Source organism: Antechinus flavipes, chromosome 2, assembly GCF_016432865.1.
Source record: "Antechinus flavipes isolate AdamAnt ecotype Samford, QLD, Australia chromosome 2, AdamAnt_v2, whole genome shotgun sequence".
Lineage (NCBI taxonomy): Eukaryota > Metazoa > Chordata > Mammalia > Dasyuromorphia > Dasyuridae > Antechinus > Antechinus flavipes.
The window spans coordinates 184,180,315-184,324,493 of NC_067399.1; positions in this window are offsets into that span (position 1 = coordinate 184,180,315).

The following is a 144,179-nucleotide window of genomic DNA, read 5'->3' on the forward strand; positions in this document are numbered from 1 at the left end:
TTGGTCAATCAACAAGTACTTATTAAATATTATGTTACTAAGCACTCTGTTCCATAATAGGGCATAAATAAAGGCAAAAAAAAACACTATTCCTGTCTTCAAGAAAATTTAATTCTAATGGGAAATTCTAAAGTACATTGTAGATGTATACACACATATAATAATATATGTATACATTTATATAATGGTCTTTTTGCATTTCTTAATTTATTATATCTATGAAGATGGTTGCAGTGCAGGGAGTCAAGGAAAGGTCTGGGAATGGTTTCTTGAAGAAAGTAAATTTGAGTTGATTCTAGAAAGAAACTAGGGAAGACTGGACATAGAAGTAAGAAAGAACATTTTGGACATGGGGGACAGCCAGCAAAATGTCATGACATTGTGGAATTATTTATGAGAGGGAAAAAGCAATCTATTATAGCTAAAGCCCAGAACATATGGAGCAAAAAATTGGAAAGACCTAAATTGTAAAGATAATTAAAGGCCAAAGAGATGGTTTTATTGTTTATCCTTTTAGTAATGGTGAGACACTAGAATTTATTGATAGGTAATTTACCCTGAAGAGAAGTAAAGAATAGACTGATACCAGGAGAAATCAACTTGGGAAGGATAGAGAAAATCAAGTAAATGACTACTGAAATAATCCAAATATATGGTGATAAAAACCTGAATCATGGTTGTAATTCTTTTAAATTGAGAGAAAGAAACCTATGAAAGATTATATGAAATTGGAAATGACAAGAATGGAAACCAATTGGATGTGTGCAGAGAGAACAAATGGTAGATTAAGTATGACACAAGGTTGAGAGCCTGGATGATTGGGAGAATCCTGATCCTCTCAGCAATATGAAGTTATCTAGTAAGAGAAGAATTTGAGGGGTAAATCTAATAAATTTTGTTTTGGATTTGTTGGATTTGAAAAGCATGGGATATGACTGGAAATATTTAAATTCACTTTGCTATCATTCCTGTTATACAAATCACAACCTAAAAAGATCTTGGCAATGGGCAGCCCTACATTAATTGTGATTGCTACAGTATTAGACATCTAGTCTTAAAGTTAATCAGTTTTCAAAGTCTCAAGAAAGACCTATTAATGATGGAGTGTGGGTGTGGGTGGCTTGTGAATCATCAAAAGAATCTCATAAATTGAGATTGAAGAAAATAAGGGAGTGGTGATTATATAGAAGGCAGAAAGAATCAGTGGAATACAGATTATAAAGAGTTTATGTTATTTGATAAAATTGGGAGCAAAGGAAGATATGAATCAGCATAGGTTTTTCAAAAGTAAATTTCTCTAATTAGTAAATCATAATTGTTATTGATTTTGTTATGATATAGGAAATTCTTCATCAGAGGGATGAAAGAATGGAACAGACAGGATCAGGAAAATACTGGTCAGAATTCCAAAACAGAAGTTAATGAGAAATTTTTTTTTATTTCTCTCTATGTCTTTGTTATGACAGAGTAACATGGAATACTAAAATGTTAATTATAGGAGGAGTAATGGAAATTGTATACCTCTATAAGAAAAATGCTTGGGCAACATCATAAAACCATACTATAGAGACAAGAAGGGGTGAAATAAAAACTACACAATGAACTTTGGTGAGAGAAGGAATGATGTTGGGTATATTAACAGTTCTCATGCGTGTGTGTGTGTGTGTGTGTGTGTGTGTATGAGAGAGAGAGAGAGAGAGAGAGAGAGAGAGAGAGAGGAAGAGAGAGAGGAAGGGGTGGGGGTGGGGAGAAAGAAATACAGAGACAGAAAAACAAAGAGAGGGATAGAGACAAACAAAGAGAAAGGACTATTTTTTGAATGGTGACTGTGATTTCATTGATTTAGGGATCTTGTTGTGGGAATTCTCTTTACCAATACATATCAATAGGTACCAGAATAGTTATAGAATCAGAAGTTAATCTAAGAACACTGAGAGATTAAATGGCTTCCTTAGGTCATACAGTCGGTGTCAGAAGAGACTCAAACATAAAAATGATATATACTACATACATAAACCACAATACAATATACACATGCATAATATACATATATACGCATACATGCAACTCATGAATATAAACATATATGAATTCATACATGTAGCAATGGACTAAATCCAGGCAGATTCTTTTGTGATTTCTATTATATATATATATATATATATATATATATATATATATATATATAATATATATATATATAGAGAGAGAGAGAGAGAGAGAGAGAGAGAGAGAGAAAGAGAGAGAGAGAGAGAAACTCTGCTATACAAACAAAAACAAAAATTATCCAGTATCCTCTAGAAGACACATATAAAACTGCTTCCTAAACTGAGATAAATTAGACAGATAAAGATAGTTATAAATTGATATTGAATAAAAATAATAAAAAAGTATAAATATATTACACAATGAGAAATATAAACATATTTTTATAATATGAAATTAATAAGAAAAATAAATATCTACAGTAAAAAAAGTTAAAAAATTGTATTAAAAAGATGCTGAACCAGTCACAGATAAAATAAAATATTAATTTATGTAAAAACAAAAAAAAATTAAAAATCCTAAGAATGGATTAAAATGTTTTCTTTTCCTTGTTATATTAAAAGACACTTATCTTAAACCAAGAACTAGCATTTTTGTAATGAAAGAACATTAGGAACTATTCAACTATGAACATTGAAAGGTCTTCATTATGATCTTCAATGGATCTGTGATTTCATTAATACACAAGTAACATTACCACTATAATATACTACCTACATATACATGCTCATTCTTAAGACTCTTATTCATATGTTCCTATAAATCTTCCACTGAGGATTCATACAACACACTGGAGGCCTTTCCTTCAAGCCACTTGACATTATTTGTATATCGGTGCAGCACAAGACTGTTATCTCTCATACATGATGAATAATAAACTCAAATCCTTTTTCAGTATCATAACTTTTTGATATCATTTATCAATTTTTAATATGATTTGTTACTGGTAATAAGCCAGAGTTTGCCATGTAAAGAGAGTACAAGAGTCATTATTTGATTTTCCTTTATTTTTGGAGGTTGATTTTTTCTTCTTTCAAGTCCAAATTTTGCCAATGCAATTATTGTGCTTGAATTAATTTGATAATAGTATCCAAAGAATTTTTTTAAAAATATGTGAGTATACATATATATTGGAACAATTCATATATATATATATATATATGTTTAGATATATGAACACCATATTACATACACACACACATACACCACACAAAAATATCATACGAAAGATAACAGAGAAAATAGTTATTATAAGTGATTACATATATCCAATGAGAAGCTTCAGAGAAGAACAGAAAAGAAAATACACCATCAAGTAAGATTAGGAAAAGATAATAGTCTGGTTATACATCAAAGATGAAAGATGAGTAGTGGATTGGCAGATTGTACCCTCAATATGTCAGGAGAAAGCAAGGAAAGTCTCTTATAAATTGTTTAACTAGGAATGTAGAATCACATAGAATTTGCAGACCTGCAAGAGTTATGTTCTATATCATTTGATGAAACTCTTAAACTGATGAGCACAGATCTATTGGGATACTGACATATTTTTACTAAGATATTCCCACAATTTTTCCCCTTACCATATTACCTCCTAATATAGCTCATTCTGTTTCTGGGTTGGTTGGTCATTGACCTTCATTATTGATATCATTATGTTGGAGTCAAGGTACAATATGTCCAATTGTGGCTGATCAGAACAATACAAACTCAAAATTCTGTACCACAGGTCAGGCCCAAATTTGAACACTTGGGGTGGAAATGTCTCTAAATTTGCACATCTCCCACTTATTCAGAGCTACTGCAATTCTTTTTTGCCCAAAGAGCAGAGCACCTTCTTTGATCTTGAAGAAAGATTAGAACAGTGATGGCAAATCCTGTAAGATGCAATTTGAAGTAATAAAAATAAAATTGCATACACATTTCAAATATAAACTTCATAAATGTAATATAGGGAAAACATGATTGTGCAGCAGTTCATTTGAAACAGATTGAAAGTTTTAGCAGACTTCCCATTCACTATGAATCAGAAGTGAGAAATGGCAACTAGTCACAATCTTGGGGTACATTGACAAAAACATAATGATTCATTGCTTTTGGTGCTACTTTCTGGGAATAAACCAATTTTTTTCCACATTGGAGCCCTCCAGTAACTTGAAGTCAGCTATTTTGTTTTCCCCTGACTATTTCTTCCCCTCAGCTATTTATCTTTAGTTTCTTAAACTTAGTCCTCATGGGTGATAGTCTAAAGATGCTACATTATTAGGCTTATCCTCTTCTAAACTTCTTCAGTTTATTAATGGCCTTACAAAAATCAATTATAATTTACAGAAAGAAAAAAAAATAATTTATTTATCAAGGAATTTTTTTTTTTAGGTTTATACCCATAGAAGGTTAGTCTGTTAGTTACAGTAAGAATAGGTATGAGAGGAAACAGAATATAGTAGAACTATTTTTAGTAGCAAAACCTGGAAAGAAATTATGTGCCCTCTAATTAGGGATTGGCTAAAGAAGATGTGGCACATGGATATTGTGAAACATTAATAAGTCATAAAGAATAATATTTATAAAAATACAATAAAACATTGAAAGCCACATCAAATGATGCTGAGTGGGAAGGGGGAAAATGGAATAATAAGCAAATTGGAGATCTTAGGGAATAGGAAAGGAAATACTGGCTTTGGAAAGGAAAAATTCTCAACTGATTTTCAAAATAATAGAATCAAATAGAGTCTGCAAGGTCTAAGACTTTGATTCCATGTAGGATTTTATAGCATATTTTAAAGGGATCACTAGTAAATATTTAGAAAATAACAAAGCAGATTATGACACAGACATGGTACTAATACCTAAACCGGTTAGGTTGAAAACACAGAAAAAAAATTATAGACCAATCTCTCTAATGAATATTGATGCTAAAATCTTAAATAAAATATTAGCAAAAAGACTACAGAAAATCATCCCCAGGATAATACACTATTATCAAGTAGGATTTATACCAGGAATGCAGGGCTGGTTCAATATTAGGAAAACTATCCATATAATTGGCCACATTAATAACCAAATTAACAAAAACTGTATGATCTTCTCAATAGATGCAGAAAAGGCATTTGATAAAATCCAACATCCATTCCTATTAAAAACACTTGAGAGTATAGAAATAAATAGATTTTTCCTTAAAATAATCAGCAGCATCTATTTAAAACCATCAGTAAGCATCATATGTAATGGGGAAAAACTGCAACCATTTCCAATAAGATCAGGAGTGAACAAGGTTGCCCATTATCACCGTTACTATTCAATATTGTATTAGAAATGCTAGCTTTGGCAATAAGAGTTGAGAAAGAGATTAAAGAAATTAGAGTAGACAATGAGGAAACCAAATTATCACTCTTTGCTGATGATATGATGGTATACTTAGCCCCAGAAATGCTACTAAAAAGTTATTGGAAATAATCCACAACTTTAGCAAAGTTGCAGGATACAAAATAAACCCACATAAGTCATCAGCATTCTTATATATCACTAACAAAATCCAGCAGAGTTACAAAGAGAAATTCCATTTAAAGTAACTACTGATAGTATAAAATACTTAGGAATCTATCTGCCAAGGGAAAATCAGAAACTTTATGAGCAAAACTACAAAACACTTTTCACACAAATTAAATCTGATCTAACCAAATTGGAAAAATATTAAATGTTCTTGGATAGGGCGAGCAAATATAATAAAGATGACAATACTACCTAAAGAGCTTTTCTATTTAAGCTAGACTGACTGCCCTGCTACTATTGTAGCATTAGTTGGCAGTTGTTGGTGGTAGTAGCCCGGATAGTGGTCTCTTCTTCAAAAACTTCCTTTGGGAAAACTGTGGGAGAAGGGATGGACTTGCGTGTGTGTGTGTGTGTGTGTGTGTGTGTGTGTGTGTAAAATGCCATGTAATATATGAAAGACTTAAACCCAGGTCTAAGATTATCCTTTTTTGAGTTTTATCCTTGCTGACCTAATTAAAAAATAGAGCTACAACAACAAACACATCTAGGTGTAACTGTTGTCAAGGAACTATTTTATTTTAATTAGGTTAATTTAGTTTAGTTCTATGTAAGTTACAGAATCAAACTAAACATGATAGAATAAAAAACATAAAATGTAGGCCTTTGAGGAGTTTACATTTTCCTAGGAGCTTGGTGATCATGCTACTGAACTATTAGGAATGATAAGAAGGGAAAAAAAAAGTCATGAAACCCATTTTTTCATTGCTAATCTGAGGCATAAAGAAAAAAGGGAAATGACTCATTTTATCATGTGAGTCTTTATATTTGGAATATTTCAGTAAATAGTTCATTTTATCAAAATAAATACTGCACGTGAAGAGAAAGTTTTTCAGAATGCAGTAAATGGGTAGAAATGAAATAGCCAAACTTTTTCAAAATGTTTGCAATTTTCACTTCATCTTGTAAGCTACAGAAAGCAGCTCTCCACCTTTTAGATTTATAAAACTAAGCAGTCAACAGCTTGCTGAAATTCACTCCTGTATTAAATAGATACATATTATTATTTGCCTTTAAAGCAATTGAAAATTCATATCACACTATGCCAATTTTTATATCTCAATACCCACTTCAAATTGCCAGGTGTTTTTGATGTGATAACAGGAAGACTGAAGAATAGCTTATATTTTCCTTTCTTTGCTTTGCTTTTTAATATAGAATGGTTTGAATTCATTAAATTGAGAAATATAAATACCATCAGTCTGCAGTCTAATCATTTTTCTAAATGATGACCATGAAATCTCAAATAACACATATGAAGCAATTATTTTTTCATGACATTTTAATCTAAAAGTATCAAAATATTTTGTATTTTATCAGTCAAGTAACAAATATTTCCTGAGTACCTTCTTTGTACCAGGATTTATGGTAGTTTGAGCATTGTAAATGATATGAATAAGGGAGAGAGAGAGAGAGAGAGAGAGAGAGAGAGAGAGAGAGAGAGAGAGAGAGAGGAGAAGAGAAAGAGGGGAGGAGAGAAGAAAAAGAGGAGGAAAAGGGAAGAAAAAGAGGAGGAAAGAGAAAGAACTCTTACCAGCATTTGTCACCTGTCTGACAAGGTCATGCCATCTTTTTAATGCTGATTCCATTGTTTACAGTATATTTCACCTATCTGCCACTTAATTTTGTGCCATGGGACTCCTGTCATTATGGACTGATTGTTTTCTTTGTGGCTCAGTGTAACACATCTGTATAATAAATCCTCACTACTTTCTTGTTCCAAAAAAAATAAATAGGGAATATATTAAAAACATGTAGGCTTGGGGAAAAGACATTAATGTACCTGAGGAAATCAGGAGTTTTTCTGGATGGGAGACAGGGATTCCAGGAACCTGAGTTAAGTGGGGAATATTGTTCCAGGTACAATTGTACCTTGTAGTGTGTGCAAAATTATGAAGAGAACAAAGTATCTGTTAAAACTTATTTTACCAAAACATTGTTCTCATAATATAGCATTTATAACCTATAATATATAACATATGTATCTATTATATTCTTTTTAAGCTGTAGAGATACGATTATTTTTTCCACATCACAAATTCTGTTTTTCAACAAATTGGTATCTTTTTCACATCTATTTTGTAAGAAGTTTATATTCTTTTTTCCATTTCATCAAATCTATTTTGTAGGAAGGCATGTTTTCCCATTTCGTCAAATCTGTTTTTAAGGAGTTTTCTTCAGATAGTTTGTTTTTTCCTTTTCTATATACCCTCTTGCAAAGCTCTCATTTCCTTTTCCCATTTTTTCCTCTAACTCTCTTTTAAGATCATTTATGTAATCTTCTGTGAAAGCCTTGTGAAATGGGGACCAGCTCATATCTCTCTTTGGGGCTTCATCTGGAGTTGATTTGCCTTTGGGAACCTCAGGGTTTGAGGTCTGTTCTCTCTTTCCATAAAAGTTGTCTATGGTCAGAGTTCTTTTTTACTTTTTTGGTCATTATTTTAAGGGTTAAGATCTGCTCTTAAGGCAAAGGAGAGACAGTTGCTTTAATTTGCCCTGGGGCTGGTGTTTCTGACTGACTTCTGGTGGTGGGTATTCTTGGCCAGGTGCCAATTTCTTCTGGGGATCAGAAGTTTATAATTTGCCTTTTGTACAGGCTTTTGGGTGTTTTGCAGCAAATCTAATAAGCCACCCACCTGCAACTAAAGCAGTCATTTAAGAGGCTCACTGATGATTCCTGTGAGCTCCTTGCCCTGGTCTCTCTGTGCTGTGGTCTGGGCTCAGCAGACTGTCCCCCTGCTCAATTGAAACAGACCTTTTCTGAAGTTCTTCCAAGGTATCTTCTTCTAGAAATCTGTTATACTCCAGATATTTATGGGTTCTGTGACTTCAAAGCCAGTTTAGAGGCTTAATCTGCTGTTGGTTTGAGAGAAAGGTCCGAGGAGGTCACAGAAAGTCATGTCTGTTCTCTGCCATCTTGGCTCCACTTCTGATATAATAATGTTTTAAAGAACATTGTATCTATGATTATTATTATTATATAAATATATAACTTTTGGGTTTGAGACTTTCTTATGATCCAAAGGACCTAAATACACTTGGAAGTATTTTCTAACTCTCTCGACTCATAGCCTTCACCCAGGAAACCTTAGAAAATAACATTCTTGAAAAATATCTTTAGTACATTATAATTGTCTCCCTGTTTTCAGCATGTCATCCATAATAATATAGAAGGAAATTTGAGTAAAAAAGCACAAAACAAATAAAAAAAACAACAATAAATAGACTACCACCCACTTCCAATTACAGAAAAATTCCTAGTTTTTTGTTTTATTTTGATTTTATAATTCTCAATTTTACTGTTTCCAAAGCAGAACCACTTCCTTATTAAGTTCTTTCTTAGCGTACTGTTTCCAAGGTCTTCTCTGTGACTTGGTTTGTAAAAAAGTACTCAGGTAGTACTGTGCATTTCTCTTTTATTCTTTCTTTATCTCATCACTGATCTGGTACTCTATCTGTATCTTTATTTTTTATGTCTTTTTCTTTGTCTTTTTGTCTATATCTGTCTCTCCTCTCTCTTGCTATCTCTGTTTCCCTCTTCATCCATCTATACATCTATGTTGTCTTGCTATTTGGGAAAATAATACACATTCTATCTCATTCTGACATGCCCTGAATAGAACTAATGAAAGGCAATGTCATAAGTAAACAGTTTTTTGCTTTAAAGTCTAAAATTCTTAAAAATTTATCATATTTTTTTCCTTATCCCTAGATCTCAAGCCAATGGCATATACTATGAAATGAAATCACAAATGAAGTACTGGTACCTACAGGCATAAAGATAAAAATAACAAATATTGCACTCTATTGAATGCTATTGAAGCTATAGGTTATTTGTCTTCTTCAGAAAACCTATGCCATCTTTGTGTATTTCTGTGGGAGAGGAAAGGAGAGTGATCAATTTTTTTTGTTAAAAGTAATGAAATGATACATTGCTCCTTAAATCATATGGCACAAATATTTGTTTACACTTGAGAAAAAAAAAACCTTCTATTTATAATGTAGATTAAAAAAAATAATGAGGGAACTAACATTGTCAATCACTCTGAGATTTAGGTGTTTGCTCTTTAGCAGACAACTTGGAAGCAGGAGTTGACAGGACAGCATTTGCCTCTGCTGGATCCTGTCTCACCAAGTGTGATCATATGGTACTAATAAGAGAGATGATTTATTAAGCCTTCTTTCCTCCTCTAACATCCACTGGGGGAAATAATTACAGTTAAAAAGCTGTCTCCTTTTGTATGCAAGGTAACTTATTGAATATAGATCCTAATCATGTATGGAAAGGTGAATTTAATATTAGAGCTGAAATGATGAAAATCTGTCAGGAATCAGATTTGCCAGGATAACCAACACACACACACACACACACACACACACACACACACACACACACACAATTTCAGAAGTGCCTTGGAGGTTTTCTGTTTAATAAATCTCTGAATATCACATAATTCTGACTCTCAATTATTAAGTGTAGAGGGCTACAGATAGTAGGGGAACTCTGGGTAAAGTATAAGACTTGTCAGGTCAGAGGGAACCTGCTGACAATGTCTAGTTTGATTCCCCACCTCCCTTTGGTGCTCTCACCCTTCCTGAGAAATCAGGGAGGGCGTGACCACCTGTGTTCTACTTGAAGCAAGGGATACTTACAGTAAAGAGAGGTATTTACATATTAGTAGCAAGGTACTTATAGTTAGCACTTGTAGTGTGCTGTAATGATGTAATGCTGCTATAATTAGCAGTTGCTCAGTGTTATGTGGTTCTCTAGTTGGCACATATTTAGTGTGCTGAAATGATGCAAAGTATTTAAGGGCAAAGAGGACTTGAAATATGGACTCCATCTTTGACCATCCTCATGAGTCTCCTTCCTCCTTCACTCCTCCACTAAGCTCAAGGCTGGCCCTGAGATCCTTCAGAGAGCTAGTCTGGATGGTATATTTTGGCACCCCAATTTGGGGGCGCTAAAACACACTACAATTAAGATTGACATAATTTAGTCAATGCTTAGTTTCTGCCATCTATTTTCCAATTTTCCCAGCAATTTTTGTCAAATAGTGAGTTTTTATCACAGAAGCTGTAGTCTTTGGATTTATCAGACACTAGATTACTATCATCATTGATTATTGTGTCTTGTGAACTCCTATTCCACTGATCCACTAATCTATTTCTTAGCCAGTATCAAATGGTTTTGATGACCACTGCTTTATAATATAGGTTTAGATCTGGTATAACTAGGCTATTTTCATCTAATTTTTTTTTCATTAATTCCCTTGAAATTCTTGACCTTTTATTATTCCATATGAACTTTGCTATTACTTTTTCTAGCTCTCTAAAATAATTTCTTGGCAGTTTCCTTGGTATGGCACTGAATAAAGAGATTAATTTAGGTAGAATTTAAGTAGAATTGTCACTTTTATTATCTTAGTGTGACCTACCCATGACCCTTGATATCCTTCCAGTTGTTTACCTCTAACTTTATTTATGTGGAAAGTCTTTTGTAATTGTATTCATATTGTTCCTGGTTTTGGATATACATAATCTCATACCTTTTGACTCAAATAAGAATATGGCATTTACAGAGTCCAGTTTCTAATTTTATGTCATAAAACAATATAATCCATCAGAACATTGTTTCTGTTAAATATTTGAGCTGTTTGCTGAAAACAATTCCACATATTAAATTGGACACAATAAGATCATAAAACTAAATGTAGTTGTTAGAGTATACTTGATATGATAAAGTCATTCAAGTTGTTTTCTAGCTCTCACCAAAAAAAAAAAGAAATGGAGCATATGGACTATAGAGGCAGAAGAGATGATTTTTATATATTTGTGTTATTAAAAAATCTAACTTGTATCTCAATTATGCATAACATGGAGTATACATTTATAAGCATATATATGTATGTGTACATGCATTATATAATACTGTTCATGCATTTTTTTAGTCATATCCAAATCTCTGTGATTCCATTTGGGATTTTCTTGGCAAAGATAGTTCAAGGGTTTGCCATTTCATTATCCAGTTCATTTTGCAGATGAAGAAACTGAGGCAGTCAGGATTAAATAACTTTTTAATTAACACAGTTAATAAATTTTTAAAATCAGATTGAACTCAGGCAGATGGGTGTATCTGTCTGATTCTATCCAATGTATCATCTATCTGTACATAAAGATTTCACTGTGAGTCAAAAAGAATGCAACCCTACCTTTGAAATATACTTAAGGAAACAGACCTGGGCATTGGGGTATTGAAAGACATAATTAAACTTTACAATTATTATATCTTTGGTTGTTATTCAAATAATTATAGAGAAACTGATGATCTTCTCACAATGTTGGTAGTCAAATATAACTCCAAAGTTAGAATCTCTGTTTCCTAAATACAAGGAAGATATACTTATTTTTGGATTTTGGTTAGTGGGGCTCCAACTAACTGACACCTTGTTGTACATTTTTCCAGACTTATACTCTAATATTACAGTTGAATTTACAAATATAATCACTTCCACTTATGACTTTTTTCTTCAAGATTTGATATTGAAATGAATATTCATGTTAGATTAGATATACTTCAATCTGTCTAAATCATAAATTTGGATTTGGGAAGTGAAATGTTTTTTGTCTAGTGGAAACATTTCCTTTTTCAATAAATATTCAAAACAACCTTAAATATAATTTGGGCTTCTTTCTTTTAAATAATTCCATGGGATATCAAACTAAGCTTATCTTTGAGTTCTACCTTCAGCAAGCCCTGAATATTTTTTGTTTCTTTGCCAGCACTATAGACTATGTTACTGATATTAAAAAGTACAGATAGTCCAAGATTAAAGCATCACACATATGGAGATCTATATGGTTATCATACTAATATGTGGACTATTTGTAGTGAATCAAATTCCATGTAATTGTCATATTTCAGATTAATTTTTAATTTTATCATTATTAATAATTTTTTTAAATCAACAAGTATAATAATGCCTCTTGCACAAGAATTTGATGCCCAACTTTTGTCTCAAGAATAAAAAAAAACCTATAATTAAACATGTTGATTAATATGATGAGAGTCACTCAGGCTTTTTAGCATTCAATAAGGAATTTTGCTTGCTCTTTAAAAAACTATATAATACTTTATTTTTCCTTATACACAAAACTCATCTTCCTTTTGCCTAATGTGAAATTCATTTTAAAGTAAAAATGTTTATTATCTAGGACTATGTACAATAAATTATTAGTTAAATTTATTTTGACTAAAATTATTATTCTGATTAAAATTAAATATATTATTAAATGCCTTAATCTATATCCTCTCTGTATATAAGACTATGAGTTTTAATAACCCAAATTATACATACATGAGCAAATACATATGTACCTTCCTTTATACTCTTCTTTTACTTCCTTTTTCTTGTTCCACTTGTTCATCATCAGGAAATTATATATATATATATATATTAGCTTGATTAAACAGTTTCCATCCAGTTCTCAAGATCAATCTATAATTCCTACAAAAATAAAAGCCTCTCAATTAGAAGGACCATATTTTATTTTCCATGGAATTCCTAAAAATAAGCATATTGCATTCTCCTAAGGTAGATTTTCTTTTGTGTGTTATTAATGATGATGATAATGATAAAGATCCTGGTAGTGCAGCCTACTATATATTCAGTATTTAGTCCATCTTCTTATTTGATCTTTATAATGACTGTGTGAGGTAAATATGGATAGAGTAAAATTTTTTTTCCTACATGTTAAGATCAGTATATTTCAAGCTTAGAGAATTTAAGGTTCCCCAAGGTTATACACTTGGTAGTAGAATTTGTAATTTTTACTTCATGACTGACTATTTTTTTTTTTTTTTCTGAGAAAGTTAATGCAGGGAATAATTGATTTGAGATAGACCATCTCCTTAAGTTTTTCTTTAAGACAATCAGTTATTACTCCACAAAAGATAGTCAGTCAGTAAACATTTATTAAGTACCAACTATATTCCAAGCACTGTGTTAAGTAACAGAGAGACCAAATTAAATAATAAACAAAAGAGAGTCTTTGCCTTTAGGGATCTTACAATCCAGGGGGTAAAGAGAACATACAAAAAGGTTAAAAAATGCATGTGGGGAGGCTTTTACAATTATTGAAATATGGGGAAAGGGAGTGGAGCCAAGATGGTGGAGTGGACATACCTCTTTTTGTGAACTCTTCCCATGACCCTCAGACTAATTAGTAAATCCAGCCTCTGAATTAGGTCTGGACTGATAGAACCCACAACTATTGGGAGTGTAACAAATTACCAGCAGAAGATAATTTCAAACATCTCCAAAAAAGGTCTGGTTCAATCAGGTATGGAGGGAGGCAGATCAAGAGCAAGTGGGCCAAGCACAGACACCGAGTGCAGGCAACACAGATCCGGGGTGGTGTGGACTCCACATGGTAGAAAATCTACAGGGAGGCATCTACAGCAGTGTTGGCTACTCTGCCCTGGTTGCAAGTCAGTAGATCAACAGTTATAAAACATCCAACACAAATACAAAAGGTAAAGAGTGAACCCCAAAATGCCAGAGTCTCATAGCACCTAGCTACACTCACCTAGAACGGGGGGTGAGTCAGCATGGACTCAGTGTAGCCTCTGCCACTTGTAGAGGAAGCTTGGACAATCTCACTTGCCATAAAAGCAGATATCAACTTTCTTTTAAAAAAAATGAGCTAAAAAGCAATGAGAACTCTGACCATAGATAGTGTTTTATGGTAAAAGAGAAGGACACATTTCAAACTTTGAGGTCACTAAAAGCAGATCGTCTCCAGATGAAGCCACGAAGGATGATATAAATTGGTGCCCATCTCATAAGGCTCTCACAAAAGGAATTAAAAAGGATTTTAAAAGAGAGCTAGAAGAAAAATGGGGAAAAGAAATGAGAACTTTACAAGCAGGTTTGGAAAAGGAAACAGAAATTATCTGAGGAAAACTCCTTACAAAATAGATATAGTGAAAAGGAAAAAGGATATAACACCTTACAAAATATATTTGATTATTGGAAAAGGGAAATGGAAAAAGAAAACAACTCCTTAAAAAATAGAATTTGTGTAATGGGAAAAAAAAAAGTCACAGAACAAAACAACTTATCTAAAATTCAATTGGCTTAATACAAAAAGAACTAAAAAAAGTAAATAAAGAAAATAATTCACTAAAAAATAAGAAAATGGAAATAAATGGCTCAATGAGACATCAGGAATCAGTCAAGCAAAACCAAAAAAAAAAAAAAAAAAAAAAAAAAGGAAGAAAATATGACATAACTCCTAGGAAATACAACTGACCTGAAAAATAGATCTAGGAGACACAATCTAAGGATAATTGGACTTCCTGAAAAGTATCATTAAAAAAAAAAGGTCCTTGACATTATCTTATAGGAAATCATCAAAGAGAAGTGTCCTAATATTTTAGAATTAGAAAGTAAAATAGACATTGACAGATTTCACTGATTACCTTCTGAAAGAGACCCCAAAATGGAAACTCCAAGAAATATTATTTCAGCATTATAGGGCCAAGGAAAAATATTACAAGGAGCCAGAAAGAAACAATTCAAATACTGAGGACCCACAATAAGGATTACCCAGGACTTAGCAGCTTCCATCAGAATTAAAGAGCCTGGAATCTGATATCCCAAAAGGCAAAGGAGGTTGGAATGCAACCAAGAATTAACTGAGCATTTTCTTTCAGGAAAGAAGATGGAAATTCAATGAAACAGGCAAATTTAATTTATTTCTAATAAAAAGAACAAAGCTGAGTAAAAAAAAAGAAATGACCTTCAAATTTAGAACACAAAAGAAGCTTGAAAAGGTAAAAAGAAAAGAACTCTTAGAAACTATTTCTCTGGTATAAGTATACATAGAGAATGCATGTATAATTTGATTTTACTGTTATAACACACACAAAAAAATACTAGAGCTAAAAAGGGGATTATACTGGAAAAAGGAGAAAGTGGAAGTAAAATGAGGAAAATTGTTGGAATCCTTACTAACTGCTAACTAATTAGAGTTGATCTAATCTTACAAGAAGATGTTTTGGGCAGAACCTGAAACAAGGTACTAAGTAGAACTAATTAATACAAGGCTTGTGTTCACACCTTTACTCATTGGAGTTCAATGAGTTCACACCTCCCTTAAAGCTCTTTGGGCCAGAGAGCACTATGGGAGAAAACCCACAATCCCTCTCTTGAAGGAGCATAAATAGAGCTTCAATGGGCCAGTCAAAGAAGTTCTTCAGAGTGAAGAAGCTACAAGTCGAGATTTCACTGGAATGACATGAAGAGTGGAGCTGGCTGGAGGCTGAAGAAAGCAGAGGCAGAGGCTGAAGGACCAGAATCCTTGGATTTGGTGACATTCGGAGAGAGCTCTTGGAACCAAACAGAGAGATAGGCCTCTAAGCTAACCGGGCTATATTGGAGATAATAAAAGATCTGAACTTTGATCACCTGGCTGCGTTTTGAGAAGAAGAAGATCACCACAGAAAATAATATCTCATGAAGAGACAAAGAAAACCCATTATAATTGAGGGAAAGAGAGGAGGGGGATGAACATTCGGTGAATCTTACTCTCATCAGATTTGACTCAAAGAGCAAATACTAGACATATTTTGTTTGATAAAGAAACTTCTTTCACCTTATAGGAAAGTTGCAGGGGAAAAGGAAAAGGAGAGGGGTAGACTAGTAGAAGGGAAATGAGAAATAGTAGGGGAAAGATATAAGAAAGGAAAAGGGGCTATGAAGGAGGAGAGCTTTTTGAGGCAAGCGGAGCTCATAAGCAAAATACTGGGGAAAGAGGGGACAGAAAGAGCAAAGCATAATTTGGGGTAAAAAAGATGGTGGGAAATACAGAATTAGTCATTTTAACTGTGAATGTGAATGGGGTGAACTCTCCCATAAAATGGAAACAGCAGACTGGATTAAAAGCCAGAATCCTACAGTATGTTGTTTACAAGAAACACATTTAATGCAGATTGATAAATGCATAGTAAAGGTAAAAGGCTGTAGCAGAATCTATTATGCTTCAGATGAAGTAAAAGAAGGAGGGCTAGCCATCATGATCTCAGATCAAGCAAAGCAAAAGAGAGATCTAATTAAAAGAGATAAGGAAATTATATCTTGCTAAAAACCACCATAAATAATGAAGAAATATCAATACTAAACATATATTCACCAAGTGCTATATCATTTAAATTTCTAAAGGAGAAGTTAAAAGATCTGCAAGACCAAATAAATAGCAATAGTATGGGATCTCAACCTTACTCTCTCAGAAATAGATAAATTGAACCACAAAATAAATAAGAAAGAAGTTCAGGATGTAAATAGAATACTAGAAAAGTTAGCTATGATAGATCTTTGGAGAAAATTTAATGGAGATAGAAAGGACTGTACTTTTTCTTGGCAGTTCATGAAACCTGAACAAAAATTGATCATATATTAGAGTATAGAGACCTCAAAATCAAATGCAGAAAGGAAGAAATAGTATGCATTTTTTTCAGATAATGATGCAACAAAAAATACATTCAATAAAAATCCAAGGGGAAAAAGATCAAAAAGTAATTGGAAACTAAACAATCTCATTGTAAAGAATGAATGAGTGAAACAGCAAATCATAGACACAATTAATAATTTCATCCAAGGGAGTGACAATAACAAGATATCATACCAGAATTTGTGGGATGTAGCCAAAGCGGTTATTAGGAGAAATTTTATATATCTATATGTGTACTTGCACAAAATAGAGAAAGAGAAGATCAATGAATTGGATTGCAACTAAAAAAAGAGTTGGAAAAAAAATTAAACACCCCCAATCAAATGCCAAACTTGAAATTCTAAAAATAAAAGGGGAGATTAATACAATTGAAAATTAAAAAAGTATTGAATTAATAAATAAAATTAAGAGTGTATTTTATGAAAAACAACAACAAAATAAACTTTTAGTTAATTTGATTAGAAAAAGGAAAGAGGATAATCAAATTGGTAGTTTCAAAAGTGAAAAAGGAAAACTTTCCAACAATAAAGAGGAAATTAGAGCAATAATTAGAAATTATTTTGCCCAACTTTATGCCAATAAATTTGATAACCTAAGTGAAATGGAGAAATACCTACAAAAATATAGATTGCCCAGATTAACAGTAGAGAAAACAAATTATTTAAATAGTCCCATTTTAGAAAAAGAAAAGAAAAAGCTATTAATCAACAACCTAAGGAAAAAATCTCCAGCACCAGATCAATTTAAATGTGAATTTTCCAAACATTTAAGGAACAACTAACTCCAATACTTATAAAAATTATTTGAAAAAAAATAGAGAAAGAAGGACTCCCGCCAAATTCCATTTTTGATACAGATATAATACTGATAGCTAAACCAGGTAGAGTGAAAACAGAGAAAGAAAATTAGAGACAAATTTCCCTAATGAATATACATGTAAAAACCATAAATAAAATATTAACAAAAACAATACAGAAATCAGCCCCAGGATAATACACCATGACCAAGTAGCATTTATACCAGGAATGCAGGCCTGGTTCAATATTAGGAAAACTATTATCTTAATTGAATATATCAATAACCAAATTTTTTAAAATAACTTTTTATTGATAGAACCCATGCCAGAGTAATTTTTTACAGCATTATCCTTTGTACTCACTTCTGTTCCAATTTTTCCCCTCCCTCCCTTCACCCCCTCCCCCAGATGGCAAGCAGTTCTTTACATGTTGAATAGCTTCCAGTATATCCTAGATACAATATATGTGTGCAGAACTGAACAGTTTTCTTGTTGCACAGGGAGAATTGGATTCAGAAGGTATAAATAACCCAGGAAGAAAAACAAAAATGCAAGCAGTTTATATTTATTTCCCAGTGTTCTTTCTTTGGGTGTAGCTGCTTCTGTCCATCCTTGATCAATTGAAACTGAATTAGGTCTCTTTATCAAAGAGATCCACTTCCATCAGAATACATCCTCAAACAGTATCGTTGTTGAGGTATATCATGATCTCCTAGTTCTGCTCATTTCACTTAGCAATCAATAACCAAATTAACAACAAAAAAAGATAATCCCAATAGATGCAGAAAAAGCATTTGATAAAATACAACACCTATTCCTATTAAAACACTAGAGAGTATATGAGTAAATTGACTTTTCCTTAAAGTAGTAGCATCTATTTAAAACCATCAGCAGGGATAAACTAGAACCATTCCCAATAAGATCAGGAGAGAAACAAGGTTGCCCACTATCTCCCTTACTATTCAATATTGTATTAGAAATGCTAGCATTGACAATAAAATAAGAAAAGGAGAACAAATGAATTAAAATAGGTAATGAGGACACCAAATTATGACTTTTTGCAGATGATATGATGGTATACTTAGGGAAACCAGAGAATCAACTAAAAAACTATTAGAAACAATCCATAACTTTAGCAAATTTGCAAGATACAAAATGAATCATCACCATTTTTATATATCAACAACAAAGTCCAACAGCAAGAGATATAAAGAGAGATTTCATTTAAAATAACTGTCTACAGTATAAAATATTTGGCAATGTATCTTCCAAGGGAAAGTCAGGAACCGAATGAACATAACTACAAAACACTTTCCATAGAAATAAAGTTAGATCTAAACAACTGGAAAAATATCAAATGCTCTTGAATAGGTTGAGTGAATAGGTTGAGGTTGAATAGGTTGAATAGGGAGATGACAATACTCCCTAAACTAATCTATTTATTTAGTGCTATACCAATCAAACTCCCAAGAAACTATTTTACTGACCTAGAAAAAATAACAACAAAATTCACCTGGAAGAACAAAAGGTCAAGAATTTCAAGGGAACTAATGAAAAAAAAAAATCAAATGAAGGTAGCCTAACTGTTCTAGATCTAAAACTATATTATAAAGCAGTGATCATCAAAACTATTTGGTACTGGCTAAGAAAGAGAATAATCAATCAGAGGAATAGGTTAGGTTAGAGGACAAAATAGTCAATGACTATAATAATCTAGTATTTGAGAAACTCAAAAATCCCACTTTGTGGATAAGAATTCATTATATGACAAAAACTGCTGGGAAAATTGGAAACTAGTATGGTAGAAACTAGGTATTGCCCTACCATATTCCAAGATAAGGTTGAAATAGGTTCCTGATCTAAACATAATGATATCATAAACAAATTGGAAAAACATAGGATAGTTTACTTCTCAGATCTGTGGAGTAGGAAGAAATTTGTGACCAAAGAAAAACTGGAGATCATTTTTAATCACTAAATCGATAATTTTGATTATATTAAGTTTAAAAAAAAATGTGCAAACAAAACTAATGTAGCCAAGATTAGAAAGGAAGCAATAAACTGGGAAAACTCATTTTTACATTCAAGGTTTCTAATAAATGTCTCATTTCTAAAATATATTGAAAATTGACTCAATTTTATAAGAATTCAAGCCATTCCCTAATTGGTAAATGGCAAAAGGGTATGAACAGGTCATTTTTCAGCTGAAAAAATTGAAACCATCTCAAATCATTTGAAAAGATGCTCTAAATTATCACTGATCAGAAAAATGCAAATTAAGACAATTCTGAGATGTCACTATATACTTCTCAGATTGGCTAAGATGACAGGAAAAAATGATGACAAATGTTGGAGGGGATGTGGGAAAACTGGAACACTGATACATTGTTGGTGAAACTGTGAATGGATCCAACCATTCTGGAGAGCAATTTGGAACTATGCTCAAAAAGTTATCAAACTGTGCATATTCTTTGACCCAGCAGTGTTTCTATTGGGCTTATATCCCAAAGGGATCTTAAAGGAGGGAAAGGGATCTGTTTGTGCCAAAATATTTGTGGCAGCCCTTTTTGTAGTGTCAAGAAACTGGAAACTGAGTAGATGCCCATCAGTTGGAGAATGAATGAATAACATGTTATATGAATGTTACGGAATATTATTTTTCTATAAGAAATGATAAGCAGGATAATTTCAGAGAGGCCTGGAGAGACTGCTGCTGAGTGAAAAGAACAGAACTAGGAAATAATTGTATATGGCAGTAGCAGTATTATACAATAATCGATTCTGATATAAGTGGTTTTCTTCAAAAATGAGATAATTCAGGCCAGTTCCCATAGTCTTGTGATCAAAAACGCCATCTACACTCAGAGAGAGGACTGTGAACTGAGTATGGTTCACAACATAGCCTTCTCTCTTTTTCTTATTTGCTTGCATTTTATCTTCTTCATTGCTTTCTTTTTGGTTTGAATTGATTTTTCTTGTACAACAAGATAATTTTACAAATATGTATGCATATATTGGATTTAATATATATTTCTACCATGTTTAACATATATTGGACTACCTGTCATCTAGGGGAGGAGGGTGGGACAAGAGGGAGGGAAACTGGAACACAAGGTTTTGCAAGGGCTAATGTTGCAGAATTATGTATGCATATGTTTTGAAAAAAAAGCTTCAATAAAACAAAACAATTATTGAAATATGACATATATGTATTCATAACAAAATCCTTATTCTAGAACTAGGTAGAGATGTTGACTTAGGGAACTCAGAGGAATAAAATTATAATTAATCTAAAAGGACTAAAAACTAATTTAAAACTTTTCTTAGCAATATTGGTTTATTAAAGATATATAAAAGTGGAATCAAAACTACTTGAACTCATTTTAACCTTATATTTTAATGAAGTGAGAACATGTCTGAATTAATTTACCATGAATTGGCCTTAGATCAAGTGTTAAAATTATTTTAGTGTTATAAAATCTTATGTGGATGAACCAAGAAAACATGTCTATGTTCTGGTATAGTCTAAAAGTTATCAAAGGAGTTGTGAAAGGCTAGTATTCCAAAAATTAAAATATATGGTTTTTCAGCATCTGCTTAGAAGAAATAGCCAGGGTAGAGTGATTGAAAGGCAGTACAAAGAGGCCTAACCTTCATCCATTACAAGGTCTCTGCCAACCATTTCCTTGACACACTTTGATCAATGAAGGAGCATGTCAGCTTTGAAGGAACAGGAGAAGGCTTGACCTCCTGTTAAGGTTCTAGCATCATACAGCCAAGACTGTATTCATCTTCCCATTGGTATCTTAAATGGCTTCTCACCATTAGCTGGTGATATTGAAATTAAGAGCAGAATAGATTCATTGCTGTATAAAGAATCCAGCAAATAAACTATAGAACATACAAAAAGGGCAATGAATGGGGGATGGATTTATAACTAGGAACTGCTAAATATGTCTTCATTATACATGTTCTCTAAAGGTGAATCTACTTTGAAGTAGTATTTACTTAGGAGAAAATGTTAGATTGGGGGATGGAAATGTTTTATACAGACTACTTTTATCATACCACATTAGTAATTACCTATATATAAAAGCTATGTAAAACTTCTGAATAACTGATTCTTCACAGATAAATTAGTGAGAAAGTATACCAATATGTGCTTGAGACACTTTACCTCTAAGAATATTCCTAGAAGTCTATGGAATACCTGTATTGAGAGATATAGCTAAACTCTGAGGACCTAATTTAACAATGGAACTTGGGATCTGGCCCAGATCCCAGATCCCACATAAAATGTAGATCAAATGTAGAAAAAAATCTTTCTCTCTCTCTCTCTCTCTTTCTTTCTCTCTCTCTCTCCCCTTATAGATGTATGTGTATATATAGATCCATATCCATATAGATGTGTATATATATATATATATATATATATATATACACACACACACACACATACATATACATATATATATAGCAAATAGATATGCTTTTTTAAAAATAAAAATACTATATTGATTAATCCCTTCCAATAATTTGTTTCAGAGTACTTTATTAATCTTCAATATCCTTTTCTACTTAACCATAAATGCCTCATTGTCACTATATTATAGCTTTAAATCCATATATTGAATATAAGAGCAAATCTTTGAGATGGAAATGAATACTCCTCCAGACATTAACAGAAAAACCTTCTGTACTTGGAAAAGTTGTTCTCTTGGAATAATTCTATAAAGTAAATAAGAATTCATGATCAAGGATTCTTGTTAAGTATCCATAGAAATATAGGTCCAAATATATTTCCTTTTAACATTAGAATCTCTTCTATGGTACTTGACAAAGACAAGATTTTCACATGAAGATTTCTTAGATAAATTTCATACATCATGGCCAAAATTATATGACAGCTCTCTTGTCAATAAGAATTACATTACTTCATAAAATATGTGTTCTTTTCTGAGCAGATAACTCACATGGGCAGTTTGTTAAGGGCTCACATTTCTTAGGCTGTATGTATGCTGGCTACTACCCACTCCATATTTATTTAAAGATATAAACCAATCCAAGATTGTACTAAGTTAATAAGATTGATTAGTTTGGATAAGAGTCAGAGAGTTTTCCTAACTTCCAAACTTCTAGTGGATAAACTATAATTTAATGTAGATACTAAATATGTAAAAGCCTCAGTACAAGTAAGTATATATTTGTAAAGACTTGAACATGACTATAGATCGCATGTGAGCACTTGATTAAGAGTGTGTACACTTATCTTCAGAAAAGAATCCCCTAAAATTCTAATAATCAGTACAAATCATGAAATCATAGGGGCAGCTTCAGAGCTTCTTTACTTAGACAATTACAATAAGAATGACTTTGTCAATCTTTGCTTAATAATTAATTTTTGCTTTGCTAATCTTTGCTATACATGATCATGGTATTTCAGTGTCATCTGTACAGATACAACACTATAGAAGTGATCAGAAAAGAACAAACTCCTTTCTTTGGTTATTTATTGGTTAATAGAGTTATAAAGGGGAAATAATGTATTTTACATGTAGAAAAAGACATATTTATGTTATATTTTATAAAGAAAATATCAAAGGAAATAAACTAAATGAAAATGAGCAATACTTCACCATATATGTGTATATATAATGTTAACCAAAAAAAGTTGTTTGAAAAAGTTTTGTCTGAAAACAATAACAATTATTACAAGGAACTTCTGATTAAGATTCTTCTTGAAATTAATGTTGGTCAACAACTTTTTTGCAACTGAAAGTTTTGGAAAGTAATTTAGGTCATTGAAAATTTACTTGATTTGTCCAGGTTCATGTAGATAGTTTAGGTCAAAGACAGGAGCTGAAAGTAGGTTTTGCTGATTGCAGAATATGTTCTAAGATATATTGCCTCTCTATAAATGTAATAGACTTTTAATGATAGATAAATAATCTAAGAAATTTGACAGTTCTTTTATATAAAAAATTGTATATAGCTAAAATAAAAGTTCTAAAAATCATATTGACAAAAGCTACTGTTAAAATATGCTGATCCATATTTAGGAAATAAAATGGAGATAGGAAATAACTAGACAATAACTCATGATTTGCAATTACTAAATGCAACTATCTGTCAATAGGAAAGGGGCCCTGAGCAATCTATAGACAAAGCTAAATATATTTCAATTTCATGTAAAGTGACAATTTCATGGTTGCACCTGATTTCTTAGCTATGCAAAATGCAAATAAATTGCTTTTCTGGTTCAATCATTTACATATGGTCTGGGTGATTTAAAGTACCTAATCAATGCTATGCAGACCACCTTTGCATAAGAAAAGATTCTCTCTATAAAAAAAGGAAAGCTGAAATTCTGTTATTTGTTAAATTGTTTTCCTGAAAAAGAACTTTGGGAAGAAATAGAAATTTCACTCCAGTTAGTATGACAACTGATGATAGCTTTAAGTGAAGAAAGATGATTCAAGACTTAAAAGACTTGAAAATTCATCAAATCATCAAAATTTTGGTTCTGGGTCATATAATCAATAACATATAAGACAAAATATTTTTTCTAATGCTTAGGACCTCTCAAAATTATGGGCAAAAGAAAAAGCAATTTCATTTGTCTCTAAGATTTAGGACACCTAGAATCATAATGAAGTAAAAACCAAGATAAATTAACAAGTAAGGCTATTCTCTAAATCTAATGACTTCATTCATCAACATTTCCCAAAAGAAGTTAGCAAAATTTCACATGCTGACTCAGTGACTTGAAACAGCATTCAATTCTATACTTTTTTTCCTTCTGAGTTCTGGGAAAACCAAAAAGTTTGCTCAGGGTGAGACTGTAATACTCAGTGATATAGTAATATAATATTACACATAAGTAAAGAATTAAGGAACCCAAGGAAATGAGTTGAAATGCCAAAGAATGAATGGATCCACTAGACCTTCCTGAAGCAAGGGCCCCCACATAGAGACAGAACCAATTGTGTGTCTCCAGAAATCACTTGTAGAACAATCTCAGGCTGGTGAAACTTCTGTCACTAAACCTATAAAGAGGTCGAAATAGCTTTCAGATCGATTCTGAAAAAACAACAACAACAACAAAAACACAAATAAAGGTGAGTGAGTCAACAAGTGAGAAATATGAAAACAAAGGGAAAAAAAACTAAAATTATCAAAGATCTCAAGCAGAAGAAAACTCAGCTAAAGAATTTGAGCTAAGGACTTTGACATGTAAACCAACATGGAAGATATTCATAACAGAAGGAATATAACCTACTAATCAGCTAAATGAGTCTCAATAGGTTATGTGTATTTTACCTTATTTTAATAGCTTTTAATTTTCAAAATATATGAAAAGATAATTTTCAACATTCACCCTTAAAAAGCCTTGTGTTCCAAATATTTTTCTCTCTTCTTTTCTCTATCCCTTCCCCTAGATAGTAAGGTAATATATGCATAATTGTTCTATACATATTTTCACAATTATCAAACTGCATAAAAAAATTCAGATCAAAAAGGAAAAAAAATGAAAAAAAAAAAAAAGCAAGCAAGATACCAATAAAGATGGTGAAAATACTATGTGATCCACCTTCAGTCCCCACAATCTTCTTTCTGGATGCAGATGGCTCTCTATAACACAAGACCATTGAAATTGGCCTGAATCACCTTACTGTTGAAAAGAGGCACATCTATCAGAATTGATCATTTCAGAACCTTGTTACTGCTGTATACAATGTTCTCTTGCTTCTACTAACATCACTTATTACTAGTTTGTGCAACTCTGTTCAGGCCTTTCTGAAATCAGCCTGCTGATTACTTCTTTTAGAACAACAACATTTTACAACAGTCATATAACATAATTTATTCAGCCATTCTCCAACTAATGGACAGCCATTCAGTTTCCAGTTTATTGCCACAAGAAAAGGAACTGCTACAAACATTTTTGTATATGTGAGTCCTTTTTCTTTTTTTTATGATCTTTTTGGGATATAGACCCAGTACAGACACTGCTGGATCAAAAGATATTCACAATTTGATAGCCCTTTGGGTATAGTTCCAAATTGCTCTCTAGAAAGATTGTATAAATGTTCACAATTCCACCAATATGTATTAGTGTCCTAGTTTTCCCACATCCTCTCTAACATTTCTCATTATTTTTTTCTTTTCATTGTTGCTAATCAGAAAGGTGTGTAATCATACTTCAGAGTTTTCTTAATTGTATTTTTCTGATCACTAGCAATATAGAGTATTTTTTCACATGATTAGTAATTTCTTCATTTGAAAACTGTTAATATTCTGTGACCATTTATCAAATGGAGAATGGCTTGTATTCTTATACATTTTAGTCAATTCTTTATATATTTTAGAAATGAAATCTTTATCAAAACCTTTGGAAGTAAAAATTTCCCCCCAGTTTACTGCTTCTATTCTAATTTCATCTGCATTGGTTTTGTTTGTAGAACAAAAAATTAACTTAATATAATGAAAATTATCAATTTTGAATTTTATATTTTACTTTAGTTCTTCTTTGGCCACAAATTCCTTCCTTCTCCACAAATCTGAGTTAGACTACCCTTTGTTCTCCTAATTTGCTTATAGTATTACTCTTTGTCTAAATTATGAATCCATTTCAACCTTATTTTGATATAAGGTGTTAGGTATTGGTCAATGCCTAGTTTCTTTGATATTATTTCCCAATTTTGCCAGCAATTTTCTTTCAAATAGTCACTTCTTAATCTAGAAGCTGGGACCTTTGGGTTTATTCAAACACTAGCTTACTATAATCATTAAGTATTGTGTTTTGTGATACCTAACCAATTCCATTAATTGACTATTCTATTTCTTAGTCAGTATCAAATGGTTTTGATTTGAGTTTTTTTATATTATAGTTTAGATTTCTTATAGCTGGGTCACCTTCATTTGTATTTTTTTAATTAATTCCCTTGAAATTCTTGACCTTTTATTCTTCCAGATGAACTTTTTTATTATTTTCTTTTCTAGCTGTGTAAAATAATTTCTTGGCAGTTTGATTGATATTGCACTGAATAAGCATATCAATTTGTTAGGATTGTCATTTTTATTATATTAACTTGGCCTACCCATGAGCACTTGATATTTATTCAATTGATTAAATCTGAATTTATTTGTGTGGAAATAATTTTGTAATTGTATTCATATAGTTCCTGACTTTTCCTTGGCAGGTGGACTCCCAAATATTTTATATTATTTATAATTGTTTTCATTTAAATTTCTCTTTGTATCTCTTGCTGCTGCACTTTGTTGATAACATAAAATGCTGATGGTTTATGTGAATTTATTTTGTATCCTGAAAATTTGCTAAAGTTATGAATTGTTTATAGTAATTTTTAGTTGATTTTCTAGACTTCTCTAAGTATATCATCATATCATCTGCAAAGAGTGATAATTTGGTTTCCTCACATTCTACTCTAATTTCTTTAATCTCTTTTTCTTCTCTTATTGGTAATGCTAACATTTTAAATACAATATTGAATAGTAATGGTGATAGGAGGCAACCATGTTTCACTCCTGATGTTATTGAGAATGGTTCTAATTTATCCCCATTGCATTGGTGTTTACTGATGGTTTAAATAGATGCTACTGATTGTTTTAAGAAAAACTCCATTTATTCTTATTTCTATAGCATTATTAACAGGAATGGGTGTTGGATATTGTAAAAAACCTTTTCTGCATCTATTGAGATAATCATGTTATTTCTGTTAGTTTGCTTACTGATATAATCAATTAAGCTAATAATTTTTCTAATACTGAAAAAGTCTTGCATTCCTGGAATAAATTCTATTTGGTCATGGTGAATTATTCTGGGGATGACTTTATATAATATCTTTGCTAATATTTTATTTGAGATTTTAAAATCAATATTCATTAGAGAAATAGGTCTATAATTTTCTTTCTCTGTTTAGGTTAAGGTAGTTTAGGTAGGTATCAATACCATATCTGTGTCATAAAAGGAATTTGGTTGAATCAGTTCAATGATGTCTTAGTTTCCCAGTTTTTCCCCATTCCCTCCAACATTCATCATTATATTTTTCTTTTATCTTAGCCAATCTGAGAGGTGTGAGGTGGTATCTCAGAGTTGTTTTAATTTAATTTGCATTTCTCTAATCAATAGTGATGTAGAACATTTTTTCATATGACTATAGATGGCTTCATTTCATCATCTAAAAATTATCTGTTCAAATCTTTTGACCATTTATCAATTGGGGAAGTACTTGCTTTCTTACAAATCTGACACAGTTCTTTATATATTTAGAAAAGAGACCTTTATCAGAAACATTGGATGCAATGATTTCCCCCCATGCTTTGTACTTTCCTTTTAATTTTGTTTCTGTTGGTTTTGTTTGTGCAAAACCTTTTTAGTTTAATGTAATCAAAGTAGTCTACTTTGTCTTCCATAATGTTCTTCCATTGTTCTTTGATCATACATTCTTCTCTTCTCCAAATACCAGATAGGCAAATTATTCCTTGTTCTCCTAATTTGTTTATTATATAATTCTTTATGCCTTAATCATGTACCCATTTTGACCTTGTTTTGGTATGGAGTGTGACATGTATAGGCTAAGTTTCTGACATTATTTTCCAATTTTCACAGCTATTTTTGTTAAACAATGGCTTCTTATTCCAGAAGCTGGAATTTGGGAGTGTATCAATTACTAGATTACTGTAGGCTTTGATTATTGTGTCATGTGTATCTAAGCTATTCCACTGATCCACCACCCTATTTCTTGGCCAATACCAAATGACTGCTGCTTTAAAACATAATTTTAGGTTTGGTACTGCTAAGCCACCATTCTTTGTATTTTTTTCTTATTAATTCTCTTGATATTCTTGACCTTTTTTTCTTCTAGATGAATTTTTTATTATTTTTTCTAGTTCTATAAAATATTTTTTGCTAGTTTGGTATGGCACTGAACAAGTAGACCAATTTAGGCAGAATTAACATTTTTATTATATTCACACAGCCTACCCATGAGCAAATGATATTTTTCCAATTATTTAGATATGACTTTATTTGTGTGAGAATTGTGTAATTATTTTCATATAGTTCTTAAATTTATCTTTCCAGGTAGAACCTCTACAGTAATTTTAAATGCAATTTCTCATTCTATTTCTTGCAGATGGGCTTTGTCACTATTATAGAGAAATGATCTGCATGGGTTAATATTGCAATTATTTCCAGTAGGTTTTTGGATGATTTTCTATTATTCTTTTAAGTATTTCACCATATTATCTACAAAGAGTGATAGTTTTATTTCCTCACAGCCTATTCTAATTCCTTCAAAATCTTTTTTTTTTTTATTGCTAAAGCCAACATTTCTATTATAATGTTGAATAATAATGATGATAATTGGCATCCTTGTTTCACTCCTGATCTTATTGGGAATGTGTCCAGCTTCTTTTTAGTTTTTCTTTCCCTGGACCTTTATTGTATATAATTTTTTATTGTATTGTGGTCTTAAATATCAGCATTTTCTATTTTTGTCTTTCGGCATTTGATTGTAAGATTTGTATGCCCTAATAAATTGTCATTTTTTTGTGAACGTGTCATGTACTGATGAGAAAAAGGTGAATTTCTTTCTGTCCCTATTCAGTTTTCTCAAGAGATCTACTACATCTGTGTTTTCTAAGATTATATTAGCCTCCCTAGTTTCTTTCTTGTTTATTTTTGGTTAGATTTGTCTGATTCTGAGAGGGGAAGGTTGAAGTCTTCACTAATATAGTTTTGCCATGAATTTCTTCCTGTAACAACAATATCATCTCTAGGCATTTGTAAGCTCTACCACTTCATGCGTATAATAATAATTAATATCATTATTTTTTTTTACTGCACCCTTTATCAAGATGTATTTTCCTTCCTTATCTCTTTTACTATGATATACTTTTACTTTTGCTTTATCTGAGATCAGAATTTCTAGCCCTGCTTTTTTTTTTTTTTTTTTTTTTTTTTTACTTCAGCTGAAGCATAATAAATTCTGTACTAGCCTTTTATGTTTGATCTTTATGTGTCTCTCTGGGTCAAATGTGTTTTTTGTAAACAACATATTGTAGGATTCTGTTTTTTAATCCACTATATTTGTTTCTGTTTTATGGCAGAGTTTGTCTGTCACATTTTCAGATATGATTACCAGCTCTGTTATTTCCCTCAATTATATTTTCTCCCTATATATACATTTGTTCTCTCTTTCAACTCTGTCCTTAATTGTGTGTGTGTTTTTTTTATCCATACTACCCAGTACCTTATCTCCTATAACCTCTCACTCTTTTTTTTAGTAGTATATTTTTGACCATTTTACCCACTACCATGTCTTCTATAAGCACCTTTCCCCTTCTCTTACCATTTTTCCCTAGTATTTCTTCCCTTCTTTCTATCCTGTTTTTCCTTTTTTTTCCTTTTTCTCCTCTTACTTCTTTATAGAATTAATTAAATTTTTATATCAACTGAATGATTCAGATAGTCTTAGAGACAAAACTGATGAGATCAAACTTCAGACTGTTCATTCACCTAACTTCTTCTCCTCAATTTTAATAGATTTTTTGAATGATTATAAGAATGTAAAAATTCCTTTGTTTTAAAAGACTACATGAATAAAGCTATTATTATTTTTATTCCTCTATTTCTTAAAAAAATTAACTTCTTTCAAAATCAAGATTCCTTGATTTTTTTACTTAGTTCTGTGAAGAAGAAATTATCATTCTTAGGTGGAATACAAAACCAGAAGATTTGATCTTTGTCAACAAGGGATGTGCAGATGGAGATAATAGGCAAATAGAGAACAAATATTAAAAATCATAGAAAACAAGGTAGTAGAAGAATTCTGGTGGAGGACAATATCATTAGAGGCAATCCAGGGCCCAGCTTCTTGAACTAAGTTTTATAACCTCTAATTGTAAATGAATGTGAGGGTCATGATATTATGCCATTATCAGCACATGTTTGATTTGTATATCTATTCTATATACCTATATGCTCAGGTTCATGTAAAAAATTCTTAGGAAAAAAAGGGTTATAAGTAGGAAAAGTTTAAGAATCCCTTGTTTAGGGAATAGCCTTGAGGAAATAATAGGATTTGAATTGTCAAACAACAAGAGGAGCCATGGACTGTATCAACAATTTCAAAGCCTTGTTGGATGTTTGAGGGGGGAGTGTAGGGGCTGGAAGCAGTTAGAATAATAAAGCTATTTTTGCAGAACTAAAAGTCAGAATTCTGGAACCTGAAGACAAATTCAGTAGGACAGGCTAATTGAATTCACTATCCTATGTCAGGCAAACTCTCTTCAAGTTTCTGTAATTCTGAATCACTATCTGAATAAACTGACAGTCTCTTTCCTAGCAGTGACATCCAATCAGCCACTTCTATCCACTTCAGCTTTCTCCATTCTCAGTCCTATCTAGTTCTGCCTTACCTTTCCATTAAGCCATTTGGAACACAATTTCTATCATAAAAATTATGTCTGCTAATCTTATTTTTCTTCCACTTAGGTTGCTTTCATTTTCATACACTCAGAGAAACCAGGCTTCTCTCTCCCCTTCTCCTCTTACATCTGAGAAGACATTGCATCACTATCCATGTTGTATAGTATTGAGAGAAGTGTTTTTGCTCTCAAAAAAAGATCTCCCAATTAAATACATTTTCACTTGCTGTTCCCCATACCTGTTAGTCTCTTTCTATTCATTTCTAACTCATAGATTCATTGATTTCTTTCTAGTTCTAGGTAAAATTCTTCAACAAGAAGCTCTTTTCCAATCTCTTTTAATTCTAATACCATTTTTCTATAGGTTATCTTCAATTTAATCTCTGTATATTCTGCTTGTAGTTTAAGTTTGCATGCTGTCTCCCTCATTAGATTGTGACTTCCTTCAGAGTAGTGATTGTGTTTTGCCTTTCTTTGTATCCCCAGTGCATAGCATTGCATTTGGCAAATAATAAGGAGTTGTGATAGAACTTTTGACTTGGTTTGACTTGAATCAAGTTCTTTGGTATAATGGGCTAAGAAAATCATTAATAGAGTTTCAGAGATGGAGCCAAGATGGCAGAGCAAAGCCAGGAAGCTGCTCGAGCTCTCCAGTTTTCCCTCAAAGACAACATGAAACCAAATCTCTGAACAGAATCAAATGGAAGGAATCCATTCTCCAGTTCAAGATAAGATTGGAAAAATGTCAAGAAAGCTCAGTCTCACTGGGGTGAAAAGGATATTCAGCCCAACTCAGATACAATGTGGTAAAGCTGCTGAGAGGGTCTTAATCACAGCAAATCAGAAACTGAGACCCTTGGTTCTGGCTAAGTATAGAAGATCAGTGGGGCAGCCTCCAGTCCCAACTCAGAAGGCAAACTCTACTTAACTAACCTGTTTCCTTAAAAGAGCAGGGAAAACTACCCCGTGCAAACAAGGGGTCCCTGTGCTCAAAGCCAAGGTTCAGAGCTGCATGGGAAGCTGGGGACAGCGCCACCTTTATTCCAGGAGCAGAGCTCAACCTTAAAAGTAAAAAATAAAAACAAACAAATAAATAAATAAATAAGAGGCAATATCAAAAGAAAAGGGGAAAAAATGAGCAAGAAGCAGAAATGGGACTTCCGGTTAAGATGGCGGAGAGGAGGCTCACAGCTGCATAAGCTCCGCGCTTTCTCTCACTATCCACTTCATTACAAGCCTCTGAATTAATGCTTGACTGAAAAAAACCCCACATATAGTTACCAAGAGAAGCCATCCTTGAGATTTGCCAAGAAAGGTCTGTCTTTACTGGAGGGCTGGGATGGTTTTAGATCGGGCGCAGGCTGAGGGCAGCGGCAGTGAGAGCACGGGAGCAGATGGGAGAGGAGGTGGGGAGTGATCGCAGCCGTCTCTGTGGGGAGAGCTTCGCTACAGGTTTGGATACTTTGCTCCGGCAGCAAGTCAGCAGCCCAGCAGAGAAGCTAAAAACACCGGGGCTGAAGAATACAACCCCAAACAGCTGGAGTCTCTCGGGACCTGGCTGCCCCCCCCCCCCACAGTGACTCAGCACGCTCTGGGATCTCAGAGCGCAGGCGCAGCACAGTCCTGCTAGTGCCTCACTGCTGCCCCCGCAGTCTGGAGAGGAAGCTCGATAACACACCCAGCCCTTCCCCCAAAGAAAGACTCCAGTTTTTTCTGTTTTTCTTTGCTAGTTTGTCTCTGATTATTAGACAGAATGAGCAAGAAACTGAAGAGGACTTTAACCCTTGACAGCTTCTATACAGATAGAGAGCAGACTCTAAACCCTGAGGAGACTAAAAACAGACAGTCTCCAGGTGAATCCCCAAAGGAGGAGATCATCTGTTCCTCAGCACAGATGAACCTCATAGAAGTAATTAAAAAAGCTCTCACAAGGGAGCTAGAAGAAAAATGGGAAAAGCAGAGTGAAGCTTGGCAAAAGGAGAAGGAAGCTTGGGAAAAGGAGAGGGAGGCTTGGCAAAAGAGCCTGGAGAAGTCATTTAAAGAGAGAGTGGATAAAGAAGTAAAATCCTTGAAAAATAGGATTGGTGAACTGGAAACAGAAAATAGCTCTCTAAAAAACAAAATTGGCGAAATGGAAAAAAATTCCACAGAACAAAAGAACTCAATTGGACAATTAGAAAAAGATCTTAAAAAAGTGAGTGAAGAAAATACTTCACTGAAAATCAGGGTCGAACAAATGGAATTGAATGACTCGAGGAGACAAGAAGAATCAGTCAAGCAAATCCAAAAAAAATCAAACAATGGAAAAGAATGTGAAATACCTTCTGGGGAAGACAACAGACCTGGAAAACAGATCCAGGAGAGACAATCTGAAAATCATTGGACTCCCAGAAAAGAATGATGAAAAAAAGAGCCTGGACACTATTTTCCAGGAAATTATCAAAGAGAACTGCCCAGAAGTCATAGGAACAGAGGCAAAAATAAACATTGAAAGGATTCATTGATCACCCACTGAAAGGGATCCTAAAATCAAAACACCAAGGAATATAGTGGCCAAATGCCAGAACCCTCAGATGAAGGAAAAAATATTGCAAGTGGCTAGAAAAACCCAATTCAAGTATCAAAGAGCCACAATAAGGATCACCCAGGATCTGGCAGCATCCACATTAAAAGATCGAAGGGCCTGGAATATGATATTCCGAAAGGCTAAGGAACTTGGTATGCAACCAAAAATGACTTACCCAGTGAGAATGAGCATCTTTTTCCAGGGGGACATTCAACGAAGTAAGCGAATTTCATCTATTTCTGATGAAAAAGCCAGAACTTAACAAAAAGTTTGATCTACAAATATAGAACTCAAGAGAAATCTAAAAAGGTAAAGATTAATCTTGGGAATTATATTTTGACTATATAGATGTATAAAGAATACATGTATACCTTGTTCTAGAAATTGATGTGGAAAGGACATTGTACCAGAAAAAGGGTAAAGTGGGAGTAGTACATCTCCTGAAGAGGCATAGGAAACCTATTATATCTGAGAGAAAGAAGGGAGGGGGATGAATATAGTGGGTATCTTACTGCCTTCAGAATTGGCTTTAAGTGAAAAATCTTAAGACATATTCAATCTATGGTGAAACTTCTCCCACCTCATTGAAAAGTGAGAAGGGAAAAGTGAAAAGGGAAGGAATAAGCTAAGTGGAAGGGAATACAGAAACTGGGAGGGAAAGGGGTAAGATAGGGGGAGGAACTCTAAGGCGGGGGGAGGGATACTAAAAAGGGAAGGCTGTGAGAAGCAAGTGGTGCTCACAAGCTTAATACTGGGAAGGGGGGGAAAGGAAAAAGAAGGGAGAAAAGCATAAACCTGGGTTAACAAGATGGCAAGTAATACAGAATTGGTCATTCTAACCATAAATGTGAATGGGGTAAACTCCCCCATAAAGAGGAAGCGGTTAGCAGAATGGATTAAAAGCCAGAATCCTACAATATGTTGTTTACAGGAAACACACCTGAAGCAGGGAGATACATGCAGGTTAAAGGTAAAAGGTTGGAGAAAAATCTACTATGCTTCAGGTGAAGTCAAAAAAGCAGGGGTAGCCATCCTGATCTCAGATCAAGCTACAGGAAAAATTGATCTAATTAAAAGAGATAAGGAAGGGCACTATATCTTGCTAAAGGGTAGCATGGATAATGAAGCACTATCTATATTAAACATATATGCACCAAGTGGGGTAGCATCTAAATTCTTAAAAGAGAAACTAAGAGAGCTGCAAGAAGAAATAGACAGTAAAACTAAAATAGTGGGAGATCTTAACCTTGCACTCTAAGAATTAGATAAATCAAACCACAAAATAAATAAGAAAGAAGTCAAAGAGGTAAATAGAATACTAGAAAAGTTAGATATGATAGATCTCTGGAGAAAATGTAATGGAGACAGAAAGGAATACACTTTCTTTTCAGCAGTTCATGGAACCTATACAAAAATTGACCATATATTAGGACATAAAAACCTCAAACTCAAATGCAGTAAGGCAGAAATAGTAAATGCATCCTTTTCAGACCACGATGCAATGAAAATTACATTCAACAAAAAACCAGGGGGAAGTAGACCAAAAAATAATTGTAAACTAAATAATCTCATACTAAAGAATGATTGGGTGAAACAGCAAATCATAGACATAATTAATAACTTCACCGAAGAAAACGATAATAATGAGACATCATACCAAAATGTATGGGATGCAGCCAAAGCGGTAATAAGGGGAAATTTCATATCTCTAGAGGCCTATTTGTATAAAATAGAGAAAGAGAAGGTCAATGAATTGGGTTTGCAACTAAAAATGCTAGAAAAGGAACAAATTAAAAACCCCCAGTCAAACACTAAACTTGAAATTCTAAAAATAAAAGGAGAGATCAATAAAATTGAAAGCAAAAAAACTATCGAATTGATTAATAAAACTAAGAGTTGGTTCTATGAAAAAACCAACAAAATAGACAAACCCTTAGTAAATCTGATTTAAAAAAGGAAAGAGGAAAATCAAATTGTTAGTCTTAAAAATGAAAAGGGAGAAGTCACCAGTAATGAAGAGGAAATTAGAGCAATAATTAGGAGTTACTTTGCTCAACTTTATGCCAATAAATTCTACAACTTAAATAAAATAGAAAAATACCTCCAAAAATATAGCTTGCCCAAACTAACAGAGGAAGAAGTAAATATCCTAAACAGTCCCATCTCTTTTTTTTTTTTATTTAAATTTTTTATTTAATAATTACATTATATTGACACTCATTTCTGTTCCGATTTTTTTCCCCTCCCTCCCTCCACCCCCTCCCCTAGATGGCAAGCAGTCCTTTATATGTTGGATATGTTGCAGTATATCCTAGATACAATATATGTTTGCAGAACCGAACAGTTCTCTTGTTGCGTAGGGAGAATTGGATTCAGAAGGTATAAATAATCCGGGAAGAAAAACAAAAATGCAGATAGTTCACATTCGTTTCCCAGTGTTCTTTCTTTGGGTGTAGCTGCTTTTGTCCGTCATTTATCAATTGAAACTCAGGTCTCTTTGTCAAAGAAATCCATTTCCATCAAAATATGTCCTCATACAATATCGTTGTCGAAGTGTATAATGATCTCCTGGTTCTGCTCATTTCACTTAGCATCAGTTCATGAAGGTCTCTCCAAGCCTCTCTGTATTCATCCTGCTGGTCATTTCTTACAGAACAATAATATTCCATAACATTCATATACCACAATTTACCCAGCCATTCTCCAATTGATGGGCATCCATTCATTTTCCAGTTTCTAGCCACTACAAACAGGGCTGCTACAAACATTTTGGCACATACAGGTCCCTTTCCCTTCTTTAGTATTTCTTTGGGATATAAGCCCAATAGAAACACTGCTGGATCAAAGGATATGCACATTTTGATAATTTTTTGGGCATAATTCCAGATTGCTCTCCAGAATGGTTGGATTCGTTCACAACTCCACCAACAATGCATTAGTGTCCCAGTTTTCCCGCATCCCCTCCAACATTCATCATTATTTTTTCCTGTCATCTTAGCCAATCTGACAGGTGTGTAGTGGTATCTCAGAGTTGTCTTAATTTGCATTTCTCTGATCAATAATGATTTGGAACACTCTTTCATATGAGTGGTAATAGTTTCAATCTCATCCTCTGAAAATTGTCTGTTCATATCCTTTGACCATTTATCAATTGGAGAATGGCTTGATTTCTTATAAATTTGAGTCAGTTCTCTATATATTTTGGAAATGAGGCCTTTATCAGAACCTTTAACTGTGAAAATGTTTTCCCAGTTTGTTGCTTCCCTTCTAATCTTGTTTGCATTAGTTTTATTTGTACAAAGGCTTTTTAATTTGATGTAATCGAAATTTTCTATTCTGTGATCAGTAATGGTCTCTAGTTCATCTTTGGTCACAAATTTCTTTCTCCTCCACAAGTCTGAGAGATAAACTATTCTATGTTCCTCTAATTTATTTATAGTCTCGTTCTTTATGCCTAGGTCATAGACCCATTTTGATCTTATCTTGGTATATGGTGTTAAGTGTGGGTCCATGCCTAATTTCTGCCATACTAATTTCCAATTATCCCAGCAGTTTTTATCAAATATTGAATTCTTTTCCCAGAAGTTAGGGGCTTTGGGTTTGTCAAACACTAGATTGCTATAATTGACTATTCTGTCTTGTGAGCCTAGCCTTTTCCACTGATCCACTAATCTATTTCTTAGCCAATACCAAATGGTTTTGGTGACTGCTGCTTTATAATATAATTTTAGATCAGGTACAGCTAGGCCACCTTCATTTGATTTTTTTTTCATTAGTTCCCTTGAGATTCTCGACTTTTTATTGTTCCATATGAATTTTGTTGTTATTTTTTCTAGATCAATAAAATATTTTCTTGGAAGTCTGATTGGTATAGCACTAAATAAATAGATTAGTTTAGGGAGTATTGTCATCTTTATTATGTTCGCTCGGCCAATCCAAGAGCACTTAATATTTTTCCAATTATTTAAGTCTGACTTTATTTGTGTGGAGACTTTTTTATAATTTTGCTCATATAATTCCTGACTTTCCTTTGGTAGATAGATTCCCAAATATTTTATGGTATCAACAGTTATTCTGAATGGAATTTCTCTTTGTATCTCTTGCTGTTGGGTTTTGTTGGTGATGTATAAAAATGCTGAGGATTTATGGGGATTTATTTTGTAGCCAGCTACTTTGCTAAAATTATGAATTATTTCCAATAGCTTTTTGGTAGAATCTCTGGGGTTCTCTAGGTATACCATCATATCATCTGCAAAGAGTGATAGTTTGGTTTCCTCATTGCCTACTCTAATTCCTTTTATATCTTTCTCGACTCTTATTGCCGAGGCTAGTGTTTCTAATACGATATTAAATAATAATGGTGATAGTGGGCAACCTTGCTTCACTCCAGATCTTACTGGGAAAGGTTCCAGTTTTTCCCCATTGCATATGATGCTTACTGATGGTTTTAAATATATGCTCCTGACTATTTTAAGGAAAAGTCCATTTATTCCTATGCTCTCAAGTGTTTTTATTAGGAATGGATGCTGGATTTTATCAAATGCTTTTTCTGCATCTATTGAGATGATCATGTGGTTTTTGTTTGTTTGGTTATTGATATAGTCAATTATGCTAATAGTTTTCCTAATATTGAACCAGCCCTGCATTCCTGGTATAAATCCTACTTGGTCATAGTGTATTATCCTGGTGACAATTTTCTGTAATCTTTTTGCTAATATTTTATTTAAGATTTTAGCATCAATATTCATTAGGGAGATTGGTCTATAATTTTCTTTCTCTGTTTTCAGCCTACCTGGTTTAGGTATCAGTACCATATCTGTGTCATAAAAGGAGTTTGGTAGGACTCCTTCAATCCCTATTTTTTCAAATAGTTTATATAACATTGGAGTTAATTGTTCTTTAAATGTTTGGTAGAATTCACATGTAAATCCATCTGGTCCTGGGGATTTTTTCTTAGGGAGTTGATTGATAGTTTGTTCTATTTCTTTTTCTGAGATGGGACTGTTTAGGATATTTACTTCTTCCTCTGTTAGTTTGGGCAAGCTGTATTTTTGGAGGTATTTTTCTATTTCATTTAAGTTGTCGAATTTATTGGCATAAAGTTGGGCAAAGTAACTCCTAATTATTGCTCTAATTTCCTCTTCGTTAGTGGTGAGTTCTCCCTTTTCATTTTTAAGACTAACAATTTGATTTTCCTCTTTCCTTTTTTTAATCAGATTTACTAAGGGTTTGTCTATTTTGTTGGTTTTTTCATAGAACCAACTCTTAGTTTTATTAATCAATTCAATAGTTTTTTTACTTTCAATTTTATTGATCTCACCTTTTACTTTTAGAATTTCAAGTTTAGTGTTTGACTGGGGGTTTTTAATTTGTTCCTTTTCTAGCATTTTTAATTGCAAACCCAATTCATTGACCTTCTCTTTCTCTATTTTATACAAATAGGCCTCTAGAGATATGAAATTTCCCCTTATTACCGCTTTGGCTGCATCCCATACATTTTGGTATGATGTCTCATTATTATCGTTTTCTTGGGTGAAGTTATTAATTATGTCTATGATTTGCTGTTTTACCCAATCATTCTTTAGTATGAGATTATTTAGTTTCCAATTATTTTTTGGTCTACTTCCCCCTGGTTTTTTGTTGAATGTAATTTTCATTGCATCGTGGTCTGAAAAGGATGCATTTACTATTTCTGCCTTACTACATTTGAGTTTGAGGTTTTTATGTCCTAATATATGGTCAATTTTTGTATAGGTTCCATGAACTGCTGAAAAGAAAGTGTATTCCTTTCTGTCTCCATTACATTTTCTCCAGAGATCTATCATATCTAACTTTTCTAGTATTCTATTTACCTCTTTGACTTCTTTCTTATTTATTTTCTGGTTTGATTTATCTAATTCTGAGAGTGCAAGATTAAGATCTCCCACTATTTTAGTTTTACTGTCTATTTCTTCTTGCAGCTCTCTTAGTTTCTCTTTTAAGAATTTAGATGCTACCCCACTTGGTGCATATATGTTTAATATAGATAGTGCTTCATTATCCATGCTACCCTTTAGCAAGATATAGTGTCCTTCCTTATCTCTTTTAATTAGGTCAATTTTTGCTTTAGCTTGATCTGAGATCAGGATGGCTACCCCTGCTTTTTTGACTTCACCTGAAGCATAGTAGATTTTGCTCCAACCTTTTACCTTTAACCTGCATGTATCTCCCCGCTTCAGGTGTGTTTCCTGTAAACAACATATTGTAGGATTCTGGCTTTTAATCCATTCTGCTAACCGCTTCCTCTTTATGGGGGAGTTTACCCCGTTCACATTTATGGTTAGAATGACCAATTCTGTATTACTTGCCATCTTGTTAACCCCGGTTTATGCTTTCCTCCCTTCTTTCCCCTTTCCCCCCTTCCAAGTATTAAGCTTGTGAGCACCCCTTGTTTCTCACAGCTCTCCCTTTTTAGTGTCCCTCCCCCCGCCTTAGAGTTCCTCCCCCTATCTTACCCCTTTCCCTCCCAGTTCCCGTATTCCCTTCCGCTTAGCTTATTCCTTCCCTTTCCACTTTTCCCTTCTCACTTTTCAATGAGATGGGAGAAGTTTCACCATAGATTGAATATGTCTTAAGATTTTTCACTTAAAGCCAATTCTGAAGGCAGTAAGATACCCACTATATTCATCCCCCTCCATTCTTTCTCTCAGATATAATAGGTTTCCTATGCCTCTTCATGAGATGTACTACCCCCACTTTACCCTTTTTCTGGTACAATGTCCTTTCCACATCAATTTCTAGAACAAGGTATACATGTATTCTTTATGCATCTATATAGTCAAAATATAGTTCCCAAGATTAATCTTTACCTTTTTAGATTTCTCTTGAGTTCTATATTTGTAGATCAAACTTTTTGTTAAGTTCTGGTTTTTTCATCAGAAATAGATGAAATTCGCTTACTTCGTTGAATGTCCATCTTCTTCCCTGGAAAAAGATGCTCATTCTCGCTGGGTAAGTTATTTTTGGTTGCATACCAAGTTCCTTAGCCTTTCGGAATATCATATTCCAGGCCCTTCGATCTTTTAATGTGGATGCTGCCAGATCCTGGGTGATCCTTATTGTGGCTCCTTGATACTTGAATTGGGTTTTTCTAGCCGCTTGCAATATTTTTTCCTTCATCTGAGGGTTCTGGCATTTGGCCACTATATTCCTTGGTGTTTTGATTTTAGGATCCCTTTCAGTGGGTGATCGATGAATCCTTTCAATGTTTATTTTTTCCTCTGTTCCTATGACTTCTGGGCAGTTCTCTTTGATAATTTCCTGGAAGACAGTGTCCAGGCTCTTTTTTTCATCATGTTTTTCTGGGAGTCCAATGATTCTCAGATTGTCTCTCCTGGATCTGTTTTCCAGGTCTGTTGTCTTTCCCAGAAGGTATTTCGCATTTTTCTCCATTGTTTGATTTTTTTGGATTTGCTTGACTGATTCTTCTTGTCTCCTCGAGTCATTCAATTCCACTTGTTCAATTCTGATTTTCAGTGAAGTATTCTCTTCACTCACTTTTTTAAAATCTTTCTCTAATTGTCCAATTGAGTTCTTTTGTTCTGTGGAATTTTTTTCCATTTCGCCAATTTTGTTTTCCAGTTCACTAATCCTATTTTTCAAGGATTTTACTTCTTTATCCACTCTCTCTTTAACTGACTTCTCCAGGCTCTTTTGCCAAGCCTCCCTCTCCTTTTCCCAAGCTTCCTTCTCCTTTTGCCAAGCCTCACTCTGCTTTCCCCATTTTTCTTCTAGCTCCCTTGTGAGAGCCTTTTTAATCACTTCTATGAGGTTCATCTGTGCTGAGGAACAGACGATCTCCTCCTTTGGGGAATCACCTGGGGACTGCCTGTTTTTAGTCTCCTCAGGATTTAGAGTCTGCTCTCTATCTGTGTAGAAGCTGTCTAGGGTTAAAGTCCTCTTCAGTTTCTTGCTCATTCTGTCTATTAATCAGAGACAAACTACCAAAGAAAAACAGAAAAAACTGGAGTCTTTCTTTGGGGGGGGGGCTGGGTGTGTTATCGAGCTTCCTCTACAGACTGCAGGTGGCAGCAGTGAGGCACTAGCAGGACTGTGCTGCGCCTGCGCTCTGAGATCCCAAAGCGTGCTGAGTCACTGAGGGGGGGGAAGGGGGGGGCGGCCAGGTCCTGAGAGACTCCAGCTGTTTGCGGTTGTGTTCTTCAGCCCTGGTGTTTTTAGCTTCTCTGCTGGGCTGTTGACTTGCTGCAGGTTCCAAACCTGTAGCGAAGCTCTCCCCGCAGAGACAGCTGCGATCACTCCCCACCCCCTCTCCAGTCTGCTCCTGTGCTCTCACTGCCGCTGCCCGCCACCTGCGCCCGATCTAAAACCGCCCCAGCCCTCCAGTAAAGACAGACCTTTCTTGGTGGATCTCAAGGATGGCTTCTCTTGGTAACTATTTGTGGGTTTTTTTCAGTCAAGCATTGATTCAGAGGCTTGTAATGAAGTGGATAGTGAGAGAAAGCGCGGAGCTTATGCAACTGTGAGCCTCCTCTCCGCCATCTTAACCGGAAGTCCAGTCCCATCTCAGAAAAAGAAATAGAACAAACTATCAATCAACTCCCTAAGAAAAAATCCCCAGGACCAGATGGATTTACATGTGAATTCTACCAAACATTTAAAGAACAAATAACTCCAATGCTAAATAAACTATTTGAAAAAATAGGGATTGAAGGAGTCCTGCCAAACTCTTTTTATGACACAGACATGGTACTGATACATAAACCAGGTAGGCTGAAAACAGAGAAAGAAAATTATAGACCAATCTCCCTAATGAATATTGACGCTAAAATCTTAAATAAAATATTAGCAAAAAGATTACAGAAAATCATCCCCAGGATAATACACTATGACCAACTAGGATTTATACCAGGAATGCAGGGCTGGTTCAATATTGGGAAAACTATTAGCATAATTGACTATATCAATAACCAAACAAACAAAAACCATATGATCATCTCAATAGATGCAGAAAAAGCATTTGATAAAATCCAACATCCATTCCTAATAAAAACACTTGAGAGCATAGGAATAAATGGACTTTTCCTTAAAATAGTCAGGAGCATATATTTAAAACCATCAGTAAGCATCATATGCAATGGGGAAAAACTGGAACCTTTCCCAGTAAGATCTGGAGTGAAGCAAGGTTGCCCTCTATCACCATTATTATTTAATATCATATTAGAAACACTAGCCTCGGCAATAAGAGTTGAGAAAGATATTAAAGGAATTAGAGTAGGCAATGAAGAAACCAAACTATCACTCTTTGCAGATGATATGATGGTATACTTAGAGAACCCAGAGATTCTACTAAAAAGCTATTAGAAATAATTCATAATTTTAGCAAAGTAGCTGGCTACAAAATAAATCCCCATAAATCCTCAGCATTTTTATACATCTCCAACAAAACTCAACAGCAAGAGATACAAAGAGAAATTCCATTCAGAATAACTGTTGATACCATAAAATATTTGGTAATCTATCTACCAAAGGAAAGTCAGGAATTATATGAGCAAAATTATAAAAAAATCTCCACACAAATAAAGTCAGACTTAAGTAATTGGAAAAATATTAAGTGCTCTTGGATCGGCCGAGCGAACATAATAAAGATGACAATACTCCCTAAACTAATCTATTTATTTAGTGCTATACCAATCAGACTTCCAAGAAAATATTTTAATGATCTAGAAAAAATAACAACAAAATTCATATGGAACAATAAAAAGTCTAGAATCTCAAGGGAATTAATGAAAAAAAAAATCAAGTGAAGGTGGCCTAATTGTACCTGATCTAAAATTATATTATAAAGCAGCAGTCACCAAAACCATTTGGTATTGGCTAAGAAATAGATTAGTGGATCAGTGGAAAAGGTTAGGTTCACAAGACAGAATAGTCAACTATAGCAATCTAGTGTTTGACAAACCCAAAGCCCCTAACTTCTGGGAAAAGAATTCATTATTTGATAAAAACTGCTGGGACAATTGGAAATTAGTATGGCAGAAATTAGGCATGGACCCACACTTAACACCATATACCAAGATAAGATCAAAATGGGTCTATGACCTAGGCATAAAGAATGAGATTATAAATAAATTAGAGGAACATAGAATAGTTTATCTCTCAGACTTGTGGAGGAGAAAGAAATCTGTGACCAAAGATGAACTAGAGACCATTACTGATCACAAAATAGAAAATTTTGATTACATCAAATTAAAAAGCCTTTGTACAAATAAAACTAATGCAAACAAGATTAGAAGGGAAGCAACAAACTGGGAAAACATCTTCACAGTTAAAGGTTCTGATAAAGGCCTCATTTCTAAAATATATAGAGAACTGACTCAAATTTATAAGAAATCAAGTCATTCTCCAATTGATAAATGGTCAAAGGATATGAACAGACAATTTTCAGAGGATGAAATTGAAACTATTACCACTCATATGAGTGTTCCAAATCATTATTGATCAGAGAAATGCAAATTAAGACAACTCTGAGATACCACTACACACCTGTCAGATTGGCTAAGATGACAGGAAAAAATAATGATGAATGTTGCAGGGGATGCGGGAAAACTGGGACACTAATGCATTGTTGGTGGAGTTGTGAACGAATCCAACCATTCTGGAGAGCAATCTGGAATTATGCCCAAAAAATTATCAAATTGTGCATACCCTTTGATCCAGCAGTGTTTCTATTGGGCTTATATCCCAAAGAAATACTAAAGAAGGGAAAGGGACCTGTATGTGCCAAAATGTTTGTAGCAGCCCTATTTGTAGTGGCTAGAAACTGGAAAATGAATGGATGCCCATCAATTGGAGAATGGCTGGGTAAATTGTGGTATATGAATGTTATGGAATATTATTGTTCTGTAAGAAATGACCAGCAGGATGAATACAGAGAGGACTGGCGAGACATCATATTTTGATGGAAGTGAATTTCTTTGACAAAGAGACCTAACTGAGTTTCAATTGATAAATGACGGACAAAAGCAGCTACACCCAAAGAACGAACACTGGGAAACAAATGTGAACTATCTGCATTTTTGTTTTTCTTCCCGGGTTATTTATACCTTCTGAATCCAATTCTCCCTATGCAACAAGAGAACTGTTCAGTTCTGCAAACCTATATTGTATCTAGGATATACTGCAACATATCCAACATATAAAGGACTGCTTGCCATCTAGGGGAGGGGGTGGAGGGAGGGAGGGGAAAAAAAATCAGAAAAGAAACGAGTGCAAGGGATAATGTTGTCAATATAAAGTAATCATTAAATAAAAATAAAAAAAAAAAAAAAAAAAAAAGAAGCAGAAATGAAACTTGATCACAGCAAGCTACTATGGTGACAGGGAAGACCAAAACACCAACCTAGACAAAGAAAAAAAGCATCCACAGAGGAAAATTCAGAGTAATATGACTTGTGATGCTTGGCAATAAAATCTTTAAAAGAAAACAAACAAATAAATAACAATAACTTCACCACAACTACCAATAACAACCAAAAAAAACTTTCCTGGATGAAAGTGATGGGGTCTTTTAACAGGAACTGAATGTCTGTTTACTGACCCTATACTATCTTAATTCTCATACATTCCCAAAGAAGGTCCTGTGGAATATTACCGAAAGTATTCTCTTATTTTCAGTTACAGATGGTATGTGAATATGTTGTTTCTTATTGTCAAAATTTCCCTCTTTGGGGTCAACATCTGGTGAAAAAAATTCTTCCAATCTACCTAGAAAAATCTACCCTTTCTGTAATTTTCAGCATCAGGAAGTTTCTTCTAATTATACCGGATATCCTTTCCTGGGCTATCTCCACCTTTTTGTCTTTCTTTACCCTGCAACAACAATCTGAGGCAGAACTGTTGTGATGTCTAGACTATCATGAGGTGACTGGTGCCCCCTAAAATTTAATAACAGTACCTAAGCAAAAGATTGTCACTCCTTGCAATTTATAATTTTACTATGCTGATAAAAGGAAATGTTCTCTCCATGTTAGAAATTTCTTCTAGGAGTAAGGCAGGTACAGTTGCTAGTGAGTCTTAAAACATCTGGCTTGAGAAAAATAAGCCCCAATTAGTGGTAAGAAGTCAACAAGTGTTCCAAATTGCTAAGCAGGAGAATGAAATTCACAACTTATATTTCTATAGAACTTGAAGATTGACAAAACTCTTAGTGATATTATAGAAAGAAGAGACTGCTTTATTTTCATTTGATCAAGTAAACATTTATTCCTTGGCCCTTTTCCTTTTTTGGCCACTGGGAACACTTAACCCCAACTTGTAATTTATGATCCAACTCAGAATCTAGGACAAATCTTGTCCCTTGGCAAGTGGAATTTAAAAGCTCTAGACCAGTAGGTCACTGGCTCAACATTGATTCAGTCTACTCTCTAGCAGATAATGTTGTACTGACTTTGATAATTCAGTTTCTAAAAAAATAATGTAAAGAACTGCTTGATATCTGAGTCCTTCTGAACAACAGAGACAGAGGTCCTGTCCTGGAACTCCAATCTATATCTGACTGAGTTATTACATCTACAGTGTCCACTGATCCATATATGTCCATCAATATAGACTCTTCTTGAAGCTTCATCAATAACTTGTCCTGCAGTTGTTTGGTTAGATCTTGTCATAAACATTGTAGTCAGCTAACTCCTTGAAGACAAATAATCTAGTGTGTATTTTCTATAAATTTTCCACACTACCATTCTTAGTCCTTGTCAATTCTTTGTCAAGTTTTCCCTCATTTATTAATGAGCTTCTATTTGTAAGGTAATGGGCTAAGCACTGGGAATACAAGTAAGAAAAAAAAGACTGCTCTCAAAGAGCTTACAATCTAAAGAGGAAAGAAAGCATACAAGAGGAAACTGAAGAAGGAGGCCACCTGGGATAACTGTTGAAAAAGCATGATGTTCATGGAGTCAAAACAAGCAAAGGAACTGATAAGAAATGAGGAAAAATAACTATAAGAATCAAGGATACTTTTTTGGCTTGTATTATTATACTGGACTCTTGAATTAGATCATTCTTGGCAATTTCATGCAATTTATTCCCAAATAGAAGCTCAGAAATCCATAAACAGTATGACAGTAGACAGAATCTGAACTTAAAGCAAATATCCATAAGTATATAATGTGTAGGGGGAATAATATATAGTCCCACTGTACCTATCAATATTTTCCTGTACTCATGTCCAAGTCACATCTGTATGTCTAAAGCTATAAACTTTACCTATTATAAAAAAAAAGCCTTCTTTCTTACTCATGCCATAGACAAATACTGAAATAACATAAAAGTCACTTCCCAAAGGCATGGGATAGCAGGCTTATAATCATGCAGTGACAGAGAACAAAGAATTTGACTAATGAGACATTAGTTCAAGATCAAGCTTTGCTAATTACTTTTATGAGATTTGGTAAGTTATTTAATCTCTCAGGGCCTCAGTTTCTTATTTTTAAGACATAGGATTTAGACTGTATGACTTCTAATTTCTACATAACATAAGCTGGTCTTCAATCTCACATTTTTCAGTCTCCAAATAAACTGCCACTAGATCTGAGACTATGTCTTAATACTATTTTTAAAATATCCCTATAAGTATAGGCACCTGGGTTTCTTTAAAGATTCTGAATATTTTTATTTTTGTTTTGTATTCCCTTACTTCAACAATCTAACTTCTGATATACAACAACTAAATATTGTTCCTGACTACAATTCATACTAGAAAAAGAAAATATAGGATAAGTTATACCTATAGATATAATGCTTTTTTGAGGGGGCTCACTCCAGCATTTTCCTTTATAGGAAGAAGGGAAGTAGTAGTATAAATTAAAGGCTGATAACATTATACAACTCTGCCTCACTTAAATACAATTTACATTTTTTTCCCCCTTAATAGTAGCCAGTCACTTTTTTAAAACTTTCCTTTCATTTTTACTTTTATCTTCTTGTTTCGTCTTTTTTTCCTTTCCTTTCTCTTCCCTGCCCTTATCTTCCTTCTTTTTCCTCTTCTTTATTATTTCTTCCCTCCTCTTTTTTTTTTATCCTTTAATCTTCTTTTATCCTTTAACCTCTGTTTTGTTCCTTGTTTTCTGAAATCAGTATTTATCCCTTGTCTGTTCTTTCATGAATCCTAATTTAAATCATTAGTTTCAAAAGTAAAATATATTAACCTCAAGGTATACACAAGTTAACTAATTATGGGTCAGAAAGAAAATGTTAGAATTAAGAAGAGCAAGATGTCTCTAATGACTTCTCAGCTGCTGCCTGCCTCTTCTATTTTCTTTCCCCCGCTTATGTCTACTATGGATTACACTAGACAGACTTGGCAGTCAATCAAATTGTCAGTCAAGTAGGAAGTCATACACTTTTTTGCCATTATGAACCCAAATCTTCCTTTTCCTTATTTCCATTATACCATTTCAGCATGCCTCATGTTATTTCACTGAATGTTGTACAAGAATAGCCTGTGAACTTCTTGCTTCCTGAATGGACTCCTCTTTCCCTCTACAACCAGAAAAATAATAGATGTTTGTATTCATCCTAGAAGGAGCTGCACCAAATAGAGTTGGAGGTAAACAAATATACTACCAGCAGCTAGAAAGATTTGAGAAACAGCCAATGGTTATTAGTGCCAATTGGCTTGGGATCCAAATAGTGAATCTCAGAAGTCTCTCAAATTTATATTCTTGCTCCAGAGACCACTTCCAAATCAAATACAAATTACTTTTTAATCCAACAAATATACATATACTGGTGCTATATGTTGAAAAATACTAATAGTATTATATGATTAGGAAAACATCTTTTTGGATATCACATTTAGTGAATGAAATGTTATGAATGCCCAGTAGAGCTTGATATAATTTACGCTTTTGAAAAAGTTCCCTTCATACTCAAACAATGCAAATATGCAACATTTAAATCACAACAGCTCAATATGTGTTTTTCTTCTTTTTGAAGAGGGCCTGTAGCATCATGGCTTGATGTTGTGACATATATGAATTGTATTTAAGTGAGGCAGAGTTGTATAATGTTATCAGCCTTACTTTCTCTTCCAGAGTCATTGAAATCCAATAGCAACACAGAGGTCATGATGACTAGAAATGCTCCAGGATGTAGGGGATGACCTTGGCTTTTATGTGTGATCAAGGTTTAAGTTTTCCACAGAAAAACAAACTGTTTTCATACAACCATTTAGCCAGGAAAAGTTTTCACAAGGTTGGAGTAGATATCCTTTTAGCTCATTGATGGATTTGAGTCCTGCCAATCACCGTCAACCCGAATGAACCCATTTGCTGAGATGATTTTTAACACAGTGTGGCAGCTTTGCATCTTAGCTTTAGCATCTTCGAGCCACAGGTGAGAATTAAGTGAAAGGTGGACACAAAAGGTGCATGAATGAGCTCATTGAAAAGGGCTCTGCAAGCCATTGCACCTGAAATGATGGAAATTAAAGTGCTCCTGAAATAAATGCCCACTCGCACTGGTAGGGAAATCATTGTCTCTTTCTTAATGTAACTCAACTTGCTCTTAAGATCTAGAAAATTTCTCACTCACTCTCATAATTCATAGTGTTTGGTGGAGAACAGTCTGAGAAGGTAGTGGCTAGAAATTTCTCAGTAACAAAAGTAGGTAAGCAAAGAATCTTTCCAGATCAATCATAACATTTCTTTTTCAGGGAGAATGTATAGTAGTAGCTTATGGAATGCAGCAGATTTTGTATAAAATAGTATATGCCCTCTAGCTTGGTAATCCTTCTTCCTGCCATACTGGTGATTGTGTGACACCACCTCTAAATTCTAAAGAGTTTATAAATTAAAAACATATTACTTTTATAAAAATTATTCCTGTATGTGTCTTAAACGTTAAAAAGCTTTAATAAAAAAACCACTAGGTAAAAGTGTAAATGGCTGGCAATAAAGAGGAAAAAAAGAATAAGAGGAAGACAGAGAAGAAAAAAGAGAGCACAGAGTGAGAGATATAACAGAGTAGTGAAATGAAAAGAATATTCAATTTATTTTGAATGCCAGTTTTGCCTTTTGCTATTAGGTATGAACTAAGACAAATAATTTCAACTCACTGGTTATTAGTTTCTTTATTTGTGAAAAGACAGAGTTGGAGTAGGTGAACTCTAAGGACTAGGTATCTCCAATTCTAAATCAAAGATTTCAATGATCAGCTAAATAATATAAAAATGAATTACAAAAGAGTATATATTTTCCCCTGATGATTTCCCATATTCTCTCTTTCTTGCATAGAAATGATAAAAAGGATAGAAGTAAGGTTTGGAATGAGCTATGTCTTGTCCTTCTCTGTATTGCTGAGATGGAATAGTTTCTAAAATCATTTTCAGGACATATGTACTTTTGTATGATTGCCTGTAACTATGTGGCACTTAGAGAAGTATTTAAAAATTTCCCATAGATACTGTGTAGTTTTGGAAGCTTTATATCTATAAAAACACCATTTACTTTTAAAATTACTCAATGGTCCAAAAATCACCTTTTAAAAATTCAGTTAAAAATGAATTCCATGTAACTTCCTAAGATAATGGAAATTGCATTTCACAGTACCCTTTTCATTTGAATATCCTTGGCTAAATTTGCAATTTGCTTTTTAAAAAGATTTCACCATTGAATGATAATATATTTGATATAAACTTAATGTTGTGGTTCTCTTTCTATATTAATAATTTATAGCATTTTCTAAACATAGTGCATGATATGATAGATAGAACATTGGGCTTCTAGTAGGAATCACAAATTCAAAAATTTCCCTAGATACTGTATGAACACGGTCAAATCACTGATCTTCAAAGAATACTCTGTTTTGTAGATCATATAACTGGAGTAATGATACTTGCATTTCCTACCTAACAAAGTAGTTGTGAGGAAAGTATTTCACAATTTTATAGTCTCTTGGAATTGTAACTTAATACAGTTCTCACTTGCTATCCCTTTAGCACAGCATTTTTTTTAATAATGTGTTTCCTCTCTTCTCCATTTTTCTTCTTGCTCTTTTCATTCCACAGAGAAAAGAAGAAAGGAATTTCTTCAAATATACCAACCTTTGTATGCCTTCTTTCCCATGATTTGTTAAATTTTAGTTCATAACCATATTGCAAATTACCAATTTCTCTATCCAGCTGCAAAGATGATTCAATCCTTCCTCCTTTCAACAGGGGAGCTACTTCTCCATTATTTCATCAAGTCCTATCATTATTGTGAAAATGATGTGATTCATTATCATTATGTCATTTGCAATGCAATGATATGATGAGATGAAATGAGAAAATACTGCTTCCTATCAACAATGGAAATTCTAAATGCATTTTCTTTTGGAATATCCATGGTCTAATATATTACATTTTAAAATATAATGCTCTGTAATTTGAAAAAAATATGTGTATGTGTGTGTGCACACACACATACACATATAAATGTGATATATATGTATATGTATTTGCACACATGTGAATAAACATATGTTTATTTTAATAAAATTTTATTTTCTACATGGCTTCCAGTCTCACCTGTAATTAATGCTTTCAACAAATCCAATTTGCTTCACACACATATATACATACATGGAGATGGATATACATATGTGTCCTTTTAGCTTTTTATGAATTTCTTATACCAAGCCATAACACAAGATCAATTTCATAAGAGAATAAAATCTGTCAGAGAGAGCAGGATCTAAGCTTCCTGCTTCTTAGTACAAAAAATAAAATTCAAACATTTTAAGGTCACATATGCCCATTTTTACTAGGAAATGATCTGGTTCTAATTTTGCCTTTCATTATGCTTCCTTTCTTTTCACAAGTTCCATTGTAAATATTAATATTTGTAGATACCAATAAATGCCTACTTTTTTATTCACCATTCAAATCTAACTCTCTAATTTTGTTTGAGAATTATTTAAGCATCTTTTCTTGATTTTTAGACTCTTTTATCCTTATATTTCAAAGTGGTTTTTCAACAATAAATGTCACTCATAACATTTCAGTGAAATAAACAGTCCTTTTTGTTGGTATCAGTCTTTGACAGCTAAGAGAAAAAAAAGGATCGTAAGGGATTCTCTCAGATACATAGTGTCAGAGATGAGATTAGAATTCAGAATCTACCCCTTCTCATCCTTTTCCAGATTACCAGATGCTTCTCTCTTAAGAAGATATGTTTTATTTTCCTTTTATATCTTCTTATCTCACAGAGAGCCAGTAAAGGTAGTTCATTGAATAATAAAATAATTTTTGTTGTAAATATAAACAATAGTCTCCATTATGAATCTATTTTAGATCTATTAATAACAATAAGGGAAATACAATTCCCCAGTGATTTAGAGATTCAAAGTCATTCAAAGAAGTTAGAGGAAAAAAAAAAAACCAAGAGAAATTACAGGCAATGTTATACTGGCATGTTTAACAACCATCTCAGGAGGAAAAGATGTATGCATAATTACTTTTTTTATTTTATTTTTTGGTTGAGACAATTGGGGTTAAGTGACTTGCCCAGGGTCACACAGCTAGGAAGTGTTAAGTATATGAAGCCAGATTTGAACTCAAGTCCTCCTGACTTTTGGGCTGGTGTTCTATCTACTGCACCATCTAGCTGCCCCTGCATAATTACTTTTAGATTTAAACATTAGTAATACTTCAAAAATTATATGTCCAGAAAGTTAACAAAATAATAAATCAATCTATATTTGTGATGTTTGTTAATTTCTTAAATCTAAATAACTCACAAAGTAAATTTAAAAATTAACTTTCTTAAGTTGGTATAAACTGGCTCCGGTACACTGTTGAAAAGCAACAAATTTAAGTTTGAAATTGTAACTATATGTCCAACAATTAGAGTTATCCAAAAGTCAATGGACTGACTTGAGAGAAGTTTGGTTATATATGGTAGAGATTCATCTTTGAAGGTTATGATTCTATCTTTAATGACTTTGCTTTTGTATTTGTTCATATGTGTCACCTTATAAAATAAATTGAATAGGTTTGTTATCCTAAGTTTACTTTACTTTTAAATAAGCCTCAATAAGTGGAAAATCCAGAAGTTGAACTCATTTTACATGTATATATGTCTATACGCATATACATAAATAACTTTGTTCCAAAAAACTTAGTATAATTTTAAGCTATGAATTGTACAATTACTTTTATGTTATCTATGTATATACACATATACTTATATGTATTATGCATGTATGTGTAAGTATATATATTTGAAGACAGAGAAAACACGTGTGTATGCACATAATGCATTGTACATATGTATATAGTATGCGTATATAAATACAAGTTTACATAATGTGAATTTGTATGTATACTAACAATGTATATATGAAATGTGTAGAAAGTGTATATAATATTCTTGTAAACATTTCAATTTCCTAAGTTTATTATTATAACAAATACATCTATAAAAGTTACTTATTTAGCATGCTCTTTGATCCAACAGTGCCACTATTGCATCTGTATCCTAAGGAAATCATAAAAGAAAGAAAAAGACCCACATGTGCAAAAATGTTTGTAGCAGTTCTTTTTTGTGGGGGCAAAGAATTGGAAAGTGAGTAGATGCCCATCAATTAAGATATGACTGAATAAGTTATATTATATGGAAGTAATGGAATATTATTGTGTAATGTCTGGGCTAGCATTCTGGAAGTCCTTTGGACAGGCCTTGGTCTCAGCATGATACACACTATAAGAATGGTGGAGAATAGAGTCTAGAGTCTTTATTCTGTCCCAGTCTTCATCTTAGTGGAGAAAGCAGGAAAGCCTCTATGAGGAAGGTCAAAGATAGAATGTCTGTGGCTGACTTTATCCTCAGTTTAAATACCTTATTACAATTACATCAATTGTAGAACTATTATATCACTATGCTAAGTTTTATATGTAAACTAAATAACCATCGTCTCATCAATTACACTGAGTTAACACCTTGTTTCAAGTACACTTCTTTCAAAAATTCTTCTCCAGAATTTTGGGTCTCTACATTATTGTTCTATAAAAATGATGAACAAGCCAATTATAGAAAGGTCTGGAAAAATTTACATGAATTAATTCTTAGTGAAACAAATAGTAACAGCATGATGATCAACTATGAAAGACTTGGTTCTTCTCAGAAGTTCAGTGATCCAAGGCAATTCCAATAAACTTTGGATGTAAAATGCCATCTGCATCCAGATGGAGAAAAATGGAGACTAAATGTAAATCCATACTTTATGTTCACTTTTTTTCCCTTTTTTATTCTGCTTTTTTTCTCTCATGGGTTTTCCTTTTTGTTCTGATTTTTCTTTCCCAACATGACTCATAAAGAAATTTATATTTAAGAAATCCAATGTATATATATATCTCCAGAAAAAATAAAACTATTAAAAAGGGCACAATAAAATTTTACTTTAGCATTTAATTGAAAATGTTTAATTTGTTATTTTTTTATTTTTAAAAATTACACTCCAAATTCATTAATTTGCTTTTTTTCTGTTTTACTGACATAAGTATTTAGAAATAGAATTTCTTTTTTAATCACTACTTTTACTGTATTCCATAGGCTTTGATATGTTCTCACTATTGTCATTCTCTTTAATGAACTTATTGAATGTTTCTATGATTTGTTCTTTAATCTATTTATTCTTTAAGGTTAGGTTGCTTATTTCTAAAGTTTTAATCTGTTTCCTTTTGTTGCATTATGATATGAAAGGTATACTTTTAATATTTCTGTTTTAAACCACAATGTTTTTATATATTGATATATAGTAAATCTTTCTAAAGGAAATGTTAAGGGAAAAAAAGTGTATTTCTTTCTATTTTCATTCACTTACTTCTAGATAGTTAGCATATCTAGTTTATCTAAAATTCTATTCTCTTCCTTACTTTTTTATGTACTGTTTTGTTAGATTTTTATCTAGTTCTGATGGAAGTTTAAAGTCTCATTATTATATAGTACTGATATCCATCTCAACACTTATTTTAAAATTTTAGATACTATAATATTCGGTGCATATAGATTCAGTATTGATATTGCTTTAATATCTCAGGTACTTTTTCTCAAAATGTGGCTACCCTGTTTATTTGTCTTAATTAAATTTACCCATAAAAATGTTGCTTATTTATTCTACACCCCTTCATTAAAGTGTACCTTTTTTGTTAACATGGCCAGTTTTTAAAACCTATAACTCTTCAGAATCCAAGGTCAATGAGGAAAAAATTCAGAGATAACATGTAAATAGAGCATAAAACACTTATTTGTTATTGAAAACCTGATACAAATGCTGATATTCCACATTTACATATTTGCAAGTCCAAAACAAATTTCTGAATCACTTGCCTGATCACAACCCAGGGATATAGGCATTAGAGTACAAACATTATATCTTTTGCATTTTTATAATTGAGAATTTTGAAACTCAAACCATGACTAATCCAATATAATGTACCTTATGACTTTACAACCAAACCTAGTTATTTTATTCCAAGTCTAGGATTTCTGCTCAGTCATAGCTATACTACTCAATTGGAGCATATTCACCTGTATAATGCACAACTAGGAGAAAACAAAGACATATTTGAATTTCGATTCATCCACTTGTTAGCTGTGTGTGATCATGATTAAGTCATTTAACTTTTTGTTTTTTGGAACAATTAGGGTTAAGTGTCTGAGGTCAGATTTGATCTCCAGTCCTCCTGACTGCAGGACCATTGCTCTATCCATTATACCATCTAGTTGCCCACGTCCCTCCTTCCACCCACCTCCCTTTTAACTTTTTTGAGTTTCAGTTTTCTTATCTGAAAAGTAGGATAACAATATATGCAGTTAAAATCTCACAGTATCTCCAGCTTTGGTTAAATTTGTTCAGGAATTTGGAAGGAACCAACTTCCTTCCAAAGCACACTTTTGCAATCTGTAATTATAAAGATAATCCTTATAATTAATGAAAATTGTCTTGTTTTCAGAGTCTGTCTTTGGGTACAAGTAGAACTACTTGTTTTATTTCCTCAAATAGAAGTCATTCACATACTTGAAAATAAAATTATTATTTCTGCTAGTTGTTTTATTTGCTCTAAGGAAGTCATTCCCAGTCATTTCTTTTGATCTTTCTCTCTGGCCTACTGCTTTTTTTTATCACCTTCACTAGTCCTCTTACTTGTCAAAAATGCTAAGTGAATATATATACATATACATACATACACATACACACAGAGTCACTGATGTGACAGATTGAAACCACATAAACATTATGGCTAGTCCCAAGTAATTCATATATAAGAAGAGATTGAAGAAAAAACAGGAAATTTTGACTGCCAATCTGAGAAATTTGACCTTAAATCAGTTTGTAATGAGGAGTTGCTTGTTTTAATATTGTTTTTGTCATTAGAGAAGTAATATGCTCATAACAGAGCTGTTATAAAATTAAAATGTCATATTTTAGTATATTATAGTTAAGACAAGAATCACAGTCCAAGATATTCCCATTATCAGTCTTGGGATTATAATAAGTCACTTATCTGAAACTCATTTTAAGGTTACAATAATGTCAACACTCCCTAAATAATGATTTACAGGAAATATCAAGATTTTTAATATAAAAATGCTTTCAAAAATATAAACTCTAGAAATACTAGATGACAAGAACTTAGATTGATAAAAATATAAACACTACAAATATTGGGTGATAAGAACTAAGATTGGTTTCTCTGACTTTGTGCATCACTCATTTACTCTGAGCTAATACAATTCTGTTTTCCTTAAAGAGAAAATCTCAGATGAAGGCATGCCATTCTGGGTGGTCTTGTGTCAGTGTCTCTCATGTCATATTATCAATTCTAATGTTCTTAAGAAATACCTTCAGAGTGTCTGTTATTGCTTTTTCTTACCTGATTCCTGATTGAAAAGATAAATGATAAAATTCTACTTTGAAGTTAGAAACACTTTTAAAAGTAATCAATAAATTTAAATACATTTGAATTTTATTTACCTCAATATCTTCCATATACATGTGAAACATAACCATATGCATTTATGAAAGGCAGATTATTTATTCAGGGTATAGCTGGTGTATTTGGATATTATACTGTGATATTTCATAATGTAGTGATGATATTTTATAGCTTTGTGAATCGAAAACAAGAGATTTGATTGAAGCCTGGAATGTTTGTGGATTTAAGGAATCTTTGCAAGAGATATGATGCTCCCTTCAAATGTCAAACTTCAAGGTAGAAATGAAATTAATGGAGCTCTTTGATTTCTTCACATTTCAAATTGTATGATTCTAACATATAGTGACTATGACAATAATGATGAGTGGGAAGTAGGGTTATCTAGTAAATGTAGGGTTCTTCTCCCAATCAAGAAGACCTAGATTCAAGCCCTGCTTCTAACATATTCTGACTGTATGATTCTTGGTAAGTAATTTAACATCTTGGTGTCCCAGGCAAATCTCTGAGATTCTAAATTTAAAAATAATGATACCTCTTCCTCTGCAGAGGAGATTCCTTCATTGGGAGTTCCCTACAACAATACTGTACCTTATATATTTATCCTTACACACACACACACACACAACCACAACCACAACCACAGAAACACACACACTGGCGGGTTATTGTCCTTTGTTCTTGAAGAAGACCAAAATTACATCACTGGATACTTCAGTTGGAGAGCATGAGATCAACTCAAGTCCTTGTTTTTTCAGGAACAAATTGATGCGATGGAAGCCACTGATGGTACGAAAAAGACTTCACTTTATAGAGCAGTACAGCCTTTGTTTTATATGATTCGGCAAGCATGAGAAGTGAGCATTCTCCAATCACTGTGCAAAGAGCTGCTTAAGCACCTCATGGACAGTGAGAAAACTCCAATTGGAGGAGAGCTTACCTGGCACACCAGCTGCTGACCGCCAAGCTAGTGGTTCATGGGAACATCCTTGCACAGTCAGCAACTATCTGTGACCCTTGGCTTATCTCTCCATTCCCAGGGATACATGGCCACTTCTTGTCATGTGCTGAGCACAAAGAAACACCTTTCACTCCCTTGGATTCTCCTCACAAAATCAAACTACAGTGAGTTCAGCTGTGGCAGATCAAACCAATATGAGCTCAGAATACTCTGCCACAGTTTGGATGTAAATAATCCCTATGAATATTTAGGGGTGGATTCTCTAATTTTGTGCTTCTCATATTTATTCTGAGCTAATACAATTTCTGCTTTGCTTATAAAGAAAATCTCAGATAAAGCTAGGGAGTCTTGTATCAGTGTCTCTCATGTCACACTATCAATCCTAATGTTTGTAAGAGATACTTTAAGTAAGATATTTCTTTTTCTGACCATCTTGTGAGTGCTTACCTTGTGTGAATTCTTCATGAAATAGTCTTTTCGGCAAACATACATTTGGCATTCAAGCAATGTGGCCAGCTCAACTGAGCTGTGCTCTCTGCAGTAGAGTTTTAATGTTTGGCAGGTTAGTTCTAAAAAGGACTTCAGTGTCTCTTATCTTATCCTGCCAGGTGATCTTCAGAATCTTCCTAAGACCATTCAAATGGAAGCAAATCAGTTTCCTGGCATGGGGTAGACTATCTAGATTTCACAGGTATACAATAATGAGGTCAATGCAACAGCTCTGTAGGTTTATTACTGTATAATACCTCTTTTCTTCCATACTTTCTTTGGAGTCTCCCAAATACTGACAAATCACAGAAGGAAAACATCATAGAAGAAAAGAATTTTCATAGAATATAGAATTTCATGTAAGTGTGAGGAGTTAAGTATAACACCTATATTGTAAACCTGGGTGAGTAGGAGGATAATGAGACCTTGGAATATATATATGTATATATATATATATATATATATATATATATATATATATATATATATATATATATACATATATATATATATATATAGGAAAGTTTATACTTAAGTCTCTGTACATCTAAATCTATGTCTACAGCAATATTGATCTAACGGTATATTTTTTCATCTATCTATCTATCTCATCTATCTGTTTACCCTATTTATTTCATTTCCTTGGAAAACCCTGTGCTGTAGAGAATTAGCATAAAATCATCTTGAACCATGACAATAATAATAATAGAAATTTTATAATGCTTTAATATTTTCAAAGTAATTAGAACATATTATTTCATCATCATGACGACTGTATAATGTAGTTTAAAATATATAAGAACTGACCCTCAGAAAGGCTGTGATCTGTCCAAAGTTAAAAATTTAGTTAACATCAGAAAAAAAATTCAAATCCAAGCTTCTGCTAATTAAAAGTTCAATGTTATTTCCACTGTACTACTATGTCTCCATAATTAACAATAGACAACTCTCTCTATAATTTTATTTACCTTTATTACTATGTAAAGACATGACTGCAAAGAAAATGCTATAGTGTATGCAACAGTGAATAAAGGCATTTGTGTTGTAGTCTTGTCATTGCCACACATTTGTTCTATATTTTCAATAAAGTTTTGCTTTACAAAGATAAAGTTTTCTTTTTTGAGAAGTTCCTTTTTCTGCCTCCTAGAATTCTTTTTGAGTTGTCAGTGACAGAAGCAAAATTGCCAGAAAAAGTGGAATGTGCTTTAAAAATGTCATCTTATTATGTAAAGCATATTAGAGAAGAAAAATAATCCTGTATTAGTCTTCCAAAACTTTTGAAGCCACATTTGAGAGGAGTATAGTATATACTATTAGAACTTATTTTAAGAAGGAAAAAAAAAAAAAGGTTATATCCTCATGGGATGTTAAGTATTTATGAAAGATACCACAGCATACAAGCCAATCATAAGCCAATCAAATTCAGCTCTCTGTTTTCTCCTGCCAACATCAAAATGATTACATTCTTAGTGTATAAATGTATGTGTCAATGCAGCCTTCCTTTCTCATAAAAATGTCTTCTTTAGAACAAGATGCCATATAAATCATGTTTTATTTAATTGAGCTCTTAATAACTGAAATGGTACTTTATTTACATTCAAACTAATTATATTTGGATAGAAAATGGATGCATGCTTTTTTAAAAATGTAACACTACAAATCACACCTAATCCTTGTCATAATAGCAATGTTGTAACAGTTTATTTGGGGTACTAAAATATATCTCTTGCCTCATTAACCATAATTCCATAAGGCCATCATTTATTTATGCTCAACTGAAAGAAACTATAATTTTATGCATGAGAAAGGGCTAGTACATGGGGATAGGAGACTGGCTAGAAAGATTTTTATAATATTTGGGTTGCTGCCAAAAGAGACCCCACATCCTTCCATACAGAGTGAATGAGCTTACACTGGCAAAATACCTGGCAGCTTATAAACAAGATATTCTTGGCTTTCACCTTTATACTGTGATCATGTTCTAGCAATAGCACTTTGGAATATAAGCAATGATGTTCCTATACAAAACATCCCTGTTCTCCTGTTTCTCCTCCCATGGAAGAATATAATTCCTGATTACAATTTTCTTCAGAGTTCTTAAGGATCTGATGAGGTACCAACTTTTCAATGAAATTCCCTCATCCTGACAATTGTTAGTGGTTTCCTCTTTAAATTACCTTTACTTACCTCTACTTATTATTCTTCTCCAGCAGAATTAAATATCTTTGGTGACAGAGATTTTTATAAATGTCTTTATTTTTTTATATTTAGAACAGAAAAGGCATGAATATAGAGAGCATTTGAACCCCTTTGGAGGTAGTGTCTTCCCTTTTTTGTTTATATTCAATTCTGTACAAATCTTGTTTGTCCATAGCTGTTTTCATATTATTTCCTTGACTGTGAACTCCTTCTAAGTAAGGACTACTTTCTTGTCTTTCTCTTTATCCTTGAAACTTAGCACTGGGCCTCAAATACAGTAGGTGCTTAATTAATACTTATTGATGAATTGAATTAAAATGAGTTGATAACTTTTACTGTTCTTCTTAACCCTTACAATACTATACAATAGCACTGCTTATGATATACCCTATGAGTCAATATGATGTGTATTCTTTTCATTCAGGTAAGGGAATATTTTTGTTTTTAGAATTTTGCCTAGATAAAGAGACCATTTCCAACAATAGTGGCATCAGAAAATCACTTCTCTTTGGTCTGGACATTTTAACAGGGTATTGGTTGGCAAGAAGTGGATCCCTTGATTCAAAACTAATTCTTTACAATTGATTTACCCACGTGTAAAAATATGGAACCCACACTTTTTCCCCTTTCATCAGGGTGCAAACATCATTATCTATGAGACCTGATGATGACAAGCACAAATATTCTTCATGAACCTCCAATGGACAGTGCATAAATACACAAATTAAGTGGTAGGAAAATCCTAGATAAATTACTTTCCTCTTAAGTATGCAGAGAGACTCTGATAATAATCCTGAATTATCGAGAAGTTACATATCATAACAATGATTCTAAAGGCACAATATTAATGAAGGAATGAATTAAAGGGGGGAAAAGCATAATTATATTTTTTAATACTTTAATAATGAAGATAATGAATGGTGAAGTCACAGGAAGGATACTGTGTGCTAAAGAACATTGTATTTGAATTTAGAGTTTCTAGATTTGAATCCTAATTCTGCTGCTTACTAATTGTGTGACATTATGCAAGGTATTTTAAGACTAAATTACAGAGATTCCTTATTTGTAATCTGAGAGTATTAATTTAGTTTCTAAGGTCCTTTTAAGCTCTACATTATTTTTTATATAAAGCTTTTTATTTTCAATAAAGCTTTTTAATTTCAGATGCATACATTCTTTTCAACATTCATCCTTGCAAAAACTTGTATTTTATTTTTTTTCTCCCTACCTCCCCTTCATTCTTTCCTCCAAATGGTAGGTAATCCAATATATGTTAAAACATGTACAATTCTTCTATAGACATTTCCAAAATTATCATACAGCTCAAACCAGAAAAAAAAAAAGGAAAAATGACAAAGAAAATAAAATGCAAAGAAACAAGAACAAAACATGAAAATATTACCTTGTGATCCACACTTAATCCTCCCACAATTCTCTCTTTGGATGCAGATGGCTCTCTTTATCACAAGATTATTAGAACTGGTCTGAAAATCACCTTTCATTTGAAAAGAGCCATGTCCATCAGAAATAATCATCATCTAATCTTACTGCTGTGTACAATATTTTCCTTGCGCTACTTAGCATCAGTTCATAAAAGTCTATTCAGGCCTTTCTGAAATGATCCTGCTGATCGTTTTTCATAGAATGATAATATTCCATAACATTCATATACAATAACTTATTTAGTCATGCTTTAACTGATGGGCATGTTACTACAAACATTTTTGCCCATATGGGTTCGTTTCCATTTTTATGATCTTGATACGGGCCCAGTCATCTTAGCCAATCTGAGAAGTATGTAGTGGTGACACAGAGTTGCCTTAATTTTCATTTCACTGATAAATAGTGATTTAGAATACCTTTTCCTATGCTTAAAAATGGCTTTAATTACTTCATCTGAAAATTATCTGTTTACATCCTTTGACATATCAACTGGAAAATGGCATGAATTCTTATATATTTGAGTAATAGAATAGAAATGAGGCCTTTATCAGAAGAGCTTAAATTTATTTTTTTTCTAGTTTTCTTCTTCTCTTCTAATCTTGTCTGTGTTAGTTTTGTTTGTACAAAAACTTTTTATTTAATATAATCAAAATTATCCATTTTGCATCCCATAATGTAATCTAGTTTTTCTTTAGTCACATTTTTTTTCTCCACATATCTGAGAGTAGACTATCCTTTATTCTTCTAATTTGCTTTTAGCATCACTGTTTCTGCCTAAATCATGAAGCCATTTCAACCTTATATTGGTATAGGATATTAGGTGTGGATCAATGCCTAGTTTCTGCCATACTAATTCCCAATTCTCCTACCAATTTTTGTTAAATAGTAGAATCTTATCCCAGAAGCTGGGGTCTTAGGGCTTATCAAACAATAGATTACTATACTCACTGACTATTGTGTCATGTGAACCTAATCAATTTCATTGATTAGCTATTCTATTTCTTAGTCAGTACCAAATGGTTTTGATGACTGCTGCTTTATAATATAGGTTGGTACTACTGGTCACTTCATTTGCATTTGTTTTTCATTAATTTCCTTGAAATACTTGACCTTTTATTCTTCCATATGAACTTTGTTATTAATTTTTCTATTTCTGTAAAATAATTTCTCAGAAGTTTGACTTCTATGACACTGGAATAAGTAGGTTAATTTAGATAATTTTTTTTTTTTTTTTTACTCTATTAGCTTAGCAAACCCAGAAGCACATGATATTCTTCCAATTGATTGATCTGACTTTATTTGTGTGGAAAATGTCTTGAAATTGTGTTCATATAATTCCTAATTTTGTCTTGGAAAATATTTTATTATTTATCATATTTTATATTATCTACAGTATTTCATATTGTAGATATATTTTACCTACAAATATTTTATATTATCTACAGTTGTTTTAAATGGAATTCTCTTTCTGCTCAACTTTGTTAGTAACATATAGAAACACTGATAATTTATATGGATTTATTTTTTATCCTGCTGTGGTGTTCTCTTCTTTTTTATAATATATGATGGTTCTCTCTGGGAGCAGATTTCTTGGGGAGGTTTTCTGGAGGCAGCCTTAGTTTCAGTTCAAAGTAATAATCATTTCAAATACAGCCAGCTGATAAAATCCAAACATTTATTTTCTCCTTCCAAATCCTATCTCTTTCCTTGGGCTCAGTTAGCTTTCTTAGAGACCTCTCCTTCTCCTTGGTTCCAAGAGCTCTTGCTGCTAGTCCTTTGCTTCTGCCTCTGCCTCAACTCCGACTTGTGGTTTCTCAATCTCCAACTGATGCTCCCCTCTCCATCTTTTCAACTGAACTGACTGACTGAAGCTCTAAGAGCTTCTTATATATTATCTCTTAAAGGTGTGAACCCAAAGGTTGACTCCTTCTCTGAGAGAATGGGATTGTGGGTTTCTGACTTGTGAATCTCCTGAACTTGTGAACTCCAATGTGTGAGCTAATGTGTGAACTCTCCCAAAGGCAGGAGCTCTAATGTGTGACCTCCAATGTGTGAACTCCCTCAAAGGTGCAAACTCCAAAGGTGTTAACTTAAGCATTGTTTCTATCAATACTAGTGACTTAACACCTTGTAAGGATTTGCTCTAATGTGTGAACCAATAAGCACTGTATCAATTCCATTGAATTAATACTAGGATTCTAATGTCCTGCACCTTTGCTAAAGTTATGCATTGTTAGTTGATTCTCTAGGATTCTCTAAGTATACCATCATATAATCTGCAAAGAGTAATAATTTGGTTTCCTCATTATCTATTCTAATTTCTTTAATATCTTTTTTCTTACTGTAAAGGTTATATTTCTTTATTTTATTATTTTTATTAAAGTTTTTCATTTTCAAAATATACGCCTGGATAATTTTCAACATTCAGCCATGCAAAACTTTGTATTCCAAATTTTTTCCCCTCCCTAGAAGCAAGTAATCTAATGTGTGTATATATATATATATATATATATATATATATATATATATATGTATTCAATATATATAATTTTTCTTACATATTTCCACAAATATCCTGGTGCAAAGAAAAATTAGATCAAAAGGAAAAAAATGAGAAAGAAAATAAAATGCAAGCAAACAAAAACAAAAACAAAAGTGAAAATGTTGTGAATCACACTCAGTTCCCACAGTCTTCTCTGGATGTACATGGCTTTCTTCATCACAAGACCACTGGAAATGGTCTGAATCATCTCATTGTTGAAGAGAGCCACATGCATCAGAATTGATCACTGTATAATCTTCTTCTTGTCCTATACATTGATCTCCTGGTTCTGCTCATTTCCCTTAGCATCAATTCATGCAAGTCTCTCCAGACCTCTCTGAAATCATCCTGTTTATTGTTTCTTATAGAATAATAATATTCCATAATATTCATATACCATAACTTTTTTTTTTTTGCTGAAAATAGCAAATTTATTCACAGCTGATTATCCCACAATATTGGTTTAGCTTTGTACAAAATACATTTCAATTTGCATAACTCATGGAGGATTTTTCAGGTGTTTGTAATAGAATTCTACTCCTCACTTCCCACAATGTTGGAATCCTTACTAACTGCTAACTAATTAGAGTTGATCTAATCTTACAAGAAGATGTTTTGGCCAGAACCTGAAACAAGGTACTAAGTAGAACTAATTAAGACAAGGCTTGTGTTCACACCTTTACTCATTGGAGTCCACAAGTATGCTAGCTTCACAAAGTACACTTTCTAACTTCAAGGGAGTCCACACCTCCCTTAAAGTCATTGGGCCAGAGAGCACTATGGGAGAAAACCCATAATCCCATTCTCTCAAAAGAGGCAGATAAAAGGCCAGCGATGAGGGATTTATGGCAGAATACATTTTTTTCCTCTTGGCTGGCTGATCGCGCTGGACTCGAGAGGAGCGACTCTGGTGCAGAGAACACTTTGACGGATTTCAGTGGAGCTATGCCAGAAGCCCTCTCTCCGCGGCAAGTTAGTGGCTGGGCTCCCCAGAAGGAGATAAGAGAGACCTTCCATCTCTGTCTTGGTTGGAGGCAGAAGAAAGCAGAGGCAGAGGCTGAAGGACAGAACCTTTGGATTTGGAGACATCTGAAGGGCTCCAAGCCTCTAAACCGGCTTTGCCTTGAGAAGAACAAGAACTCCAACATTTGAACTCATAACATTTGGCGCCCAAGCGTGGGAACCAAGGACCCTACTTTCACTGAAGAAGTCTCCAGTGACCAGGAACTGAGTGAGTACAACCTTTTTTGGTTGAAATTGGACAGATCCTAGGTAAAGATTCTCCATCCCCCACCCCAACCCCCCCAACCTCAGCCCCTCCCAGGAGTGGTGCAATAGAAAGCCTGCTTAAGCTGATAGAAGATCAAGGGCTACTTGTAACTTGGGGACAGGCAGCTAGACTTCTGGCTACATTAGAACCCACCTCCCCTTGGTTCTTAGAGGAAGAGCAAATCTCTCTAAAAAACTGGGCATTGGTTTGTCAACAGCTCTCCGCATATTACAATGAAAACGGTCCTCGTTCAGTTTCCATTGAAGTATTCTTTTTATACAATACGATACAGATGACCTTAAAATACTGTACTTGTTCTAGGAGAAAAGGAAAAAACTCTAGGAACAGCCAAAGGGGGAAGCCTGAGATAAAGGAGGAAGACAAAGAACAGATTAATGGCCATATCCCCACAGGGCAGGGAGACTTAAGTGAGGCTCAAGGGTGGGGTGAATCTGAGGCAGCCTCAGCCCCACCTAAGGAGCAGGTAATTGACTCTCCTTCATCAATTCCACCCTCCGGGATGGAGGGAGGAGGGGTAGTGGGGGGGGGGCAGTGACAGCACCAGCACCAGCACCTCCCCCCCAGCATCTAGCACCTCCCCCCCAGCATCCAGCACCTCTCCCCCAGTATCCAGCACCTCCCCCCCAGCATCCAGCACCTCCCCCCCAGCATCCAGCACCTCCCCCCCCCCAGCATCCAGCTGCTCCTATGAGTAGATTGCAAAAGGGACTAATTAAGGCCAGAGAAGAAGGGAAAAATGTAGCAGAATTTCAACACCACATTTTTCCTGTAATTCAACAGTTTAATTCTTCAGGTCAAGAAAGTAGAAGATACTCACCTTTTGATATAGAAATCCTCAAAGACCTGAAAAAAGCTTGCACTCTTTATGGGGCTACATCAGCTTATGTTAAGATGCTATTACAAAATTTGTCTTTTGAAATCTTGACCCCTAATGACTGGAAATCGATAGCAAAAATATGCCTAGAACCTGGACAGAACTACTTGTGGCTTTCTGAATATAGTGAGCTCTGTAGGATACAAGCCCAACAAAATATTCAAAGTGGAGTTCATACGGCAATCACCTGTGACCTATTAACAGGTACAGGTCCTTATGCAGATGTCGCAGCACAAATTGGTTATTCTGTAGCAGCATATCAGCAAATTGCTGATAATGCTATCAAAGCGTGGGCTTCTCTTCACAATAAAGACGACAAGGGGGGGGGGGCCTTCACAAAAATAACACAAGGGCCAAATGAACCCTTTGCTGACTTTGTGGGACGTTTGCAGACAGCTATCATAAGAACAAATGGAGAAAATGCAATAACAGATATTTTGATAAGGCAACTTGCTAAAGAAAATGCTAATGAGGTTTGCAGAAGAATTATACTAGGACTGCGCAAGGATGCTCCTTTAGAGGAGCTCATAAGACGCTGTGCCACAGTGGGCACAGGTGCCTTTTATAGCCAGGCTATGATGCAGACTTCCCAAAATCCAAACATGAGAAGCCAGAGTCCCTCTTGGCAAGGGACTTCCAGAGAGACTCGTAGATGCTTTCAGTGTGGAAAAGTAGGACATCTGAAAGCTCAATGTTGGTATAGAGATAAAATGGGAAAACAAGGTGGGAGAACAAGACCCTAAACCCCATGTCCAAAATGCAACAGAGGCTTCCATTGGGCCTCAGAATGCAGACAGATTCAGGGAAACGGGATGAGGGGCCCAGCCCCAGGGCCCAAGGCAAAAAACACTTGGGGCATGATGGCAGCCAATGGTGCACCCAGAGAGTGCCTAGAAGTCCAGTACTCAGACATGACCAATCAGCCAGAAAGCCATATGATGGGAGAAGGGGAGCCAGGAAGCAACCTGATGGCAGAAGGGAATTACAGTTGGGGAGAATAGAGCTGTATGCAGCTGGGACAACTGAGATACCCCCTGGAGAGGTGAAATCTGTTCCTCTCCAGCCTATGGATCCCCTATCTCCAGGCACAGTAGGCTTGACCATTTCACCTCCTTGTATGTACAAAACAGTGTCCATCCACACACTGATGTGGGAAACTGGGGAATGTGTAGAGAATATGTGTAATAATATCACTAATACAGGTAGACAATGTGTGACTTATCACCCAGGAGACGTAGTAGCATCAGGTTTACTCATACAGAATCCTAATAAGCAGCCTCGTGATAGTCACCCAGGTTCTGACTCCAGACCACAAAATCCAGGAATATACTGGACAGCAGCAGTAACGGCTGACCGACCTATGCTCACAATCTATATAAATGGCCTACCATTGGAAGGCACTCCAACATTTGAACTCATAACACCACAATACAATTGTATTCCATCACAATCACTTATCACAATTTATTCAGCCATTCCCCAATTGATATGCATCCCTTCAGTTTTTGATTCTTTTTACCTTGAGGAGCAGGGGGAAACTACTATAAACATTTTTGTTTATATAAATCCTTTCCCTTTTTTCCCCAATCTTTTTTGTGTTACATGCCAAGCAGTAATATTGTTAGGTCAAAAGCTATACATGATTTTATAGCTCTTTGCACAAAAAAGAAGCAAATATTAATTGTTTCTTAACTTGTCTTGATATTATTCCATGGATCTGTCCCTTGTCTTTTTCCCCAATCCTTTGCCCCACCTCAAACATTCCTTCCCCCCTTATTTTTTATTTTTATTATTATTATTATAACTTTTTATTGACAGAACATATGCATGGGTAATTTTTTTTTACAACATTATCCCTTGCACTCACTTCTGTTCCGACTTTTTCCTTCTCTCCCTCCAACCACCCCCCGCCCAGATGGCAGGCAGTTTTATACATGTTAAATATGTTATAGTATATCCTAGATACAATATATGTGTGCAGAACCATACTGTTCTCTTGTTGCACAAGAAGAATTGGATTCAGAAGGTAAAAATAACCTGGGAAGAAAAACAAAATATGCAAACATTTCACACTCATTTCCCAGTGTTCCTTCTCTGGATGTAGCTGATTCTATCCATCATTGATCAATGGAACTGAATTAAATCTTCTCTTTGTCAAAGATTCCACTTCCATCAGAAGGCATCCTCATACATTATTATTGTTGAAGTCTTATACCATAACTTATTCAGCTGTTCTCCAGCTGATGGGCATGCACCCAATTTCCAGTTTCTCGTCAGTATAAAAAGGGTTGCCACAAATGTTTTTGCATATGTGGATCCCTTTCCCTTTTTTAAGATCTTTTTGTGACAAAGCCCAGTAAACACACTGCTGAATCAAAAAGTATACACAATCTGCTTACTTTTTGGACAAAGTTCCAAATTGCTCTCCAGAATGACTAAATCTGTTTGCAATTCTATCAACATTGTATCAGTGTTCCAATTTTCCCACATCCTCTGTAACATTCATTATTATTTTTCCCTGTCATCTTAGACAATCTGAGAGGTGTGTATTGATACCTCAGAATTGTCTTGGTTTGCATTTTTCTGATCAGTAGTCATTTACAGCACATTATCATATGACTAGAAATGTTTTCAATTTCTTCATCTGAAAATTGTCTCTTTGAAAGCACTGATGAGTTTCTCTGGATGTCCCTTGTCATGCTTGTATCTTGGGAAGTCAGCATTATAACCTGGCTATAAAAGGTATTTGTGCCCACTGTGGCACAATATTTTATGATCTCATCTAAAGGAGCATCCTTGTGTAGTCCTAGTATAATTCTTCTACAAACATCATTAGAATTTTCTTTAGCAAATTGTCTTATCATAATTTCTGTTGCTGCATTTTCACCAATAGCTCATATGACAGCTGTCTGCAGATGTCCCACAAAATCAGCACAGGATTCATTTGGATCTTTCTGTATTTTTGTGAAGGTTTTCCCTCTATCTTGCCTTCCTGGGAGGTTGCCCCATGCTTTGATAGCAGCAGCAAAAATTTGCTCATATGCTGCTATGGGGTAATTAATCTGTGCTAAAGTGTTTGCATAAGGACCTATACTTGTGATTGTATTAACTCCAGGTTGCCTATTTCATTGAGATTATATCCTACAGAGTCCAGTATATTCAGAAAGCCACAACAAGTTTTGTCCAGGTTCTAAATATGTCCTTGTTATAGATTCCCAATCATTAGGGGTTAAAACTTCAAAAGCCAAATTCTTAATAAAATCTTAACATAAGATGATGTAGACTCATAAAAAGTGCAAGCCTCTTTTTTTCCCCTAGATCTGTAAAATAATTTCTTGGGAATTGTTTTGGTATGGCACTGAATAAATAGATTAATTTAGGTAGTATTGCCATTTTTATTATATTAGTTCAGCCTACCTATGGACATTTGATATTTTCCTAGCTAGTTATATTTGACTTTATTGTTGTAGAAAGTGTTTTGTAATTGTGTTCTTATAGGTTCTGACTTGGCCTTTGCAGGTAGATTCCCAAATATTTTATATTATTGATAATTCTTTTAAATGGAATTGCTCTTTGTACCTCTTGCTGCTGGAATTTGTTGTTAATATATAAAAGTCCTGATGATTTATTATTTGGATTTATTTTGTATCTTGCAACTTTGCTAAAGTTGTGAATTTTTTTTAGTCAATTTTTAGTTGATTCTGATTCTCTTGAATTCTCTAAGTATACCATCATATCATATGCAAAGTATGATAATTTGTTTTCCTTATTCCTTTAATATCTAATTCCTCTAACCCTTTAAACTCTACTCTAATTACTTTAATCTGTTCTTCTTCTCTTGTTGCCAAAGCTAACATTTCCAACATAATATTGAATAGCAATGGTGATAGTGGGCAATCTTGTTTCACCTCTGATTTTGTGAGGAATGGATCTAGATTGTCCCTATTACAAAAGATGCTTGCTGATGGTCTTAAATAGATGCCGCTGATCAGTTCAAACAAAACTCCATTAATTTCTGTATTCTCTAGTGTTTTAAGAGAAATGGGTGTTAGGTTGTGTCAAATGCTTTTTCTGTATCTATTGAGATAATCATATGATTTCTTTTCATTTGGTTATCGATATAGTTCATTTTAATATACTCAATTATACTAATGGTTTTCCTAATATTGAACCAGCCCTGCTTTTCTGGTATAAATCATCCTTGATCATGATGTATTATCCTGGTAATAACTAGCTATAATCTCTTGGTTAATATATTATTTAAAATTTTTGCCTCCATATTCACTGGGGAAATTGGTCTATTCTTTTCTTTCTATGTTTTGACCTTATCTTGTTTAGTTAACAGCACCATATCTGTGTCACAGAACAAATTCATTAGGATTCCTTCTTTCCCTATTTTTACAAATAGTTTGCATAATATTGCAATTAATTGTTTTTAAGTGGTGTAAGAATTCACCTGTAAATGCATCTGGCCCTGGAAATTTTTTCCTTAGGAAATTGATTAATACCTTGTTCAATTTCTTTTTTCTAAAAGAGGAATGTTTATATAACTAATTGCCTTCTCTGTTAACCTAGGCAATCTATATTTTTGTAAGTATTCATGCATTTCATTTTGATTATCAGGTTTATTAGCATGTAGTTGGACAAGATAGTTTCTAATTATTGTTGTAATTTTTTCTTCATTGGTCTAAATTTCACCCTCTTCATTTTTGATACTATTAATTTGATTTTCTTCTTTCCTTTTTCTAATCAAATTAACTAAAGATTTATCTGTGTTGTTGTTGTTTTTAATAATCTTAGTGTTGTTTATTAGTTCAATAGTTTTCTTACTTTCAATTTTATTAATCTCCCTTTTATTTTCAGAATTTCAAATTTGGTATTTATTTGAGGGTGTTTAATTTGTTCTTTTTCTAGCTTTTTAAGATGCATGCCCAATTCATTGATTTTTTTCTTTCTCTATTTTATGCAAGTAATCATCTATAGATATAAAACTTCACCTAAAAACTGCTCTGGATACTTCCCATAAATTTTGGTATATTGTCTCATCATTGTCATTCTCTTAGGTGAAATAACCAATTCTGTCTATGATTTGTTGTTTTATCCACTCATTCTTCATGATTAGATTATTTATTTTCCAATTAATTTTGGTCTATTTTTCCCTGGCTCCTTATTTCATGTAATTTTTTATTGCATCATCATCTGAAAAAATACTTTTACTATTTTTGCCTTTCTGCATTTCATTTTGAGGATTATAATGATTTTGTACATTGTCAATTTTTTGTGTGTAGATTCCATGTACTGCTGACAAAAAAAGCGCTGTCAAATGGCGACCAACTCATATTATACTTTGGGGACTTCATCTGAAGATATTTTTCTTTTAGTGCTCAGGTTTTGAGTTCTGTTCTTCTCTGTCTCCATAATAACTTTCTTTGGTCAGAGTTCTCTTTTGAATTTTTGCTCTATTTTAAAAGTTTCAGTCTGTTCTTAGGGTAATGGGGAGATTAGTTGACTTGTCTAAGTTCACCCAACTAGAAGATATATAAGATATCATCTGACCTAAATTCTACTGATTTTCTACTTGTTCTCTAGTATAAGTACCTTTTCTATATTCTTTGAACCAAATATTATGTTGAAGGATCTAATTAAGGAAGACCATTTTGAAAAGTCTAAGTAAATATATGCTTTCTAGACTGAAATTTAGTAGTTTCCCCAGATTTTCTTGGATGGTTACCATTACTTCAACATTAGACCTATGAGTGTTGGGGGTAGTGCTTTTATCATCTAAATGATCCAAGAAAATGTGATAAATAGTCATAGGAACATAGGAGCTCTTAAGGTTGTTTACCATAATATTCTTATTTATTGATGTTGAAATGAGGCCCAGAAAGGGAAGTGACTTAACCAAAAGCCATACTTCTAGTAAATGGTAGAGGTTAAGGTTAGAATATTCATGCCTATTACTTCCCAGGTAATGAAACTTTCTTCCATTTTATTCGCCCCCCACCATATGTGGTAATTAAATATCAAAATTTAATAGTATTTAATTAATTTTTCATTTTACTGATACAAATTGTAATTGCTATAGTAGAAGGCAGTAGGTAAGAAGAATGTTAATTAAAATGAAGTTATTTACTTAGTGACTACTATATGCCAGAATTATGCTAAGTACTTTACAAATATCATCTCCTTTGATCCTCTCCCAAACACTGTGAAATAAGTGTCCTTATTATCTCTTTTTCTTCAAGGAAGGCAAATGAGTAATGGAGGAGATATTCTATAAATTATATTCAGAGCCAGATTCAGCTCGCTAAAGCCATCCCTAACTACCCAAATCTATTCCCATGGCAATGGAACTAGAATTTTATAAATATTAAAATCTAGATGAAGAAAGTTAAAATAAGAGAGTGAGCATCTAAATAGAATAAAATATTAATAGGAATCAGACATGGTTTAGACTAAATAGTGTCTTAGAAGTAAAATTAAATTCTTTGCTTCATCTATCCCCTACTCTTCCTCAAGTTAAATCTAAATTTCTTTTGCTCAATTTCAAATGGCATAAATTTGAAGCTCTTTATCAAACTACTTACACTGAAAATAATCCCCATTTTATACAAATTCTTCCTTAAATGCAGTGCTGATAAGTGACCTCATTACTTCAGAGGTGATCTGATCATGGGAAGACCAGCAGTCTATCAATCCATTGATCTGAAATTTATGCTTCTCTTAATCTAGCATATTTTTTTAAGTGGTTTCACATGGGCTTTAAAAAAAAATCTATATAAGATATAAGGTCCTGGATCCCTATTATGTAAGGAGTAACAATAAAACCTTGAAATAAGAAAGAGGCAGAAGTTAGCCAAGACTTGGACTCTTGGGAGGCAAGAATAATGGAGCAAATTCTTTTTTCTTTTCTTTCTTTCTTTCTTTTTTTTTTTTTTTTTTGTATTTGCACTTTATTTTTTTTTCCAATAGATTTTTATTTACAAGTTATATGCATAGGTAATTTTACAGCATTGACAATTGCCAAACTTTTTGTTCCAATTTTTCCCCTCCTTCCCCCCACCCCCTCTCCTAGATGGCAGGATGACCAATACATGTTAAATATATTAAAGTATAAATTAAATACAAAATAAGTATACATGACCAAACCATTATTTTGCTGTACAAAAAGAATCAGACTCTGAAATATTGTACAATTATCCTGTGAAGGAAATAAAAAATGCAGGCAGGCAAAAATATAGGGATTGACATATATGGGAATTCAATGTAATGGTTCTTAGTCATCTCCCAGAGTTCTTTTGCTGGGTGTAGCTGATTCAGTTCATTACTACTCCATAATGGAGCAAATTCCACAGATAGTGACTGTCAAATTTGTTTCTGATCTTCTGGAACACAACTTCTACCTTTTCCCAATAACTCTGAACATGGGTTTACATATTGTATTGTAATTTTATCAGGGAATTATTGTAACAAAACCAATGTCAGCTGAGCCTTTAAAAATCTAGGTATGTTCTTCCTCCTATAAAACATCTATTACCTTTCCCCCAATTTAGGGGATTGAACAGCATTTTCAGTGAATTTCAAGTATTTCCATTAAGGAAGTTATTAACCCTGACAAATATATTGATTCATGAAAAGCAAAACTTGCAGATGAATTTAGAAATTCCCCAAGGTGAGTTAATAGTATTTCATAACCTCATATCATTCTACAAATCATGAAAATTTAAGGAAAATATCAGAAATAGAGACAAATATTCTTCAGTAGCCTAGCAATTCACCTAATTTAAATCCATTGAAAACTTATAGTCTATAAAAAAGGCTAGACTTAGAATTATGGATTGTTTTCCAAAGATACATTCAATATCCAATGTGAGAAATATAATGTTTCATTATGAAAGAATAAAAAATATCTTGCAAAAGTGTGCATTCAATGTCACATTATATTAAAAAAGGTTTGCTGCAAAAGGACATAAAACATATTAAATGTTAGAATTTGTAAGGTTTATTATAGAAGTTAATAAATTTAACTATTTTACTTCTTCACAGTTAACTTGCACCCCACTTTAGGTTGGATATGGCCTCTGAGGTCTCTCCCAACTTTGAGTTTCCCTGATTCTCAGATGTTACATGGGGATAATTTCTAGTATAATGCAAAGGAAAGGGAAATCAAGCTGATGAAGGTTAAGTCTGTAAACTCATTAGTCACAGTTTTCTTCTCTTGCCCTGTGGTTTACTTTGACCCTGTCCTGCATAAATTAATACATTATATGAAAATTTCCAGGGGTTGTCTGACCTTTTCAATGATTAGATCTATTTTCTGGTGAACTTGTACAATATAGGGAAAACATTAAAACCCATTGAAAACTGGTGTTTATTTTAAGGATATTTCTACTTGGGGAAAACAAAATGTATTCTGTTAGAAAGTGTTATTAAGAACAATTCTTTAGACCCAGCTATGAAATACTTTATGAAATTAATGCTGCAAATCACCCAGGAAGGTGTACATGCTTTTAAGATCTGACAGATGGATAATAACAAATTTCAATAGCATGGGCATTGCCCCAATCAGTTATTGGCAAAGCTTCTAGAACTCGAGTCAGCAATAAGAGTGAATTGTGATAATGATTTTCTATGATGCAAAACAAACAATTTAATTAGGTTGGATAGTATAGAATTCAAGGGGGGAAATCTATTGTAACTGACAATATAAGGGGGCAAAAGAGAGTAGCCTTAGAAGTTCATTTACATTTTATCAATATATGACACAATATTTGAGAAAAAAGGAAAATTCTCCAGTATCACTTAGAAAAAAAGACAAAGCAAAACAAGGGGAAGGGACTCCTACAAACTAAATAAATATGGATTAGTAATTTTAAAATAACAATTAGTTGGTGATTGGAATCTAATCAATTTGGGTATTTCAGTACCACAAATATTTTCAAGGTTACATAGCTTTCCTATGACACAAAGTAGGTGATAGTAATAATCATTACTATAAAATGGTATTAGTTAATATGTTCACAGAATCCACACTAACTAGTCTTTAGAGAAGTGGGATACTTCTTTTTGATTGGCTACCTAATGAATCACCCCTTTTCAGAAGATCCACCTCCTTTATGGTATATAAAAATAAGCTCAGAAATGACTTTGTCTTTTTCAGATGCTTTATTTTTCCTGAGCTTACAACTAGATAGAGTTCAAGAAGTGCTGAGAGTCTTTCTCTATCTCATCTATCATTTTTTACTCTGGGTAAGGAATGACAGTTTGCAGAAGTAGATGGCAAATAGCTTCCTTACTGTCTTTTGTGTTTCTGTTTCTTGTTCTTATTACAGGTCGGATGCAGTTGCCAGAAATTATCTTTCTGTTGCTACAATTCAATAGGAGCTAGGACCATGATGAGTCACCACAGAAGGACAGGACAGAGAAAGCATGTTTACAAATGGACTGAGGAAAGAGATTCTGAATCTATATTATCCTAGCTTTGGGAGTTACTTTGTAAATAATTTGAAAGTTCCTAAGTTTGAATATTTGGATCCCAGGCCTCCAAAAACAAAGATGCCATTTATAGAAGGAAGAGGATGATCAATGCAGTCACTACAACTAGAGGACTAGATTCATATGATGGTGAAAGGGAGGATAGGAAGAGAACACGATATATAATTTTATCAACTTCCATCTTATCTGTCAGTTCTTTGGACACAGTGCAGGTCTAATGTGAAGAGTAATTCCTTCACACAAAATGTGACTGCTTTGACTATTTTCTTTTTTCTTCTTCCTCCTCACCAACTACCTCCGACAGTCCTGAACTCTCTATACTTAGACCCAGCTCTGCTGAATAGTGACAACAAATTGATTCAGTTATTTTATTCCACTTCTTCTTCCATTCATATTTAATCTCCTTCACTAGAGCACTAGTGCCAATTCAAAATTAATATCATATACAATGTATTATTTTTATTTAGTTAAAATTTCCCAATTAAATTTTAATCTAGCCACATGTGACATCTCTGCATTAAAGTTTCTCCTATTTTAATAACAATAATAAAGATAATAATAGTAAAATATTATATATTACATGTGTACATATAAATATATGCATATACATATACATAACACACACATTAAAAAATTATTTTCATGAGTATATTACTCCTGTAAATTGACATTTACCTTTCTCCTTTGATAGGTAAAGAAACTGAGATGAAGGAAATCAGGGAATTTGTCCTTAGTCAAATAGTCAATAAATTTCAGATTTAAAACTCATGACCAGATCTCTCCTTGCTCTAAATCCATTGCAACTTTTATTTATACATCAACACATGTATTTATTTTTCTACCCTCAAAGAGCTTATATTCTTTTTTATTGTATTAAGTTTACTTATTTTTAATAAGCATTGCTTTATGAATCATGTTTGGAGAGAAAAATCAGAGCAAAAGAAAAAAAAAGGGGGGAAACATTAAAAAAAAAAACAGAAAAAAGTGAACATAGCATGTGTTGATTTATATTCAGTCTCCTTAAATATTTTTTTCTGAATGCAGATGGCATTGGGATTGTTTTAGATTACTAACCCACTGTGAAGAACCAAGCCTTTCATAGTTGATCATTACGCATTCTTTTTGCTATTGTATAAAATATATTCCTTGTTCTACTTATTTCATTCAGCATTAGTTCATGTAACTCTTTCCAGACTTTTCTATAATCACCTTGTTCATCATTTTTTTTTATAGAACAGTAATATCTCATTACCTTCATGTACTATGGTACAGCTTGTTAGCCATTCCCCAACTGATGGGCATCCATACTTTTCCAATTCTTTGTTACCACAAAAAGAACTGCTACAAACATTTTTGCACATATGAGTATCTTTTCCTCCTTTATCATTTCCTTGGAGTACACATCCAGTAATGTCACTGCTGGGTCAAAGGGTATGCACATTTTTATAGCCCTTTGGTATAGTTCCAGATTGTTCTCTAGAATGTTTGGATCATTTCACAAGTCCACCAACAATGTATTAGTGTACCAGTTTTTCCCACATCCCATCCAATGTTTATCATTATCTTTTTCTGGTATCTTAGTCATTCTAGGAAATGTGATTTGGTATCTCAGAGTTGTCTTAATTTGTACTTCTTTTAAAATTTAATGTAATACAAGTTTTCTATTTTGCCTTTAATAATGTTTTTTAAATCTTCTTTGATCATAAATTCCTCCCTTCTCCTAAGTTCTGATAGATAAATTTTCCTTTACTCTCCTAATTTGTTTATGGTATCATCTTTTATGCCCAAATCATGTATCAATTTTGACCTTATTTTGTTATGGAGTGTGAGATTTAGGTACATGCCAAGTTTCTGACATTCTTTTCCAGTTTTCCCAACAAATTTTTCTCAAAAAATGAATTCTTATATCAGACTCAGGAGTTTAGGAATTTATCAAATACTAGATTGCTAGAGGCCTTGATTGTGGTTTTGTGTGTACATAATATATTCTACTGATCTACCACTCTATTTTACAGCCAGTACCAAATGGTTTTGTGGATTACTGCTTTATAATATAGTTTTAGGTTTGCTACTGTTAAGCCACCATCCTTTGCCTTTTCTTTTCATTAATTTCCTTGATGTTGTTGACCTTTTGTTCTTCCAGATGAATTTTGTTATTATTTTTTCTAGTTCAATAAAATAACATTTTGGCAGTTTGATTGGTGTGGCATTGAACAAGTAGACCAATTTAGGCAGAATTGTCATTTTTATTATATTAGTTTAGCCTAGTCATGAACAAATTAATAAATTTCCAATTGTTTAGATCTGAATTTATTTGTGTGAGAAGTGTTTTGTAATTGTGTTCACATAATTCTTGGGTCTGTCTTGGAAGGTAGACACCCCAAGTATTTTATTTTGTCTGAAGCATTTTATAATAGAATGTCTCTTCATATCTCTTGCTGTTGTTTTTATTTTTTTCAAAAAAATATAGAAATGCTAATGAATTGTGTGGGTTTAATTTACATTCTGCAACTTTACTAAAACTGTGAATTGTTTGCAGTAGGTTTTTGGATGATTATCTTGGATTCTTTAAGTAGAGCATCATATCATCTGCAAAGAATGATAGTTTTATTTCCTTATTGACTAATCTAATTCCTTTAATTTCTTTTTCTTTTTTTGTTGATAAAGCCAACATTTCCAAAACAATGTTGAATAATAGTGGTGATAATGGACATCCTTGTTTCACCTTTGATTTTATTGGGAATGCATCCAGCTTCTCTCCATTACAAATAATGTTTGCTAAAGGATTTAGACAGATATTTTAAAATTATTTTTAGGAAGGCTCTCTTTATCCCTTTACTATCTAATATTTTTAAAAGGAATGGGAGCTGTATTTTATGAAAAACTTTTTGTTCATCTCTTGAAATTATCATATGCTTTCTATTGGTTTTATTACTGATAAGGTCCATTGTGGTAATAGTTTTCCTGATACCAAACTAGTATGCATTCCTGGTCGTAGTATATTCAACTATTCAAAAATTGTTATAATCTCTGCTAATATTTTATTTCTTTTTTTTTTTTTGCATCAATATTCATTAAAGAGAATGATCTACAATTTCCTTTGTTTTGTTTTTTCCTGGTTTACTGTCAATGCTATATTTGTGTCATAGAAGGAATTCGGCAGTATTTTTTCTTTACCTATTTTCCCCAATAATTTACATAGTATTACAATTAATTGTTCTTTGAAAGTTTGGTAGAACTCATTTGTGATTTAGATTGTGATTAGATTTTCTCTTAGTAAATTCATTAATGACTTTTCCATTTCTTTTTCTAAAATGAGAGTATTTAAGTATTTTGTTTCCTCTTCTGTTAACATGGGTACTTTATATTTTTGTAAATATTCATCAATTTCAGTTAAATTGTCAAACTTGTTCCCATAAAGATTGCAAAGCAGCTCCTAATAATTGATTTTTTTATTGGTGGTAAGTTCACCTCTTTTGTTTTTGATGCTGATGACTTGTTTTTCTTTCCTTCCTTTTTCTGATCAAATTAACCAAAGGTTTATCCATTTTGTTGAATTTTATTAAAACCAACTCTTAGTTTTCTTAGTTTCTATTTTATTAATCTTTCCTTTGAGTTTCAAAATTTCTGATTTGGTATTTAATTGGATTTTTAAAATTTGTTCTTTTTTTTTTAACTCTTTTAGTTGCATGCCTAATTCATCGAACTCCTTCCTCTTTTTTTGATTTTATTTATGTAACTATTTGGAGATACATTTCCATTAAGAGCTGTTTTGGCTGCATCACACAGATTTTGGCATATTGTCTCATTATTGTCATTGTCTTAGATAAAAATCACATGTTGTTTCTGTCATTTGTTGTTTGTCATTTCATGCTTTAGAATTAGATTATTTACTTCCTAATTAGTTTTTAGTCTATCTTTTTCTGCTCCTTTATTAAATATATATATTTTTTTGCATTGTAGTTTGAAAAGACAGCATTTACAATTTGAGACTTTTTGCTTTTGATTGTGAGATTCTGTGTCCTAATATATGGTCAATTTTTGTGTAGGTGGCATGTACTGCTGAGAAAAAAAAAGTATCCCTCTTTGTCCCTATCAATTTTCTCCAGCGCTCTATCATATCTAGATTTTCTAACATCCTATTAACCTCCCTTTTTTCTTTCTTGTTTATTTTGTGGTTAGATTTGTCTGTTTCTGAGAGGGGAAGGTTGAGGTCTGCCCACCAGTAAAGTTTTGCTATCTTTTCCTATTTATTCTCTTCTTTATAGGATTAAATAAATTTCTATACTCAACTGAATGATTAAGTTGTTCCCTGTTAGATACAAAACTGATAAGATCAAACTTCAATGTTTGTCCCCTTCTCTTCTATTCCTGGATTGTAATACGTCTTTTGCACCTGTTTATATGAACTAATTGTCCCATTATACCTCCCTTTTCCTCTTTTTCCATAGACCTCTCTTCACCTCTTAGTATCTTTTTCTTTGACATCATCACATCAGAGTCCATTCAAACAACATTCTCTGCCCAGTTGATGCCTGTTTTTATCTGCCAAGTGTTAGATACAGTTCTCAAGAGTTACACATATTATTTTCCCATCTAGGGATGTACCCAGTTTAACCTTTAAATATACCTACACACACACACACACACACACACATATCCTTACTTATATGTATTTGTATATGTATATTATATATGTATTTATATATGCAAATGCAAATTATATATATATATATATATATATGTATATATGTGTGTGTGTGTGTGTGTGTGTGTGTGTGTGTGTTCCCCCTATTAACTTTTCTGTAGTTTTCTTGAGTTCTGTGTTTGTAGATTAAATTTTCTGTTTACTTCTGAGTTTTTCAATAGAAATGATTGAAAGTCTCTTATTTCATTAAAGCTCCAATACCTACCCTGAAAGAATCTTGCTGGGTAGTTAATTCCTGGTTGGACATTAGGTCCTTTGTTTTCCAGAATATAGTATTACAGACCCTTTAATCCTTTATTATAGAAGCTCCCAGATTCTGGATAATCCTAACTGTTGCTCCTTGACATTTGAAATGTTTTTGTCAGTGTTTGTTTGTTTGTTTTTTCTTGAGATTATAGTTTTGGAAATTCTCAACAATGTTCCTTGGGATTTTCCCTGAGGGGTCTCTTTCTGGAGATGAACAACAGATTCTGTCAATGAGCATTTCCCCCTATGTTTCTAGAATATTGGGACCATTTCCTTAATAACACTCTTGTAAAATGCTCTCTTTTTGGGTCATGACCTTCAGGTGGGCCAATAATTTTAAAATTGTCTCTTCTGGATCCATTTTTCATGTCAGCTGTTTTGCCAATGAGGTACTTCTTTTTTTGTTTCATTTTTTTCATTCATTTTAGTTTGTTTGACCGATTCTTGCTGTCTCACAAAGTCTTATCTTCTATTTGTCCTGTTTTAATTTTTAATGTGTGATTTTCTTCAATTATCTTTTTTTAATCTTTCTATTGAGTTTATTCTACTTTTTAAGGAGTTGTTTTCTTCAGACAATTCTTTTCATTCCTTTTCCAATTGACTCTCTCATGCATACTTCTCATTTCTTTTGCCATTCTTTTCTATGTTTTTTATTTGCCTTTTGAATTGTTTTATGAGCATTTCCAAGAAGTATCTTTGGTTTTGAAATCAATTTATATCACTCTTCTGTGGAAATTCTATCCTTTCCGAGTTTGTATTTTGGTCTGCCCTGTCACCATAGTAGCTTTCCATGCTCAAGTTTCTTTTCTGTTTCTTGCTAATTTTCTTTTCTTTTGATATTTCTTCTTTTTATTACTTTTAAGGTGAAGCATTGCTCCTAGGGTAAAGGTAATGCTGTCCCAAGCTTCCTGTGCAGCTCTGAGACTTAGCTGTGAGCAAAAGGATCCCTTGTGTTTATAGGTGTTAACTTTGCCTGCTCAGTTCAGGAAACAGTCTCGTTTCTCAGAGTTTGCCTTCTGAGTTGTGACTAGAAGCTGCCCCATTGATTTGTTTTTCTACTGAACTTGGACTGGGGGGAGTCTTAGTTACTGATTTGCTGTGATTATGACTCTATCACCAGCTTTGCCAGAAGCTATCTGACCTGGGTTGAACACCTTTTTCACCCCAATTAGACTGACCTTTCTGGAAGTTTTTCCAGTCTATCTTGAGCTGGACAGTGATTTCATTCCATCAGACTCTGTTCAGACACTTGGCTTCATGTGATTTTCAAGGAAACTGGGAGAGCTGGAGCAGCTGCCTAATTTTACTCCAACATCTTGGCCGCACCCCTGGAACTTCCCTCAATACATTTAAAATACATTTTTAAATGTTAAGGTAACACTGTATGTATTATTGTAAACAATATAAAAATGTAGTTTCCCTCATCTTTTATAAAATAGTGTTTATATTTTGACCTTTTAGGGGAAAATGTTTGGTATTTGAAAAAATTGAAAGCTGAAAAAATATTAAAATTTTACTAATTAAAAAGTTTCACATAGATATTTCTATATGAATACAATTGTATTCTTCTTGTTTTTTTTTTTCCCTAATTCTAATAGGCATATTGAAAGGATCCTGAATTACACTGTTTATAAATATTGTCATAAAATAGCCAAATAAAAGGATAAATATTTATTTCTACTTTGGATATGATGAAATTAATTATTTGGACTTCAACTACTGAATATAATAATTTTTATAATTTTAATTCTAAAGTCAAAATTTGTTGTTTTTTCCTTTCTTCAGATTGGGCAGAGAATGCACACATTGGCTAAGTTGTCTCAGTTACCCTTCACAATTAACTGACCTCATTAAGAGAATGGTCATTTGTTCTCTTATATAGATTTCACATTTGTAATATTTCTATAGAACAAGCCAGAACGAGCTGACCAATACAGAAAACAAAACCAAAGTATCCTTGAATGCTGGAATAGTAAAATAAAAGTGGCTTGATATCAGGGAGTCCCCAAACAGAGGGAACCAAAAAAAAAAAAAAAAAAAAGAAAAAGAAAAAGAAAAGAAAGAAATCACAAACCCTATGATTTAAAATTTGTTTGGAATTTAAAAAAAAAGAACCTACTATTCCACAGAAGAAGATTTCAGTCCATTGTGAGAATTTACAAAAAATAATAAAAACATGCTAAAGGTTTTCTGTCTTGATATCTCCTTACCTTTTCATTATTCTCATATTTTACTCCATTCCTGAACACTTTGTTCTAAACCCATCGTGTTACTTTTTTTTTTTTTTTTTAACATTCACCATGGCCTATTTTATTATTATTCTAAACAATTATCTATGATTTAAGGAAGTGATTCTCTGAGTATAATACAGGGACCTCCAGAAGTGCCAAAAATTGGCATCTGCCCACACCTTTATCCAGTTCACCAAGGGAATATGAACCTAAGATACTTTCTAGATAGTCTTAATAAGACATATTTTTTAAATGGGATTTATACTGATAATTTCTGGGAAAATCAAGATTTGGAAATATACATTAAGAAATCATAACTTAATCACAAAGCTCATCTTTATTTTACACTGTCATAAATTTCAGTAGACAGGAAAGAAAAATCATTTTTACATGTCTTTATATTCTCAAATAATGGGAATTAGGAATACAGAAATAAGACTATCTCTTTGAATTATTTAAAGCTTTCAGTTAAAACATGCTCCTGCTTTTTCTATTGGCTCATCAGATACCAGGAAAAAGGCATTCCAAACCAATGATGAGAGCACAAAATAAAAACATTACTAATACTTCCTCTGAATAGTAGTTTGAATTTTATTTAAGACTGAAAGATTAAATTCCTAGTTCAGAGGATGAAGAAAATATTTCTCCATGGTTCTGAACTTTCTTTTAAGGAGATCAGCATGAAGTTGTTGCCTTTTCTTGCCATTCAGGCAGAAATAGATATAGAAAGACTCAGAGCTTTATGCTGTTTGTGATATAAAAGATTAAAAGAGACTTATACAGAGGCTGGCAGAGCTTGACAAGGAGATGATGCTCAGTAGTTGCGTAATTAGAATTTAGTGAGAACAAAAGCTCACTAGTTTGGCTGTTGGTACTTAACCCCAAAGAATAGATACAGTAGGACTCCACTAGCCACAAAAGGCCACGGAGATACAATTTTTATCATCTTGATCTGATTCTTCAATGAGAGTTATGCAGAGCTTATCTCAGAAAGACTCCTAAAGCAATCCAAAAATCATAGTGAGCAAATTCACATAAGTCGAGAGATTGTCCTTGATTAAACAAGAGGGAAGGGAATGAGAGTATTATGAATATTACACTGTGTGTGTGTGTGTGTGTGTGTGTGTGTCTGAGTGTGTGTATAATCATCTTAAAAATGTAATAATATTTGTCTTTTTATGTTCATATTTTTAAACCGTGATATCTATGCTTCATATTCTGAAACATTTTGCTTCATTGCTTTCTTTTTTAATTTTTTAGTAATACATTTGTTATGCTGATTTAACTGTCAAAGTTTCATAAAGATAGAATCAGTCTTGTTCTTTCGCTTCATTATATTTCAATGTGTGCAGATTACATGACCTTGGCTTAAGGAATAGTCTCCTCATAGGGATAGAACCTGGTTAGTTGTAAACAGGTAGCACTTTACTCTTTCCATGGAATTAACAACCATAATAAAATAATTTAACCTAAGATTAACAAGCATTACAAAATAATTTAACTTAAAATAGCTACTTTATAACTCCATGTCCAATGCCTCTATTAGATGTGGACTGTCACCAGATAGTGCATACTTTATCCAGAATGATAAAGTTTTTTTTTTTTTTTTAATGACTTCTGGCCATTTTAATAAATTAGGTTTGAATCATGTCATCTAATATGGCTTATGATTAAACAAAGACTTTGGAATGCTTGTCTAAAATCTCAGCTCCTCCTTCAAGAAAAGGGAAGTGGACTTGGGACCACATTGAAACTTATGATTTTCTTTCAATTTCATCTCTGGTCACTTTAAAAAAAAAAAAAAAAACTTACTTTGTTTCTTTTTGCAACTAGGTCATGACTTCTGCAGAAGAAACAGTGGAAGAAACATTGGCTCCCCCACCCAAAAAAAATTAGATTATTAACAATATTTTACATTAACATATATAGAGTTATCTTATATATTCTGTTCCTCTAACTCATGAATCCTGTCTGAGCTATGGAACAGAGTGTTGACTACTGTATATGGTCTCTTTCATGTGTACAATTCACTCTTATTCTTCTCTAAGTATTGCTTGCAGAAGGCAAAGTGTCAAATAGTACAAGAAGAATTACACTTAAAATAATCTATAAGACAGATATTTACATATTTGTTAAATGTTTAACAAAAGAAGAAAATGAGGCTGCCAGATTCATTAGTTTGACATAGCTATTAAATAGTAGCAATGTGAATTGAACATGAATTCTCTGGACTTGAATTAAATGGACACTGAATGATCCATAAATTTATTTATTAGTTTCAAGTATTAAAAAGAAGATAAACTAAGAGATTAGAACCATTGTTCTCACACTTTTTTGTGGAATATAGGACACAAGGAGTAGTATTCTTGTTTGTCATGAGAAATTATGGAATATTATGGGAGGAGAACAGTGCATGCACTTGTAAATGCAAGTTAAGTTTCACACAATTTTAGCACACCCTAGCAAGGCTTCTGGTGTATCCCTCTCTCTATGTATATACACTATATTAATAATCTCTGGAAAAATCAAAAGTAAACTAAAGAAACAAAAATTATTTGACAACTACAAATAGTTAAGGGGTACCTATCAATTGCATGTCAATCAAAAATAACTACAGTCAAATAGGAACCAGATAAATATTGGTTAAGTGGATTAATTTGTTTCAGTTGAAAGCATTCAACAGAAGATGGTAATAAAAATCATAGAAATAGAAATCTTTACATTTAAAAAATGTGTTAGTACGGTCTGTTAACCTAAGATCTGTGAACAAGGGCAGCTAAGTGATATAGTAGATAGAGTGCTAGACCTATAGTAAGGAAGATTCATCTTCCTGAGTTCAATTATATGAGCATGGGCCAGTAACTTAACCTTAATTGCCTCAGTTTCCTTATTTGTAAAATGATCTGGAAAAGAAAAGAATAAACAATTTAAGTATCTTTGCCAAAAAGACCCCAAATGGTGTCACAAACAATTAACATTAATGAAAAATGATTGAATACCAGTTCAGAAAATGCATGCATGCCTGTGTGTGTGTGTGTATACACACACACATACACATGTATACATATACACATACATGCACACATATGTGTATATGTATATGTAATTCTCTTTCAATATAGTTTATTTCCTTTGTAATCATATATATTTTTTAATACATTTAAAAACCCTTTTTCATTCCTTGAGTAAGAATTTATAGACTTTACCAGACTGACAAAAGTGCCTATGATATCCCCAAAAGTGCCAAACCCCAGGTTTGGAGAAAAAGTGAATATCTTCATTTATTTTTCTCAGAAACAGTAAACAAGGAAATCAAATTGCAATAAATATTGAAAAGGTAACAGACACTTCAAATATTTATTTCCAACAACCAAAAAAGAAACTAAACTAAACTAAATTCAGTCAGCTACAAAGAGATACTGGAAAATCTGACATATCCCTGGATAACTGAGCAATTGTGGCAGCAAGGATTCACAGATGCTAGCAATTGGATAGCATATGATCAGAAATAATTACCAACATGTTTGTCTCATATGATGCCTCTCATTAAATTGCAATTTGTCAGATTGCAGTGTGCCTAATGGGCTCATATCATGCTACATTGCCGAAGGTTTTATCAGATTCACTCCAGTCTTGTCAACAATTGCAGGATCAATATTTTAAGCAAATTGAGAAAATGAAGCAAGACTTTTGTTAGAAACAGAAAATGCATTTTATGATCATATTCTGTATAACAAAATTGCTACTGTTAACATTGGTTGTATACATACAGAGACATATATAAATATACATGTACATATATACACACATACATGTATTGATTATGTGTGTGTATATATATATATAATATATATATAGTATGTGTGTATATATACATATATTTTTGTCAAGCAAAAAATATACAATAAAGTTGTACTGCACAGATCACTCAAGCTCTATTGCTTTTTAAAATTATTATTTATTATAAAACTTCTAGTTGACAATATTTGTATTAGATTTGCCTGATCTTGGATTAATTTATTCTTTTAAATAGTGTGTTATTTTCCCTATTAATTCAAGATAATTATTTGTATTCATTTTTACAAAGTTTGAATTCCAAATTTTTCTTCTTCCCTCCTCCCATTCCCTCTTCCTAAAATGGTAGACAATTTAATATCCTTTAATAAGGATAGCAATGCCTGTGAAACATATTTCCATATTTGTCACAATTGTAAAAGAAGAAAAAAGATCAAAAGGGAAAAAAAAAAACATGAAAAAGAATAAAGTAAGTGAAAAATAGATTTTGATCTGTAATTATAATCCAAGAGGTCTTTATCTGGATATATAGATTTTTTTTTTCCTTTGTGAATCCTTTGTAGTTTTCTTCAAGCCTTGTCTTTTTGAGAAGAGCTGAATCCTTTGAAGTCCATCAACACACAATGATGATTATTGTATATTCTATATAATCAGTATTATTCACTGATATTATTCATGATATTTCCCTGATTCTGTTAATTTCACTTTATGTCAGTTCATAGAAGCCTTTTCAGGTTTTTTCTGAAATCTTCAATTTCTTATTATGCAATAGTGATCCATTATAGTCATATACCATAATTTGCACATCCATTCCCTAATTGATGAGCATTCCCTCAATTTCTAATATTTTTCCACTGCAAAGGGATTGCAATTACTAATTTTGCATATGAAGGTTGTTTTCCTTTTTTTTATACTTTTTTGGGGGATACACACCTGGTAGTGATATTGCTGAATCAAAGAGTATACACAGTGCATTACTATACCAGTTTTCCCACATACTCTCCAACATTTATCATTTCCCCTTTTTGCCACATTAGCAAATCTGATAGGTGAGAGATGGTATCAGAATTGCCATTTCAAAAGTGATTTACAGCATTTTTTCATGACTGCAGATAGTTTTGATTTCTTTATCTGAAAACTTCCTGCTCATATTGTTTGATCATTTGTCAATTGAGGAATGGTTTGTATTGTAATAAATTAAGTTATCTATATGTTTAAGAAATGAGGCCTTTATTAGGTAAAATTGCTTTAAAGATTGTTTCCCAAATTTCTGCTTTCCTTCTAATCTTTGTTGCACTGATTTTATTTGGGCAAAAGCCTTTTAATTTAATGTAATAAAATTATGATACATTTCATTACATTTACTATCCCTTATTTGGTCATAAACTGGTATCTCAGTTAATTTCTTCATTTAGAATTTGGCTGCTATACCACTTGGTGCATATATATTTAGTATTTAATATTAGTTCTCTATAGTACTTTTAGCAAATTGTAATTTCTTCCCTTGTCTCTTTTAATTAGATTTGCTTTTGCTTTTGCTTTGTCTGAGGATTGGGATTGCTATCTCAGTTTTTGTTTATTTGTTTTTCTTCAGCTGAAGATTCTTCTCCAAGCCTCTTATTTTTACTCTGTGTGTATGTGCCTCTCTTCTTTAAATGTATTTCTTGTAAACAACATATTCCAGGATGTTTTTTGATAAACTCTGTTATCCACTCCTATTTTATGGAAGAGTTCATCCTATTTACATTTACAGTTATCATTACTAACTGTGTATTTTCCTCTATCCTATTTTCTTCCTGTTTCTCCTCTCTCTCCTTTCAATTTGTCCCTCTTCATTAGTGTTTTGCTTCTGACTACAACTCCCCTTCATATACCCTCCCTTCAGTCAATCCCACTTCCATTGATCTTATCTGGTTCTACATGCCTGATGGGCAAGATAGATTTATATAACTGTATTTATTATTCCTTTTTGAGCCAATACTGAGGAGATTAAAATTTAGGTGATGCTTATTACCTACTCTTTCATCTTCCCCTCTATTGTAATAGGCTTCTCACCCCACTTTATCTAAAATAATTTACCTTATTTTACTTCTTTCCTTATGTACCCAGTGAATTCCTTTCTCATCTTTTAGCTATTTTTATGTCATTCTCTCAAATTCACCTTATACCTATACCCTCTATCTATGTATATAGCATCTAGCTGTGTTACTAGTGGTAGAATTTTTAAGAGTTACATGTATCATCTTCCCATATAGGGATGTAAACAGTTCAGCTTCATTGATTCTCTTAAGAGAGGTGATTTTTGTCTTAATTTCTACCTAGTCTGAATCACCTAGGCTGAGTGGCTGCAGCTACAATCAAACTAAAACCTGTTGAAGACCTTAGCTTAAAAAACTAAAAAGAAAAAAGAAAGGTTGAAATCCTTCTATTTCATGGTATGATCACTGTCCATCTTGAAATATTATGCTTAATTTTACTGGGTAATGATTCTTGCTTGAGGTCTTAGCCCTTTTGACTTCCACTCTATTAAATTCTTAATTTCCAGGGTTTTGTTGTTGAAACTGCCAAGTCCTATGTAAACTATACACTCTGTAATTTGGATTACACTCTGTACCCGGATTGCAAACTGACCCCCCTCCCTATGTCATTGACCTTTTCTGCTGAGCTTCTAAATTGCCTTTGTCTGGAAAATGTTCTATTGTTTAAAGTCATTATTTAAAGGAATTTGGAACAGTTTGAGGGAAAGGTTGGGCAAGTTCCCATTTTTATTTTGCCATCTTGACTCCATTCCCCAAATGTACTTCTTTTAGGAGTGGTTTTCTTCAAAGGATTTTTATGTCTTCAACAATTTAAGCAGTTGATTGTTTTTGTTTTTGTTCCCTCCTCCCCAGCTGTTTTTTTTCCATTATTCTTCTCCATCACTTTCATTCATTTCCCCATTAATTTCAGTCTCTCTTACGTGATTTTTAACCTCCTTTTTGAACTCTTCCAATGAGTTCTTTCTGGACTTGAGACAACTTCCCATTTCTTTTTTGGGGGAGAGGAATTTTGCTCATAATTTTTTTTTTTTGGACATTGTTTCCTTTTTCTGGATTTGTGTTTTGATCTCTGTCATCATAATAAATTATGGTCAAATTATTTATTGTTGTTTGCTCGCTTTTTGATCCTTTTTGTTGACATTTTGCTGCTCTGAGGCTTATAGGGGCTGAAGCACGCAAGGGTCCTGGAATTGCCATTATCCATTGCACTGGGACTCAGGATCTTGCATTAGTTTGTTGAAGTGGGACTTGCTGTTGGCTTACTTGGACATTTCCTACCATGATTTGCTTGATTGAAGAAGAACTTGGTTAGTGATCTTTTAAAATTCATGCTGTCTTTTTGCTGGTTCTGTTGTAACAGGATTTATTTGGGACTATTATTTTATGGTTGTTTGGAGGTAAATATGGGAGTATTATGGCAAATAATTGTTTTCTTTTCTATCTTAGCTCCCAAAAGTCTAGTGTCAGTCTGTGATTCACTTCCAAAGAAAAGTCCAATAGACTTTGCTATCAATGAATCTAAGTCAGAGCCTTTGTCTCAGTTTCATAATTCTTTTTTGGTGTAGTAGTTTTCTAATAAGAAAATGATTCTCTTGAATCATTATATACTAAAATTTTTATTCTTTCCAATTTTTCATTAATTTAGAAAAATATTTCAAGGAAATTTTAATAATTTCTTAAAATATGCCAAGTCTCTTTTCTATCATGATTTTCAGAATTTTCTAGTAACTCATTGCATTCATATTCAATTATGATTACTTTGTTTTTGTCTCCATCCTATTCTCTTCTCTTCTCTTCTCATCTCTTCTCTTCCTTATTCTTCTCTTCTCTCATTCTCCTTCTGTTTCTCTGCCTCTTCTTCTTTTCTTCTTCTTCTTCTTCTTCTTCTTCTTCTTCTTCTTCTTCTTCTTCTTCTTCTTCTTCTTCTTCTTCTTCTTATCTCTTTCTGTCTCTCTCTGACTTTCTATCTCTTGTCTCTGTCTCTCTTTTCTATATCTCCTCAGAAGTGTACTTCTGACTATTACTTTATGAAATTTGCCCTATTAATCAATCTCTAAATATCATTTATTCCCTTCCCTTTTGATTTCTATTAATCTTTTTGTACTTGTCTTGAGTCCAGTATTTGAAAACCAAATTTCTACTCAGCTATTATATTTTCATGAAGAATGTTTGAAAGTCCTTGATTTCATTAAGTATCCATTTCTCCCTAAAGAATTATATTTAGTTTTGCTGGGGAGTTTGTGTGATCCTGACTCTGGTTCCATGGAATTTAAATGGTTTCTTTCTTATTGTTAGCAGTATTTTCTTCTTGATTGGGGAGCTCTCAAATTTGGCTATAATATTCTTGGAAGTTTTCATTTTGAGACCTTTTTAGGAGGTGAATTATTTTACTTTTTTTGTACACTATATCTATGATATTGGGGCACTGAATTTTTTTAAAATAGCATGCCTAACCCACATATGCAAAAATGTTTGTAGCAGCCTTTTTTTGTAGTGGCAAGGAATTGGAAACTGATTGGATGCCTCTCAGCTGGGGAATGGCTGAATAAATTGTGGTATATGAATGCAATAGAATATTATTATTCTAAAAGCAGATATCAGCAGGATGATTTCAGAAAATTCTGGAGAGACTTACATGAACTGATGCTAAATGAAATTGAGTAAAACCAACATAATAGGGGGCAGAGCCAAAAGGGTGGTGAAGACACACATCATTTTCTGAGTTCTTCCCACAACTCTTACACTAACAGCAGATCCAGCTTCTGAATTGGTTTTGTATTGACAAAATCCATAAATATTGGGAATGTAACAAATTACCAGCAGATGATAATTTGGAAGATTGCCAGAAAAGGTCTGTTTCAATCAGGCACAAAGGAAGGCCAGCCAAGCACAAGCAGCCAGAGCACAGATGCCGAGTGCAGGCAGTGCAGAGTCCCAGGGTGGTGTGGGCTCTATGAAGGGAGTGAATTTGCTTGGAGGAATCTATAGCAGTGTTGGCTATTCTGCCCTAGTTGCAAACCAATAGATCAGCAGAGAAGTTCTAAAAAGACATCCAATACAAACAAACACAAAAAGTAAATAGTGAACTCCTAAAAGCCAGAATTTAAAAGAACCTGACCAAGCCCACCCAGGAACAAAAATTTGTCAGCACTAACCCAGTGCAGACACTGCCAGTTGCAGAGGAAGCATGATCAATCGCTTCCTTGTCCTAAAAGCATTCCTCAACTTAAAAAAAAAGAGCAAAAAATCAAAAAGAACTCTAGGCATCTACAGTTTTTATGATGAAAGAGAATGGATTTCAAACCTGAGGTCACAAAAAGCAGATCATCTCCAGACAAAGCCCCAAAGGGTGGTATAAATTGTTCCCCATCTCACAAGGCTCTCTTGGAAGAAATTAAAATGGATCTTAAAAGAGAAATAGAAGAAAAATGGGAAAATGAAGTGAGGACTTTGCAAGAGGGTTAGGAAAAGGAAATGTAGAAATTATCTGAAGAAAACTCCTTAGAAAATAAATTTAGTGAAATGGAAAAAATCATATCACTCCTTACAAATTAGATTTGAAAAGATGGAAAAAGAAAGCAACTCCCTGAAAAATAGAATTTGTGAAATGGAAAAAAAAAATCCATGGAACAAAACAACTCATTTAAAAATTCAATTGGCCAAATACAAAAAGAACTAAAAAAGGTAACTGAAGAAAACAGTTCACTAAAAATCAGAAATGAATAAATAGAAATGAGTGACTCAATGAGAAATCAAGAATCAGTCAAGCAAAACACCTCCCCCCCCAAAAAAAAAAAAGAATTATATGTAAAACACCTACTTGGAAAACAATTGACCTGGAAAATAGATCTGGGAGAGAAAATCTTAGGACATAAAAAGTGGAGAGATAATTTGATTTTATTGTTATATTGCAAAAAAGAAACTAGAGGTGGAAAGGGATTGTACTGGTAAAAGAGGAAAATAGAGGTAAAGTGAGGGAAATACCATCTCATGAAGAGGCAAAGAAAACCTATTATAATTGAGGGAGAGAAAGAAGGGGGATGAATATTGTGTGAATCTTATTTTCATCAGATTTGGTTAAAAGAGAGACTATTAGATGTATTTGGTTTCACAGAGAAACTTATCTCATAAAGAATGGGAGAGGAAAAGGGAAGGGAAAGAGGAGGCTAATAGAAGGGAAAACAGAAATAGTAGAGAAAAGGTATAAGAAAGGGAGAAGCTATAAAGGGGGAGCACTATTTGAGGAAAGTGTTGGTCAGAAGCAAAATATTAGGGAGGAGGGAAAGTGGGGAAAGGAAGGAGAAAAGCCTTATTTGGGGTAAATATGATGGTGGGAAATATAGAATTAGTTGTTTTAACTGTAAATGTGAATGGGGTGAAGTCTCCCATAAAGCAGAAGTGGATAGCAAACTAAATTAAAAGTCAGAATCCTATAATATGTTGTTGACAAGAAACCTATTTAAAGCAGAGTGATACATAGAAAATAAAGATAAAAGGCTGGAGTAGAATCTATTATGCTTCAGGTGAAGTAAAAAAAAAAAAAGCAAGGGGAGCCATCCTGATCTCTGATCAACCAAAAGCAAAAATATATCTAATTAAAAGAGATAAGGAGGAAAACTATATCTTGCTAAAGGTTACCATAGATAATAAAGCAATATCAACACTAATGCACCACTCTAAGTGATATCTAAATTCTTAAAGGACAAGTTAAGAGAGTTTCAAGAAGAAATAGACAGAAAAACAATTTCAATTGGGGGATTTCAACCTTGTTCTCTCAGAACTAGATAAATCAAACCACAAAATAAATAACAAATAAGTTAAGGAGGTACATACTTTTTTTTAGAAAAATTAAGTATGTTAGACCATTAAAAAAAATTTAATGCAGACAGAAAGGAATACACTTTTTTTCTCCATGATTCATATAATTTACATAAAAATTGACCATATATTAAGGCTTAAAGACCACAAAATCAAATGTAGAAAAGCAGAAATAATAAATGCATTTTTTTCAGATCACAATGCAATAAAATTATTCAATCAAAGGACAGAAGAAAATAGAACAAAAATTAATTAGAAACTAAATAATCTAATCCTAAAGAATGAAGGGGTGAAACAACAAATCATAGAAACACTCAATAATTTCATCCAAAAGAATGACAATAAAGACACAATAAAGAGACAATATACCAAAAACATACCAAAATTTGTGGGATGTAGCCAAAGTCGTAATAATGGAAAATTATATATCTCTAGATGCTTACTTAACATAAAAGAGAGAAAGAGAAGATCAACAAATTGGGCTTGCAATTTAAAAAGCTAGAAAAAGAGCAAATTAAAACCTCTCAATTAAATACCAAACTTGAAATTATAAAAATAAAAGGGGAGATTAATAAAATTTAAAGTAGAAACACTGCTGGATCAAATGGTATGCACAGTTTGATAATTCTTTAGGTGTAGATCCAATCTTTGAACCATCAGTGTTTCTCCTTGGCTTATATCCCAAACAGATCTTATTTTTTTAAATAGCTTTTTATTTACAAGTTATATGGGTGGGCAATTTTACAGCACTGACAATTGCCAAACCTTTTGTTCCAATTTTTCCTCTCCTTCCCTCCACCCTTTCCCCTAGATGGCAGGATGACCAATAGATGTTAAATATATTAAAGTATAAGTTAGATTCACAATAAGTATACATAACCAAACCGCCAAACAGATCTTAAAGGAGGGAAAGGGACATACATGTGCAAACATGTTTGTAGCAGCCTTTTTGGTAGTGACAAGAAACTGGAACCTGAGTGGATCTCCATCACTGGAGAATGGCTGAATAAGTTATGGTACATGAATGTTATGGAGTATTATTGTTCTGCAAGAAACGATAAAAAGCATGATTTCAGAGAGGCCTATGGAAACTTACATAAATTGATGTTAAGTGAAATGAGCAGAACCAGGAGATCATTGTACAGGGCAACAACACAATTATACAATGATCCATTCTGATGGACTTGGCTCTCTTCAACAAGATGATTCAGACCAATTCCAATGGTCTTGTGATAAAGAGAGCCATGTAATCTGAGAAAGGATTGTGAGAACTGAGTGTGGACCACAACATAGTATTTTCACTCTTTTTGTTGTTGTTTGCTTGTGTTTTGTTTTCCTTTTTTTTTTTTTTCTCGTTTGATTTGATTTTTCTTAGGAAGCAAAATAATTGTATAAAAAGTTATGCATTTATTGGATTAAACATAATGCTACCATGTTAAACAAATATTGAATCACTTGCCATCTTGGGAAGGGGGGTGGGGAAAAGGGAGGGAAATTTGCAAGGTTTAATGTCGAAGAATTATCCATGAATATGTTTTGAAAAATTAAAAAAAAAACTTAAAAAATAAAAAAAGTACCAAGAGAACATTGTATACAAAAACAACAAGTTTATATGATGATCAAGTTGGTTCCTTGCAACAATGAGATTATTCAGGCCAATTCCAATAGATATGTAATGGAGAGAGCCATCTGCATCTAGAAAGCACTATTGGACTAAATATGGATCACAACATTGTATTTTCACTTTTTTGTTGTTGTTTGCTTGATTTTTTCAGTTTTCAGCTGATTTTTCTTGGGTAGCATGATAAATATGGGAATATGTTTAGAAGAATTGCATGTTTAATTTATATTGGATTGCTTGTTGTTTAGGGGAGAGGAAGAGGGATAAAATTTTGGAATACAATGTTTTGCAAAGATGAATGTTGAAAACCATCATATGTATTTTGAAAATAAAAAGTTAACTTTCCACCAATGAAGAGGAAATTAAAGAAATAGTAAGGGGTTACTTTGCCCAACATTATGCCAATAAATTTCATAACCTAAGTGAAATGGATGACTACCTCCAAAAATATAGGCTTCCCAGATTATCAGAAGAGGAAGTAAATTGCTTAACTAGTCCCATTTCAGAAAAAGAAATAGAACAAGCTATTAATCAACTCTCTAAAAAAAATCACTGGGACCAGATGGATTTACATGTGAATTCTACCAAACATTCAAAGAACAATTAGCCCCAATGGTTTATAAACTATTTGAAAAAATAGGGAATGAAGGAGTCCTAACAAATTCCTTTTATGACACAGACATGGTACTAATACCTAAACCAGTTAGGTTGAAAACACAGAAAAAAAATTATAGATCAATCTCCCTAATGAATATTGATGCTAAAATCTTAAATAAGATATTAGCAAAAAGACTACAGAAAATCATCCCCAGGATAATACACCACGATCAAGTAGGATTTAAACCAGGAATTCAGGCCTGGTTCAATATTAGGAAAACTATCAGTATAATTGGCCATATTAATAATCAAATTAACAAAAACCATATGATCATCTCAATAGATGCAGAAAAAGCATTTGATAAAATCTAGCATCCATTCCTATTAAAAACTCTTGAGAGTATAAGAATAAATGGACTTTTCCTTAAAATAATCAGTAGCATCTATTTAAAACCATCAGTAAGCATCATATGTAATGGGGACAAACTGGAACCATTCCCAATAAGATCAGGAGTGAAACAAGGTTGCTCACTATCACTGTTACTATTTAATATTGTATTAGAAATGCTAGCTTTGGCAATAAGAGTTGAGAAAGAGATTAAAGGAATAAGAATAGGCAATGAGGAAACCAAATTATCACTGCTGATGTTATGATGATATACTTAGAGAACCCCAGAGATTCTACTAAAAAATTATTAGAAACAATCCACACCTTTAGCAAAGTTGCAGAATACAAAATAAACCCACATAAGTCATCAGCATTCTTATATATCACTAACAAAATCCAATAGTTAGAGTTACAAAGAGAAATTCCATTTAAAGTAACTACTGATTGTATAAAATATTTAGGAATCTATCTGACAAGGGAAAATCAGAAACTTTATGAGCAAGACTGCAAAACACTTTCCACACAAATAAAGTCTGATCCAACCAACTGGAAAAATATTAAATGTTCTTGGATTGGATGAGCAAATATAATAAAGATGACAATACTACCTAAACTAATCTATTTATTTATATACCAGTCAGACTCCCAAAAAACTATTTTGAGGACCTAGAAAAAATAACAACAAAGTTCATATGGAAAAACAAAAAGTCAAGAATTTCAAAAAAAAGTCAAATGAAGGTGGCCTAGCTGTGTCAGATCTAAAATTATATTATAAAGCAGCAGTTACTAAAGCCATCTGGTATTATCTAAGAAATAGACTAGTTGATCAATGGAATAGGTTAGGTTCAAAGGGCAAAACAGCCAATAACTTTAATAATCTAGTGTTTGACAAACCCAAAGACCCCAGTTTTGGAGATAAGAATGCATTATTTGACAAAAATTGCTGGGAAAATTGAATATTAGTATGGCAGAAACTAGGCATTGACCCACACTTAACATCGTACACTAAGATACGGCCAAAATGGGTTCATGACCTAGGCATAAAGAATGAGATTATAAATAAATTGGAAGAGCATAGGATAGTTTACCTCTCAGACTGGTGGAAGAGGGAGGAATTTATGACCAAAGAAGAACTAGAGATCACTATTGACCACAAAATAGAAAATTTTGATTATATCAAATTAAAAAGCCTTTGTACAAACAAAACAAATGTAGACAACATTAGAAGGGAAACATAAACTGGGAAAACATTTTTACAGTTAAAGATTCTGATAAAGGCCTTATTTCCAAAATACATAGAGAACTGACTCTAATTTATAAGAAATCAAGCCATTTTCCAATTGATAAATGGTCAAAGGATATGAATAGACAATTCTCAGATGAAGAAATTAAAACTATTTTATAGCCATATAAAAATATGCTCCAAATCATTATTAATCAGAGAAATGCAAATTAAGACAACTCTGAGATACCACTACACACCTGTCAGATTGGCTAGAATGACAGGGAAAGATAATGCGGAATGTTGGAGGGATGTGGGAAAACAGGGACACTGATACATTGTTGGGGAATTGTGAACACATCCAGCCATTCTGGAGAGCAATTTGGAACTATGTTCAAAAAGTTATCAAACTGTGCATACCCTCTGATCCAGCAGTGTTTCTACTGGGCTTATACCCCAAAGAGATACTAAAGAAGGGAAAGGGACCTGTATGTGCCAAAATGTTTGTGGCAGCCCTATTTGTAATGGCTAGAAACTGGAAAATGAATGGATGGCCATCAACTGGAGAATGGTTGAGTAAATTGTGGTATATGAACATTATGGAATATTATTGTTCTGTAAGAAATGAGCAGCAGGATGAATACAGAGAGGACTGGCAAGACTTAAATGAACTGATGCTAAATGAAATGAGCAGAACCAGGAGATCATTATATACCTCAACAACAATACTGTATGAGGATGTATTCTGATGGAAGTGGATCTCTTCAATAAAGAGATCTAATTCAGTTTCAATTGATCAAGGATGGACAGAAGCAGCTACACCCAAAGAAAGAACACTGGGAAATGAATATAATCTGCTTGCATTTTTGTTTTTCTTCCTGGGTTATTAATACCTTCTGAATCCAATTCTCCCTGTGCAATAAGAGAACTGTTCGGTTCTGCACACATATATTGTATCTAGGATATACTGTAACCCATTTAACATGTAAAGAACTGCTTACCATCTGGGGGAGGGGATGGAGGGAGGGAGGGGAAAAATTGGAACAGAAGAGAGTGCAAGGAATAATGTTGTAAAAAATTACCCTGGCATGGGTTCTGTCAATAAAATAGTTATTAAAAAAAAGAAAAGAAAAAATTATTTTTAAAAATTAAAACACATATTTGTACATTTATATATATGATATCTAGGCTGTATTTTTGATCTTGGTTTTCAGGTAATCTAATAATTCATAAATTATTTCTCCTCATCTATTTCCCAGGTTAGTTATTTTTCTAATTACATACATTATACATTCTTCTACTGCCTTTCATATTATTGATTTTGTTTATATTTTCTTCATGTCTTATAAAGTCCTTAGCTTCAATTTTCCTATTTCTATAGCTGAAGGACTGAATTTCTACAGTAAACATTTTTATCTTTTCCCCCCATTTAGCCAGTTCTTCTTTTTACAGAGTTCTTTTTTTTTTCTGCAAAATTGTGTGCTTTTTTTTTTTTTTTTTTTAAGCATTGAAGATATTTAAGTTAGCATTTTTTTCTTCTTTTGGGGGAGAGAAAGGTTTTGTCTGAAGCTGTTTTGCATAATAGTTTTCTTCTGAGTTTGTTTTGATTTTTCCTTCCATTGTAGCAGAGTAATTTTTGTTTGTTTGTTTGTTTCATAGCCATGGGTTTGGTGGTACATTTCTTTTCTTTTTTTCAGCGTATTTCTTGATTTTGAATTTTATGCTAGAATTCAGTTCTTTACCCAAAAAAGAGCAAGCTCTCTGCCCAAGCTTCAGGACTTCACATGCTGTTGTTTTGAGATATCATTTTGGAGCCTGCAAGTTTTTGATGTTTTGAAAGTGATGTTATTCTGAGAAAGGTGTGATCCCTTCTCTCCTAGTTTGCTCTCTGGTTTTTACACAGGATGGGTCCCTGCTCACCTGAAGTTGCTAGTTCTACTGATGCTCTTGGCCTTGGGACTGTGGCCAAGTTTTATTCTGCCTTCTAACTGACCACACATGCTCTTCTCTACCCTGGAACTCTAACCAGAACTATCGGTGTGGGCAATAGAATTGGATCAGTGCCAGTGGATGTCAAAGGATCTTCTATAGTCTCTTTCTTATCAGTTGTCCAACCCCTTTTCTATCTCTGGGCTGAGAGCTCCTGAAGCTGATGTTGTTGATGCAGCTGTTTCAGCTTTCTAATAAATCCCATGCTGATATTGCTGTCTGCTCCTGACAAATTTCCAACCCTCTGTCTCAGCTTTCCTCTGCTTGTAATGCCGGAGAAACTGAGACAAGATAGAGATTAGAGAGTATTTAATATTTTATTTGAAAGGGAGACATTTACTGGGATCAAATTGATCCATAGTTTGGTTCCAGGGTTGAAGAAGACTATCTTCTCCAAAAATCCAGCAAACAATGGGAGTTCTCAATGACATATATACACGTGGTTCAAACACAGGAGGTAGACAGAGGCAGGGGTGGAGTAAGGCTGCTGAGAGCGGGATAATGACTCTGACAGGATGGGGAAAGCCATCTGAGATGGGGGGAGGTATCTTGATGAGACAGTATCTGATATTCTAACTTAGGATTGGGAGAGGCATTCTGATATTCTATAACATAAGATCTTTTTTCCTTATCAAATATTCTGATTAAAAGGGAGGGGTGACTTTGCAGGATTGAGCAGAACAATTATAAACTGAGGCAGAAAAATTAGGGAAACCAAGGCAGGACAATTTAGGGAAAGTGAGTCAGAATAATTAGGGAAAGTGAGTCAGGATAATAAAAGAGAACTGTGGCATAACATGCTGACCTCCTAAGTGTCTGTCTTATGCTTGAAAACGTCTTATTCTGACCTTTTGTTAGCTCTGCTACTCCAAAATTTGATTTCAGGAGTTATTTTAAAGTTCTTTAGAAGGGGAGATAAGGGGAGTTCAGAAGAATAACTACCTGGACTCCACTATGATGGCTCAAACTGTTTTCCAAAAACTATCATTTTTGTCAAAACATTTTCAAAAAATTCAATTTTTAGTTTCTCTTAAGTAAAATTTTATTTTATCTCAAGGAATTTATTGAGCAGGAAATATCTCTACAAGCTTTTTCAAGTAAGAAATTCAGAATTTATTCCTAATTAGTTGAAATTGGAAACAGGAAAAATAGGGACATAGATTTTGCATGAGAAGTCAACTTAATACAAAATCTGAAGTTTACAGAGAAGGAAACTGAATGACAGAAAGAGGAAATAAGTTTCCCAGTGTCATACAGTTTGTAAATTCAGAGCTGGAATTTGAGACCAGTTCTTCAGACTCCAAAATTGTCACATTTTTCACTATTCTAAATGTCTCTTTTGCTTATGTAATAGAATTAAATCAATTTGGGGGTGGGGATGGATATGTCCTAAGGTGAATCTTTCATTGTGAATATAGTTATAATTGTCTTTGAATAAGAGACTGAGTTGTTGGGGGTAGAGAGAAATCAAGTAAAGATTTAATGAAACCAATTGTTTAATTTAATTCAGTACACATTTATGCTCTTTACCATGTGTTACTATTACTATCTTCATAATACTGTTGAGTGCTGAGAATGATGAGAAGATAAAAGACCTGGGAATGTTGGTGTCTATCTTGGGACTATGATATATAATTTTCCTGATCCCTTTACCACTAGACATCCATCTATGCATATTAAAAAGGCTTCAGAGCCTTTTTAGATGGGAAGAGTGGCTTCAACTCCTGTATTAACAATTTCCAAATTTCTATTACTACTGACTTGCTGTTAAACATTTCTACAGCTTAAGAATTTAAGAACTACCACTGTTGAGTACTAGTGCTGAAATTTTCATTATTTCAAGTATTTAATTGTTTATTATTTTCGTATCAAGTCATTGTAATGTGTATATTTTACACATAAATCTAATTAATCAATATAATTTACCTTTAAAAACTTTTTTTATTTTATTTTATGCTTTAATGAGTATTTGACATATATGCAGATACATGTAAATTTTTACACACATAGTTTTATATATAGTTATATGCACACACACATTATAGTTATAGTTATATTGTTATATATAGTTATCTGCATTTATATTTCATCTTCTCACCTAAAGGGGAAGCTTAATGAGGAGAAGGATACAATTTCATCCATTTTTTATATATTCAAAGTATATAATGTTACAAGAAAATAAATTATTTTCCTTTTAAAATTTATTTACCTTCTGTTCATTAATCAACCAATAAACATTTATTAAAAATTCACATTGTAAAAAGTTACTGTAATAAGTACTGTGAATACAAGACAAGCAGAAATAGTTTAGGCCCTGAATATATGTTCTCTCTAATGGGATGCTTAGAGCAATACTGGGCAGTAAAATGTCTTGAATTTGGCTTCTTGAGGGTGTATGCTCAAACAATTGTTCTTCTACTTAATACCATTGTGATGTATTTTAAGTATTCTAATTTCTCCAGATGCTCATCTGTAACATTTGCTGAATGAATTGTAAGATACATTTCAGTGCTATGATTCTGAAATTACAATTTCAATTAGAGAAAATGAGAAATTATCTATTGAATGGTTCATTCAAAGTATTTATGAACACCAAGGTAGAAGAGGTTTGACTTCATTGTTTATTTTATTTTGACCAACCAGATTTTCCTACTTCTAACTGTACTATACTTCTGTGTGTGTCTTTCCCATACTATTGTTGATCTTCTAAAACATGTTATTTTATTTCTCCCCAAAACTTTTAAAATATAAAAAAAAATCTATGTGTGTGTTATGTCCAAACTGTTTGACTACACATTCCAAGGAGTATTTCTTCTTTGTTATTTGCAAGACTTTCAGGTTACACTATGTGGTTTTGACTACATTGATTCTTAGTATTTACTGATTAACAAATAGAAGAGCTGGTACAGCTAGATGGTACAATGGATAGAACACTAGCTCTGGAGTCAGGAGACCCTGAGTTCAAATCTGGCCTCAGTCATTTAACACTTTCTATCTGTATGACCCTGGACAACATCTATCTTTAATTATCCCACAAAATAAACAAATAAATAAAAATAAGATAAAAAAAACTCTGAAATTATGTTATTTCAGTGTTAGAAGGACCTCAGAAGTCATCTACTCATTATGCAAATACTGAAATATTCAAAATGCTTTAAAAAAATTGTTTTTTTGTTATCCAGACCACCCAATTCAATTGTCTCTAGTATGTCACAGTCCTTTTATCATCCTAGAAGCATTCCTCTATAGGGCAATCTTACATTGTCAGTATCTTTGAAAAAGTGTAGAATATATAACAGAAAACTATCATCTATGCACTATTATTTTTTGTATTGCTGATTTTATTAGTTTGATCTACTTGGATGAGATTAAATGATCATAAATTAAGTACAAGTTGATTTATTTTTTTGAAAATTAGAGAAAAACAACAGATATTGTGTATATGGTACTTTAGAGATTCTAAACTGAAGCGCTATTAGAATAAGTAAGATCATATGATGTCCAAACCTATATCTGTTTGCCAAAATACTAGGTATTGTTAGAATGGCCATCTAGATTTATTTTATCTTTCTACGTTTTCTACCAAGATCTTACCCTTAAATACTGAAATTAGAAGCCATCATATTTAGGGGATTAACAGTAATTTCAGTCCTTCAAAATCATACAAATAATAAGACTTTGTATATGATTATCAAAAATCTTTGGAGAGCAGGAGATGAGAATATGGAGAAGTACTTGCCTACCCTGTCTTGTTCTCTTTCTCTGTTTCCATGTAGGCTCCCCAGCTTAGTTCACACCTCATTGCCTCAAATTTTTTATCGCTCTATTCATGAACATGACATTTCCACTTCTCTTAAACTACAGGTATGCACCTTCTTCCATGTAGGATTGATATCAATTATAAAGATAATTGTTAGGTGTAGCTTTGTTGTCAGGCAAGACTGTGAGACACTGTTGCTGCTGTTGTTGCTTTTTCTGCTGCTATTGATGTTGTTGCAGTTGAGTTTATGAAAGATCTCTGAAAATTAGATATATAGAGAAGGTGCATTTTTTATTTTGTTCCTGGTCTAGGCATTCACTTAAGCATTGTTTTCATAAAGAGAAATCAATAAAAATAGATCACACCTATATAACCAAGATCCTGTCAAAGAATAGCTTGATTATTCCCACTATCCAAAACATCCACTAAATTTAGAAAAATATGGGACTTCCACAGTAATTGCAGGAATTGCTTCTTCCCCAGAATTCTGAGCACATTTAAGATATCATTATTATAGTTCTGCCCATCACTAATTGTCATGATTATAACTTAAAGCACAATGCTGCAAAGCAATGACTATTTATTATTTTGTTCCATAACATTTGTCATGTGTTTGAAGAAAGAGCAATATTCAGAGTTCTCTAACTCTTTATAGGAGCAAAACTGAACTTACTCTCCAAGTTTGTTTTCTCATACATACATACATATGTACATGTATATTTCCCTCACTCAGTATGTGTGCGTGTATACAATAAAATTATTCCTTAATTTGTAAGAGGTGCATAGAGATGAATACATATTTTAAAAAGAATTTCAAAATATAAAGAGTATATTAAAATATACTGATAATAATGGGTTTTATATACAAATTTTAAAAATGGGATCAGTCTCATATCATATAAATTGACACTTTTTTTCTTTTTTTTCCTACAAAACTAGTTATAGTAAACGTTGGAGAAGCTATGAGAAATCAGGTACAGTAATTATTTTCATACCTCATACATTTTAAGCTTTGTCTTCTGTTGTAAAAAATTTAAACTTAATTTCTGCCAAACTTCTCCAGTTTTCTTTGCTTTTCTATTTAAAGTGGAAATTCTGCTTTTTTTTTTTATGCTATTGGATTAATAAAACACTGCACTGTACTTTATAATTACATTAATTTTTTGTTTCTCTAACTTCTTCCAGTACCTTCAAACTTTGGTATTTTTAATCATTGCCAAATATGATGGTGATATACATTTTCATATAGTTTTAGACCTTTCAATAAAATCTTCATTTATATTTTCCCTTATTTTCTCTTGAGATATGAATTTTTTAAAATGAATTTTACTATTGTTTTGAATAGTTCTATGAAGTGTGTACCAGTTGTTAAATATATTGGCATAAAATTAAATTTTATATGTAACTTTGATAATAACCTCATATTTTAAATCAGTATGGTCAAACTATAAGCAATAAATAGCACTAGAATATTTTTAAAAATTTATTTCTGTAAAGAAGGTATATCTTTACTAGGCAAAATGTTTTTATACATATAAACATGTTGTACTCATTACCACATGGGACATTTCTTATTGTTGTTCTTGGTTTGTTTTTATTGTTTTGAAAACAATAGAGTAATGTGATATTGAATTGCTTGCCATCTAGGGGAGGGGTTAAGCGTAAGGGGGGAAAATCTGAAACACAAGGCTATGCAAGGGTCAATGTTATCAAATTATCTGTGCGTACGTTTTCAAAATAAATAAAAAAAATATAAAAAGAGGGATGTGATATATACTTAGACAAATATCTAATTTGAAAGGGGATGACAGTTAACATATATATGTACACATATACCTTTGCAAAGAGAATGAATTATAAACATAATTCAGTGGCAGAAGAATGTAAAGAAAGGTCAGAAGTTTAAAAAAATAGAGAAGTGAAGAAAATGAGTAAGGAAATGAAGCAGAATGAAGACAGGTGACAGAGAGAGAGATTAGGAAAAAATATGTATCTACTGTCTTCAAAGTCAAAAAACTGCATTGTGATATATACTTAGTTCTCATAGTCCTATCTTTGGGTGCAGATGACTCTTTTCATCACAGAACCATTGAAACTGACCTGAATCATCCATATCATTGTTGAAAAGTGCCACATACATCAGAATTGATGTTTGTATAATCTTGCTGTTTTCATGTACAATGATCTCCTCATTCTGCACATTTCACTTAGCATCAGTTCACTTAAGTTTCTCCAGGCTTTTCTGAAATCATCCTGCTGATCATTTTATGTAGAACAATGATATTCCATAACCTTCATATACCATAACTAGTTCAGTCATTCTCCAAATGATGGGTATCCACCCATTTTTCAGTTTCTTGCCACTACAAAAAGGGCTGCCACAAAACTACAAAAAGGGCTACCACAAACATTTTTGAACATGTGGGTCTCTTTCCCTTCTTTAATATTTCTTTGGGATACAAAACAAGTAGAAACACTGCTGGATCAAAGGGCAAGCACAATTTGATAGACTTTTGGGCATAGGTCCAAATTGCTCTCCAAAATGGTGAATCAGTTCATAACTCCAGCATCCCCTTGAACATTCTTCATTATCTTTTCCTATAATCTTAGCCAAGCTAAGAGGTGTGTAGTAGTATCTCAGAGTTATCTTACTTTGCATTTCTCTCATCACTAGTAATTTGGAGCACCTTTTCACATGACTAGAAATGATTTCAATTTCTTCTCTGAAAATTGTTTGTTCATTTGCTTTGATCATTGATCAATTGAAGAATGGCTTGAATTCTTATAAATTTGAGTCAATTCTCTATATATTTTAGAAATGAGGCCATTATCAGAACCCATGAATGTAAATTTTCCCCCAGTTTATTGCTTCTCTAATCTTGTCTGCATTAGTTTTGTTTGTACAAAAAAAATAATAATGTAATATAATCAAAATAATTCATATTGTATGTAATAATGTACTCCAGTTCTTCTTTGGCCACAAATTCTTTCATTCTCCACAGATCAGAGAGGTAGACTATATTTTGTTATTCCAATTTACTTAGGATATTACTCTTTATGTCTAAATCATGAACCCATTTTGATCTTATCTTGGTATAGTGTGTTAGGTATGGGTCAATGCATAATTTCTGCTATAGTAATTTGCAATTTTTTCAGCAGTTTTTGTTGAATAATGAGTTCTTAGCCAAAAAGCTGGGGTTAGTGGATTTGTCAAATACTATAGTCATTGACTATTTTATCCTGTGAACCTAACCTTTTCCTCTGATCAGCTACTCTATTTCTTAGCCAGTACCAAATGGTTTTAGTGACTATTGCTTTATAATATACTTTAAGATGTAGTACAGCAAGAACAACTTCATTTGCATTTTTTTCATTAATTCCCTTGAAAATCTTGATCTTTCGTTCTTCCAGATGAACTTTGTTATAATTTTTTCTATCTATGTAAAATAATTTCTTGGGAGTTTGATTTGTATGGGACTAAATAGGTAGATTAATTTAAATAGTATTGTCATTTTTTATTATATTAGCTCGGTCTACCCATGAGCACTTAATATTTATCTAGTTGATTAGATTTGACTTTTTTGTGTGAAAAGTGTTATGTGATATGAAAAGTATATGTAATTCATATACTTCTTAACTTTGCATTGGCAGGTAGACTCCCAAATGTTTTATATTATCTACAGTTATTTAAAATGGAATTCCTACTCATATCTCTTACTGTAGCACTTTGTTGATAATAAAAAATACGCTTTATGTGGATTTGTTTTATATCCCACAACTTTGTTAAAGTTGTGAATTGTTTCTAATAATTTTTAATTAATTCTCTAGGATCTCTAAGTGAACCACCTTATCATCTGCAAAAAGTGATGATTTGGTTACCTCATTACCTACTCTAATTCCTTCAATCTCTTTTTGTTCTCTTATTGCCAAAGCTAAAATTTCTAATACAATATTGAATAGTAATAGTGATAATGAGCAAGTTTGTTTCACCCCTGATCTTATTGGGAATGAATCTAGTATGTCCCATTACATATGATGCTTGTTGGTTTTAGATAGATGCTACTGATCATTTTAATGAAAACTCCATTTATTCCTAATTTCTTTAGTATTTTTAATATGAATGGGCACTGGAATTTGTCAAATGATTTTACTAAATCTATTGAGATAATTATATGAATTTCGTTAGTTTGGTCATTGATATAGTCAATTATGCTAATAGTTTTTCTAATATTGAACTAGCCCTGCTTTCCTCATATAAATCATACTTGGACATGATATATTGTCTTGGGAATAACTTACTGTAATCTCTTGGCAAATATGTTATTTAAGATTTTTGCATTAATATTAATTAGATAAATTGTTCTATAATTTTCTTTCTCTGTTTTCACCCTATCTGGTTTAGGTATCAGCAAAATATTAATGTCATAAAAGGGACACTCTAGGACTTCTTCTTTTCCTGTTTTTACAAATAGTTTACATAATATTGGAATTAATTATTCTTTAAGTATTTGGTAGAATTGACATGTAAATCCATTTGACCCAGAATTTTTCTTAGGAAGTTGATTAATAGCTTGCTCAATTTCTTTTTCTAAAATAGGACTACTTAAATAATTTGTCATTTTCTGTTAATCTGCACAATCTGTATTTTTATAAGTATTACTTCATTTCCTTTAGATTATCTGGTTTATTGATATATAATTGGGCAAAGTGACTCTTAATTATTACTCTAATTTCCTCTTCATTGGTGGAAAGTTCTTCCTTTTCATTCTTAAAAATCCAATATATGCATGCATATTTATATAATTAACCTGCTGCACAAGAAAAATCACATTAAAGAAGAAAAAATGAGAAAAAAACATAAAATGCAAGCAAACAACAACAAAAAGAATGAAAATGCTATGTTGGGAACCATACTCAATTCCTACACCTCTCTTTCTGGGTGATTATGGCTCTTTTCATTGCATGATTATTAGAACTGGTCTGAATCATCTCCTTGTTGAGCAGAGCCAAGTCCATCAGAATTGATCATTGTATAATCTTGCTATTGCTGTGTACAGTGATCTCCTGATTTTGCTCATTTCACTTAGCATTAGTTCATATAAGTCTCTCCAAATCTCTCTAAAGTCTTTCTGATTATCAATTCTTTCAGAACAATAATATTCCATGACATTCATATATCATAACTTATTCAGTCATTCTTCAATTGATGAGCATTCATTCAGTTTCCAATTTCTTGTCATTACAAAAAGGGCTGCCATAAACATTTTTGCATATGTGGGTTCCTTTCCCTTCTTTAAGATCTCTTTGTGACATAAGCCCAGTAGAAACACTGCTGGATTGAAGAGTATACACAGTTTACTTACTTTTTTAGACAAAGTTCCAAATTGCTTTCCAGAATGGTTGGATCCATTCACAATTCCACCAACAGTGTATTAGTGTGTAATGGCCTGAGGCTCAAGTTGATGCACTGAGGTCCCAAGTATGTGAGGCTAAATAGTAATTGGACCATACTCTATTAATATATAAGCTTGGAGAAAGAATGGCCCCTGCCCACTCTTTGTGCAAGACCTGATGTGTTGTATAGGAAATGACGATTTTGGTGGGTGGAGGCAGGGGAGTGGAAAAGGAAAAGGAAGGAGAGACTGCTGGCTGGCATTTTGACACAGCTGCTCGCATTGCCATTGCAATGGCCCTTCAGCTCAGGTCTCTCTCTGCTAGGTGGCTTCCTGTCGCAGCTGCCCATATTGCTATCACAATCCTTCTTGCCGATATTGCTATCACAATCTTTTTTTCACCTCTTCACTTCAATAAAGATTGAAGATTTTTCCCTTAACCTGAATTCCTGACTCTGGCTGATTTTAAATATGCGGTCATTACATTAGTGTTCCAATTTTTCCACATCTCCTGCAACATTTGTCATAAAATAAGGATAATAATATATATAATATATAATAATATAAGGAAAATACCTTATCTTTTCCTGTCTTGTTAGCCAATCTTAGAGGTGTGTATTGATATTATTGGGAATGGTTTACTTTGTCCCTATTCCATATGATGCCTGCTAATGGTTTTAAATAAATGCCATTTATCATTTTAAGGAAAAGTGCATTTATTCCTACACTCTCGTTTTTTTTGTTTGTTTGTTTTTTGTTTTTTTGTTTTGTTTTTGTTTTTTATCAGACATAGGTGTTGGATTTTATCAAATGCTTTTTCTGAATCTATTGTGATAATCATATGATTTTTGTTAATTTGATTTTTGATATAGTCAATTATGCTAATAGTTTTCCTAATATTGAACCAGCCCTGAATTCCTGGTATACTTAGTCATAGTGAATTATGCTGAGGATTACTTAATGTAATTTCTTTGCTAATATTTTATTTAAGATTTTTGCATCAATCTTCATTAGGGAAATTGTTTTATAATTTTCTTTCTCTTTTTTCATCCTACCTAGTTTAAGTATCAGCATCATATTAGTGTCATAAAAAAATTGGTAGGACTCTTTTCCCTATTTTTTCAAATAGTTTATATAGTATTGGAATTAATTGTTCTTTAAATGTTTGTTAGAATTCACATCTAAATCCATCTGGTCCTGGAGATTTTTTCTTAAGGAGATAATTACTAGCTTGTTCTATTTCTTTTTCTAAAATGGGACTATTTAGATAATTTATTTATTTTTTCTGTTAACCTAAACCATCTATATTTTTGTAGATATTCCTCCATTTCATTTTGGCTATCAAATGTATTGACACATAGTTGGGCAAAATAACTCTTAATTATTACTCTGATTTCCTCTTCATTGTTGGTAAGTTCTCCCTTTTCATATTTGAGGCTAGCAATTTGATATTTTTCCTTGATTTTTTCTAATCAAATTAACTAAAGGCTTATCTATTTTGGTGATTTTTTTCATAAAACCAACTTTTAGCTTTAATTATTAATTCAATAGTTTTCTTTTTTTTTAAATTTTTATTTAATAATTACTTTATATTGACACTCGTTTCTGTTCCGATTTTTTTTCCCTCCCTCCCTCCACCCCCTCCCCTAGATGGCAAGCAGTCCTTTATATGTTGGATATGTTGCAGTATATCCTAGATACAATATATGTTTGCAGAACTGAACAGTTCTCTTGTTGCATAGGGAGAATTGGATTCAGAAGGTATAAATAACCCGGGAAGAAAAACAAAAATGCAGATAGTTCACATTTGTTTCCCAGTGTTCTTTCTTTGGGTGTAGCTGCTTTTGTCCATCGTTTATCAATTGAAACTCAGGTCTCTTTGTCAAAGAAATCCACTTCCATCAAAATATGTCCTCATACAATATCGTTGTCGAAGTGTATGATGATCTCCTGGTTCTGCTCATTTCACTTAGCATCAGTTCATGTAAGTCTCACCAGTCCTCTCTGTATTCATCCTGCTGGTCATTTCTTACAGAACAATAATATTCCATAACATTCATATACCACAATTTACCCAGCCATTCTCCAATTGATGGGCATCCATTCATTTTCCAGTTTCTAGCCACTACAAATAGGGCTGCTACAAACATTTTGGCACATACAGGTCCCTTTCCCTTCTTTAGTATTTCTTTGGGATATAAGCCCAATAGAAACACTGCTGGATCAAAGGGTATGCACAATTTGATAATTTTTTGGGCATAATTCCAGATGGCTCTCCAGAATTGTTGGATTCGTTCACAGCTCCACCAACAATGCATTAGTGTCCCAGTTTTCCCGCATCCCCTCCAACACTCATCATTATTTTTTCCTGTCATCTTAGCCAATCTGACAGGTGTGTAGTGGTATCTCAGAGTTGTCTTAATTTGCATTTCTCTGATCAATAATGATTTGGAACACTCTTTCACATGAGTGGTAATAGTTTCAATTTCATCCTCTGAAAATTGTCTGTTCATATCCTTTGACCATTTATCAATTGGAGAATGGCTTGATTTCTTATAAATTTGAGTCAGTTCTCTATATATTTTGGAAATGAGGCCTTTATTAGAACCTTTAACTGTGAAGATGTTTTCCCAGTTTGTTGCTTCCCTTCTAATCTTGTTTGCATTAGTTTTATTTGTACAAAGACTTTTTAATTTGATGTAATCAAAATTTTCTATTTTGTGATCAGTAATGGTCTCTAGTTCATCTTTGGTCACAAATTTCTTTCTCCTCCACAAGTCTGAGAGATAAACTATTCTATGTTCCTCTAATTTATTTATAATCTCGTTCTTTATGCCTAGGTCATGAACCCATTTTGATCTTATCTTGGTATATGGTGTTAAGTGTGGGTCCATGCCTAATTTCTGCCATACTAATTTCCAATTATCCCAGCAGTTTTTATCAAATAATGAATTCTTTTCCCAGAAGTTAGGGGCTTTGGGTTTGTCAAACACTAGATTGCTATAGTTGACTATTCTGTCTTGTGAACCTAGCCTTTTCCACTGATCTACTAATCTATTTCTTAGCCAATACCAAATGGTTTTGGTGACTGCTGCTTTATAATATAATTTTAGATCAGGTACAGCTAGGCCACCTTCATTTGATTTTTTTTTTCATTAATTCCCTTGAGATTCTCGACTTTTTATTGTTCCATATGAATTTTGTTGTTATTAATTCAATAGTTTTCTTGTGTGGTTTTTCTATGCTAATACATGATTAGTTTTTGTGTAGGACCCATGTGCTGCTGAGAAATAGATGTATTCCTTTCTGTTCCTATTCTATTCACCTCCCTAGTTTCTTTCTTTTTTATTTTGTGGTTATATTTATCAAATCCTGAAATATTCCTTTCTTTTTAATCCCCCCTCCACATTTTACTGCCTAGCATTTGTTTTTGCTTTGTTTCTATTTTCTATCCTTACCTCCATTTTAAATAATTCTCTCCTTCTACCTTTCACCTATTTCCCTTTCAATGTCAACACATTTTAAATCGAAATATTGATGTATGGTTTTGTATAAGTAAAAACAGTTATTTTTGATATGTCATTATCCTGTTTAGATGAAAGAAATTTATGATATGCCTTTTTACTCACCTCTTCCTTCATAATTAAACATTCTTCATCTTATATAATTTTGCCACACATCCATAGATTATTAAAAAGCACCATTACTAAGTGTGCAACAATGATAGCCATAATATGATAAAAAAGCAATATTTTTATGTTCTCAGAATTACTGAGTCCACAAGATAAGTCTAGGAATACAAATTTATGTTCCTTAAATTATTCACAAATTGTTTCTAAGATCCTGACCAAAACAAAAAGTGTTTGAACAGTTGAGGTCAACATGCACATCTCATTGAAGAGGCGGGGGGGGACATATAGAAAGAAAAATAGAAATCAGAAAATCTCAACATTTTGCCACAATTGTTAGGCTTTGCAAGTAAAGGCCTTGCTTTGTATAAAATATGCTTACTCTTTGTATCTAACACAATAGGTACCAAATCCATTTGTAAAAATGCCAGCTGTTTCTGTAGTTATCAGCTATTTTCTTATTCACTGCAATCAAAGGCTTTGTAGCCAACTATTCTAAGTAGTAAAATTGTCACCATTCTAATATCTTCAGGCCACTTTCTAATTTCTGCTAATGTTGAAACCTTGATAACGTACTTTTAAGACCAGAATCCTCTATACATTTATCAAAGCAGCTAGTCAGTATATTGCCAACAAGTTAAGATGTTTCACAAATCTCTTGTCAATGGTTTACAATTCTAAGGCAATAGCATTTTTTTTTAATATAGGAAATGCTTCCATCTATTGATGTCTTGAACATTGCTAGGTCTGCTATGATGTATCTATTTTTCAATTATATATTTGGAACTTTGCAGAAAGAATGTGGGAAAAGATATATTTAGCTTAATATTTCTAATTGATTGTGAATATCAATATATCAATATGCAAATATCAAGATAATTATAAACACAAATTATAAATATTATATATCTTGTACTAGACTGGATTAGAAAGATGTATCCATTATTATATTTATATATATGAACTTCTTGAGTGTTGATCCATCCAGTTATTTATTTTGGATTTTATATAAAGAAATTCTATTGAAGAAATTGTTTTAAGAAATACAAATTATCGATAAAGGCCTCATTTCCAAAATATATAGAGAACTGACTCAAATTTATAAGAAATCAAGCCATTCTCCAATTGATAAATGGTCAAAGGATATGAACAGACAATTTTCAGAGGATGAGATTGAAACTATTACCACTCATATGAAAGAGTGTTCCAAATCATTATTGATCAGAGAAATGCAAATTAAGACAACTCTGAGATACCACTACACAACTGTCAGATTGGCTAAGATGACAGGAAAAAATAATGATGAATGTTGGAGGGGATGCGGGAAAACTGGGACACTAATGCATTGTTGGTGGAGTTGTGAACAAATCCAACCATTCTGGAGAGCAATCTGGAATTATGCCCAAAAAATTATCAAAATGTGCATATCCTTTGATCCAGCAGTGTTTCTATTGGGCTTATATCCCAAAGAAATACTAAAGAAGGGAAAGGGACCTGTATGTGCCAAAATGTTTGTAGCAGCCCTGTTTGTAGTGGCTAGAAACTGGAAAATGAATGGATGCCCATCAATTGGAGAATGGCTGGGTAAATTGTGGTATATGAATGTTATGGAATATTATTGTTCTGTAAGAAATGACCAGCAGGATGAATACAGAGAGGCTTGGAGAGACCTACATGAACTGATGCTAAGTGAAATGAGCAGAACCAGGAGATCATTATACACTTCGACAACGATATTGTGTGAGGACATATTTTGATGGAAGTGGATTTCTTTGACAAAGAGACCTGAGTTTCAATTGATAAATGACGGACAAAAGCAGCTACACCCAAAGAAAGAACACTGGGAAACGAATGTGAACTATCTGCATTTTTGTTTTTCTTCCCGGATTATTTATACCTTCTGAATCCAATTCTCCCTACGCAACAAGAGAACTGTTCGGTTCTGCAAACATATATTGTATCTAGGATATACTGCAACATATCCAACATATAAAGGACTGCTTGCCATCTAGGGGAGGGGGTGGAGGGAGGGAGGGGAAAAAAAATCGGAACAGAAATGAGTGTCAATATAATGTAATTATTAAATAAAAAATTAAAAAAAAAAAAGAGAGATTTGAAACAAGAAAAAAAAAAAAAAGAAATACAAATCATCATCCGTTATAAAACTTAGAGTCTTCAACAACTATGTAGGGGTCACTTAGAATTTATGTAAGCTTCTCCAAGGGATGATATATGTTTCAGAGATAGGATTTGTACTTACAGCAACTTTGATGAAATCCCAAGAAAATCTCTCTGTCCATTAACCAAACTGCCTTATTATTTTGGATTTTATATAAAGAAATTCTATTGAAGAAATTGTTTTAAGAAATACAAATTATCGATAAAGGCCTCATTTCCAAAATATATAGAGAACTGACTCAAATTTATAAGAAATCAAGCCATTCTCCAATTGATAAATGGTCAAAGGATATGAACAGACAATTTTCAGAGGATGAGATTGAAACTATTACCACTCATATGAAAGAGTGTTCCAAATCATTATTGATCAGAGAAATGCAAATTAAGACAACTCTGAGATACCACTACACAACTGTCAGATTGGCTAAGATGACAGGAAAAAATAATGATGAATGTTGGAGGGGATGCGGGAAAACTGGGACACTAATGCATTGTTGGTGGAGTTGTGAACAAATCCAACCATTCTGGAGAGCAATCTGGAATTATGCCCAAAAAATTATCAAAATGTGCATATCCTTTGATCCAGCAGTGTTTCTATTGGGCTTATATCCCAAAGAAATACTAAAGAAGGGAAAGGGACCTGTATGTGCCAAAATGTTTGTAGCAGCCCTGTTTGTAGTGGCTAGAAACTGGAAAATGAATGGATGCCCATCAATTGGAGAATGGCTGGGTAAATTGTGGTATATGAATGTTATGGAATATTATTGTTCTGTAAGAAATGACCAGCAGGATGAATACAGAGAGGCTTGGAGAGACCTACATGAACTGATGCTAAGTGAAATGAGCAGAACCAGGAGATCATTATACACTTCGACAACGATATTGTGTGAGGACATATTTTGATGGAAGTGGATTTCTTTGACAAAGAGACCTGAGTTTCAATTGATAAATGACGGACAAAAGCAGCTACACCCAAAGAAAGAACACTGGGAAACGAATGTGAACTATCTGCATTTTTGTTTTTCTTCCCGGATTATTTATACCTTCTGAATCCAATTCTCCCTACGCAACAAGAGAACTGTTCGGTTCTGCAAACATATATTGTATCTAGGATATACTGCAACATATCCAACATATAAAGGACTGCTTGCCATCTAGGGGAGGGGGTGGAGGGAGGGAGGGGAAAAAAAATCGGAACAGAAATGAGTGTCAATATAATGTAATTATTAAATAAAAAATTAAAAAAAAAAAAGAGAGATTTGAAACAAGAAAAAAAAAAAAAAAGAAATACAAATCATCATCCGTTATAAAACTTAGAGTCTTCAACAACTATGTAGGGGTCACTTAGAATTTATGTAAGCTTCTCCAAGGGATGATATATGTTTCAGAGATAGGATTTGTACTTACAGCAACTTTGATGAAATCCCAAGAAAATCTCTCTGTCCATTAACCAAACTGCCTTATTATTATGTAATTAGTCACTAATTAAAGGAATCTGATAGAAGAAAGCTTTGGAAAATATTGGTTGCAGCTAATTCATTTGACAAGCTATTTGACTGTCACATTTTTATGCCTTAAAACTTTGTTCTTCCATTTAAGTCACTTCTTCTGAGCACATTAATCTTTCAAAGATATGACCCTTATATGACACTTATCATTTACTGCCCATGTTAAGATATTCTATATAAATTTATCTCAAAAGAGATAAATTATGCAATCAAGCTTGAATAAATTTATTAACACTATACTTAACCAACACCTTTTGGGAATGATAAATATTCCTCTTTGTGTTATAAAACTCACATTTTGTCAATTCGTAATTATAAAATTTATTGTTTTATGTTTTTTTATATTCAAATATCAAGAACCAAATGAGAAAGGAATACATCTTTCCATTTTTGTGATGACCGCGTATTTAAAATCAGCCGGAGTCAGGAATTCAGATTAAGGGAAAAATCTTCAATCTTTATTGAAGTGAAGAGGTGAAGAAGGATTGCGATAGCAATATAGGCAAACAGGAAGTCAGCTAGCAGAGGGGGATTGGAGGTGAAGGATGGTCACAATAGCAATGCAAGCAGCTGTGTCAAGATGCCTGCCAGCAGTCTCTCTTTCTGCTTCCCTTTCCACTCCCCTGCCTCCACCCACCAAAAACGTCATTTCCTATACAACACATCAGGACTTGAACAAAGAGTGGGCAGGGGCCATTCTTTCTCCAAGCATATATATTAATAGAGCATGGTCCAATTACTATTTAGTCTCACATGCTTGGGACCTCGTGCATCAACTCAAGCCTCAGCCCATTACATCTCCCGCTTTCCTTTGGTTTAGAACACAGGTGGTCATGCCATTCCTGACTCCTCAGGGAGGTCAGAGCCCCCAAGGGGAGGTGATCACACCCTCCCTGACTTCTCAGGAAAGGAGGTGAAAGCACCAAAAAGGAGGTGATCACAACCCCCATGACTTTTCAGGAAGAGAGGTGAAAGCACTAAAAAGGAGATAATCGGGCCCTCCCTGACATCTCAGGAAGGGAGATGAAAAGCACCAAAGGGAAGTGGGGGTTTCTAGCGGGTCTCTGGGTTGAAGGGTCTTATTAGAAACAGGTATGCACAAACCCATCAGCATGGGAGGTATTACACAAGCACACAGCAATAATGCAGAGGCTATTAGTGATAACTCTCCCCACAATCAGTGCAGACTTGATGTGGTGTAACAAACATGAATTGTACATACAAGTAGTAGTATAACAAACAATATAAATCAACATGGTGTTGTAAAAGATTGTCAGATGTCCTAGAAGGAGGATATGTAAACAGTAGTCACATATACGCCTTCTTTAGCAGCCAAGAGATAGTCCAAAACCAATCTATTGTCCATTGCTTCACATATCAGAGAATCCAATGATCCTCCCAAGTTTTTGAATTCCTGCAAAAGTCTTTATGTGTTAGGGAATCCAATGGTTCCAGCAGATAACAGTCTTATCATTTCTCAGAAAATCCAATGATTCCTGAGAGCTTTCAAGTCTTAAGTCTCAAAGAATCTAATGATTCCTGAGGGTTTTCAAGTCCTACAACAATCTTATCATGTCTCAGAGAATCCAATGATTCCTGAGGGTTTTGAAGTCCAACAATTTTCTATGTCCATGAATCAAATGTCATAACTGCCACGCTCTTTCAATGGTGAGCACAATCAGCAATAGAAACACCCAATATTTCTTGGATCTTCTCCTTTGTTTCAAGGGTCTTCTCCATCTCTCTGTGATGGACAAGGCGAATATGGCTCATTGGCACCCATCTGATTCCTTCTCCTCCTGTAAAAATATAAGCAAACCCTCTTCCCCAAGTAGTTAACCTATCTAATTCTCTTCTATTTACCACTTTCTGGATCTCTCCACATCACCTGGTGATTATCTAAAGATAGTGGAGCTGTTTGCACTGGACACTGCCCTGTTGTGTTAAAAGGCCTGTAACCTCCCCAACTGTAATCCTGATTGCTTTTCTGTTGATTGATGACATTAGAGTCCTGAATTTCTAAAGACTCTTTGGGTGTAACCTTAGTTGCTATCATACTCCACCTATCTTTTGATTGATACTTTGGAGCTGGGCCCTGCCTCTCATTTCTCTGAGTCAGTCTACATTCAGAGGCCCAGTGAAAGCCTTGGTTACATTTTGGACATGGGGTTTTGGGTTTTATTCTCTCACCCCATCTTCTCCTTCTATCTCCATATCTACAATGAGCTCTCAAATGTCCAACTTTTCCACACTGAAAGCATCTACGAGTTTCTCTAGAATCCCTTTGCCAAGAAGGACCCTGCCTTTCCATATTCAACATAGTTTGGGTATAATAAGCATTTGTGCCCACTGTGGCAAAGAACCTTATGAGCTCCTCTAAAGGAGCATCCTTGTGCAGTCCTAGTATAATTCTTCTGCAAACCTCATTAGCATTTTCCTTAGCAAGTTGCCTTATCAAGATGTCTGTTATTGCATTTTCTCCATTTGTTCTTATGATAGCTGTCTGCAAGCGTCCCACAAAGTCAGCGAAGGGTTCATTTGGCCCTTGTGTTATTTTTGTGAAGGCCCCCCCTTTGTCGTCTTTATTGTGAAGAGAAGCCCACGCTTTGATAGCATTATCAGCAATTTGCTGATATGCTGCTACAGAATAACCAATTTGTGCTGCGACATCTGCATAAGGACCTGTACCTGTTAGTAGGTCACAGGTGATTGCAGTATGAACTCCACTTTGAATATTTTGTTGGGCTTGTATCCTACAGAGCTCACTATATTCAGAAAGCCACAAGTAGTTCTGTCCAGGTTCTAGGCATATTTTTGCTATCGATTTCCAGTCATTAGGGGTCAAGATTTCAAAAGACAAATTTTGCAATAGCATCTTAACATAAGCTGATGTAGCCCCATAAAGAGTGCAAGCTTTTTTCAGGTCTTTGAGGATTTCTATATCAAAAGGTGAGTATCTTCTACTTTCTTGACCTGAAGAATTAAACTGTTGAATTACAGGAAAAATGTGGTGTTGAAATTCTAATACATTTTTCCCTTCTTCTCTGGCCTTAATTAGTCCCTTTTGCAATCTACTCAAAGGAGCAGCTGGATGCTGGGGGGGAGGTGCTGGATGCCGGGGGGGAGGTGCTGGATGCTGGGGAGGAGGTGCTGGATGCTGGGGGGAAGGTGCTAGATGCTGGGGGGGAGGTGCTGATGCTGTCACTGCCCCCCCCACTACCCCTCCTCCCTCCATCCCGGAGGGTGGAGTTGATAGAGGAGAGTCAATTACCTGCTCCTCAGGTGGGGCTGAGGCTGCCTCAGATTCACCCCACCCTTGAGCCTCACTTAAGTCTCCCTGCCCTGTGGGGATATGGCCATTAATCTGTTCTTTGTCTTCCTCCTTTATCTCAGGCTTCCCCCTTTGGATATCCTGGTATTTTAAGGCCATCTGTATTGTATTGTATAAATAGAACACTGCAATGGAAACTGAACGAGGACCGTTTTCATTGTTATATGCAGACATCTGTTGACCAACCAATGCCCAGTTTTTTAGAGAGATTTGCTTTTCCTCTAAGAACCAAGGGGAGGTGCGTTTTAATGTAGCCAGAAGTCTAGCTGTCTGTCCCCAAGTTACAAGTAGCCCTTGATCTTCTATCAGCTTAAGCAGGCTTTCTATAGCACCACTCTTGGGTGGGTCTGGGGTTGGGGTGGGGGATGGAGAATCTTTACCTAGGATCTGTCCCATTTCAGCCAAAAAAGGTTGTACTCACTCAGTTCCTGGTCACTGGAGACTTCTTCAGTGAAAGTAGGGTCCTTGGTTCCCAAGCTTGGGCGCCAAATGTTAAGAGTTCAAAATGTTGGAGTTTGTTCTCAGAGGACAGCCGGTTTAGAGGCTTAGAGCCCTTCGGATGTCTCCAAATCCAAAGGTTCTGTCCTTCAGCCTCTGCCTCTGCCTTCTTCTGCCTCCAACAGAGATGGAAGATCTCTCTTATCTCCTTCTGGGGAGCCCAGCACCAACTTGCCGCGGAGAGAGGGCTTCTGGCGTAGCTCCACTGAAATCCCAAAAGTGTTCTCTGCAGCAGAGTCGTTTCTCTCGAGTCTAGTGCGATCAGCCAGCCAAGAGGAAAATATGTATTCTGGAATGGCTGTCTTGCCTTATATGTGAACCTTCTGAGAGAATGGGATTATGGGTTTTCTCCCATAGTGCTCTCTGGCCCAAAGAGCTTTAAGGTGTGGACTTTGAGTAAAGGTGGGAACACAAGCCTTGTCTTGATTAGTTCTACTTAGTACCTTGTTTCAGGTTCTGGCCAAAACAACTTCTTGTAAGATTAGATCAACTCTAATTACTTAGCAGTTAGTAAGGATTCCAACAGAAATATATTACATAATTTGAAATATAAGTGATAAAGTTCTTGATTTCCTTATTAATAAGTCAAGTATTAAAGAATACATATATATATATATATATATATATATTCAACGTACACATTTCAATTGCCCATTGACTTAGCAATAAATTAGGGAGTTAGGTGGCAAATAGGATAAAGAGCTAAATCTGCAATCAGAAAGACTTGAGTTTAAATCTGGCATTAATCATTTTACTATTTATATCACCCTGGAGATGTCACTTAATCTTAGGTGTATCACAGTTTCTTCATCTGTAAACTGTAGACAACAATCCACCTATATCACAGGACTAGTCTATGTATAAATGAATAATATTTTAAAGTTCTTTGAAAATCTCAAAACACTATTTAAATGCAAGCAATTAATGACTATGTTTCCTGGACTGTAGGGACATTTTTTCTTTGGGAACTAGAAACTAGATTTAATGAAATAAAACTACATTAATATTAAGTCTTTAAATTAATTTCTTAGCATGTCTGTAACCCTCTTTTGCTCGTATTCTGGTTGTTTAATGTTGTAGATTTTATTTTGAAAAACCTTTTAACTGTAGACAACAAGTGTTTGTATCTAATTAAGCATTTTTGGGCTGTTGTATAAAAATAATTACAGCAAATTTAAACCTTAACAGAAACAAAACATCATATCTAAAACAAAACATCATATAAGTGTAAATTTAGTTTGTCAGTCAGGAAGGTAATTTAGCATATATGCAGAAGCACATTGGTGAGTAAACATTTTCTGCATATGATAAGACTGACTTGAATGCCTCCCTGGAAGTGAAAATTGATAATTTTTTTCAAAAGATAAGGAATTTAAAAAGATTACAGGAATTAGTTTATAAAGTGCCAAGATTTTTGTTACTAGAATTAATGTGATGTTCATATACTTTTTCTGTTCAGTCCCTTTTGATAAGAAAAAATATTGAACTAAAGGAGATTAGGGTTAAGGAGAAACAGAGAGCTGCCAGATTCTTTCCTTTGAGTTTCAATTTGTTGTTGAATCCCAAGCACAGCAAATAATGAAAATCTGTTTCTTCAGTTAACTAAATGATTTAATTTAATTTAACAATCAGTTTACACAAAATATTGAATAGAACCAAGAAAATGTTGTATACCATAACAAAATTATTGTTTTAAGAACAACTTTGAGTGACTGTCATTTTGACTATTATAAATATCCAAAATAATTATAAAGAACATATGAAGGAAACTGATATTTGCATCTAATAAATAGAAATATGTATAGGATGATTGTGTGTGTGTGTATGTGTGTATGTGTATAATGGTAATCAAGTCTAGGGAAGAAAAAAAAAAGTTACATGGTAACTTCATAGTATATTTAAAAGTAATAGCAAGTTGCCCATAATGGATTTATAATTTCATATAAAATCATCTTTTTTTGTTGTTGTTGCTGTTCTACTATATTATGGAAATGCTTGTTTTATTTCAGAATAAAATAAATATTTGATTAAAGAAAAAACATATATTAAGTGCTAGATACTGAGCTATGTACTAGAAATACAAAGATAAAAATTAGAAAATTCTTGGTCTCAAGGAATTAGATTTAGTTGAGGAGAGAATTATTATAGATGTCTATAACTATATATAAAATATATACAAAAATAACATATGGTGACCTGGAGGGGTATGAAGGTATAATTAGCTAGGAGGACCAGCAAAATTTCCATGTAGAAAATAATGCTTGAGTTGAACTTTGAGAAGCCTTTGAATTTTAATAGGTGGTTGAGTTGGAATTGATTGGATTGGGGAGTAAAGGGGAGATGCAACTTCCCATATAGAGAATGGAAATTATATTTCCTGTTAAAGGAATGGAAAAACAGTCAGTTTTCATTGGCCCATATAGTGTGATAAGGGGACCAATATTTAATAAGTCTGGAAAAGTTGTTGTTTAAAATAACCTTGTGAATGACTTTAAATAACAAAGAGAAGATTTTTTTTTAAATGATACTAAAGAATCTAATATATTTGAGTAGAGAATTCATATGGTCAGATCTATGCGTTAGAGATATTATATTGATAGCTTTAAAAATAATAGATGAGATAAAGTAGTCCAGAAAACTAAAAGGGAAGCTATTATCATAACCGAGGTGAAGGATAAAAAGAGCCAGAAGTAGGTTGGTGGCTGTCTATGTAAAGAGAATGGAGCAAATAATAGATACATTTTGGAGAGAGTAGCAGCTAGATGTAACAATTTATTAGTTATATGTAATGCGATAGAGTGAGGATGAGACTATGATAGCAAGCCTAAGTTATTAGAACAGTAGTAGAAATGTAGAAGTTTAGAACAAGTACAGCTTTAACAGAAAATTAATGAGTTCTTTTTTGGAAATATTGAATTGGAAATGCCTATGGAATATCCAATGGGAAATGTCTAATGGCAATCTGTGATGTAGGACTGAAACTCAAGAGAACAATGATTGGATATAAAAGTCTGATTTGTATGGAAGTGACAATTGAACAAACATTCATTAAGTGTTTGAGTTTAATTTAAATACATATCTTTAAGAACAGGAGTTTAATTAATTGAAAATTTAGTACTTAACTATTCTGCCAATCTGACTAAGACTTCCAGCCTCAAAGGATCAAGAATAATCAGCTTCAAAGCCCAGTGGGATGTAGTGGAATGAGCCTTATATTTACATTGGAGAAACTTAGTTTCCAATTCCAGTGATTACATATGTTAACTAGGGGAATGTTGACAAGTTTCTTTACGCCTTTAACTTTTGGTTTCCTCATCCATGAAATGGGACATTGAATAAGGCAAATCAAGTCAACAGGCATTTATTAAGTGATTTATATCTGAAAGTCATTTAACCCCTCTCAGATTCAGTTTTCCCCTCTGTAAAGTGAGGATGTAGGAATTAATGATCTTAAGAATTTTTTTGAATAGAAAATCATTTATGCCCACTACATATTTGTACATTTATGCACAACTACAATGGTTGATGTAAGGAAATCTCTTCACATATTCATATAGATGTACAAAGTTTATCTTATCTAACCACTGCCTGACTAAGAATCTCCTCAATAGTAATTGTGGGTGATGGTGAAAGACCACAATTAGGTAGAGAGAGAATCCACTACTTCCTAACATAGCCCATTTTTCTTATGCAGTAATTTTTTATGCAGTGATTTTTAAGATACCTCTCCCCACTTGTAATTCATAAATGGTATGCATACTATCTCAAAAATGTTTGGCCTGATGGAAAACATAAGGCACATGAAGAACATCCATCATGAATTTGGAAGAACACTTCATAGTTAACTATCTATTACTAATTATTCTCTATATTTTTGAAGCAATATGCATACAGTTAGTGAAATTCTGCACTATTCAAGGGGTTACTAGAATCAATATAATGATATATGCAAAGAGAGCATCTGAACAGATTTCCTCCATAACAGTGCTGAATAGAGTTATTTTAAAAAACATGACATAGCTTTATGTTTAATTTAGAATAATTAAAAAGTTATTTCTAAAGGGCAGAGCTAAGATGATGGAGAAAAGCTAGAAAGATGCTTCAGCTCTCCCCAGTTTCCTTGGAAAACAACATTAATTCAAGCCTGTAAAGGGATTCTGAAGCTACAGTACCTACAAAAAAATGGAGAGAAACAATTTTCCAGTTTAAGGAAAGTTAGAAAGACTTTAGGAAAGAGCTGTTTCATTTTGGTGAAAAAGAAATGCAGTTAAACCTGGGTAAGTCAGAGGGGAGGGTCTTAGTCAAAGCATAGAACAGCAACCAAGGCTTCTCTATCCTAATTCAGCAGGACAGTGACATGAGAGTTTTAAAGCCTTTAATCACTAGTACAGAAGGAACTCAAGGAATAATAGACAAAACTAAGTTGATCCACACTAACATAGTGATCAAGCTGCCAGAGCTCAGATCCCAGTGCATAAAACCAGTGACCAGGTTCTTGGATCTAAGCATAAGAAGCTCTGTCCCAGCAGTAGAGCTCGACTTTAAGAATAACAGAGACTAATAAATGAACAAGAAAGAAAAAAAGTGCCCTAACCATAGAAAGCTACTAGATCAAAACACAAAAGAATAGGACAGCACTGTCAAACTGTACATATGAAGTCTCAAAATGATATATGAAGGATATGGATTCATCTGAAGTCCAAAAAATTTCTTGGAAGAAATTGAAGAGGATTTAAAAAAATAAAGTAAGAGGGGTGAAAGAAAAATTGGGAAAAGAATGAAAGTTATGTAGGGAGCATTGTGGTTTAAAAAAAAGTAGACAGCTTAAAAAAAGGGAACATAAAAATTAACTGAACAAAATAATTCTTTAAAAAATAGAATTGATGGGGTAGCTAGAGGGCATAGTGGATAGAGCAACAGCCATATACAGGAGAATCTGAGTTCAAATCCAGCATCAGACACTTAATACTTCCTACCTGTGTGACTCTCAAGTGTAAGTCACTTGAGTCCAATTGTCTTGGGGGAAAAAATAGAATTGGTGAATTAGAAACAAAATTCCACTAAATAAAACCACTTCTTAAAAAGTAGAATTACACAAATGAAAAAAGCAGTTATAAAAGGTAACTGAATAAAATAATTTCTTACAAATTAAAAGTCTTTTTGACAGAGATTCCAAAATGAAAACAACATGGAATATTATAGCCAAATTTCAGAACTGTTGTGTCAAAAATAATATACTGGAAGCAGCCAAAAAGAAACAATTCAAATATTAAAAAGTCACAGCAAGAATTTCACAGGACTTAGTAGCTACTATGATTAAGAATTGGAGGGCTTTGAATATGATATTACGGGAAGCAAAAGAGTTGGAAAGGCAATGAATAGAGAATATTTAAAATTTTCTGATGAAAAGACCAGAAATGCAAAGAACATGTAATCTTAAATATAAGACACAAGAGAAGTATTAAAAAATAAACAGTGGAAAATGGTACATAGGAAGATTTGAACTACATCTCTTTTATTAGGGAAATTAGGAGTACACTTATAGAGAGGATATAAGTTGAATTTGATGTGATGATTAAAAAAATTAATTAAGGGCTGAAAAAAGGATTATCCTAGGAGAAGAGGAAACAGGAAGGCAGAAAAAAATGTCACAGGAAGTGGAAAAGATCTGTTATAATAGAGGGATAAAAGGAGAGGGGAGGAGCATTGTTTGAACTTTACTCTCATTAGATTCAGCTCAAAGAAGGAATAATACACAAACATATGTAATTTAATTTATATTTTTATTTTCACCACAATCTTCCAAAATTATTGATAGAGCTAGGGAAAAAAAATACCACTATTCATCTTCAAGAACAAGAATTTCAAGGGCATTAATTTAAAAAAGCAAATGAAGATGACTTGGTTTGTATTACATTTAAAATGACAATATCAAGCAACAATCACCCAAACTTTTTGGTACTGGCCACACACACAGACATACACAGATATATGAATATATATATGAATATATATGTATAGATATAAATACAGATTTTTCTAATTAGATTTCAAGATAGTTTTCAACAATCATTTTTTGTAAGATGTTGAGTTGCTATGTCCAAAGGGCTATAAAAGTATGCATACCCTTTTACCCAGCAGTACCACTATTGAATCTGTATCCCAAGGAAACCCTCAAAGAGAGAAAAGGACCCACACGGGCAAAAATGTGTGTGGTAGCTCTTTTTTGTAAGAATTGTAAAATAAGTAGATGTCCATCAATTGGGGAATGGCTGAACAAATTATGGTATATTGACGTAATGGAATATTATTGTTCTATAAAAAATGATGAACAAGTTGATTTTAGAAAGGCCTTTTACACAACTGATGCTGATCTCAAAAAGCAGAGAATCAGGAATACATTGTAAATAATAGTAAGAATGTCAAATGACTAATTATGCAAAACTTGGTTCTTTTCAATGGTTCCGTGATTCAAAGCAATCCCAATAGACTTTGGATAGAAAATGCCATATGCAATCAGAAAATGAACTATGGAGATTGAATGTTAATCAACACATAATATGTTCATTTTTTTCTTTTTTTCTCTTATTGTTTTTCCCTTTTGCTGTGATTTTTCTTTCCTAACATGATTCATAATGTGTAATAAAAATAAAATAATTCATTAAAATATTTCAATTGCAATTTTTCCTCCCTCTTTCTGTCTCCTTACCTTTCCCCAAAATGATAAACAATCAGACATAGATTATACCTTTACAATAATATCAAATATATTTACACATTTATCATGTAAATAAAAAAAAAATGAGAACCAAAAAGAGAAAACAATGGAAAAGAAAAAAAAAATAAAACAACAAATTGAGAATAGTATAATTCAATTTGCATTTGGACTCTATACTTCTTTCTTTGAATATGAATAATATTTTCCATAAGAGTGTTTTCTAATAGTATCTGATTTTTGCATTATGGAGAAGAGCTAAGTCTGACATACTTGATCATCTGTGTTGCTAATACTGTATATTGAGTCTTCCTGCTTCCCCTCAATTCATTGAATATTAGTTCAGTTCATGTGATTCTTCACATTTTTTTCTGAATCCATCAGCTCATCCTTTCTTACAGCACAATAGCAGTCCATTACATTCATAGACCACAACTTGTTCATTCATTCAACAAATAATGGACACCCATTCAATTTCCAATTCTTTGTAACTGTGAAATTACTGCTAAAAATATTTTTGTATGTGTGGGCTCTTTTTTTAATTTTTTTTTATGATCACTTGAATTCAGGGGGCACTGTCAGGAGTATTTGTGTGGTTTGTGCAAAAGCTTTCTAATTTAATGTAATCAAAATTATATATTTTGCATTTCATAGTGTTCGATCTCTTTTATGCCCTCCATTTTATCTTATTTTATTATAGAGTGTGAAATGTTGTTCTATATCTGGCATCTGCCAAATTACTTTCCAGTTTGCTCAACAGTTTTTGTGAAATAATAAGCTCTTATCCCAGAATCTAGAAATTTTGGCTTTATCAAACAGTATTTGACTATCACAATTTACTATTATTTTCTATACATAACCTATTTTACTTTTCCACCACTGTTTCTTAGCCAGTACCAAACAGGTTTTTATTACTCATAAATTCATTAAGTTCAATTTACTCAGTTCTAGTGTTTAAATCATTATTTTTTTAGTAGCTTGTACCTCCTTTTCCATTTGGTCAGTACTATTTTTAAGAGTTTTTTGCTTCAGTGCATTTTTGTGCTCTTTCCATTTGGCCAATCTTGCTTTATAATGCATCCTATTCTTCCCTGGATTTTTCTCCCCATTTCTTTTCTAATCTTAAACAATTTTATTAGTTATTTTTATCTGAATTTAACATACAATAAAAACATAAATACATTCAATATTTTACTTTCAAAATTATTTTCTTTATCTATTTTTTTTTCCTTCTGAATTTCCTCTATGTTACTTTTAAAGCAATCCTGTTTATCTATGTTTCCTTCTTAGCTTCCTTCAATATGTTACTTCCTTCAAAATGTTACTTTCTTTTTTAGTCATTTGATTCATTTATTTAAAATTTTCCCTTTTGACATTTAAATAATTATTTTATATTTGTTTGTAAAGTTTTCTAGTTCCAGTTCCTCTTCCATATCCCCACCCACTATTTAGAAACCACATGTGAAATTATGCAAAACATTTCTATAAAATTCATGTTGTGAAAAAAATATATTTTCCCCATGGTCATAAAAATTAAAACCCTAAAGACAAATAAAGTTTAAAGAAAAGTTAGATAGATGTTACCGGAACAACCTGGCAGTGGCTGCTGGGTTTATGGAAGCCACCTGCTAGAGACTACTGGGGAACTAATTCTGACCCACAGAATAGTTCCCTTCATGTAAGAGGATAATAACAATACAAGGAGACTGAGAGGGAGTTACATTTTATGACCTTTCTCCTCTTCCCTCCGATTTCTAATTTATTTCATTCCCAATTCACAAGCAACATCTGTGTCAGTAAAGGCTGATTTGCAATTCTTTCAAGTGTGTTATGATTCACAGCTGTGGCTTCTTTTGGAGAACTGACCCGACTCTTAATGGTACAATCCCCTTTAACCCTTTACAATCTCTCTAGAATTTGCACTTAGGCATGATCCTCAACAAATAGATAGGAGAGAAGGAAAGAGGGAGAGAGAGAAAGAGAAAGAGAGAAAGAGACAGAGAGAGAGAGACAGACAGACAGAGAGAGAGAGAGAGAGAGACAGAGAGACAGAGAGAGAAAGAGAATTCTTTATTGTAAATTCATATGCAATCACTTCCTTCTCTGAGCATGGATATGATTTTTCATCATAAGTCCTTCAGAGTAGTTGTGAATTATACTGCTGAGAATAGCAAAGCCATTTACAATTGGTCTCCCAGAACATTGCTATTACTTTGTGTACAGTACATTATGCTTTGCTTAAGTTCCTGGAGAACTTTCCAGGTTTTTTTTTTTTTTCTGAGAGCATTTTGCTCATAATTCCTTCACAAACATATGCTACTTACTGAGCAATTCCCCAAATTAGTGGCAACCCTTTAATTTCCATATTTTTATACTGAGAAGAGAACTGCTGACTAATTCTTTACATATAGATCATTTTTCATTTTTAAAAGCTCTTTTGTTATTAATGCTTAGTAATGTTTTTACATCAAAGAATATGCACTAAGTTGTAGCCCTTTTAGCACAGATCATATTTTTTGATCATTTAGCAATTGGGGCGTGACTTATTTTTAAAAAATAAATTTGAATCAGTTCTCTTTATTTTTGAGAAATAAGACCCTATCAGAGAAACTTGTTTCAAATGTATTTTTACAATTACTATTGCTAACTGTATTTGCCCTCTTTTATTCTCTCTCTACTTTCATCCTGTCCCTACTCAAAAGTGTTTTGCTATTGATCACTCCTTCACAAAATATGCCCCCTCTTTTATTATCCACACTCCTCCCCCCTTCCCATATCTCATTCCCCTCCTATTTTTTTGCAGGGTAATATAGATATCTATACCCATATTGAGTATGTATGTTATTTCCTCTTTGAGATAATTCTGATGAGAGTAAGTTTCACTCACTCATCCTCTGCTCCCCTCTTCCCTTGCACTGAAAAGCTTTTTTTGCCTCTTTTTATCGCAGATAATTTGCACCATTTCACTTCTCCCTTTCTTTTTCCCCAGTATATTCTTCTCTCACCACTTGACTTCATCATTAAAAAATATTATCCTTTAATATTCAATTCACACATGTGCTCTTTGCTATATATATATATATATATATATATACATACATATATATGTATGTGTATATATATATTACTTCATCAAACTGACATAATATTGAAAAAATTCTAATGAGTTACAAGAAAACAGGGAAACCTTATTAAGTCCCTTAGTCCCTTAGCCACTATTCTGGTTACCTCATTATGCTTCTCCAGAGTCCTCTATTTGAAAATCATATTTTCCATTCATTTCTGGTCTTTTCATTATGAATACCTGAAAATCCTCTATTTCATTGAAGAACCACCTTTTCCTCTCAAAGATTATAGCTAGTTGTGATACTTGGTTGTAATTCTATCTCCACAGCTCTCCAGAATATTTTATTCCGAGTTCTCTGATCCTTTAATGTAGAAACTACTAAATATTTTGTGATCATGACTATAGCTCCACCATACTTGAATTATTTCTTTCTGGATACTTGAAATATTTTCTACTTGACCTGGGAGTTTCAAAGTTTGTCTATAATATTCCTGGGAGTTTTCATTTTAGGATCTCTTTCAGGAAGTGATTGGTGCATTCTTTCAATTTCTTTTTTACCTTCTAGTTATAGAACGTCAGAAAAAATTTCCTTGATAATTTCTTGAAAGATGATGTCTTGGCACTTATCTTTTAAACATGAATTTCAGGTAGAAATAATTTTTAAATCATGTCTCTTGGTTTTATTTTCCACATCAGTTGTTTTTCCAATGAGATATTTCACATCTTTTAATTTTTTAAAAAAAATTTTGGTTTTGCTTTATTATAACTTGATTTCTCATAAAGTCATTCATCTTCATTTGCTTAATTCTAACTTTTAAGGAGTTATTTTCCAAGTGCTTCTGGGGGTGTAGCCAAGATGGAAGAGTAAAGTTAGGAAGCTGCTTGAGCTTTTTCTGTTTCTGTCAAAAACTACCTGAAACCAAGCCTCTGAACAGTCTGAAAAAATGAAACCATTCTCCATTTCAAGACAGACAGGCAAAAAATTGAAGAAAGCTCAGTTTCACTGGGGTGAAAAGGATGTTCAGACCAGGTTAGATAGACTCTGAGAAAGCTGGTGAAAGGATCTTAATCACACACAACAAATCAACTTAGATGCTCAGTATTGGCTCAGTAGAGGAACACATCAGTATGGCTGATTCCAGACCCAGTTCAGAAGGCTCAAGGAAACTTACCTTTTCCTAAACTGAGCAGGCAAAGTTAACCCTTACAAACACAAGGTGCTTCTATGCACAAAGGCAAGGATCAGAGCTGCTCAGAAAGCTTGGGGAAATACCACCATTAGCCCAGGAGCAGAACTCCACTTTATATCCACTTAACATAAAAAATTATTATGATAACTGGGCAGACCAAATCAGAAATCAAGACAAGGACAGAATATCCACAGAAGAAATCTCTAAGAGTGATGTAAATTGGTCTCCAGCCCAAAGAAGCTTCTTGGAAATGCTCATAAAAGACTTCCAAAGGCAAATAAGAGAGGTAGACAGAAAAATGAGAAAAGAAATGAGAGGTATTATTGAAAAAGACAACAGTTTGGAAAAGGAAGGAAAAATTGTCTGAAGAAAAGAACTTAAAAAGCTAAATGGAAAAGGAGATACAAAAGATAACTGATGAAAATCACATATTAAAAACTAGAATGGGTCAAATGGAAGCTAATAACTCTGTGAGATAGAAAGAATCAAACAAATTAAAATAATTAAAAATGATAGAAAATGTGAAATGTTTTCTTGGCAAAACAGTGACCTACAAAATAGATCCAGAAGAGTCAATTCAAAAATTATTTGTCTACCTGAAGGCCATGATCAATAAAAGAGCCTGGATAGTATTCTATAAGAGGTTATTAAGGAAAATTGCCCCAATATTCTAGAAACAAAAGGGAAAATACTCATTGAAAGAATCCATCAATCACCTTAGTTAAGAAAGAGATGCCAAAAGGAAAATGCAAGGAAACATAGTTGTGAAACTCCAAAACTATAATCTCAAGAAAAAAACTGCTGCAAGCTACCAGACAAAAACAATTCAACTATCAAGGAGCAACAGTCAGAATTACCAAAGTCTAACAGCTTCTACATAGAACATAAGAGTATTTGGGTTACTATATTCCAAAAGGCAAAGTAAGACTCAGCATCATCTTTCAGGGGAGAAGATGGAACTTCAATGAAGCAAAAGATTTCATTTCTATTGAAAAAAAAAAAAACAACAACTAAATAGGAAACTTAATCTACAAACACAGGAATCAAGAATACTACAGAAAGGTAAATATTTAAAGGTTAAACTCTCTACATCCCTAGATAGGAAAACTATCTGTAACTCTGGAAAACTTTTGAGAATTTTATCTGTTACTGGGGCAGACAGAGAGAGACATCACATGAACCGATGGTATGGTTGGGAATGGTCCTTGATGTAAGACATCAGAGAAAAAGACATAAAAGTATGGAAAAATGTCTGTTTTGGAAAAAGAGGAAAGGGGAGGAATAATGGGAAAATTAGTTCACATGAAGAGATGCAAAAGACATATTATAATTGAGGAAAAGAAGGAAGAGGAAAGAACATTATCTGAAACATGATCTCATCAGTTTTAGCTTTAAGAGAAAATTTAATCATTCAATTGGTATAGAAATTTGTATATCCCCATAAAAAAGTAGGAAGAGAAAGAGGGGGGAAAAGGAGGAGCAGGATAGAAAGGAGGGTAGAAACAAAAGGGAAAAAGTAGGAGAAAGAGGGAGGGATGAAAGAATATATGGCAGTGGGTAGGATGGATAAAAAAAGACATCATCAGTAAGAGCATAAGAGGAATGATAGGAAAGAAGGTAATGCATGAGGTAGGTAAAACAACAACAACAACAACAACAACAACAACAACAACAACAACAACAACAACAACAACAACAACATATGACCGAGAACAGGGTAGAAAGAGAGAACAAGAGTATATACAGTGGAGAAAATATGATGGAGTGAAATACAGAGCTGGTATTCATAACTGTGAATGTGAATGGGATGAACTCTCCCCCAAAACCAAAGCAAATAGCAGAGAGGATTAAAAACCAGATTCCTACAATATGTCGCTTAAAAGAAACAATTTGACACGGAAAGACCCTTACAGAGTAAAGGTAAAAGGCTGGAACATAATTTATTATTCTTCAGATAAAGTAAAAAAAAAAAAAAAAAGGCAGGGCTAACAGTTCTAATATCAGGTAAAGCAAAAGTAAAAATAGATCTTATTATAAGAGATAAGGAAGAAAAGTACATTTCGATGAAGGGTACCATCGATAGAATGCAGCCAAAACAGTTGTTAGGGAAAATTTTATATGTCTAAATAGCTAAATGAATAAAAGAGAGAAAAAGGAAATCAATGAATTGTGCAAGCAACTAAAAAGTTAGAAAAAGAGCAAATAAGAAACTCCCAATTAAATAGCAAATTTGAAAATGTTAAACTCAAAGGAGAAATTAATAAAATTGAAATTAAGAAATCTATTGAACTAATACATAAAACTAAGAATTGGATTTATGAAAAAACTAACAAAATAAATAAATCCTTGGTTAATTTGATTAGAAAATGGAAAGAAAGAATCCAAATCACCAGCATCAAAAATGAAAAGTTTGAATTTACCACCAATGAAAAAGAAATTAAAACAATAATTGTGAGCTATTTTGTCCAATCCTAGAGTAGCAAGTTAGATAATCTAACCAAAATACATAAATATTTGCAAATATATAAATTGCACAGATTAACAGAAGAGGAAATAAATTACTGAAATAGTCCTATTTTAGAAAACTAAATTGAATAAGCAATTAATGAACTGGCTTAAAAAAAATCTCCAAGGCTAGATGGACTCACAAGTGAATTCTACTAAACATTTAAAGAACAATTAATTCTAGTACTATGTAAACTCTTTGGAAAAATAGGTAAAAATAGGTAAAATAATATTAGTGACAAATTCTTTATATGACACAAATATGACCTAAACCAGGAAGAACCAAAAAACAGAAAGAAAATTACAGACCAATCTCCCTAATGAATATCGATGCCAATTTTTTTTAATTGTAACTTTTTATTGACAGAACAAATGTCTGGGTAACTTTTTTTACAACATTATTCCTTGCACTCACTTCTGTTCCAATTTTTCCCTTCCCTCCCTCCTTCCCCTCCCCTAGAGGGCAAGCAGTCTTATACATGTTAAATATATTATAATATATCCTAATACAATATATATGTGCAGAACCGAACAGTTCTCTTGTTGCACAGGAAGAATTGGATTCAGAAGGTAAAAATAACCTGGGAAGAAAAACAAAAATGCAAACAGTTACACTAATTTCCCAGTGTTTTTTTCTTTGGGTGTAGCTGCTTCTGTCCATCATTGATCAGCTGGAACTGAATTAGATCTTCTCTTTGTCGAAGAAATCCACTTCTATCAGAATACATCCTCATACAGTATCGTTGTTGAAGTATATAATGATCTCCTGATTCTGCTCATTTCACTTAGCATCAGTTCATGTAAGTCTCGCCAATCCTCTCTCTATTCATCCTGTTGGTGATTTCTTACAGAACAATATTCCATAACATTCATATGCCACAATTTACTCAACCATTCTCCAATTGATGGGCATCCATTCATTTTCCAGCTTCTAGCCACTACAAACAGGGCTGCCACAAACATTTTGGCACATACAGGTCCCTTTCCCTTCTTTAGTATTTCTTTGGAATATAAGCCCAGTAGTATCACTGCTGGATCAAAGAGCATGCACAGTTTGATAACTTTTTGGGCATAATTCCAGATTGCTCTCCAGAATGGTTGGCTTCATTCACAACTCCACCAACAATGTGATGCCAAAATTTTAAGAAATATTAGCAAACAGATTACAGTAATTTAACAGCAGTTTAATACACTATGACTGAGTGGCATTTATACCAGAAATGCAAGGTTGGTTCAATATTGGGAAAACTATTGCCATATTTGACTATCTAAGTAACAAAATCAACAGAAATCATATAAACTCAAGAGATGCAGAAAAAGTTTTTGAAATAATACAGCACCTATTTCTATTACAAACACTGGAGAGCATAGGGTAAAGGGAGCTTTACTTAAAATAATAAACAGTATTTATCTAAAACCCAAAGCACAAAATGCTTATAAAGGAGAGAAGCTGGATTCATTCCCAATAATATCAGGGTGAAACAAAAATGCCCATTATCCTTACTGTTATTCACAATTGTACTAGAAATCTTGGCTTTAGAATTAAGAAAGAAAAATTAATTAAGGAATTAGAATAGACAATGAGGAAATAAAACTATCAATCTTTGCAGATGGTAGGATGATCTACTTAGAGAATGGTAGAATATCTGTTCTATAATAACTGTCATATAAGATAGGAGGTGCCTATTTAGAGAGAGTACACTGCTCATTACTTTTCTTTCATCTAAGGAGTGAAAATTAGGTGGCAAAGAACATATGTGGAGAAGGAAGTTGAACCTGAACAAGAGGAAAAGTTCCATTGCTTGTAAGATTTTCTTCTTCTCTCAAGGAGAAATAGAGCAGGAGATGGGAAACCTAAGGACAAAAGGGAGATTGCACCAAAGATTTTACACATCGATGAGTAGGAAAGTATGATGTTAACACAGGTGTAATTTGTTGCTTTGGAACAGATAGAAGACAATAGTTTGAACTCAGGAGTTACACTATGCCCAACAAGAAATTAAAGGCACAAGGCATCAATGAGTTAGATTTAATTAGGTTTGGGGGAAAAAGATATGTAAGGAAGTGGTATAATAAGGTCAACTTATACAAAAACTAGGTATGAAATCAAATTATAGTGGTCATAAGTTTTCTATGATTGCCTTATAACACAATTGACTGGTTTTTTTTGAGAGCTTTTGACAGAACATGTTGAGTATCTATTTCAAATACATGGCACAACAAGTGCCCTGGGAATCTTTTTCACATATATGACAACCCTACTGGATGTCCAGACACAAATTTTCTCTAGATCTTTATTACAAAGTACCAAAAATTTACCCCAAACATTGCTAATTTTTATATAACAGTACTCAAGATGGCAGAGTGAGAAATAACAGTATCATCTTACTTCCCTCTAATAATTCAAAACAATTTTATCAAAAAAAAAAAAAAAAAGAAGGAAAAGTCATGGAACCACTTTGTTTTTTCCAGCTCAGAGGGCCTTACAGACAATGATGTAATTTGAGTCATTTGTCCTCTAGGCCTCACTTATCTTCTCTGTGGATTTTCTCTAATAATTCATCCAAACTGAGGAGTCTATAAAGACTGAGGACAGAATCTGTTCAGGCACCTACATGGTAGTAGTCTAGGACTAAAAAAAAAAAAACAAAAAACTGAAACAGTGAACAAGGTCAAGAAGCCCCAAAATAGAAAGAGATTTCAAAGTATCCCTGAATTAGTCCTATGGGCAATAATTGATACCATATGGCAGTTCTGTTGTCTAATAGTTATAGATCCAGGGTAGAGAGGAGTGGATCCTAGTTGTGTACAAAGCAAAGAACAAATTGTAGAAACTATTTGTGTTATTCACACAACAGGTATTCAAAAAAAATATCTTTACTCCAGCATGTAGACTTACAGTAAAACAGATAAAATATAAATTCTACGATAAAAGGAAATCAATAGTATAGTCATTGTGAGTCTGCTGAGCCTCCCAATAAGCTAATGGTGATTAAGTTCAACAAGAGACTATTGAAATTTCCAATCAAGGATGAGCTGAAAGACTCAAACCTGAATCAGAAACTTGCTCAGACAAAGAGAATAGTTAACAGATCTTACCTCACATCATAAATCTTGAGAACAATGAATGGTTGTAAACCCTCAGCCTGACCTGTGAAAGGGACAGAACACTCTGAGGGCAGAAACTCCTGCTTGAAATGCCATGTCCTACTAGAAGTGCACAGAGTCCAACACTACTTAGTCCAAAGATGAAAAATACAATGGAAGCTGAGTGTCATGGCTTCCTCTACAATCCTCTTCATACTTGAAATAAATGTGAAAGTTTATCTTAGCTATAAGAAACTGAACAATCTTGGAAATGTCCATTAATTATAGTCAAAATTCTTATGTAAGTAAATGTATAGTGATATTTTTTCCCAGTTGAGAATAGTTTTAAAATTATAACAATAAAAGTATTATAACTATAATTCTGGAAAGATATCATGATCACAATTGCTAATGAATAGTGCTAATTTTTGCCACCACTATGCTATTTTTCTCTCTCCCCCTTTCCCCTTTCTTTGGAAAAAAAATTTATCCTTGATTACATGCTCTTGCTTCTACATTTTTTTAGTTGGTCATTGAGCTTTCTGTACAGCTACACAACTCTCTCTAAACGATGTATTCCTTTCCTCCTCTTAGATTTATTGCTTTTCATGTTTTCAGTTTCATTTTTAGAGCTTCCTATTATGTCTTGAACTGACTACAGAATTTTAATCAAAAGATTCATGAACCTATTGAAATCCATTTTCCCAAGATTTAGAAACAGAGATTTAATAAAGTACCTTTCTGAATTTCCTTGAGATTATCTTTGACCTCAAACCCAATGTTTTTCCAACTTCCCAGTTTTTCAAGTAAACCATGATACTTCTAATAATGTATTTTCATAATCTTGGTATCATATTCAATTTCTCCTCCCTCACTCCATATATTCATTCATTCAGTTGCTCAAGTATGTCATTTTTACTTTTACTACATCTATTATATTTCTCCTCAACTTTCCATTCACATAATCAACACTCTAGTTCACACTCTCTTGACCTTTTTGAATATTGCAAGAACCAAGTTCATGTTCTCATAACCTTTTGAATATTGCAGGATCCTTCTAATTGGTCTCCTTGTATCCAGTCTTTCCTGACTCCAATCCATTTCCTAAACAGCTGCCAAACAATTTTTTTTTGCATTTTATTTTTAGTAATAACTTGATAAGCATCAAAATATAAAGATTTATGCAAGCAAAAATCTTTCATATAAGATTGTTTATATATACATGCATATATAAGATGTACATATATTTATACATATATATAGATAGATTTTAAGCTTTGTTTAAATTTATATTAAAATTGAAGGCAATAGGAAGACAATTGACCTATTTGCTTCCTCTTTTGAATTATTTTTCCCTTTTTTCTCTGTATTACTATAAGATTTAATAATGACCTTTTAATTTTTTTGCATCTATTTATCTAACCAGCTATGTACCAACCATACACTTTTCCCAATAGGAACAATCTCTTTTGATACATACACACATACACATACACATACCTGCATGCACAAAATAAATCATCCATTCGTTATTCATTACAGAAATTTTATACCTTTAATTCATCATCTTTCTGCTGAAATGTAGCATTTCTGTCATCAGTTCTCAAATTATAATTGGTCACTACATTGTTTTGTCATCTTATAAAATGCATTTCCTCTATATTTCTGTCATCACAATGAAAATTTTGACACTACTTTTCATTAGTTCATATAAATATACCCAGGTATTTCTGAAATAATTTCTATTCATCATTTCTAATAATGAAGTAATATTCTATCATATTTGCATACTACTATTTGTTCAGCCATTGTCAGATTAATGGGAATTCAATTTGTAAATATTATTTTATAATTTTTTCAATTACATTTAAAGATAGTTTCAACATTCATTTCTGTAAAATTTTAAGTTCCAATTTTTTCTTCCTCCCTGCCTGCCTCAGTCCTTCACAATATGGCAAGTGATCTGATATAGGTTATATGTGTGCAGTCATGGGAAAATGTTTTCACATTAGTCATAATGAGAAAGAAGAAACATAACAAAAAGGAAATGTCACCAAAAACGAAAATAAATTGAAAACAATATATTTCACTCTGCAGTTAGACTCTGTAGTTCTTTCACTGGCTGTGGATGGGATTTTATTTCATGATCCTTTTGTAACTGTCTTGTATTGTGGTATTTCTGAGAAGACCTAAGTCAAACTTTGTTGATCATTGCATGGTGTTACTGTTACTATCTATAATATTCTCCTGATTCTTCTCATTTCATCAATACCAATTCATGTAGGTCTTTCCAGGTTTTTCAAGAATCTGCCTCTTTATTATATCCTACAGAACAATAATGTTCCATTATATGTGTATGTCACAATTTGTTCATCCATTCCCCAATTGATGGGTATATCCTCAATTTCTAATTCTTTGTTACCACAAAAAAGAGATGCTACAATTTTTTTTTTGTGTGTGTGTGTGTGTATGTGTACATATGAACCCTTTTCCATTTTTATGATCTCTTTGAAATACAGACCTAGTAATGGTGTTACTGAATCAAAGGGTACGCACAGTTCTATAACTTTGTGGGCATAGTTCCAAATTCCTTTCCAGAATGATTGGATCAGTTTATAACTCTAGCAACAATGCATATTTTTTCCACATTTTCTACAACTTTTTTTTCATTTATCTATCATATTTTTCTATCTGATAGCCGTGTGATGGTAACTTAGTTGTTTTAATGGGTATTTCTCTAATCAATAGAGATTTAGAGCATTTTTTTCTTTTTTAAAAAAAATGTATTGAACTAAATACAAATTTAAAAAAAAAAAACAATAGAAAAAAGAACAGAAAAGGAAAGTTACAAAATGAAATAAAACAAAACATTGTCATGTGCCTAACAGATACAAGGAGGATTCAAAATAACAATAAATTTCAGTTTCAAGAGAGCTTATATAATAATAAAAGAAATTTCTTCCTAAGTGTCTTTTCTGTGCTTCCTTATAGCTTTTTCTTTCTTATCTGCTGAGAACAAAGATTGGATCTTTAGGTTTGAATTTGTCTAATATCAATGATTAAAAGCTGTACTTTTTTTTCCTAAGAAATTCTGCTCCTGATCCTTGTCATAGTGTTTGTGTATATCTTTTATTCTCTATCCCTGATAACTCTCCAATTATAATTCTGTTTCTTAACTTGCTTTACTATTACTTAACCTTCCTTCACCCTTGAATTTAAATTCACCTAAACCCATGAATTTAAGTGATTCACTCACTTAAATAAGAGATCCCTCCCTTATCTTTTCCCTTCACCTTTCCCTTCCTTTTGACATCCTTTCTTGAAGTATAGTAGTATAATATTGTGAATATAGTAGTTTTTGAAATGATACTTAATGAAGGAATAAGTGAATGATGCCTGTAATTACATATTAAAATTAGCAGTACACAACAATTGCTTTAACTAATGAATAAGTATAATGGATAATAATGACAGTTTTAATTATACTAATTGTGAAGAAACTATGTATCTTACTATATGTTTTTAAGATCTGATGTTTTTGTACATTTAAGATATATCTTTGTTTTAAAAAATAGGTTCTTTCAGCATTGCTCAAGGTTATCATTTAGTTAAAACCCTTTATTTACTGTGGAAGATCAGGAAATTAAGACTCAGAAAAGATAAATGATTTATTTAGGTCACAAAAACAGAGGCAATGGCAAAATGCATATTCAGACATAAATGTGACCATATTATGTGGATATTATTTTGTTTATTTAACTTTCAATGAGCACTGATAGTTTGCATGAAATTGTGTAATATTTTTCCTCCATAATTAGGAGCAAGTATTTACAGAAATTGAAGTATGATAGACTCCTTTCTGTGCAAAATTTTACTTGAGTGAAAAATAGAAAACTTACAACATCTAGGAAAAAAAAAAAGAAAGTTGTCATGTTGTCACTTTGGAGCTCCAGTGAGAAAGAAACAAACATTTGAAAAGTTATTCAACTCTTGTTATTGTGATAGGCATATGTTGGTTGAGATTGTTAGGGACTTTTACACTATTATTATTTTTGAGATGAAAGCCTGAGACTTCTAACCTATGTAATTCAGATGCCTACAGCTTCTGGCTAAGAAGCATATAGTTATAGATGGGCTGTGAAACAGCTGTTACTGTGATGCAAAAAAGCTTCATTTGTAATTTTTAAGTGAGTCTTAACATCAAGCTCATCGTAGACCATGATTTTATTCAGACTGATAGTGTTCAGAACAAGTTTAATGTATCTGTATAGCACTTTAATTGACTGTTTTTAAGTGTTATCTAAATTTATCCTCCAACAACTCTGAGAGGTAGGTGCTATTCTTACTCCCATTTTAAATATGAGAATGATGAAGCAGGTAGAAATTAAATTACTTGCCCAGAATTATACAGGTAATGTTAAATCCAAAATTGAACACAGGTATTTTTGAGTCAGGTCCAGCATTGTGTCTACTCTGCCATCTAGCAGTTAAGTTTATTTAAGAAAGATAAAGAATATTTTAAAAGTACATAGGCTATTTTCCCCTTAGGTATTTCTATGTTGTTGAGGTTTTTTTGTCTAATAGAGATTTTAATATTTGACTCAAAATAATATTCTATAAAAAGCTTCATTTACAGTGAAACTAATGATTTTTCTTTAAATAAATTTATAAAGTGGTTATCTAAAAATGTATAATAATTTTTGTCTCAAGAGGTTTTTACTTGCTTTGATTATACTAAAAATAAGAAAATAATATTAAAAACCTGAAATGCAAAGCAAAGGTAATTGACATTATAGAGGCAAGTATCAAAAAAACAAACAAACAAACAAAAAAAAAAAAACCAAATTAAAAAAAAAAACTAGTTGAAATGGTTTTCAATGATACAATCATTAAAAGAATGGCAAATTTCATCCTCAATATTTTAGGATTAATAAAAGGACAATTAATGAAATGTTATGTATTAACAACAAGGAGGTGAATGGTTTATACATGTATTCATTCTGGGTCCACCATTTATGTTATTTTCTGTTTATTGTATGCTAGACATACTCCAATAACATTTTTAAAAATACTCCTTATTACATAAAGTAGTTCTGGTCCAGGAATATAATTACTAACTCTATAGACAGAGTAATGAGAGAAAACTGAACACTGGCTTTTGTGAGGAATCTGTTCAGACATAGCCTGATAGAAATTGAATTTCTTCAATGCACATATATAAATCCTGTGTTTTGAATGTAATTGCTTATGATTTTCATTATCATAGCATAAGATGAGTAAAACTATCCTGGACTTTTTTATTGAACATTCGTATATACTCTGAAATTTATATTCTGAAATTTTATATATAATCTGTAATTTCTTTATACTTATTCCTCATCTTGCCCCTTGTGAATTTTTCATGTTTTATCCATTCATTACTTTTCCAAACTTCATAAAATATATGAATATTGCTCTGTATGTATCAGAAATAATATTTCTATAAAATATTATCAAGAAAATCTCCTTGACTTCTAATCTAATAGAACTGTTTATACTAAAGGTGTTTTCCACTTGGCTTATTAAACCCACTTAGTCTTGATTTCTTAAAACACGAACAAGAATACATCTCCTATTAGCTTCTTTTCTATCTAAAGAGACTGCTAGATCATATCAATTACTATTTTTAGTGCTAATTACCCAATAATGTTATATCATCTCTACATAAAAGTCAGACAAAGTATGTTAATTTGGTGTTGGGATCATAGATTAAGGTAGATAAGACTGGAACCTATTTTTCTTGACTTCTGGTATCACTACTTGTCCCTAAACTATGCTAGTTGTGCAAAGTTAGAGAATCTACCCCAAATCTTCATATGGACTATTTGTTCCTGACCTGTGGTAGAGCATTCTGAGCTCCGATTGGTCAGATCAACCAAAGTCAGACACAATGTAACTTGACTTTAACATAGTGGTGTTATTTTGGTCCTCTTCAAAAATGAAGGACAATCACATATCATCCATGTCATGCTGTGATTTACAACTATATCTCTAGATATTGTTGGAATCTTTACAAACTGCTAACTCATTAGAGTTGATAGATTATTGATCTAATCTTACAAGGAGATGTTTTGGGCCAGAACCTGAAACAAGGTACTAAGTAGAACTAATTGATACAATACTTGTGTTCACACCTTTACTCATTGGAGTTCACACATTTCAGGGTTTAGTATGAGATATCCAAATTCACACCTCCCTTGAAGCTCTTAGGGCTAGAGAGCACACTGGGAGATATCCCACAATCCCACTCTCTCATATATAAGAAGCAGACAGAGGCTCTCCGAGAGAGTTCACTGAATTAGATATAGAGGGGAGCGTCAAATGAGTTCAGCCAGAAGCCCTCTCTCAGAAGAGAGTTACTTCGGGTTAGAGAGAGTTACTTCGGAACATTGACTGGGGTGGAGAGGAGCATACTGGGAGGAAGCCCACAAGCCCTCTCTCTAAGGCAAGAGAGATTCATTCCATTTTCTACTTGGCTGGCTGGAGACTGAAGAAAGCAGAGGCAGAAGCAAAGGACAATCTGCAAGAGCTCTTGGAAGCAAGCATAGTTCCAAACTGCTCTCCAAAATGGTTGAATCCATGTACAGTTCCACCAACAATGTATCAATGTCCCAGTTTTCCCACATCTTCTCCAACATTCATTATTGTCTTTTTCTGTCATCTTAGCCAATCTGAAAGGTGTGTAGTGTTATCTCAGAGTTGTCTTAATTTGCATTTCTCTGCTCAATAGTGATTTGGAGCACATTTTCATGTACCTATAAATAGCTTCAATTTCTTCATCTGAAAATTGTTCATATCCTTTGACCATTTATCAATTAGAGAATGACTTTAACTATTACAAATTTGATTGAATTCTCTATATATTTTAGAAATGTAAGGCCGTTATCAGATTCTCTGCATATAAAAATGTTTTCCCAGTTTATTGCTTCCCTTTGAATTTTGTCTGTATTAGTTTTGTTTGTACAAATCTTTTTAACTTAATATAATCAAATTTATCTATTTTATGATCTATAATGGTCTGTAGTTCTTCTTTGGTCATGAATTCCTTCTACCTCCACAAATCTGAGAGGCAAACTACCTATGTTCTAATATGTTTATAATATCATTCTTTATGTCTAGATCATGAATCTATTTCAACCTTATTTCATATATATGGTATTAGGTAGGGTTCTATGCCTACTTTCTGCTATACTAGTTTTTAATTTTCCCAGCAGTTTTTGTCAAATAGTGAATTCTTATCCCAAAAGCTGAGGATTTTGGGTTTGTCAAATACTAGATTAGTGTAGTCATTGGCCATTTAGTTCTGTGAACTTAACCTATTCCACTGATCAACTTCTCTATTTCTTAGCTGGTACCAAATGATTTTGATGATCACTGCTTTATAATATAATTTTAGATCTGGTACAGCTAGGCCATCTTCATTTGCTTTT